The sequence below is a fragment of the Arvicanthis niloticus genome, chromosome 22, assembly GCF_011762505.2.
Source record: "Arvicanthis niloticus isolate mArvNil1 chromosome 22, mArvNil1.pat.X, whole genome shotgun sequence".
NCBI lineage: Eukaryota > Metazoa > Chordata > Mammalia > Rodentia > Muridae > Arvicanthis > Arvicanthis niloticus.
In genome coordinates this window covers 49,387,920-49,518,392 of record NC_133429.1, presented here as the reverse complement: position 1 = coordinate 49,518,392, position 130,473 = coordinate 49,387,920, and the positions used below count along the sequence as shown (strand labels likewise).

Here is a 130,473-nt window from a genome sequence, read left to right as displayed (position 1 = left end):
TGTTCAGAGGTCTCTATAAATTGGCTAAGTTTTAGAAGCTATGCTTTCTGCTTCCCACAATGATAGTTAACTCAGTCCTTCTGGATTTCTGATGGGGTTGAAAACTTATAGCCTCATAGCCAATCCTGGCTATTTACCTTGAGAGAAAAGATTTGAGTGGATGGTCTTCAGGTGACATTCATCCTAAAGCCAAGGAAAAAGCCAGGTTCAGAACTAAGTGTTTTAGTTAGGATAGATGACAGAGGTTCTGGTTAGTCAACAAAATGATGGACTGGGTATTAGGACTATCTTGTACCTCACTGGTACAAACTGGCATAATTATGCTCTAATTGTATTTTGAGAGAAAAGTTTTATTTTAACAGGAAGTGTAATATGTAGGAGGAGCTAAGGTGGGAGGAGTACTGAGAGGAAGAGAAGGAGTAAGGAGAGGAGGAGAAGAAGAGGAGAAGCTAGGTGATGAGAGAGAGAGAGAGAGAAAGAGTGGGGAGACAGGGAGGCAGATGTTCATGTATCTCCACCAGTCAAAGATAGTCGATAGCTGGGCAGTGGTGGCACACGCCTTTAATCCCAGCACTTGGGAGGCAGAGACAGGCAGATTTCTGAGTTTGAGGCCAGCCTGGTCTACAGAGTGAGTTCCAGGACAGCCAGGACTACACAGAGAAACCCTGTCTCGAAAAACGAAAAAAAAAAAAAAAAAAGAAGATAGTTGATATATCTAGGTTGGGTAGTGGGTTACACCTCTGACTGAGCATTACCCAACTTATAAAGCCTTTGATTAACATTTTAAAAAAATGTATAAGTGCAAAAAGGAAAAGGGGGCATGGGATAGGGGATTTGTAAGGGGTGGGATGGGGAGAGGGGATGGCATCTGAAGTGTAAATAAAATATCCAATAAAAAAATGAAAAAAATACTCAATAAAATACTTGCAAACAGAAAAAAATATGTTAGATTTGATTAATATATTCCTATGTACACTGTTGCTGTAATTTTAGATGCACTAAATTTACAAAAAAAAAAAAGCAATGCACTTCTATCTTATGTTGGTATGGTGCTACAGAAATTTGCCTGTCCTTTGCTTGCCAGCCTGTTAAATTTGGGGGGGTGGTGCTCCATTTTTAGTTTTAAGCCGTGCACTTTGGTTGGCAACATGTGGATGTTGTTAAAGACAAGCTTTAACATGATGGGCAGAAATAAAAGTTTTCCCAGGATAAAAAGGGCTAGCATGATCTAGCTATATATGCTATTCTGAAGTTTGAGCAAGATGGAAATACTGACATCAGGCCATGAATAATTTTATCAGCAGTATATAACATACACATATACACATATAGGCCTACTCCAGGTCAGTTTTTGGGGACACAGGTACATCTGAGGTACCTGGCACCAGAAGAAAATAATTCAGAATTGACCTGGAGTAGGCCTACCCTGGATCCAGTCAGTCACCTTCTAGATCTCTCTACTGACTCTTGCCAAAGGCAGTATCTGCCTGGTCTCAAATACAAAAATGTAGGCTTGAAAGCTGTATGGCTCCATACAAGAGTGGCTCCTGCTTTCAAATGCTGGCTCTGCTCACCCAGCTGTGTCTGTCAGACCTGAGATTTCAGGCTGCCCTGTGCTTTTTCAAGCTCACTCAGTGTCCACAGGAGTCTTCAGTAAACTGGCCTCATTTCCATCCTGTGAGAAGCAAAAACTAGCAACACTGAAACATACTCTACGGAGGTAGGAGGGAGACAGAACATGGTAAATGGAGTCTAGTTCCTTTGCCCCTGCTCATGCCCCCAAAAGCAAAGTACTCTGGTGTTGTGGATAGCCCCTTTCCTGTGAAGGGCTGCAGAGGAGGTGTGAGTCATTACACAGGTGATTTCTAGTGAACCTTCTGCCCATCTTAATTTGTAAAACAGAGGCTGGAACCAGTGATTGGGCAGAGGAAAGGGGAGGTGGAGATATAAAGGTTGGTGGAAGAGAGCAGGGGTGAGGAGGACTGGAGGAAGACAATGGAGGAGGAAGACAACAACTGGGAAGCAGGAGGTAGAATAGATGGCAGGGTCTGGAAAATCCTCAAGTTATAAGGGTCTCATAGCTGGGGAAGAGAGTAGTATAGGGGTATCTGTCGAATCTAGGCTTACAGAATATATTCATAATTGGGTTGTGTTTTCATTGACCAGTCCTATTTGGGTTGGAGATTTAAATATCTCCCACTACACTTGGGGGCAGGTGAAGGACTGGACCTCAGAGCCTTGACTGGTGGCTTACTATGTGTATGTGTGCATACGCACATATATACACAAACACACACATGAATATATATATGTATATATGTCTGTGTATGTATGTATACTCACACAGAATACACACACACACACACGCACACATATAAGGAATAGAAAATATATATGTGTGTGTGTGTATTGCCTCATCTGAAAAACATATTTTCTATTCTTTATATTCCCTGGATCAAGATTACTATCTCAGGACTAGCCTGGGGCAGACATGGAGAGGTAGAGAGCCCATATGATCATGGAAGGCTGCTTTTACCTCTCTGTTCCCAATCCACATATTACCTATTACAGCAACCCACCAGAGTGGATAAAAGAGAATGTCTTAAAATGTTATTTTATTATTTTTTAATCATTCCATTTGTTTACATCTCACATCCGGTTACCCCCTCTACCAATATCCCTTCCCATGACATCCCACTTGCTGGTTACGCCTCCACCAACCCCCTATCCCACAACTGCCCTCCCTCTTCCCTTTTGTCTGTATGAGAATGCTCCCCCACTCACCCACACTCTCCCACCCCACCATTCCAGGAAGAACAGACTGTTCCAGGGACAAAAATTGGAACAGACTGAAGGAAGGGCTAACTGGGAATGGCCCCACTGGTGATACATCACATCTGCAGACACCAAACCCAACACTATTGCAGTGGTAAGAGATGCTTGTGGACAGGAACCAAGTGTGGCAGTTCCTGGGAAGGTCTGGCCTACAGCTGACCAATGCAGAGGTAGATGCTTCCAGTCTTAAAATGTTTTAATTATAAGTCTTAAAATTTTAGTTTTAACATGTTTTAATTTAAACTAATAAAATTTAAGAAACTCAGAGGTAGGTCTTAGACAAAATAGTGGTCCAAACTTGGATATACCCAGGCATTTTTAAGAATTGACCATGGCCCTGAGGTATCTGAGATGCCTAAACACCCATGTTTTGTGTATGCAAGCAGAGCCAGAAGGATGGACCATGGTATTGACAAAGATGACAATGGGGGCTCTGGACAGAATTCTGGACAGAGATCTCTTCCCAGTGTGTGCTACTCAGCCACAAATGCCAGAAACATCTCCCAGAGATCCCTTGGCTTCCAGATTGACCCTGTTTCCTGCATCCTGGAAGGATCCCACATGGCTCACTGTGTTGGCTATGTCCTTTTCGAAGAAGCCAGTCTCCATTACAGCCAACACTGATGCACTCCAAAGGGAGAGTTCTGTCCTGTAGCGTGCTTGAGGAAAGGGAGGCATTATACAGAATACAGAAGAAGAAACAAAATCTGGTCCACACATAAGGCAGGGCTTGGGTCAATGAGAAAGCCCTGGGAGCTGAAGAGTGTGACCCTTGGAGACAAAAATCACAGTGATGTTATTTGTGGGAATGTTTGTGTATTGTTGCAGAGATATGGCATTTTGTTCTCTCTCTGGTCTGTCCCAAGGCACCAATAACACCTCTCTATATGTCAAACACATCTAATGGATCAGCAGGCCTTGCTCGGGCTACCTCCTCATGCCTTGTTTTTTTTCCTCAGCAGGAAAGATGCTTCAGCTCTTGGATGGACCTCAAACTGTACCAACCTCCCAGGTTCATAACATGTTCTTATATATGAATGCATGCTAGCACAGCCTTTACTATCTCACTAAAGAGACATTGCTTTTAAATATTTTATATCTGGTTTCTGAATGACTCCAACCCTGAGTTACCAATTTTAAGCCAACTTTTTTGTTACCAAAGTTTCCAATTTTTAATCAAACCCAATAACTTATAGGCCAATAATCTATAACCAAGATATGCAGAACATATTTATACTTTTAAAACCAGTCAGAAGTCCCTTCCGGTCTGGGCCAGAGCACTGAGCAGATCTTGGGTGGCAGCTCTGCCCCCAACCTCCAAGAACCCAGAGGAAGTGGGGGATCCCAGGCGCTCTAACTCAGGCAGTATCTTAGGTAAGCAGACAGCAGGGCCCGCCCTAAACAGGGAGTAACTGGCAACCAAAAGGACCCAGGAAGTCACTCCCAGCCCGGAATACTGGTCCCTTCCAGTCTGGGCCAGAGCACTGAGCAGATCTTGGGTGGCAGCTCTGCCCCCAACCTCTAAGAACCCAGAGGAAGCAGGGATCCCAGGCACTCTAACTTGGACAGTGTCTTAGAAACTAGTTCTCAGATCTGAGGCCTGGATCAGACCTCTGCCAGGTCTGCTGTTGTGTGGACCCCGGATTCCACATGAGACATACTGGAAGGTCCACTCAACCCAGAGCCACAGAGGAACAACTGAACTAAATGCGTCAGACAACATATCTAGAGATATTCTAGAGGAGACACTGCACCCAGAACAGCAGACACCTAGCTGGACTACTACCTTGGAGGCACCATATCCTGAGGCATCCTAGAGGTACCACTGTAATCAGTGCAGCTGGAAAAGATCACAGAGGCATCTGGACCCCTAGGAGATCAGACACAAGCTAGATAACTGGAAAGACAGGCTTCAGTCAGAGACAGCAAGTACAGGCAGCACTAGAGTTAACCAGATGGCAAAAGGTAAGAGCAAGAACTTAAGCAACAGAAACCAAAGTTACATGGCATCATTAGAACCCAGCTCCCCCATCAGAGCAAGCCCTGAACACCCCATCACACCAGAAAAGCAGGAATCAGAATTAAAATCACTTCTCATGATGATGATAGAGGGCTTTAAGAAAGACATAATTAACACTCTCAAAGAACTTAAGGAGAGCACTGGTAGACAGATAGAAATCCTTAAAGAGGAAACACAAAAATCCCTTAAGGAATTGCAAGAAAATGCAACCAAACGGGAAAAGGAATTAAACAGAAACATGCAGGATCTAAAAATGGAAGTAGAAACAATAAAGAAATCACAAAGGGACAATACCCTGGAGATAGAAAACCTAAAAAAAAGATCAGGAGTCATAGACACAAGTATCACCAACAGAATACAAGAGATGGAAGAGAGAATCTCATGTGCAGAAGATACCATGGAAAACATTGACACAACTGTCAAAGAAAATGCAAAATACAAAAAGCTACTAACCCAAAATATACAAGAAATCCAAGACACAATGAGAAGGCCGAACCTAAGGATAATAGGTATAGATGAGGGGGAAGACTCCCAACTTAAAGGACCAGTAAATACCCTCAACAAAATTATAGAGGAAAACTTCCCTAACCTAAAGAAAGAGATGTCCATAAATATACAAGAAGCTTACAGAACTCCAAATAGTTTAGACCAGAAAAGAAATACTTCCCGCCATATAATAGTCAAAACATCAAATGTACAAAACAAAGAAAAAATACTAAAAGCAGTAAGGGAAAAAGGCAAAGTAACATATAAAGGCAGACCTATAAGAATTACACCAGACTTCTCACCAGAGACCATAAAAGCCAGAAGATCCTGGACCGATAACATATAGACCCTAAGAGAACACAAATGCCAGCCCAGACTACTATACCCAGCAAAACTCTCAATCATTATTGATGAAGAAACCAAAATATTCCATGACAAATCCAAATTTACACAGTATCTCAACACAAATCCAGCACTTCAAAGAATAATTGGTGGAAAACTCCAACACAAGGAGGGAAACTACAACCTAGAAAAAGCAAGAAAGTAATCTTCCAAAAACCCCAAAAGAAGATAGTTACACAAACATATCTCCACGGATGTTAGCCCAAAAGCTTGGATTAACGAAGACTCAACCCACAGACCACATGAAGTTCATGAAGAAGGAAGATCAAGAGGGGATGCCTCAGTTCTACTTAGAACGAGAAACAAATATGCTCAAGGGAGCAAATAGGGAAACAAAACATGGAACAGAAACTGAAGGAGGGGCCATCAGGAGACCATTCCACCTGGGTATTCACTCCAATGTACAGCCACCTAAGCTAAACACTGCTGTGGATGGCTGGAAGTGCATAATGTGAGGAACATGATATAGCTGTCTCCTTAGAGGTCTGCCAAAGACTAACACACTCAGAGGAAGATGCTCACAGTTAACCACTGATATGATTGGGGGTTTCCCAATGGAGAACTTAGTGAGAGGACTGAAGGAGCAGAAAGGGTTATTGACCCCAGGTGGAAAGCAACAATACCAAACAACCAGAGCCCCCCAGGGTCTAAACCACCAGCCTGGGAACACATAGGGAGGGACCCAAGACTCCAGAGGTATATGTAGGGGAGGATGGCCTTGTCAGACATAGGTGGGAGAGGAGTTTCTTGGTCCCATAAAAAAATGAACACACAGTGTGTGTGTGGGGGGAATGTGAGGGCGGGGAGGGGATAGTGAGGGGGGGTAGGTGTGGTCACTGCCTCATAGAAGCATGAGGAGGGGGATGGGATAGGAGGTTTCTGGGTGGTGGGAGGAAGTAGAGTAAGGGGATAAAATCTGAAACGTAAATAGTACAACCAATTTTAACAAGCAGAAAAAAAAGTCGCCAGAACCAACATCTTTAAAAAAAAAAATGTCAGCCCCCTGGGGGTGGGAAATTTTTTTTTCTTGATACTAAAACTTGTTCTGAGAATTGTATATTGCAGAATACACAGCCTTGGTGTATCTACTCATCAAGCATACTGAGCAGACCTGCCCAAACCTCCAATGTCCTGGAATTTCATCTGGATTCAGTGAAGACACAGCATCAGAGGCTTATCAACTTACTCTTCCCCCCCACCCCTCTTCTAAAATCTCAAGGCCCTTAATCAGCTTGAAGAATTTAAAGAAGAGTCAGCACCCCTATTCCCTGAGCTTGGGGACTAATGTGGTTAATAATGGTCTGTCTTTCTAGGGAAAAGTAGTGGTTTTGTTGGAACAGGGGGGATTAGCTAGGACTTATTGCATAGCCATAACCTATTGGTAGAAATCTGTATAATTATTATCAAGATGAAGTTATAATTTCTTAATGGTACAAAATTTACTTTGATTTCAAATTTAAGGTTTTCATTCGTATGAGCCTCTTATGAATATAAAAATGAGATGAATGTTGATACTCTTATGGGCATTGTGCCTGTATAACACATTTAGGAATACAAGGCCTAGACCCAGCCCTGTTTTTTTTTAACTTTTTTAACTGATTTGGGATGGTTAACCTATGAGTTAAGGGACTATAGCAAATTCATGGCTTTGAGTTTATTGTTAGGGTGTTTTCCATATTTTATTTAGAAATAGCTGAGAGGAGTGAACAGACAACAGTCCAGGTTACCTTACATGGATAGTTGGTTTTCAAAACATCAGAAGTCCATAGAACTGACTCTACAAATATTTATATATTAATGTTCATTTTGATTAGAGACTTGTCTGCTCCTGACAGCTTCGTGTCATGGATTCTAAGAAGAAATTGAGCATCCTTGGAGATACTCCAGTTGTGTGGTGACAGCCACTAGGCAAGAATTGCCTCTCTCCATCTACAGACAAGTTACTGTCCAGAAAAGGACACACATGCAGAATAGTCGACTGATTATATCTGCCTAGACAGAGTAATCAGTCCTTAATAATCCTGCATCACTAAGGTCTGTCAGATGATTCTGGGCCAGAAGGCTGAAGATTTGATGCTCCAACGTTCGGTATTATAGGGGCTTTTCAGGTGTTCAGAGGTTTCTATAAATTGGCTAAGTTTTAGAAGCTATGCTTAATGCTTCCCATAACTTCAGTTAACTCAGTCATTCTGGATTTCTGATGGGGTTGAAGACCTATAGTCTCATAACCAATCCTGGCTATTTACTTTGAGAGGAAAGATCTGAGTAGATGGTTTTCAGCTGACATTCATTCTAAAGCCAAAAAGCCAGGATCAAAAGTAAGTGTTTTAGTTATAAGAGATGACAGAGGTTCTGGTTAGTCAACAGAATGATGGACTGGGTATTAAGACTATCTTGTACCTCACTGGTACAATTAGGAATAAGTATGCTCTAATTGTATTTTGAGGGAAAAGTTTTACTTTAACAGGAAGAGTGATATGTAGGAGGAGCTAAGTGGGAAGGAGTATTGAGAGGAAGAGATGGAACAAGGAGAGAAGATGAAGAAGAGGAGAAGCTAGGTGATGAGAGAGAGAAAGAGAGAGGGGGCATGGAGGCAGATGTTCACATGTCTCCACCAGTCAAAGATAGTTTTTATATCTAGGTTGGGTATTGGGTTACGCTTCTGATTGAGCATTACCAAACTTATAAATCCTTTGATTAACATTTTTAAAAAATCGTATAAAAGCAAAAGGAAAGGGGGGCATGGAACAGGGGTGTTCTAGGGAGGGGAAATGTGGAAAGGGGATGACATCTTAAATGTAAATAAAATATAAAATAAAAAAAAAAAACCAGTCAGAAACAAAAATGAAGTTGCTACACATCTTATATATTCAAACCAAACAAAATTTTCTTGTCTTTTCTAGCTGTAATTTCAAGAGAAAAGCACTTTATCACAGAGATTTTTCTAGGAAAGCCAAGTCTCAGCTTCCTTATCATAGAAGCCATAAAGCTTCTGGGCGTTTTAAAAGCAGCTTATGCTGACAACCAGTTCCTGGAAAGGCTTTTCTAGCTCAGCTCGACTCTTAGGTACAGGTGTAGGGTAACTTATCAACCTCTGCTGTGCATATGAAGACTGCCTTTAAAACCAAGGTAAACTAGATCAAGGGTTGGATCAAGCAGTTTTAAGGATCTTTTCTTTTGAATATGAAACATAGAACACCAATCGTTCAGACAACGAAACAAAAGCCAGACAACTGACACAGTGGACATTGGCTTGCCAAGGACAGACAATAAACAAAGAAAGCAGAACTAAGCATTTCTCCTGTGGAAGCCAGAGAGAAACATCTGAATTTTCTCCTCTTCCTAGGAGAGCTCTGAAACAGCCTCTTCATTGTTTGCTGCTGACACAGTCCAGAGAAAGAACAACTGCTTTTCAAAACCCTTTCTCTCTCTGATATTCAAGATCTATCATTTCTTTCTTTAGGAGATGTATCGGCAGCTATTTATAGTTACTCTTCAGTGCCCAGCTTTCTTAGTTTTCCAATTCCTTCTAACCCTGCTCCTCTCGCCTGGGGCAGCTCTTAGGCTTCGGGGCAAATGCCTATTTGGAATCCTCTGGTCCCAAAATTCACTGTCACCTCCTAGGTGAGGTTGGCGTTGGGTCAACACTTATTCAACCTAGACCATATCCCCTAAAACACACTTCCTGCAAACACAGCCTTAACTAGCTAGCATCAATGCTGTTCACTGCTTACCAAGTGATCGGGATACTCTCCTTCTTGTTCCATTTTTCCGTGGAGCTCCACCTAAGACAATGTTCCTCAGCTGGTCCCCTGTTTTCAAGCCCTATATTGGGTGCCAATCTGTAGCCGCCTGCGGCCATGAATCAACTGGGTTCACCTGAAAGGGGGGCTGGGAATGAAAGGGGACAGAGGGTGAGAAGAGATGAAGCCAAGACAAAGTTCTCTGATCAAGGCTCAAAGCTTTAATGTTTAGCTCTCAATTTAAAAAGGAAGGCCCAACCCAAAACCCCTCTTGGTTTCAGCTGGAGATGGGTGGGATAATCCATAATTTGTTCTAGGTCATGGCAGGAGATATCTCAAGGCAAGCCCAGGGGCAGTTCTGCTTCTGTGTTCTGTGCAGCTAAGGTGGGTAGCTCCAACTAGATCCTATCATTTAGTCTGTTGTGGTAAGCAAGGTCTCTCAGGCCTGCTCATGGCTGGGGGAAGGGTATAGTATAAAAATGCATTTATACCCACCTGTGACTAGTGGGGTACACCTATACTGTGACCTACTTCAGAGGTGGACCCAAAAGAACCACAAAGTTAAGGCCAGCCTGCAGGGCCCAGAACCTTGTCTCATAATGTTTTTTTCCTTTCTTTTCTAGAAATCCGGTGATATAGCTCATCAGCGATATCCTGGGCTCAGTTCCCAGTTCCCTTCCCCCACCCTACCCCAAACTCACATTTAAGAGAAAAACATCCTCTCTGAATCTAGATTTTTCTCATTAGGCTTAGAATCCTTCTCATAAACTGGTCATTTTCCCTTGAGCTGCAGGAGAGACAGAGGAGAAGGCAGGAAGGCTTTGGTGACCTAGAAGCAGAATAACTTCATAGAAAGAGAAAGTGGAGTCTCTAGAGAGGAATTCTGACTTCCTTAGCAAGGGAAGGAGAAAGGAAGGTAAGAATAGAGACTTCCACCTCCTCAAGATGCCCTTTCCCCTGCTGTGTAGAATCAGATGGTCATAACTACAGCCATCTTGAATTTTTTGTTGTTTTTTTTGAAATTTTATGTCTATGAGCAGTGTCTATGACATGCTGTCTTCAGACGCACCAAAACAGGGAATCAGATTCCATTACAGATGGTTGTGAGCCATCATGTGGTTGCTGGAAATTGAACTCAGGACCTCTGAAAGAGGAGTCAGTGTTCTTAATCGCTGAGCCATCTTGCCAACCCACCATCTTGAGTTGTAATCACCATAAATAAATTTGACTAACCCTGGTCAGATTTTTTTTTACACAGATTCCCAGAAAGCAAAATTATTAAATGGAGTTTGGGGAACTGTTCCCTGCCATGAAATGACAGGCTTGACACCTTGAACCTGACTAGTGGGAATGAGGGAGTGGAGAAAGGATAGACACACAGACAAATGTACAGAAATGGTGGTATCAAATGCCTTGTGTCAGCACTGAGTGTCCTCAGCTAACTCTCCTGTAATCTCAGCTCCTTTATCATGAACAGCAAGGGGGAGAGGCCAGATAGTCCTGTCTGAAGGCCAGATAGTCCTGTCTGAAGGAAGCTGTCTCAGGCTGAAAACCTCCAGAAGGGGGAAGCTGAAGTATTTACACACTGGTCAATCATCCACCAACCCCTGAACTTTGGCCAGTGGAAGAAGGCTTTGCCAATTCTGAGCCTGATCCATATAGAGAAAAGCTGTACCAGTTCCCAGGGGTCTGAGGCCTCTACCTTGTCATGGCAACAGTACACATCCACAGAGGAAGACACTCATGCAGGGCTTCCTCCTTCCCTATGTTTCTTCAGTGTCTCCAGTGCTTGTATCATGAGGGTGTGCCATCATGCCTTGCTGTCAATTTTTATTTGAACACTAGATACAAATGCTAACATTACACATGATAATGGAATACATTGCAACACTTCAAGCAGTTCATTGTAAAACTTACAATGGGTGTTAGTTCCAACACTAGAGTCATAAAGGAACAGGATGACCAAGAAAAGATGTAAAGGAGCCAAGAGTCTCCAAATGCTCCTGTGGAGTTCATTCGAAGAACATTCTCCATGCCGTTCTTTCAAACAGAGGAAGACCTGTTCATGACAGCTCACTCCTGTAACAGGAATTCTGGAAAGCTGACACAGGTGGAACTCTATGAACTCAAGGTAAACCTGGACTACTAAAAATGAGGTCCTGGGTTACAAGAGAGGGAGATGAAGTTGGGGGTGTGTGCAGAGAAAGCACACCACACACACATACACATACTTGTTATCTTCCTATCCTGTCACATAAAATCTCTTCAGGACGTGAGAGCAATAAGACTACTTTGATTCATGCAAGCTGGGTTAGAAAGTGGTAACCATCATATGTGCAGGGGACCTACATCCAGTTCACGGACCCTTTGGTTGGTGTTTCAGTCTCTAAGAGCCCCCAACGGTCCAGATTAATTGTCTCTGTTGATCTTCCTGTGAAGTTCCTATCCCCTCTGGTTCCTATCAACCCTATCTGGGTGATCCTTCCCCCAATTCTTCCATAAGAGTCCCCAAGCTCTGTCCAATGTTTTCTTTTGAACCTCTGTAGCTGTTCTAGTAAGTTTAGTCTACTTTTTACACGGCCCAGGATCACCTGTCCAGGGGTGACCTGGGAATTACAAATGTTATTCCCACACAGGGGATTGGACCTTCCTCTGTCCATTAGCGATCAAGAAGTTGGCCCCATAGTTGTCTATGTGCAATCCAGTGCAAGCATGTTCTCAGGAGAGATTCTTCCTCACTTGTGTTAGTTGACAAGAACAAACAATGGTAACAACTTCCAAGGAGGGCCTCTTGAGGGGAAAGTCATTTTCTTCCCCATATCAACTCTGGGAGTCATGATGTGTCTGGGATCCCAGCCCCATCACCTTGTGTTCCTTTGAGGTCAGCTTTCCATGTTTGGGGCTGACCCTTCTACCTTCCCAGGAGCTGCTGTATTAGGAGGGCACCAGCTCTCCCTGTCCTCTCCTGTAGTTGTCCTGAGTCTAAGTGCAGGTGTCCTAAGATTCCCGTTATGTTCACAATGTCCTGGTTTGTGGTTCCAGAGTACAAGATGCAGAGATACAAGGGGAACCTGTGACTGGCCATGGGGCCTGAGCAATGACATACACCTGTATTCCCACATGGGTCCAGGATCAAAGAGCTTAAGGGAATAGACCTGTGTTATTGAATTGTCAGAGATATTCCTTTGGAGGCAAGATAGGGAGAGCCAAAGGGCACTGAGATATCAGAAAACACAGAAACAGTGGTCAGAGATAAACATGATAGCAGCCTGCTGACCTCAATGCCTATATATTTCTGAGTGTGACTTCCAGGCTCATTTTGACTCAGAGTATCTCTCTGCTTGTCTTCTATAAGCCATGTGGCTCTACCTGGTGGCACTGGTGGGCCTGTGGACACTCCTGCGCTTGTTCAGGGAGAGGAAGGTGGTGAGCCATCTCCATGACAAGTATGTCTTCATCACAGGCTGTGATTCAGGGTTTGGGAACCTGCTGGCCAGACAGTTGGACAGAAGAGGCATGAGGGTGCTGGCTGCGTGTCTGACAGAGGAGGGAGCCAAGCAGCTGAGGAGCAAGACATCTGAGAGGCTGGAGACAATGATCCTTGATGTCACCAAGACAGAGAGTATTGTGGCAGCCACTCAGTGGGTGAAGGAGCGTGTTGGGAACAGAGGTACCATTGAGATTCATGTTTGTGTCATTGGTTTATCTCCCTGTTCAAAAGGAGCCCCCTGTTTGCACTCCCTGGCCAGATCCCTAGTGGTGTTTGGGGGCCCTGAAGTAACCCAGCATGTCATTTGAGCACTCTCTCTTCTCTCTCCAGCCCCTTTCTTCTGTCTCCCCAGTCCTGTGACCTTGGTAAGAAGGTACCCTGGTGAGGACTTACCATCTCACATCCCTGTCTCTGCTCTGTCATCTTTCCTAAACAGAAAATCTAGATTGCTGGATGCCAAGAGCCAGGTTAGTTCAGGGTCCCTTCTGGACCAGAGGATCAGACTTGGCCCTGTGTCCCGTGTGCAGGACCTCTGGAGTGGAGGATCTGCAATGGATCTCCTGAGTCAGCAGCATATCTGCTCTTACCTGTCAGCTGTGTCCTCTGTGAAGGGAGACATGATTGTTCTGAGTACAGAGCAGGCGAGACCAGCTTAAGGTCTGACTTTGGAGTCTAAATACTAGGAAAGGCATTGCTATTACTTCATTAATTATTATGGGGCAAAAGTAGAACCTTGGTTTAAAAGAAATCTTAAGAAGAAATTGACAATGTGATTATTGTTCACAACACTGAGGAATGTAAATTTGAAACCAAATTAACCTATATTCTCAGTATCCTGACATAAAATTTGTACACATTTTGATTCTATACAGGGTTAAAAATATGTAAATTCTTTTCACTTAAAAAATGATCAATTTTATTACCTCAAGAACTTTTCTTCAAATAATGATATTCAGTTATTTCGGAACAACCATTAAGAAACCTTCAAGAATTTAAATGTGTGGGGAAGTGGAGTGGGGGAGGGGTAGCTGCGGGCACATCTTTATAGAAGCAGGAGGAGGGCTGATGAGATAGGCAGTTCCTGGGTTGAGGCTGGGGGGAATGGGGTAAGGGAATAACATCTGAAATGTAAATAAAATATCCAATAAAAAATTAAAAAAAGGATGTAAATATATCTTGGGGCTGAGTCTCGGCATCCTCAGCACAGTCTTCCTTCTTTTCTTTCATTATTATTACTGTTTGTAAAAGTATCTCACCTGTTCGTAGTCCTGTCCTTGTGTTTTGCCAGCACCTCAGGAAAGTTACTCAATATATTTTAGAAACTTTAAATTTAATTTTTGGCAATTTCCTACAGAAGTATTGTGTATGTGTTTCACAACCACCCAATCCCACCTTCTCCACTGCCACACCTTCTTCCCAGACCTGCTTTCTCCCCAGCCACGCCTTCTCTTGTCTCCTTCCTTTATCACCCTTCTTTCATACCCTTCTCTCAGCTTCTGATTGGAGCCAACTTCTGGCAGAAAGCAGCTATCAACTTTGCAGCCATCTTGAGCCATATACCCTGATAAGAGACTTGTTTTTCAACAGCCTACAACAGCTGAGCACACTCTGGTAACATCTTGTTTATCCCACATATCTTGTTTTGCTGTTAGTGACAACAGCTTCAAGGCACATGTGGTAAAGAGTCTTCAGCTGTATTTCCCTGCTTGTGCTTATAAATACCCAGGATTTCCTTGCAATAGGAGGAGACAATAAGGAGACAATAAAGGGACACAATAAGAGAGAGGAGAGAGAATAAGAAGAGGAGACAATAAGAGAAGGAGATAAGAAGGAGGAGACAATAAGAGGGAGACAGTAAACAAGACTTGACTACACACCCTGTCTTGTCTCCATTCTTCGAGTCTCTTCCTTTTCTTCCCCCACTCTCTCTCTTGCTAGACCCTGACCTGTGGACTAGAGCAGCAGAGCAGTCCTGGACAAGCTGCTTCTTTTTAGAATATAAGGCATCAAGTTTGATAGACCATTCAGTGTTGATGCTGAGCCTGCCAAGGCCGACTTTCTTCAAAGTACAAATGCAGCAGGACCTTTAGTTCATGCGTCTCAAGTTCCATTAGAATACTAGCTTCGCCTTTCTTCTTTTATCCACCCCTCACCTCGTTTTCCTTCATCTTCTCTTCTGCTTCCTCCTCTGCAAAAATATTAATCTGTAAGATGTAAACGTACTTTCCACATCTCCCTCTTAACAGAGGCATAACATGTCTTGGACTTCCATCCTTGCTATTGGCAAACATGAGGTCGGTGGTTCCTGAGCAGGTAACTGATCTGTCAAGAATCAAAGAAGAGGGAGGTATCCATGCTGTGAGCCATTTCTTCCTGGATGATTGCACCAACCCTGCCAACAATATGCTGTTATTTGTCCACTCTCCATCCAATATCTGTATGAATGGTCTCACCTTACCCTGTGGAATGTAAATTTTAGTCAAAATTAGTCCTGTGATTCTTTCTTCTTCCCACTGTTTCCAGGACTCTGGGGCCTAGTCAACAATGCTGGCATCTCCAACCCCTCAGGTCCCAGTGAGTGGATGAAGAAACAGGACTTTGCAACTGTATTGGATGTGAACCTGTTGGGCATGATAGAGGTGACTCTGAACATGCTGCCCTTAGTGAGGAAGGCGAGGGGCCGAGTGGTCAATGTCTCCAGTGTCGTGGGTCGAGTGTCCTCTATTGGTGGTGGTTACTGCATCTCCAAGTATGGTGTAGAGGCCTTCTCGGACTCACTCAGGTATCAGATGATTATGAGGTCCCATGGCGACCCTTCAGCAAGGTGTTTTGTTTTAATTGCAACCTTTGAGAACCCCTCATGAACAGTCGTTTTCTTCTGGTTTGGAGTACTCTCCTACCTTCTTCTCTTTGTAGTAAAGTGGTCAGTAGCTGGGCAACCACTCTCCATACCTTTGTCATGTGACTGAGGCCTGTGTTCACTTAAACTTGTCCTGCTCAGGAGGCCTGCCCTGTGGACACACCTGGGTCATTACTGGCCTTGGCCATGAGCATAGTTCCCACCTTTTTTGATGCTCAGGTTGGAGATTCTCTGGGGGGTGTGATATCACACTCATCCCACTCCTAGTATTTAGCAAGTTCTCATTTAACGTCCACAATTTCCATATTCTGGCATGACAAAGAGATTTTTTATTGGAAAATTTGTTTATTTACAATACAGATGTAATACTCTTTTTCATTTCCCCTCCCTAGAACCCCCTATCCTATACCCCCTCTTCCTTTATGCTTTTATACCATTTTGATTACCTGCCTGTGTTAAGGTCAGTTCTAGGTTGAGGGTACTAGCAATATACTAGATGCAAATAGTTGAGGAACAAGCAATAAAATAAATACAAATAGCCAAAGAAAAAGCAAGACATTAAACCCAGTTACATGAACACTCCCATGAACACAGTTTCTAAAGGCTTATCAGGATGATTGAAGTATCTGAGCCTACTTCCCTACCCGAGCACAAGGTCATTTTCATGTCTGAAGCCTACTTCCTTGTTCTAGCCTAAAATTTAGAATCCTGTCTAAAAGTACTTCTTTGTTATAGCCTAATATTTAGATTCCTATCTGAAATTACTTCTTTGTTCTAATGTTGGATTCTTGCTTGAAGCCTACTTCCTTGTCCTTGGCCAATGTCATATTTCTGCCACACAGCCCATTTCCTTGTCCTTGGCCCATGTTAGCTTCTTGCCAAGCAGCCCCAAAGGCTCTTCACCTCTCCCCCTTTTTTATTTTGTTAACAAGACTGAGCCTGTCTTAGGTCATTCTGACAAGAATTCCTTCCTTACCCATGATGGAGTATTCGTTATCAAAGGGAATGCACTTATGTCTTAGGTTGGTAAGGCTTTGTGCAGAATCTTACTCATCCTTGGCTTGCCAGCCTGTTAATTTAATAACACTGTCTGGGTGTCCATTTTCGGGTTTAAGCCATGTATTTTGGCTGTCAACATGTTGATGTTCTTAAAGATAAGCTTTAACATGGTGGGCAGGAATAAAAGATTTCCCAGGACAAGAAGAACTAGCCTGGCCAAGCTATATATGCCATTCTTGAGGTTTGACAAATGGAAATACTGAGCTCAGGCCATGGATAATTTTATTGGCATTATCTGCAGCATCAAAGGTCAACAGAACAGCATTCTTTAAATTTTTAATCTCACTGTGCAAAGTTAACACAATCAGAGAGGTGTTAGGATTATGCCAAATATCCTGCAGGTGTCTTTAAACTTTTTTTTCTAATTATAATGACAATCATTGTGCATTTCAAAAGTAACACTACTCCAATGATATCTGTCATGACACTTGGGATGGCTTCTAATTCTTGAACCCTGAACCTCCATTAGATAATTTGAATGGGTTATAAAGCACCACTTGTTGTTCCAGAAACCTATATAAATTCTTCTGTATATTCAATACATTAGTAACATTTTTTTTGCTAGATGGTTAACAAAAATAGTTGTCTTAACTCCTTGTGTCAATGCTATTGCAGAAGCAGTGGTGCTAACAATTGATGAAATTAAAGCTGTTATACCAGTGATAATCAAGCCTGGTACCCTCTTGCTTCTGCTTAAAGCCTAGCTCACTTCTTCCAGCACTTTCAAGCTTTTTTTTCAGAGAATCAAGGTTTTCTAATACTCAGGGAAGTGAGACGAAAGCTGGTTGATAGACCCCCGTAACAGACATGCCAGGTTTCAACACACTAACATAATTGGAAATTATACAGTCAATGCAAATTACAATAAACACTGTAGAAGAGACAGAACCAATTTTAGTTTGACAATTAAAAGAGCCTTAAAACATACACTAACCCTTGTTTGAAATTCAAATCCTGTCCCAACATTATCCCTTGCCATCCTAACATCATAGTGAGCTACATCTAGCTTCCAAGTATGTCTCTGACAAAGTCCAGATACAGTCTTCCAAAAGTAGACTGTTATTTCCCATATTGGATTGATTTCTAGACCAGTACCAGATTGAGTCCTAATAGCTGGTCACATTTAAGAAGAATACAAGAGACATAATTTCTCTTTTTGATTCTCTATCGCACAAGGTCTAAAAACTTGAGGCAAGGCAGCTTGTCCCATCTGGGATACTCAAGCAAAGGTGGGTCAGGAATATATGTCCAATACAGCTCCCTAGTCACCCTTCTCAGGGCATTCAGCATGCTCACAGGTCAGCATCATTCTTTGTCTCATCAACAGAATGTCTCACCTATCTTTTTAAAGTTCCATGGGCCTCTTCCACAATACCTTGTCCTTGAGGATTATACAAAATCACCATAATAAATTGTAAATAAAAGTCTCAACTGCTCTACTACAATTGCCAGACCCATTATCTATTTTTATTAGATATTTTACTTATTTACCTTTCAATGTTATCTCCTCTCCCATCCCCTCCAAACCCCTTATCCCTTACCCCCTCATCCTACTTCTATGAGGATGTGTTCCCACCATCCTCCCATTCCTGCCTCCCTGCTCTCCAATTCCTCAACACTAGGGAATCCAAACTTTCAGGGACCAAGGCCCTCCACTTCTGCTGATGCCTGACAAGTCCACCCTCAACTACCTATACAACCCTCTCTTTGTGTCCTCAGGCTGGAGGTTTAGACCCTGGTAGCTCTGGTTGAGTATTTTGATACTCCTTCTAAGAAGAACCAAAGCACCCACACTTTGGTCTTTCTCCTTCTTGAGTTTCATGTGGTCTCTGCATTGTATCTTAGGTATTGTGAGCTTTTGGGCTAATATCCACTTATCAGTGAGTACATAACATGTGTGTTCTTTTGTGATTGGGTTACCTCACTCAGGATGATATTTTCCAGCTCCATCTATTTGCCTAAGAATTTCATGAACTCATTGTTTTTAATAGCTGAGTAGTACTCCATTGTGTAAATGTACGACATTTTCTGTATCCATTCCTCTGTTGAAGTACATCTGGGTTCTTTCTAGCTTCTGTCTATTATAAATAAGGCTGCTATGAACATAGTGGAGCATGTGTTCCTGTTGTATGTTGAAACATCTTTTCGGTATATGCCCAGGAGTGGTATGGCTGGGTCCTCAGATAACACTATGTTCAATTTTCTGAGGTACCACCAGACTGCTTTCCATAGTGGTTGTACCAGCTTAGAATCCCACCAACAATGGAGGAGTGTTCCTCTTTCTTCACATCCTCACCAGCGTCTACTATCACCTGAGTTTTTGATCTTAGCCATTCTGACTGGTGTGAGGTGGTATCTCAGGGTTGTTTTGACTAGCATTTCCCTGATGACTAGGGATGCTGAACACTTCTTTAGGTGCTTCTCAACCACTTGAGTTTCCTCATTTGAGAGTTCTTTGTTCAGCTCTGTACCCCATTTTTAACAGGGTTATTTGATTGTTTAGAGTCTAATTTATTCTGTTCTTTTTTATACCTTGGATATTAGTCCTCTTTCGGATGTAGGATTAGTAAAGATTTTTTCCCAATTTGTTGGTTGCCACTTTGCCCTATTGATGGTGTCGTTTGCTTTACAGACGCTTTGCAGTTTTATGAGGTCCCATTTGTCAGTTCTTGATCTTAGAGCATAAGCCATTGGTGTTCTGTTCAGGAATTTTTCCCCTGTGCCCATGTGTTCGAGGCTTTTCCCCATTTTCTCTTCTATTAGTTTCCGTGTAGCTGGTTTTATGTGGAGGTCCTTGATCCACTTGGAATTGAGCTTTGTACAGGGAGATAAATATGGATCAATTTGCATTCTTCTACATGCTGACCTCCAGTCGGACCAGCATTTGTTGAAAATGCTGTCTTTTTTCCATTGGATAAATTTAGCTCCTTTGTCAAAGATCAAGTGACCATAGGTATGTGGGTCCATTTCTGGGTCATATATTCTATTCCATTGATCCTCTTGCCTATCTCTGTTCCAATACCATGCAGTTTTTTTAAATCACCATTGCTTTGTAGTACAGCTTGAAGTCGGGGATGGTGATTTCCCCAGAAGTTCTTTTAATTGTTGAGAGTAGTTTTTACTATCCTGGGTTTTTGTTATTCCAAATGAATTTTAGGATTGCTCTTTCTATCTCTGTGAAGAATTGAGTGGGGATTTTGATGGGGATTGCATTAAATCTGTAGACTGCTTTTGGCAAGGTAGCCATTTTTACTATATTAATCCTTCTAATCCTGTATGTTCTTGACATACAGGTCTTTTACTTCCTTGGTTAGATTCACACCAAGGTATTTTATATTATTTGTGACTATTGTGAAGGGTGTCATTTCCATAATTTCTTTCTCAGTCCATTTATCCTTTGAGTAGAGGAAGGCTACTGATTTGTTTGAGTTAATTCTATACCGAGCCACTTTGCTAAAATTGTTCATCAGGTTTAGGAGTTCTCTGGTGGAAGTTTTGGGGTCACTTAAGTATATTATCATATCATCTGCAAATAGTGAAATTTTGACTTCTTCCTTTTCTTTTTGTATCCCTTTGACCTCCTTTCGTTGCCTAATTGCTCTGGCTAGGACTTCCCGTACTATATTGAATAGGTAGGGGGAGAGTGGGCAGCCTTGTCTAGTCCCTGATCTTAGTGAGATTGCTTCCAGTTTCTCTCCATTTAGTTTGATGTTGGCTACTGTTTGCTGTTTGCTGTTTGCTTTGACTATGTTTAGGTATGGGCCTTGAATTCCTGATGTTTTCAAGACTTTTATCATGAAGGGATGTTGAATTTTGTCAAATGCTTTTTCAGCATCTAGTGAGATGATCATGTGGTTTTTTTCTTTGAGTTTGTTTATATAGTGGATTACATTGATGGATTTTTGTACATTGAACCAACCCTGCATTCCTGGGATAAAGCCTACTAGACCATGATGGATAATCATTTTGATGTGTTCTTGGATTCAGTTCTTAAGAATTTTTTGAGCATTTTTGCATCGATCTTCATAAGGGAAATTGGTCTGAAGTTCTCTTTGTTTGTTGGGTCTTTGTGTGGTTTAGGTATGAGCGTAATTGTGTCTTCATAGAATGAATTGGGTAGTGTTCCTTCTGTTTCTATTTTGTGGAATAGTTTGAAGAGAATTGGTATTAGGTCTTCATGGAAGGTCTGATAGAATTCTGCACTAAAACTGTCTGGTCCCGGGCTTTTTTTTTTTTTTTTTTTTTTTTTTTTTTTACTGGGGAGACTTTTAATGACTGCTTCTATTTCTTTTTGGGTTATGGGACTGTTTAGATGGTTTATCTGCTCCCGATTTAACATTGGTAACTGGTATTTGTCTAGAAAATTGTCCATTCCATCCAGATTTTCCAGTTGTGTTGAGTATAAGCTTTCGTAGTAGAATCTGTAGATTTTTTGAATTTCCCCGGTTTCTGTTGTTGTGTCATTCTTTTCAGTTCTGATTTTATTAATTTGAATACCATCTCTCTGCCCTCTGATTAGTTTTGTTAAGGGTTTATCTATCTTGTTGATTTTCACAAAGAACCAGCTCCTGGTTTTATTGATTTTTTTTGTATAGTTCTTTTTGTTTCTATTTGGTTGATTTCAGCCCCAAGTTTGATTATTTCCTGCTATCTACTCCTCTTGAGTGTATTTGCTTCTTTTTGTTCTAGAGCTTTCAGGTGTGTTGTCAAAGCTGCTAGTGTATGCTTTCTCCTGTTTCTTTTTGTAAGCACTTAGAACTATGAGTTTTTCTTGTAGCACTGCTTTCATTGTATACCATAGGTTTTGGTATGATGTGTCTTCATTTTCATTGAATTCTAAAAATTCTTTAATTTCTTTCTTTATTTTTTCCCTGACCATATTATCATTGAGTAGAGTGTTGTTCAGTTTCCACATGAATGTGAGCTTTCCATTGTCTTTGTCATTATTGAAGACCAGCCTTAGTCCATGGTGATCTGATAGGATGCATGGGATTATTTCAATTTTTTTTGTATCTGTAGAGACCTGTTTTGTGACCAATTATATGGTCTATTTTAGAGAAGGTACCATGAGGTGTTGAGAAAAAGATATATTCTTTTGTTTTAGGGTAAAATATTCTATAGATATCTGTTAAGCCCATTTGGTTGATAACTTCTGTTAGTTTCACTGTATCTTTGTTTATTTTCTGTTTCCATGATCTGTCCATTGCTGAGAGTGGGGTGTGGAAATCCCCCAATATTACTGTGTGAGGTGCAATGTATGCTTTGAGCTTTAGTAAGGTTTCTTTTATGAAAGTGGGTGCTCTTGCATTTGGCACATAGATGTTCAGGATTGAGAGTTCATGTTGGTTGACTTTTCTTTTGAAGAGTATGAAATGTCCTTCCCTATCATTTTTGATAGCTTTAAATTGAAAGTCGATTTTATTCGATATTAGAACAGATACTCCAGCTTGTTTCTTAGGACCATTGCTTGAAAAATTGTTTTCCAGCCTTTTACTCTAAGGTAGTGTCACTGAGGTGGATTTCCTTTATGCAGCAAAATGCTGGGTCCTGTTTACATATCCAGTCCATTAGCCTATGTTTTTTTATCGGGGAATTGAGTCCATTGATGTTAAGAGATATTAAGGAACAGTGATTGTTGCTTTCTGTTATTTTTGTTAATAGTGGAGGCATTGTTTGTGTGGCTATTTTCCTTTGGGTTTTTTTGGAAGAGGATTACTTTCTTGCTCTTTCTAGGGTATAATTTCCCTCCTTGTATTGGAGCTTTCCTGTTATTATCCTTTGTAATGCTGGGCTTGTGGAAAGATATTGTGTAAATCTTATTTTGTCCTGGAATATCTTGGTTTCTCCATCTATGGCAGTTGAGAGTTTTGCTGTGTATTGTAGCCTGGGCTGGCATTTGTGCTCTTTTAGGGTCAGTATGACATCTGTCCGGGATCTTCTGGCTTTTGTACTCTCTGGTGAGAAGTCTGGTGTAATTCTTATAGGTCTGCCTTTATATGTTCACTTGGCCTTTTCCATTACTGATTTTAAAATTTTTTCTTTGTTTTGTGCATTTTGTGTTTTGATTATTATGTGACTGGAGGTATTTCTTTTCTGGTCTAGTCTATTTGGTGTTCTATAAGGTTCTTGTATGTTTATGGCCATCTCGTTCTTAAGGTTAGGGAAGTTTTCCTCTATAATTTTGTTGAAGACATTAATTGGCCCTTTAAGTTGGGAATCTTCACTCGTCTATACCTATTATCCTTAGGTTTGGTCTTCTCATTGTGTCCTGGATTTCCTGGATGTCTTGTGTCAAAACATTTTTGCATTTTGCATTTTCTTTGACAGTTGTGTCAATATTTTCTATGGTATTTTCTGCACCTGAGATTCTCTCTTCTATCTCTTGTATTCTGTTGGTGATGCTTGAGTCTATGTCTCTTGATTTCTTTCCCAGGATTTCTATCTCCAGGGTAGTTTCCATTTGTTATTTCTTTATTGTTTCTACTTCCTTTTTTATGTCCTGATGATTTGTCCAACTCCTTCACCTGTTTGGTTGTGTTCTTTTATAATTCTTTAAGGGACTTTTGTGTTTCCTCCTTAAGGGCTTCTACCTGTTTACCTGTGTTCTCCTCAATTTCTTTGAGAGTGTTATTTATGTCCTTCTTAACGTCCTCCATCATCATCATTAGAATTGATTTTAGATCTGACTCTTGCTTTCCTAGTGATATGGAGAATTCAGGACTTTCTAATGTGGGAAAACTAGGTTCTGATGATGCTGGGTTGCTGATACTTATGTTCTTGCACTTGCCTTTAGTCATCTAGATCTCCTTGGTGCTACCTGCACTGTCTCTGACTGGAACTTGCCTTTCCTATTACCTTGGTTGTGTCAGAACTGTTTGGGGTGGGTGTTGCTGCTGGAGTTATAGCTGAGGCCCAAGATCTCTTCAGTGCTTGGGCGCAGATCAGAAGGGACCAGTGCTTTGGTCCAGGAGTGAATTCCTGGGTCCTAGTGGGTCCCAGTTGCTCCCTGTTTGGGGCAGGTGTTGCTGTCTCTTTACCTGAGTTACTGTCCTCCCAGGTTAGAGCTCCTGGGAGCCCCACTTACTCTGGGTATTGTGAGGTTGGGTGCAGAGGTGCTACCTGGGATCTGCTCAGTGCTTGGTCCCAGACTGGATGGAGATAAAGAGATTTTTGACCCTAATAAACAAACAAAAAGACCAACAGCAGCAACAAAAATCCTAACAACCGAGAGAGTGAAGAGGAGAGAGAGAGAGAGAGTGACCAAGACTCAGAGATTATTAGCAGTAGTGACAGTGTTGTTTTTCAGATTTCTGGAGGGCTTTGCAGCAGGGGTCTGAGGTAAGGGTTAAACACTAGAACAGAACATCCTGGGTTACACATTAACAATCCTGGGTTAAAACGTTAAAAGCCTGTGCCCAGTGTGATTGCTTGCAGAGTGCTGTTAGTTCTGTGTCATTCTGGAGCAAAGGGCAGGTCAGCCCTGGCAGCTGGGTATATTGTCACAGGGTGACTTTTGGAGAGTTTGAGAGTTCTAGAGAAGTTTATATGCCAAACTGATGACAGGTCAATCTGTAGCCTTTACCTTATACCTTATACCTTATACCTTATACATTGTTATACAGTATACAGCATACCTATGCGTTATACTAATGTAGCAAACTGAGTTAGATTTTCTGCTAGCTGCCAGGTAAAACAGCCTCTAAATGTGGGATACCATGACTGCCTACACAGAGTGGCCTCTAAAGACATCTGAGGAAGCCAAAAGAAACTGGCTTGAGATTTCATTAGGCAGTAGTTGGAGAAGGTGAGGTTCAAGAGTGATGGGGAACTGACTTAGGCAAGTCTAGTGAGCCCTGTGAACAGTATACGGACAACCTACCTGTGTCACAGAACTGAATATTTATATTTAGACCTGTGAGCCACTTCTGTGTGACATTGGAGTGACATTCAAAAGCACAGAGATGATGCCCTTGCCACAGGTGACATCCCCATCTGCTGCACATCCCAGACCCCAAAACTTGTGAACTTTTCTCTCCAGTGGATCATTGTGTTGTCAATTGTATTACTTTGTGCAAAAGACCTCTGATGTCTTAGATGACCTTTGACTGTTGTCTTACAGGAGAGAACTCTCCTATTTTGGGGTGAAGGTGGCTATCATAGAGCCTGGTGGTTTCAAGACCAACATCTCTGATGTCAAGAGGCTATCACATAACTTAGAGAAGCTGTGGGACCAGGCTACCCCAGAGGTCAAGGAGATCTATGGCGAGAAGTTTAAAGACTCCTGTAAGTGACCTGTAGGAACCAAAGGCAAGCCTCATCCTCCACTGAGTCTTCTGTGCTTTTCTGCTACTGGGACAAAGTCTGTCCCAGGCTATTTTTCTTCATTAGTCCCATTTCCTTGGGAGCCTATGGGATTCTAGTCACATGAAGAGGTTCTGGTTTCTAGAACTTTGTTTCCTCTTAACCTGTCATTGTCATAATGGTGAAGGTAAAACCAGGGATGGAGCTATCAGATCCCCACTTTCCATGAGCTTGGCCTTGTTCTCACCAGGAGGAGAGAATGTGAGGCTATTCTGCTAGATTGACCTCTGACACAGGTAGCTGAGTGTGCCTGGCTCTTCCTTAAAGCTGTTGCCTTGAAGTTGTTCCTTTCTGAGGAACTGGGAAAGGCTAGACTTAGGCATGGCTTCTGAGTGTGGGAGACATGGATTTTAGAGAAGCTCTCCTAGGTTGGTAATATAACAGGGGTTGTGGGATATGGAGTCGACTAGAATAATCTCTCGTTCTACACAGATGTGAAAACAGTAAAGCCATTGGTGGACATATTTTCAGAGGACCTGTCTGTGGTGACGGACTGCATGGAGCACGCTCTGACTGCCTGTCACCCTCGCACTCGATACTCAGCTGGTTGGGATGCCAAGTTCTTATATATCCCCTTGAGCTACCTGCCTACATTTCTTTTAGATGCCCTTTATTATTGGAATTTTCCAAAGCCTGCCCAAGCCCTTTGAATCTTTATGTGTGTGCAGACTTGGGGAATTAGGGTGTGTGGAGGGAGATAAAGACCCTGGGACACTGTTCACAATATTCACTGAAATAATTCTGCTTCCATACTACTCAAAACCAGTAAAGTTCAGAGGAAAGAGCCAAAGAATTCTGACAAGAGGTAGTGATACAAAGGGGCTGGCAATAGCCTGTGAAGTTAGGCAGTTTTCCAAGGCTTGCTTCAACATAGCCTAGTCTGAGAATCCACAGAACTGTAAAGGTTGTAAACACCTAGGACATGCTTTGCCTCTGTCTCCCTTCCTCTTGATGTGCATGGGCCTGGCTACTCATGATGTCATGGAAGATTGAAAGAATCCACTTCAGAATCATCTTTCTCCATGGTGTCAGGTGGGAGGGCCACCACCAGTATTCCATGCTGTAATGCAGTGTCAGCAGGCTGTGCTTAGGAGGTGGTTTTGCTGGTGGGATAGAATCTGGCTAAGATAGAAAACACAACAACAACAACCATCACCACCTCAACAATTTTTATTTGTCTTAAAACCATGGCTTTCTTTGTATTCTTTTTATTTCAGAATAAAAATTGAAAAGACTATTGTGTCCTGTGCTTTGAACTAGTTGAGCAGTGTGGAGAAGTGGGAGATAGAGATAGGGGAGAGGGGACTGCCCAAGGGAGGGTTAGCAAGAATGAGCTGAACTATTAACCTCTGCACCTGCTCAGCTCTTCCCACCAGAGAGGACAGTGGCCATTGCTTCCCTCCCAGGATTTTGAAGTATCCTGGGTCACAGGATCAAGCAGAAGAATAGGAATCCAGGAGATGCCTTGGGAGATACTGGCTCGACCCAGGTCCTGTTCTGTAGCCTCACTAGCTGACCATCTCAATTTTCTGTGTACCACTGACTCCTCATGCCTTCTGACCTCTGCTCCCTTTCTACAGCCCCATGGTGGATGATGTCAGTATCATGTCTGAATTCTGGTCTTTCATTTTCTGCTCAGCATTTGCCTTGCTGGGTCAGAGAAGCTCTTGGACTTGTCTTCCCAAGACCTTGCTCTGTATGTCTGTACATTTGTGGTGTTTTTCTCAAGTAAGGGATAAACACAGAAAACATTTCCAGGAAGTGGCATAGTCCTGGGTTCAACCCCAAAATGCCATTGTGAACAACCTCTTCAGATGTCCTAAGAATGAAAATGGGATGATGTTATCGGCAAATCTAGTTTAAGTGTTAAAGGATCTTTGAATTGGTTTCTAGTTAGGGTGTGACTCAGCCCTTAGAACACACTCTAATCCCTCTGGCTGGAATACAGACTCACCCTTCGTACCACCTTTCATCCCAAACAATGAAGGTAAAAGTAATTTGTAGAAGGAAGCACCCATGTTTGAAAGTGATGTCTAAATGAGTGGCAAAGTGATGAATCAGAGAGATTTGGCAGAATAGGATATGCCCACCTGCCATGAGAAGAGAGACAAAAGGGAAGCTACTTAATGGAGAGAAAGATAGTACAGAAGAAGAGAGTACAGAACAGGAAGGCAGTAGAGTTCATGGAGACAGTTCAGTGGAGTTGAGAGGGTGAGTGGAGCAGCACAAAGAGGGAGGAGAAGGCAGTTTTACTGGGACAGTTGTACAGGTTGCAGAGAGAAAGTGAGAGACAGAGACAGAGACAGTGGGAACAGAATGAGCTGGAGAATGAGGAGTTTGAATATTAGAAACAGACTGACAGAGATAGTTTGAGGCCTAACAGAGCAATTCAGAAGAAGCCCAGAGATGCCTGATTGGATCAGTCATCTTAGAAAGGAGTTTGAGCCAGAACAGGTGAGTTGAACCAGCCAGCCAGAGTTCAGTAAGCATCAGAGGCTGAAAACATTCTAGGCCTAGATTAGATTGTATGGATGCTCGCACCTTCCAGGACTAGTCTTAGATTAGCAGACAGAGGCAGTAAGCCTCAGAGACAACAATTCCAACAACCTAACAAAAAGTACTTTTACATAGGAGAAAACAGAAATTGAAACCCTGTGTTACAGGGCCATTCATTGTGTTTATTTTAAAATTTTACTTGTTTTGGTTTTAAGACAGAATCTGGGTACATGAGTTTGGCTGAGCTTGACTTTCTTGTCCTCCTGCCCCAGCCTCTGAGTGGTTGGCATTATTGATATATAGCACCACAGCCAACTTAGCTTGTTATTTGTAAGTGTTTTGTTTGTGTTGGGTTTTTTGAGACAGGGTATCTCTGTGCAGCCCTGGCTGTCCTGGAACTCACTATATAGATTAGGCTGACCTCAAATTTAGAGAGCTGCCTGCCTTTGTCTCCCGGGTGCTGGGGTTAAAGGTGTGTGTCACTACCTCATGTGCTACTACTGCCCAGCTATTTGTTCATATGCTTGTTTCTGAGACCTTGTCTCTCATTATATTAGTGCTCACCAGTAGGGTGTGCTGCCTGATTAGTGAGTCCCTAAAGTCTGCTCATCCCCACCATACCAGAGCAGCAACAACAGTGCTCTTAGCTTCTCCAATCTGGAGATTGCAGTCAGGTTTTTATTTTTGGGCATACAGTAGTTTACTCACTCAGCCTTCTTCCTAGCCCCTTCTTCCTTTCCCTCCTCTTCCTCATCCTCTTCTTCCTCCTCATTTTCCTCCTCTCCTGTCACCCCACTGACCTGTTCCTAACACCCTCCACATTGGCCTTTAGGTGGCACCCTTCTTCCTACTCCTCGTTCTCTTCCTCCTCCTCCTCCTTATCCTCCTCCTCCTCCTCCTCTTTATCCTCCTCCTCCTCCTCCTTATCCTCCTCCTCCTCCTCCTTATCCTCTTCCTCCTCCTCCTCCTCCTCCTCTTTTTCCTCTTCTTATTCTTCCTCCTCTTTCTCCTCCACTTCATCATCAGCTTCTACAAGAACCTACCTTACTTCTTTCATTTGTTGTGGCCCTCTGTGAGATGTGCACCTTATTAAGTCCCAACATCTAGTCTAGTGGTTCACTGTCATGGACCAGTCTGTTGAGGACCGCTTTGCCAAATGTTGGAACCCACACTGCCAAAAGCTTGGGGGTCAAAATTGTTAAAGCCCACACTGCTCCAAACTTTGGGGGCTAAATTGTCAGAGCCCGCAGTGCCCTAAGCTTTGGGGGTTAAATTGTCCCAGCTCATACTGTTGCTCTGGTCCACAGGTCAGGGTTTAGCAAGAGAGAGAGTGAGGGTGGACATGAAGAATGGAGACCAGACAGACTGTGATTCAGTCCCGTTTATTCTCAAGTCTCTTTTCTCTCTTTCCAAGTTTCTTTTTTTTTTTAATTTTTTTTATTTTTTATTGGGTATTATATTTACATTTCAGATTTTATCCTCTTACCCCACTTCCCCTCACCACCCAGAAACCTCCTATCCCATTCCCCCTCCTCATGCTTCTTTGAGGCTGTGCCCCCAACTACCCCCTTCCACTCCCACCTCCCAACCCTCACATTTCCCCCAACTCGGTGTTCGTCCTGCATAGGACCAAGAATCTTCTCTCCCACCTATGCCTGACAAGGCCATCTTTCCTCCATATACAGTTGGAGTCACGGGCCCCTCCCTATGTGCTCCCAGGCTGGTGGTTTAGACCTTGGGGAGCTCTGGTTGGTTGGTATTGTTGCTCTCCTCATGGGGTCACAATCACTTTCAGCTCCTTCAGTCTTCTCTCTAACTTCACTATTGGGAAACCTTTGATCAGTTCATGGTTAGCTGTGAGCATCTGCCTCTAAATATGTCAGTCTCTGGCAGACCTCTAAGAAGACAGCTATATCAGTTTCTTGTCATCATGTACTTACAGCCATCCACATCAGTGTCTAGCTTAGGTGACTGTACATGGGATGAATACCCAGGTGGAATCGTCTCCAGGTGGCCCCTCCTTCAGTTTCTGTCCCACGTTTTGTTTCCATATTTGCTCCCTTGAGTATTTTTGTTACTTCTTTTAAGTAGGACTGAGGCATCCCCACTTTGTCTTCCTTCTTCATGAGCTTCATGTGGTCTGTGAGTTGAGTCTTTACTGTTCCAAGCTTTTGGCTAACATCCACTTATCAGTGAGTAAACACCATGTGTGTTCTTTTGTGATTGGGTTAACTCACACAGGATGATAATTTCTAGTTCCATCCATTTACCTAACAATTTCTCGAATTCATTATTTTTAATAGCTGAGTAATACTCCATTGTGTAAATGTGCCACATTTTTTTGTATCTATTCCTCTGTTGAGGGACATCTTGGTTCTTTCCAGCTTCTGGCTATTCTAAATAAGACTGCTATGAACAGAGTGGAGAATATGTCTTTGTTATATGTTGGAGCATCTTCTGGGTATATGCCCAGGAGTGGTAGAGGTGGATCCTCAGGTAATGCTATGTCCAGTTTTCTGAGGAACCACCAGACTGATTTCCAGAGTGGTTGTACCAGCTTGCAATCCCACCAACAATGGAGGAGTGTTCCTCTTTCTCCACATCCTCACCAGCATCTACTATCACCTGAGTTTTTGATCTTAGCCATTCTGACTGGTGTGAAGTGGTATCTCAGGGTTGTTTTGATTTGCATTTCTCTGATGACTAAGGATATTGAGCATTTCTTAAGGTGCTTCTAGGCCATTTGAGTTTCCTCTGTTTAGAATTCTTTGTTTAGCTCTGTACCCCATTTTTAAATAGGGTTATTTGGTTGTCTGGAGTATAATTTCTTGAGTTCTTTGTATATCTTGGATATTAGTCCTCTATCAGATGTAGGATTGGTAAAAATCTTTTCCCAATCTGTTGGTTGCCATTTTATCCTATTGACAATGTCCTTTGCCTTACAGAAGCTTTGCAGTTTCATGAGGTCCCATTTGTCAATTCTTGATCTTAGAGCATAAGCCATTGGTGTTCTGTTCAGGAACTTTTCCTCTGTGCCTAGGTATTTGAGTGTCTTCCCCACCTTCTCTTGTATTAGTTTCCACGTATCTGGTTTTATGTGAAGGTCTTTTATCCACTTGGACTTGAGCTCTGTACAAGGAGATAAGAAAGGATTGATTTGCATTCTTCTACATGTCGACCTCCAGTTGAACCAGCACCATTTGCTGAAAATGCTATTCTTTTTCCACTGGATGATTTTGCTCCTTTGTCAAAGATCAAGAGATCTTAGGTGTGTGGGTTAATTTCTGGATCTTCAGTTCTATTCGACTGATCTTACTGCCTGTCTCTGTTCCAATATCACGCAGTTTTCATTACTATTGCCATATAGTACAGTTTGAGGTCAGGGATGGTGATTCCCCCAGAAGTTCTTTTATTGTTGAGAATAGTTCTCGCTATCCTGGGTTTTTTGTTACTTCAAATGAATGTGCAAATTGCTCTTTCTATCTCTATGAAGAATTGATTTGGAACTTTGATGGGATTGCATTGAATTTATAGATTGCTTTTGGCAAGATGGCAATTTTTTTTTACTAAATTAATCTTGCCAATCCAAGAGCATGGCAGATCTTTCCATCTTCTGAGATCTTCGATTTCTTTCTTCAGAGACTTGAAGTTCTTGTTACACAGATCTTTTACTTGCTTGGTTAGATTCACTCCAAGATATTTTATTTTATTTGTGGCTATTGTGAAGGGTGTCTTTTCCATAATTTCTTTCCCAGCCTGTTTATCCTTTGAATAGAGGAAGGCTACTGATTTATTTGAGTTGATTTTATATCCAGCCACTGTGCTGAGGTTGTTTATCAGGTTTAGGAGTTCTTTGGTGGAAGTTTTAGGGTCACTTATGCATACTACCTATCATATCATCTGCAAATAGTGAAATTTTGACTTCTTCCTTTTCTATTTGTATCCCTTTGACTTCTGTTTGTTGTCTAATTGCTCTGGCTAGGACCTCCAGTACTATATTGAATAAGTAGCGGGAGAATGGCCAGCCTTGTCTGGTTCCTGATCTTAGTGGGATTGCTTCCAGTTTCTCTCCATTTAGTTTGATGTTGACTACTGGCTTGCTGTATATATATTTTTTACTATGTTTAGGTAAGGGCCTTGAATTCCTGATCTTTCCAAGATGTCTAACATGAAGGGGTGTTGAATTTTATCAAATGCTTTTTCAGCATCTAGTGAGATGATCATGTGTTTTTTTTCTTTGAGTTTATTTATGTAGTGGACTACATTGATGTATTTCTGAATATTGAACCATCCCTGCATTCCTGGGATAAAGCCTACTTGATCATGATAAATGATTGTTTTGTTGTGTTCTTGGATTCGGTTTGCGAGGATTTTATTGAGTATTTTTGCATCAATATTCATAAGAGAGATTGGTCTGTAGTTCTCTTTCTTTGTTGGGTGTTTGTGAGGTTTAGGTATGAGCATAATTGTAGCTTCATAGAACACATTGGGTACTGTTCCTTCTGTTTCTATTCTGTGGAATTGTTTGAAGAGAATTGGTATTATGTCTTCATGGAAGGTCTGATAGAATTCTGCACTAAAACCACCTGGTCCCGGACTTTTTTTGGTGGGGAGACTTTTAATAACTGCTTCTATTTCTTTAGGGGTTATGGGACTTTTTAGATGGTTTATCTCCTCCTGTTTTAATTTTGATCCTTGGTATCTATCTATAAAATTGTCCAGTTCATTCAGATTTTCCAATTTTGTTGAGTATAGGCCTTTAAGTAGAATCTGACGATTTTGTAAATTTCCTGTTTCTGTTGTTATGTCTCCTTTTTCAGTTCTGATTTTATTAATTTGAGTACTGTCTGTGTGCTCTTTGGTTAGTCTGGCTAAGGGTTTGTCTATCTTGATTTTCTCAAAGAACCAGCTCCTGGTTTTGTTGATATTTTGTATAGTTCTTTCTTTTTTAATTTGGTTGATTTCAGCCCTGAGTTTGATTATTTCCCGCTATCTACTCTTCTTGGGTGTATTTGCTTCTTTTTGTTCTAATGCTTTCAGGTTTGGTATCAAGTTGTTAGTGTATGCTCTTTCCAGTTTATTTTTGTGGGCAGTTAGAGCTATGACTTTTCCTCTTAGTACTGCTTTCATGGATTCCCATGAGTTTTGATATGATGTGTCCTCATTTTCATTAAGTTCTAAAAAGTCTTTAATTTCTTTCTTTATTTCTTCCTTGACCAAGTCATCATTGAGTAGAGCATTGTTCAATTTCCATGTGTATGTGGGCTTTCCATTATTTTTGTCATTATTAAAGACCAGCTTTAGTCCATGGTGGTCTGATAGTGTACAAAGGATTATTTCAATCTTTTTGTATCTGTTGAGGCCTGTTTTTTTTTTTTTTTTTTTTTGACAGTTGAGGCCTGTTTTGTGACCAATTATATGGTCTATTTTGGAGAAAGTACCATGAGGTACTGAGAAAAAAGTTATATTCTTTTGTTTTAGGGTGAAATATTCTATAGATATCAGTTAAGTCAAATTGGTTCATAATTTGTGTTAGTCTCATTGTGTCTTGGTTTAGTTTTTGTTTTCATGATCTGTCCATTGCTGAGAGTGCAGTGTTGAAATCCCCTACTGTTATTGTGTGAGGTTCAATGTATGCTTTAAGCTTTAGTAGTCTCCTTTATGTATGTGGGCACCCTTGCATTTGGGTCATAGGTGTTCAGAATTGTGAGTTCCTCTTGGTGCATTTTTCCTGTGATGAATATGAAGTGTGTCTTTCCTTATCTTTTTTGATTACTTTTGGTTGAAAATGGATTTTATTTGATATTAGAATCGCTACTCCAGCTTGTTTTTTGGGACCATTTGCTTGGAAGATTGTTTTCCATCCTTTTACTCTGAGGTAGTGTTTGTCTTTTTCACAGAAGTGCATTTCCTGTATGCAGCAAAATGCTAGGTTGTGTTTATGTATCCAGTCTTATAGTCTATGTCTTTTTATTGAGAATAGAGTCCATTGATATTAAGAGATATTAAGGAAAAATAAATGTTGCTTCCCGTTATTTTTGTTATGGCCGTGGAGTTATGTTTGTGTAGCTATCTTGTTTTAGGGTTGTTGGAAGATTACTTTCTTGCTTTTCCTAGGTTGTAGTTTCCCTTAATGTGTTGGAGTTTTCCACCAATTATCCTTTGAACTGCTGGATTTGTGGTAAGATATTGTGTAAATTTGGTTTTGTGATGGAATATTTTGGTTTCTTTTTCAATATTGATTGAGAGTTTTGCTGTGTACAGTAGTCTGGGCTGGCATTTGTGTTCTCTTTGTGTGTGTATCATATCAGTCCAGGATCTTCTGGCTTTTATAGTCTCTGGTTAGAAGTGTGGTATAATTCTTATAGGTCTGCCTTTATATGTTACTTTATGTTTTTCCCTTACTGCTTTTAGTAATTTTTTTTGTACATTTGATGTTTTGATTATTATGTGGTGGGAGGTATTTCTTTTTTGGTCTAGACTATTTAAAGTTCTGTAAGCTTCTTGTATTTTTATGGACATCTCTTTCTGTAGGTTAGGAAGGTTTACCTCTATAATTTTGTTGAAGATATTTACTCATTTTTTTAAGTTGTGAATCTTCACTCTCATTTATACCTATTATCCTTATGTTTGGCCTTTTAATTGTGTCTTGGATTTCCTGGATGTTTTGGGTTAGTAGCTTTCTTTGTATTTTGCATTTTCTTTGACAGTTGTGTCAATGTTTTCCATGGTATCTTCTGCACATGAGATTCTCTCTTCTATCTCTTGTATTCTGTTGGTGATACTTGTGTCTATGACTCCTGATCTTTTTCCTAGGTTTTCTATCTCCAGGGTAGTCTCCCTTTGTGATTTCTTTATTGTTTCTACTTCCATTTTTAGATCCTGGATGGTTTTGTTTAATTCCTTCACCTGTTTGGTTGTGTTTTCTTGCAATTCTTTAAAGGATTTTTGTGTTTCCTCTTTAAGGGCTTCTACCTGTCTACTTGTGTTCTCCTTAAACTCTTTGAGGGTGTTATTTATGTCCTTCTTAACGTCCTCTTTCATTGTCATGAGATGTGATTTTAATTCTGAATCCTGCTTTTCTGGTGTGATGGGCTGTTCAGGGCTTGCTATGATGGGGGAACTGGGTTCTGATGATGACATGCAAGTTTGGATTCTGTTGCTTACGTTCTTGCACTTGCCTTTTGCCGTCTGTTTAACTCTAGTGCTAACTGTACTCATTGTCTTTGACTGGAGCCTGCCTTTCCAGTTATCTTGCCTGTGTCTGATTTCCTCTGAGTCCAGATGTCTCTGTGATCTTTTAATCCTGAGCTCCAGCTGCTCTGAGCACAGTGGTTTCTCTAGGATGTCTCAGGATATGGTGTCTCAAGGTAGCAGACCAGCTAGGTGTCTGCTGTTCTGGGTGCAGTGTCTCCTCTAGGATGTCTCAGGATAAGGCATCCACTGCTCTGAGTACAGTGGCTCCTCTCGGATGTTGTTTGTCACTCTGAGTTCAGTTGTTTGTCTGATGCTTTGGGTTCAGTGAACCTTCTAGGATGTCTCAGGATCCAGTGTCCACACAGGAGCAGACTAGGTGGGGGGCTGCACCAGGCCTCAGATCCGAGAGAGGGGTGGAAAGGGAGTGGTATTCCACAGGGGCAGAGTTTGGGTGTCTGCTGGGATCTGAGTGCTCCCTGCACCCAGCTATGGGCATAGGGCAGTGTGTGGGTGTTCTTCCCTACCACTCTGGGTTCAGTGGACCCTCTAGGATGTCTCAGGAAGGATCCAGTGTCCACTCAGGAGCAGACCAGGCAGGGGTCTGTGCCAGGCCTTAGACCCTGGAGAGAAGCAAGAGGGGAGTGGTATCCTGCCGCTCTTGGTTCAGTGGACACTCTAGGATGTCTCAGGAAGGATCCAGTGTCCACATAGCAGCAGATCAGGCAGGGGTCTGCACCAGGCCTCTGATCTGGGAGAGAAGCACTTTCCAAGTTTCTTGTTCCTAGTTGAAGTCCCAAGTTTTGAGTTCCTAGTCCCCAGTTCCTAGTCCCTAGTGCCTCCAAGTTCCAAGTATCCAGACCCTCTTCTGTCTGTCTCTTGCCTTTTATATGTCTCACTTTTAAGTCACACTTTTAAGTCACACTTTTAAGTCACACCTTTAAGTCACACACACCCAAGGGAAAATCCTGGGTATATTAAACAAGATGTTATCAGAGTGTGCTCAGCTATTGTAGGCTGTTGAAAACATATCTCTTGTCAGAGTATATGGCTCAAGATGGCTGCAAAGATGATAGTTGTCTTTTGTCGGCTCCCCACAGTAGGTCTTAGACAAAATAGTGGTCATAATTCCGATACACCCGGGCATTTTAAAGAAGTGACCATGGCCACGACACATCTGAGAGGCATAAACACCCATGTTTTGTGAATGCAAGCAAAGCCAGAAGGATGGACCATGGTAATGACAAAGATGACAATGGGGGCTCTGGACAGAACTCTAGGCAGAGATCTCTTCCAAGTATGTGCTGCTCAGTCACAAATGCCAGAAACATCTCCCAGAAATCCCTTGGCTTCCAGGCTGACCTTGTCCTCGGCATCCAGAGATCCCTTGGCTTCCAGGTTGACCCTGTTTCCTGCATCCTGGAAGGTTCCCACATGGCTCACTGTGTTGGTTATGTCCTTTTCGAAGAAGCCAATCTCCATTATGGCCAACACTGATGCACTCCAAAGGGAGAGTCCTGTGGTGTGCATGAGGAAAGGGATGCATTATACAGAATAATAAGAAGAAACAAAATCTGGTCCACACATAATGTAGGACCTGGGTTGATGAGAAAGCCCTGGGAGCCAGAAAGCATGGCCCTTGGGGATAAAAACCGCAGTGATGTTATTTGTGGGAATGTTTGTGTATTGCTGCAGAGATATGGCATTTTCTCCTCTCTCTGGTCTGTCCCAAGGCACCAATAACACCTCTCTATATGTCAAACACATCTACTGGATCAGTAGGCCTTGCTCGGGCTACCTCCTCACACCTCGGTTCTCTTCCTCAGCAGGAAAGGTGCTTCAATTCTTGCCTGGACCCCAAACAGTACTGACCTGCCAGCCTCCCACCTCCCAGGTTCATCACATCTTGTGGGTGAGGAAAGGAAGCAGTTTTCATTTTGTTTTATTATTTTTTTTTCTGTTGTGCTCCCCCTCCCAGGCTTCTCAGATCTTTGAGAAATCTTGCCAGTAAAGATCAAATCCTTCACACAGAGACAAGATGCAGACAGGTATGTGGGTAGTATCTCTGACTCCCCCTACCCCCATCCCTACACTCATTCCTTCACTCTTTAGAGACTATAGCCATGCTCAGTCTCCAGTACTTCTGAGGTCCTGTTCCTCTGCTGCTCAGCTGCTTTCTCATCAGATTAGATGTTCAGCCCACACCCTCATGTAGCTGTCTGGCCAGCAGACCCCAGAGTTGGGTCCCAGCCCACGATGAAGTCTTGCTTGTTTAGGTGTGGCTCACCAACACCTGCATCTTACTGTATGAATTCCACAGGCCCACTATGGCCACCAGCTACAGCCAGAAGGTTTCAAAGAGAACAGGCTCCAAACTCTGAATCAAAATGTACCTGACTGCTGCTCAGACTTGAAAAACTGTGGGCAGTGAGGGCTGTGGTTGGCAGGGCATTCTGTAGGCTTTGGCATGGCATCCTCAGTTTCCTCCCTGAATACTGGCCTTCTGGAATTTATTTTTGTCCCACCTTAGTTCTTTGAATTGCTTTACTATTCTGATAGACAAATGTTCTTGGCTATTTCCTGTCCTGCTCCCAAAGGAAACACAGCTCATTATTCAGCAAAACCTTCTTGATTTCTTACACCTCCTCTGCCCACCTGAGAACCTATACCTACATAATTCACAACAATTTCTCTGCCCTAACCAAGTTACAGGCTCCAATTAAAGTCTCGGGGGCCAGCCAGCAGCATGGAAACAGGGACTTTCTGAACAAAGGCAGTTGCTATTAATAACCAGGAGGAGGTATAAAAATGCATTTATAGCCACCTGTGCCTAGTGGGGCACAGCTGTACTGTGAGCTACTTCAGAGGTGGATCCAGAAAACCACAAAGTTAAGGTCATTCTGCAGGGCAGCAGGACCTTGTCTCATAGCAGGGCAGCAGGACCTCGTCTCACAATGAAGTTTTTTTCCTTTCTTCTCTAGAAATCTGGTGATATAGCTCATCAGTGACATCCTGGGCTCAGTTCCCAGTTCCCTTCCCCCACCCTACCCCAAACTCACATTTAAGAGAAAAACATCCTCTCTGAATCTAGATTTTTCTCATTAGGCTTAGAATCCTTCTCAGAAACAGGTCATTTTCCCATGAGCTGCAGGAGAGACAAAGGAGAAGGCAAGAAGGCTTTAGTGACCTAGCTGCAGATTAACTTCATAGAAAGAGGAAGTAGAGTCTCTAGAGAGGAAGTCTGACTTCCTTAGCAAAAAAAAAAAAAAAAAAAAAAAAAAAAAAAAAAAAAAAAATGGGGGGGGGGGGAAGGAAGGGAAAAATACAGACTTCCACCTCCTCAAGATGCCCTTTCCCCTGGTAGAATCAGACTGTCATAACTACAGCCATCTTGAGTTGTTTGTTTTCTTGAAATTTTATGTCTATGAGCAGTGCCTATGACTAGCTTTCTTAAGACACAGTAGAAAAGGGAATCAGATTCCATTAGAGATCCCATTAGCCATTTTGCCAGCCCTCCATCTTGAGTTGTAATCACCATAAATAAATTTGACTAACCCTTGTCGGATTTTTTTTTAACACAGATTCCCAGAAAGCAACATTATTAAATGGAGTTTGGGGAACATTTCCCTGCCATGAAATGACAGGCTTGACACCTTGAACCTGACTAGTGCAGGTGAAGAATGGAGAAAGAACAGACAGACAAAGACATGTAGAGAAAAGATGGCATCAGGCGCCCTGTGTCAGCACTGAGAGTCCTCAGCTACCTCAGCTGCAACCTCAGCCCCTAAATCATGAACAGCAAGGGGGAGGGGCCAGCTAGTCCTGTCTAAAGGAAGCTGTCTCAGGCTGGAAACTTCCAGAAGGCGGAAGCTGCAGTTGCTAGTATTTACACACTGGTCAATCATCCACCAACCCCTGAACTTTGGCCAGTGGAAGAAGGCTTTGCCAATTCTGAGCCTGGCCCATATAGAGAAAAGCTGTACCAGTTCCCAAGGGGTTGAGGCCTCTACCTTGTCATGGCAGTACCTGGCCAACAGTACAGATTCACCGAGAAAAACACTCATGCAGGGCTTCCTCCTTCCCTATATTGCTTTAATGTCTCCAGTGCTGGTATCATGAGGGTGTGCCATCATGCCTTGCTGTCAATTTTTATTTGAACACTAGATACAAATGCTAACATTACACATGATAATGGAGTACATTGCAACACTTCAAGCAATTCATTGTAAAACTTACAATGGGTGTTAGTTCCAACATTGGAGTCTTAAAAAACAGGATGACCAAGATAAGATGTAAAGGAGCCAAGAGTCTCCAAATGCTCCTGTGGAGTTCATTCAAAGAACATTGTCCATGCTGTTCTTTCAAACAGAGGAAGACCTTTTCATGACAGCTCACTCCTGTAACAGGAATTCTGGAAAGCTGATGCAGGTGGAACCCTATGAACTCAAGGCAAGCCTGGACTACTAAAAATGAGGTCCTGGGTTACAAGAGAGGGAGACGGAGGTTGGGGTAGGGGGAGAAAGACACATCACACACACACACACACACACACACACACACACACACACACACACACACGTTATCTTCCTACCCTGGAATATAAAGCCATTTCTGGATTTGAGAGCAATAAGACTACTTTGATTCATGCAAGCTGGGTTAGAAAGTGGTAACCATCATATGTGCTGGGGACCTACATCCAGTTCACAGTTGCCCTTCGGTTGGTGTTTCAGTCTCTGAGAGCCTCCAGGGTCCAGGTTCGTTGTCTCTGTTGATCTTCCTGTGGAGTTCCTATCCCCTCTGGGGCCATCTGCTTGATCCTTCCCCCAATTCTTCCATAAGAGTCCCCAAGCTCTGTCCAATGTTTTCTTTTGGACCTCTGTAGCTGTTTCAGTCAGCTTCAGTCTACTTTTTACACGGCCCAGGATCACCTGTCCAGGGGTGACCTGGGAATTACGAATGTTATTCCCACATAGGGGATTGGACCTTCCTCTGTCCATTAGCGACCAAGAAGATGGCCCCATGGATGAGTTGTCTGTGGGCAATCCAGTGCAAGCATGTTCTCAGGAGAGATTCTTCCTCACTTGTGTTAGTTGACAAGAACAAACAAGGGTAACAACTTACAAGGAGGGCCTCTTGAGGGGAAAGTCATTTTCTTCCCCATATCAACTCTGGGAGTCATGATGTGTCTGGGATCCCAGCCCCATCACCTTGTGTTCCTTTGAGGTCAGCCTTCCATGTTTGGGGCTGACCCTTCTACCTTCCCAGGAGCTGCTGTATTAGGAGGGCACCAGCTCTCCCTGTCCCCTCCTGTAGTTGTCCTGAGTCTAAGTGCAGGTGTCCTAAGATTCTCATTATGTTCACATTGTCCTGGTTTGTGACTCCAGTGTGCAAGATGCAGAGATACAAGGGGAACCTGGGACTGGCCATGGGGCCTGTGTAATGACATACACCTGTATTCCCACATGGGTCCAGGATCAAAGAGCTTAAGGGAATAGACCTGTGTTATTTAATTGTCAGAGGAGTTTCTTTTGGCAGCAAGATAGGGAGAGCCAAAGGGCATTGAGATATCAGAACCCAGAAACAGTGGTCAGAGAAGAATATCATAGCAGCCTACATCTTGTGCAAGGCTTCCAGGCTCATTTTGACTCAGAGTATCTCTCTCTGCTTGTCTTTTATAAGCCATGTGGCTCTACCTGGTGGCACTGGTGGGCCTGTGGACAATCCTGCAATTTTTCAGGGAGAGGCAGGTGGTGAGCCATCTCCATGACAAGTATGTCTTCATCACGGGCTGTGGCTCAGGCTTTGGGAACCTGCTGGCCAGACAGCTGGACAGAAGAGGCATGAGGGTGCTGGCTGCATGTCGGAAGGAGGAAGGAGCCAAGCAGCTGAGAAGCAAGACATCTGAGAGGCTGGAGACAGTGATCCTTGATGTCACCAAGACAGAGAGTATTGTGGCAGCCACTCAGTGGGTGAAGGAGCGTGTTGGGAACAGAGGTACCATTGAGATTCATATTTGTGTTTTCAGTTTATCTCCCTGTTTGAAAGGAGCCTCCCCTTCATATTCCTCGGCAAGATCTTTAGTGGAGTTGGGGGCCTTGAAGTAACCCAGCATATCATCTGATCTCTCTGTCCTCTCTTTAGGCTCTACCATCTGTCTCCCAAGTCCTGTGGCCTTGGCCATAAGGTGCCCTGGTGAGGACTTACCCTCTCACATCCCTGTCTCTGCTCTGTCATCTTTTCTATACAGAAAATCTAGATTGCTGGATGCCAAGAGCCAGGTTAGCACAGGGTCCCTTCCTGAGCAGAGGATTGGACTTGGCCCTGTGCCGTGTGTGCAGGACCTCTGGAGCCATGCTGCAGTGGATCTCCTGAGTCAGCAGCATACCTGCTCTTACCTGTCAGCTGTGTCCTCTGTGAAGGGAGACATGATTGTTCTGTGCACAGAGCAGGCAAGACCAGCTTAAGGACTGACTTTGGAGTCTAAATACTAGGAAGGGGGTTGCTATTTCTTCATTAATTATTATGGGCAAAAGAAGAACCTTGATTCAATAGAAATTTAAAGAAAAAATTGAAAATATGATTCTTGTTCACAACACTGTGGATCATAAAATTAAAACAAAATTAACCTCTATTCTTACTATCTTGACATAAAATTTGTACACATTTTAATTTTATACAGGGTTAAAAATATGTGAATTGTTTTCACTTAAAAATGATTAATTTTACTACTTCAAGATCATTTCTTCAAATAATGATGGTCAGCAATTTTGAAACAACCCTTAACACAACTTCAAGAATTTAAATATGTGAGGAGTTGGGAGTTGGGGAATAGGTGGGGGACATCCTCATAGAAGCAGGAGGTGGGGGGATGAGATAGGGGGTTTCTGGGTGGAAGGGCAGAATGGGGTAAAGGGATAACATCTGAAATGTAAATAAACTATCCAATAAAAAATTAAAAAAGAATTAAATATATCTTGGGGCTGTGTCCCGGCATCCTCGGCACAGTCTTCTTTCTTTTCTTTCATTATCATTACTGTTTGTAAAAATGTCTCCTTGTCTATCGTCCTGTTTTTGTGTTTTGCAAACACCTCAGGAAAGTTGCTCAATATATTTAAAAAACTTTTTATTTAATTTTTGATAATTCATACACAAGTACAATATATCTGTGTTACAACCACCCAGCCCACCTTCTCCCCAGCCACACCTTCTCCCCAGCCACACCTTCTCCCCAGCCACACCTTCTCCCCAGCCACACATTCTCCTGTCTGGTTCCTCTATCACCCTTCTTTCACACCCTTCTCTCAGTTTCTTCTTTTTAGAATATAAGGCGTCATGTTTGATAGACCATTCAGTGTTGATGCTGAGCCTGCCAAGGCCGACTTTCTTCAAAGTACAAATGCAGCAGGACCTTTAGTTCATGTGTCTCAAGTTCCATTAGAATACTAGCTTCTCCTTTCTTCTTTTATCCACCCCTCACCTCATTTTCATTCGTCTTCTCTTCTGCTTCCTCCTCTGCAAAAATATTAAAATCTGTAAGATGTAAACATACTTTCCACGCATCCCTCCAGAGGCATAATATGTCTTGGATCTCCATCCTTGCTATTGGCAAACATGAGGTGGGTGTTTGTTGAGCAGAAAGCCAACCTGTCAAGAATCAAAAGAAGAGGAAGGTATCCACACTGTGAGCCGTTTCTTCCTGGATGGGATGCAACAACCCTGCTGACAGTATGCTGTTATTTGTTCACTCTCCATCCAATGCCTGTATGAATGGTCTTACCTTACTCTGTGGAATGTGAATTTTAGTTAAAACTAGTCCCATGATTCTTTCTTCTTCCCACTGTTCCCAGGACTCTGGGGTCTGGTCAATAATGCTGGCATTTCCACCCCCTCCGGTCCTAATGAGTGGATGAAGAAACAGGACTTTGCAACTGTACTGGATGTGAACCTATTGGGCATGATTGAGGTGACTCTGAACATGCTGCCCTTAGTGAGGAAGGCAAGGGGCCGAGTGGTGAATGTTTCCAGCACTGGGGGTCGAGTGTCTTCCATTGGAGGAGGTTACTGCATCTCCAAGTATGGTGTAGAGGCCTTCTCGGACTCCCTCAGGTATTAGATGATTATGAGGTCCCATGGTGACCCTTCAGCAAGGTGTTTTATTTTAATTGCAACCTTGGAGAACCCTTCATGAACAGTGTTTTTCTCCTGGTTTGCAGTACTCTCTACCTTCTCCTCTTTGTAGTAATGTGGTCAGTAGCTGGGCAACCACTCTCCATTCCTTTGTCATGTGACTGAGGCCTGTGTTCACATACACTTGTCCTGCTCAGGAGGCCTGCCCTGTGGAAACACCAGGGTCATTATTGGCCAAGAGCATAGGTCCCATCTTCTATGGTTGGGGATACCCTGGTGGTGTGAGTATCACACTCATCCCACCTCCTAGTGTTTACCAAGTTCTTGTTTAAAATCCACAATTCCCATATTCTGGCACAACAAGGGGATTTTTGACCCTAATAAACAAACACAAAGACCAACAGCAGGAGCAACAAAAATGCTGACAACTGAAAGTGTGAAGAGGAGAGCAGAGAAAGAGAGTATGATCAAGACTTAGAGATTACTAGCAATTGTGACAGTTTAGTTTGTCATATTTCTGGAGGGCTTTGCAGCAGGGGTCTGAGGTAAGTGTCAAACACTGAGAACAGAACAAGACATCCGTGGTTAAAATGTTAGCAGCCTGTGCCCAGTGTGACTGCTTGCAGAGTTCTGTTAATGCTGTGTCATTCTGGAGTAAAGGGCAGGTTAGCCCTGGCAGCTGGGTATATTGTCACAGGGTGACTTTTGGAGGGTCTGAGATTCTAGACAAGTTTGTATACCATACTGATGTCATGTCAATCTGTAGCCTTTATCTTATATATTATACATCATTACACAGAATTTGCCTGCCTTATACCACTGTAGCAAACTGAGTTAGATTTCCTGCTAGCTGCAAGGCAAAATAACCTCTAAATGTGGGATACCATGACTGCCTACACAGAGTAGCCCCTGAAGTCATCTGAGGAAGCCAAAAAGGAACTGCCTTGAGATTTCCTTAGGCAGTAGTTGGAAAAGGTGAGGTTCAAGAGTGATGGGGAACTGACTTAGGCAAGTCTAGTGAGCCCTGTGTACAGTATATGGACAACCTACCTGTGTCACAGAACTGAATATTTAGATTTAGACCAGTAAGCCACTTCTGTGTGACATTGGAGTGACATTCAAAAGCACAGAGACGATGCCCTTGCCACAGGTGACATCCCCATCTGCTGCACATCCCAGACCCCAAAACTTGTGAACTTTTCTCTCCAGTGGATCATTGTGTTGCCAATTGTATTACTTTGTGCAAAAGACCTCTGATGTCTTAGATGACCTTTGACTGCTGTCTTACAGGAGAGAACTCTCCTATTTTGGGGTGAAGGTGGCTATCATAGAGCCTGGTGGTTTCAAGACCAACATCTCTGATGTCAAGAGGCTATCACATAACTTAGAGAAGCTGTGGGACCAGGCCACCCCAGAGGTCAAGGAGATCTATGGCGAGAAGTTTAAAGACTCCTGTAAGTGACCTGTAGGAACCAAAGGCAAGCCTCATCCTCCACTGAGTCTTCTGTGCTTTTCTGCTACTGGGACAAAGTCTGGCCCAGGCTATTTTTCTTCATTAGTCTCATTTCCTTGGGAGCCTATGGGATTCTGGTCACATGAAGAGGTTCTGGTTTCTAGAACTTTGTTTCCTCTTAACCTGTCATTGTCATAATGGTGAAGGTAAAACCAGGGATGGAGCTATCAGATCACCACTTTCCATGAGCTTGGCCTTGTTCTCACCAGGAGGAGAGAATGTGAGGCTATTCTGCTAGATTGACCTCTGACACAGGTAGCTGAGTGTGCCTGGCTCTTCCTTAAAGCTGTTGCCTTGAAGTTGTTGTAGACCTTTCTGAGAAACTGGGAGAGACTAGACTTAGGCATGGCTTCTGAGTGTGGGAGACATGTATTGTAGAGAAGCCCTCTTTGGTTGGTCACATAACTGGTGTAGTGGAATGTGGAGTCAACTGGAATAATCTCTCATTCTAAACAGGTTTTAAAACAGTAAAGTTATGGTCGAACACATTATCAGAAGACCTATCTGTGGTGACAGACTGCATGGAGCACGCTCTGACTGCCTGTCACCCTCGCACTCGATACTCAGCTGGTTGGAATGCCAAGGTCTTATTTCTTCCTTTGAGCTACCTGCCCACATTTCTTGTGGATGCCCTTTATTATTGGAATTTTCCAAAGCCTGCCCAAGCACTCTGAATCTTCATGTGTTTGCAGACTTGGGGAAGTAGCATGGGTCGAGGCTGATAAAGATGCTGGGACACATTGTTCACAATATTCACTGAAATAATTCTGCTTCCATACTACTTAAAACCAGTAAAGTTCAGAGGAAAGACCCAAACAATTCTGCCAAGGAGTAGTGATATAAGGGGGCTGGCAATAGCCTGTGAAGTTGGGCAGCTTCCTAAGGCTTGCTTCATCATAGTCTAGTCTGAGAATCCACAGAACTGCAGAAGTTGTAAACACCTAGGACATGCTTTGCCTCTGGCCCCTTTCCTCATGATGTGCATGGGCCTGGCTACTCATGACATCATGGAAGATTGAGAGAATCCACTTCACAATCATCTTTCTCCATGGTGTCAGGTGGAAGGGCCACCACCAGCACTTCATGCCCTAATGCTGCATCAACAGGCTGTGGTTAGCAGGTGGGATAGAATCTGGCTAAGATAGAAAACACAACAACAACAACAACAACAACAGTAATAATTATCTTAAAACCATGGCTTTCTTTGTATTTCTTTCCTTTCAGAATAAAAGTTGAAAGATTACTCGTGTCCTGTGTTTTGAACTAGTTGAGCAGTGTGGAATACTGGGAGACAGAGTTAGGGGAGAGGGGACTGCCTCACTGAGGGCTAGCAAGAATGAGCTGGATTATTAACCTCTGTACCTGCTCAAATCTTCCCACTACAGAGGAGAGTGGCTATTGCTTCCCTCCCAGGATTTTGAAGTATTCTGGGTCACAGGATAAAGCAGAAGAATGGGCATCCAGGAGATGCCTTGGGAGATACTGGCTATACCCAGGTTTTGTTCTGTAGTCTCACTAGCTCACCATCTCAATATTCTGTGTACCACTCCTCATGCTCTCTGACCTCTGCTCGCCTTCTATCGCCTCTTGGTGGATGGTGTCAGTACCATATCTGGATCCTGATCTTTCACTTTCTGCTCAGAATTTGCCTTCCTGGGTCAGAGAGGCTCTTGGACTTGTCTTCCGAAGACCTTGCTCTGTATGCCTGTAGGTTTGTCGGGATTATCTCTCAAGTAAGGGATAAGCACAGAAAACATTTCCAGATAGTAGCAGAGTCCTGGGTTTAACCTTAAAATGCCATTCTGTGCAACCTCTCCAGATGTTCTAATGTCTTCCCTAAGAATTAAAATGAAGACTATGTTTTCTTTGGCAAATCTAGTTTAAGTGATTACAATCTTTGAACCAGTTTCTAGTTAGGGTGTGACTCAGCCCTTAGAACACACTCTAATCCCTCTGGCTGGATACAGTACAGCCTTAGTACTCACCTTTAATCCCAAACAATGAAGGTAAAGGTAATTTGTAGAAGGAAGCACCCATGTTTGAAAGTGATGTCTAAATGAATGGCAGACAAAGTGATGAATCAGAGAGATTTGACAGAATAGGATACGCCCACCTGCCATGAGAAGAGAGACTAAAGAGAAGCTACTTAACGGAGAGAAAGACAGTATAGAAGAAGAGAGTACAGAAAGGGAAGACAGTAAAGTTCTTCGAGACAGTTCAGTAGAGTTGAGAGTGAGTGGAGCAGCACCAAGAGGGAGGAGAAGGCAGTTTTACTGGGACAGTTGTACAGAGATAGGTTGCAGAAAGAGAGAGAGAGAGAGAGAGAGAGAGAGAGAGAGAGAGAGAGAGAGAGAGAGAACAGAATGATTTGGAGAATGAGAATTCAGAAAATTAGAAACAGATTGACAGAGATAGTTTGAGGCCTAACAGAGCAATGCAGAAGAAGCCAGAGATGCCTGATGAATCAGTCATCTTAAAAAGGACTTTGAGCCAAAACAGCTTAGTTGAACCAGCCAACCAGAGTTCAGCAAGTATCAGTGGCTGAAAACTTTCTAGGCCTAGATTAGATTGTATGGATGCTAGCACCTTCTAGGACTAGTCTTAGGTTAGTAGATGGAGACAGCAAGCCTCAGAGACAACAATTCCAATGGGCCAATAAAAAGTACTTTTACACAGGAGAAAATAGTGATTGAGACCCTGTGTTACAGGGCCATTCATCGTGTTTGTTTTAAAATTTTACTTGTTTTGTTTTTGAGACAAAATCTGGGTACATGAGTTTGGCTGAGCTTGACTTTCTTATCCTCCTGCCCCAGCCTCTGAGTGGCTGGCATTATTGTTATATAGCACCACACCCAACTTAGCTTGTTATTTGTAAGTGTTTTGTTTGTGATGGTTTTTTTTTTTTTTTTTTTTTTTTTTTTTTTTTTTTTTTGAGACAAGGTATCTCTGTGCAGCCCTGGCTATCCTGGAACTCACTATATAGATTAGGCTGACCTCAATCTCACAGAGAGCTGCCTGCCTCTTCCTCCTAAGTGTTGGAGTTAAAGGTGTGCGTCACTACCTTATGTGCTACTACTGTCCAGATATTTGTTCATATGCTTGTTTTTGAGACCTTGTCTCTCATTATATTAGTGCTCACCAGTAGGGTGTGCTGCCTTATTAGTGACCCACTAAAGTAAGCTCATCCTTCCACACCAGATCAAGAAGAGCAGCAACAACAGTGCTCTTAGCTTCTTCAATCTGGAGATTGCAGTCAGATTTTTATTCTTGGGCAGCCAGTAGTTTATTCACTCAGCCATCTTCCTAGCCTCTTCTTCCTTTTCCTCCTCTTTCTCTTCCTCCTCTTCTGCCATCTCCTCTTTTTCCTCCTTCTTCTTTTCTTCCTTCTTCTCTCCTGTAACCCCACTGACCTGTTTTGCCACCCTTTACATCAGCCTCTAGGTGGTGGTCTTCCTCTTCCTTCTCCTGTTCCTCCTCCTCCTCCTCCTCCTGTTCCTTCTCCTCCTCCTCCTCCTGTTCCTTCTCCTCCTCCTCCTGTTCCTCCTCCTCCTCCTCCTCCTCCTCCTCCTCCTCCTCCTCCTCATTTTTCTCCTCCTACTTATCCTCTTCCTGTTCATCATCAGCTGCTACAAGAGGTGATGGGAAAGTGAGAGAAATGAAGAACCTGTGTGTCCTCCCCATGATGGGAACTTAAACAGTTTTTGTAAATAAAAACAGTCCCAAAGCTTCCCTGGGGTTCCCCTTCCCTTTCAGTACCAAGAGAGTCTGTGAAGGCCTCTACACCATACTTGGAGATGCAGTAACTACCACCACCACCAAAAGACACCAAAAGAAACTTGTTCCATGATGCTGGAGACATTGACCATGCAGCCCCTTGTGTTTCTCACTAAAGGTAGCATGCTCAGAGTCACCTCGATCATGCCCAAAAGATTCACATCCAGTGAACTTGCAAAGTCTTATTTGTTAGGCACTCATTGACAGGAAAGACACAGATGCCAACATTGTTGACCAGGCCCCAGAATCCTTGGGACAGTCAAAAGAGACAGGCACACAACCTAGGTTTAATTATAGGTGAAATGCACATCCAACAAAGGAAGACCACTGTGGCACCTGTTTAATGGACAATAGGATGCAATGAATAATAGCAGGGTTTTCACATGGCTTGGGAATTCATGCAAGACACTGCTGGATCACAACATGGATGCCTTCACCCTTTAAGACCCTGTGGCCCAGTTCTTTACCTGGGAATCAGCCTGGAGTCCCCTCTTGCTTGCTTGATTTATGAACAGATGGTAAAAACTTGGTGCACCTTTGTTAGTCTGGAGATTATAACAGTATGTTTGTGACTTACAAGTTGATGCCATCCTTGCAGAGATTCTATTCTTTTATTTGTTGTGGTGGTTTGAATGGGAATGGCAGCCATTGGCTCAAGGTCACGAGGCTGGTGACTTCATGACAAGCATGACCAGACAATGGCCTCTACTACAGACAGCCTTGAATCTCTTCAATGCCAGATAACCTCTTTAACAAGAGTTGCTCTCCAAAACTGGTGGGCCCTGGACTTGTTGACTGTTGAACAGGGCGGGGAGACTTGTGTTTTGCTGGGAGAAAATGTTGCTTCTATGTCAATGAATCTGGGCTGGTAGAACAGCATGTACAAATGCTCAAAGAGCTCTGGGGGAACTTTTGGACACACTATACTCCCAACACCCCAACCCCTTGGTACTCTAACCCCTTGATGGCTTAGATTCTTACCCTCCTTGGCCCCATACTAGCCATTGGAGCCTTGTTTCTCTTGACACCCTGCCTCATTCAATTTCTAAAACAACAGATGAGTAACATTACAATCAGGTCTTGGTTCAGTATCAAACTGTTCCCAACATTAGAGACACTTAATCTGATGACACCTCTCCTTTATAAAAGAAAAAGGGGGAGTTGTGGGGCAGTGGGCTGTGAGAGGCAGCTGGGCGCTTGGTCAAGCACAGGCTTCGAATCTTGGACCCTAAAGGGATGGAAGGTGTTTGGCTTTGACCCTTGTTTCCTGGTTCTTTTCACTTAGCTTTGGCTCTCCACAGCCCCTCCCACAGAGAGGTCTATGGCCACCATTCATGTAGGAATAATGCCTCAGGGTCTTCCATATATAGATGAGGTATCTTACCCGTCATTGACTATCCGGCTTAGCATGTAAATTAGGGGTTAATCCTCATCAGTCTTGATGACAGAGGTTTCAGAGTCCCCTACTCCCAGACTGTAATAATGGACCTGTATGGGTTTCATTTGAATAGCATCTATCAGTTGCCATACAAAAGCCATCAGTTTGTTGAACCACATGGACCCAACAGACAAGAGACTTAACAACACCTGAATAGTTAGTATGACAGCAACACTCTTTTTTAAGGGCAACACATAACTCTCTCTATCAGAGGAGTAAAAAGTATAAGCCTCTTCTATTCTGTTCATAAATGTCTTATATCAGAATCTAAATCTATAGAAATACAAAATTGATCATAGCTTTGATCTAAAGAAAACAAGTAAGGAAATCCCTGTTCCTGCTCTAGTCAATCTCAAACCCAAAAAACAACTATAATAACTGTGGTAGTGGGTTTAAACAATCTACCCCACTAAATCCTAAATCAGGGAATCAAGAGTCCAATAAAGCCACCATGGAGATGCAGGTGGTGATGGCTCCTTTAGCACTGATAACTTCCCAGGTCAGGTTTGCTCATTGATCTGTTCCAGTTTGAAGGCAATTATGAAGCATCTTCATGTTTCCTTCATATTTCTTGCAAAGAAAAAAATATGCTTCTCAGGGATAACAGATCTCTGCCCCAGAGATTAATGGGAAGGCCTAAGATGACATAGGATTGTATATTTCCTGTATTTCCTTGTTTATCTTTCCACCTCAGGACCTTGTAGTTGGTTTTGACTTTGGCCAATACCCCTTGGGGTAAGAGGCCTGGTAGCAGGCCAATCACTTTGTTTTAGGATAGTCACATCAGCTCCTGTGTCAACCAAGCTTTGGAATGCCTTTCCATCAAGCCAAATTGTCATCATAGGTTTTTGTTGAACTATAGGCTGTACCCAGTATGCATCAGAGAAATCAAAGCCTTGATTCCCTCTTTTAGGATTCTTATATTTGTGATTAGTAGGGTACAATGGAAGTAACAATAGTTGAGCTATCCTCTTTCCTGTACGAATGGTGACTATATTCTGAATTGCCCGTGCCATTACCTTAATCTCACCCTGATAATCATTATCTATAACTCTAGGAAAAATTTGTAGTCCCTGCATAGTAGCACTGCTTTTTCCCACTATCAGGCCAAACACATTTGGATAGAGTGGTCCAAACACTCCAGTGGGTAAGGCCTGAGGTCCCATTTCTGGGGTTAATACTGTGTGGGTGGTAGAACTGAGGTCCAGTCCTGCACTTCCTGGTGTTGCTCAACTAAGTTCAGAAAGGGATTGGTGTTTGTTGGTAGGACACTGACTGCTTCATAAGCCTGTTTTGGCTTGTGTCGGTTCGGGGACTGGACCTGGCCCCTGTTCCCGTTTCCCTGATTATGGGAAAGGGTGTTACCTTGTGCGTCTTGTTTAGACCCACAATCACTAGCCCAATGCCTTCCATATTTGCAATGTGGGCAGAGCCCAGGCTGTTTTCTGGGCTGTCTCTGGCTTAACTCATTTTCTACCTTGCAATCTCTTGCAAAGTGTCTAGGCTTGCCACATTTAAAACATGCCTTTCTGTCTTTACTTGCCAAAAAATCTCTTACTGATTGTCATTGCATGGCAGCTGCCATAGCTATTTCCCTTTGGTAAGAGCGACCTATGTCAGAACAGAGTCTGATATACCCAGTAAGGTCTGTCTTTTTCCTATAAGGTCTAATGGCTGCTTGGCAAGCAGGATTAGCATTTTCATATGTAAGTTGTTTCACATAATCTATACCTGCCTCTGCATTACCAAAAATCCTCCCTGCTGTTGTCATTAATCGATGAACAAAATCAGAAAATCATTCATCAGGCCCTTGCCTGACTGTTGTTAAAGATGCACCAGGGTCTCCTTTTACCGGAAGTTTACGCCAAGCCTTCATGGCTGCATTTTGAATTTGAGCATATAAACCTGGGTCATATTGCATCTGATTATCACTAGAAGCAAATTGCCCTTCTCCTACTAAGGCATCAAAGGACCAACCATTGCCTGCCTGAATGTTTCTCCTAGCTGTCTCTTTACAATTCTCATCATACTCTGATTTCCAAATAAGATAGTCTTCACCACTAAGAACTGCTCTCACTAACGTATTCCAATTACTAGGAGGCAGCCACTCCTCTGCCATAGACTCTAAAACTGCAAGACTAAAGGGAGCAGTGGCACCGTATTGAGATACTGCATTTTTTAATTCTTTAATAATTTGAAAATTAAACCCTGTGTGATATCTCCAAGCAACCCCTTGATTGTCTCTGGTCTCTGATACAGGGAAAGCCTCAGCATTTCCCTCCTCTGGCTGATCTGTGGCTAAACTAAGGCTAGAGGATAGGGACTGCCTTTGGACACCAGGTTGAGGAACATGAAAATCCAGGGGATTTTCGCAGTTGGCCTCTTGAGACCTCTTCTCTGTCCTTAATTTCTGTAAGTGGTTACTTAAGTCCTGATACTCTTTTTCTAACTCTATCAGTTGTTTAAGGGTAGAAATTTTGTCCCCGTAACTCCTTTTTGGGATCTACAACCATTGTCTCCATTGGGGGAGCACTTGGAGGTGGAGGCACATAGGTAGAGGGAATTTTAGTGTCATAAAATTTGACTTCCTCTTCCTCTTGGTCAGCACAATCTGGCTCTGACAAATTGTCATCAACCTTTGGTTGTATTTTGGATTCTAACTTACGCTTCTTTTTATTTTGAACAAAAAAGACAGCATTCAAGAACAAAAGCAGAAAATTAAACACATGTGAGCAGCAAACAACAAAACCAAAACAGAGAGTTGGATTCAGGTTGACTAATTTCTTGTCCCATTTTCCTTACCTTTCTCGACGTGGTAGATTCCTGTGACAGTCAACAGATCCTTCTTCCGGTAACGTCCCTCACTGGATCTCTCATTCTCTCTGCCCCACATTAAGCACCAAAAATGTTGAGAATCGCACTAGCCCACATTCAGGTGCCAAAAATGTTGAGACCCGAGCTGCCCCACGTTAGGCGCCAAAAAACGTTGAGAACTGCACTAGTCCCACGTTTGTGAGCCAAAAATGTTGGGGCCTAGGCTAAAAATGTTGAGAACTGCACTAGTCCCACGTTTGTGTGCCAAAAATGTTGGGGCCTAGGCTGCCCCACTTTGGGTGGCCTAAAACATTGATGCCCTCTCCACTCTGTGCTTGGTGGCCAGTGTATCCCGGCCCAAGCTGCCGCTCTGGTCCGTGGGTCGGGGTTCAGCAAGAGAGAGAGTGAGGATGGACTGGAAGAATGGAGACCAGACAGAGTATGTTTCAATCCCGTTTATTCTTCAGTTTCTCTTCCTAGTCCAAGTCCCAAGTCTTGAGTTCCTAGTTGTACTCCTCCTAGTTCCTAGTTGTACTCAATCTGTTCTCTTCCGAGTGTCTAATGTCTACTCCTACTCCTAGTGTCTGAATCTCTGTTATTCCAAATTGTTCTCTCCAAAATTGTTCTCTCCTGTCTGCCTCTTGCCTTTTATATGTCTCACTTCTAAGCCATGCCTTTTGGTCATGCCTTTAAGTCATACCCTTAGGTCTTGTCTCTAAATCTGATCTCTAAGTCACACCTTTAAGTCACACACCTTTAATCTTACACATCTTTAATCTCACATACCTTTAATCTCACACACTCAAGGAAAGTCCTGGGTATCTAAAGCAAGATGTTATCAGAGTGTGCTCAGCTGTTGTAGGCTATTGTAATCCAAGTCTCATGTCAGGGTATAAGGCTCAAGATGGCTGCAAAGCTGATAGCCACTTTCTGCTAAAAGTCGGCTCCCAACAGTTTTCCATCAATGTGGCCTAGATATAGGAGAATAAACAACCCCAAGGTGCTATGAGTTCTAAACGGATCGTCAAGTAGCTCAAGGGGGCACAGGGTGCAATGTATTGTGGAGATTTTACTGACAGAAGTGTAATCTTGGGTAGCAATAAAGCCAGCTGGTTCCTGTGATCTGGATGAGGAAGAATGTTGTATACAAAAGTGATGTTATCAGCTTGTCCCATCAGTGGTGTGAGGGGTAGGGGTATTGGCTCATAAGGCCACACCCATCCCCGAGGAGCTACAGGAATTTTATGGTTGCTGGGGGAGGGGGAGGCAAATTCCTCAACATAGTAGTTAAGGATAAGTTGAGCTTGCTCAAGTAAATAACTCCCTACCTATGTTGATACAGGCAGCCCTAAGTAACTCAGTGGGACAGAAGGACATACTAGACAGGAAAATAGGCCACGGACTTGTTCAGAAGACAAGAGGTTAGGTGGAGGGGACAGGAGATAAGAGGGAGGAAAATGTGTGTGTGTGTGAGAGAGAGAGAGAGAGAGAGAGAGAGAGAGAGAGAGAGAGAGAACACATGTGGGTACATGTGTGTGCACATGCACACGTGTGTCATCTGTACATACACAGACAGACACAGACACACACACACACACATATATATGTAATTGTACAAAAATAAATTTAAGATAAGAGAAAAAGTGACCTTATAAGAGTGGAAAGTCACCTTGTTTACATTAAACTGGTATCAAAGACTCAAATACACCCCTGAAGATTGGGACCAAAGAGGCAGAGGAATCCTTGCATGAGTGTAGTCCTGAGTGAATGTGTGCTGTTGGCCAGGCACTACCATAAGAAGGTAGAGGTTTCAGACCCTTGGGAACTGGCACAGCTTTTCTCTATATGGGTCAAGCTCAGAATTCGCAAAGCCTTCTTCCACTGGCCCAAGTTCAGGGGTTGGTGGATGATTGACCAATGTGTAAATACTAGCAACTGTAACTTCCCCCTTCTGGAGGTTTCCAGCCTGAACCAGCTGCCTTCAGACAGGATTAGCTGGCCCCTCTTTCTTGCTGTTCATAATAAAGGAGCTGAGATTTCAGGGGAGTTAGCTGAGGACACTGGGCACTAACACAAGGTGCCTGATGCCATCTTTTTTGTACATGTGTCTGTGTGTCTGTACTTTCTCCATTCCCTCACCTCTGCTAGTCAGGGTTTCAGACCTAAGCCAGCTGAACTGTAACAAGGCCAGAGATTCAGAAGCTCATAATGTACCTGTGTGACAAGTGAGATCCTGCCTCAAACTAACTTGGTAATTAACTTAAAAAATAATAGAGTTCAGGTCCTCAACAGCTGGTGACAGGACTTACTTGTCTAATAGATGACCCAAATTTTGTTGCCAATGCCAACAAAAGGTTAGGTAAGTCACAGCTATCTGAAACTCCGGTTCCTGGGGATGTAATGATCTGGCCTCTATGGGTTCTCTACACACATGGATTACAGATACACACACACACACACACACACACACACACACACACACAAATATTTAAAAATCATGACTAAAAATGGGTAAACCCAAGACAGGAAAGATAATTTTTCTATTTCACCAACAATGGTAATGATTGTTTAAGCACAGAATTTTTCTGTGGTCCCATATCCATGATGTTTATGATGAGGAAAGAAAAGCCAGGCAACTATGCACATCACATATGTGCTGAACCCAGGAATCTTCTTTGTTCTGAGGCTCTATGCCCTCACACTGTACTTCTATTGCCCCAACTACACAAAAGGATCTGAAAGGAATAAAAATTTTTGAAACCCCCTTAGCAGGTAGAATGCAGTCAGGCCAGCTATGTTCCAGGAACATTGCAGACCACACAAAGATGGAACCAAGAATGCAGGTCAGCCGGTTCAAGAGCTCTAGTTTCTAAGAACTGGCTAACCACAAAGTAGATAGTCAAGCAAGATTAAATTCCTGAGAAAAGCATGTACAGGGTGGTCCCCACATTACTGACAACATGATGGGCTGGTACTTGCCACTGATATTCCCCCTCACTCCCCTTGGTTTATGTTTTTTTTCTTTAAATACTGCTCACATTCTGCACTTGGGGGTCAAACTCTACCCCTGCATGGGTTATGAGTCTTGACTTCAAAATAAAGCCTTTTGCATTTTTCATCAAGATGAGTATCTTGTGAGTTATTGGGTGGCCATAATATCTCGAGACTTGAGTGAGGGTCTCCCCTCTTGGGGGTCTTTCATCTTTGAGGGCTCATCCACGATTTGCAACCACCCTAATCTCCAAGAACCTACTTGGAGGTAAGATTTCACCTGCTTCGTTCTGTTTTGTCATTGTGTGCCCGTCCGTTTTTCTGGCTGTTCAGTTTCTAAAAAGTGCAGTTTCAGTTTGCACCCATGTTCGTTTCATGAGGAAACAAAAGGAGTGATCAGCAGAGGTGCTGGGGGATCACCGGCTGTGGCCCTGGGAGATGTCCCAGGAGGTGAGGGACCCCAGCAACGCCTGGTTAATTCACATCTGTGTGCTGTAGAGGACACGGTGGTCCTCTTGGTAGAGGGGATGTGAGAAACCTCCCAGTCATCTGATTTTCTGGAGTGGTGTTGGCACTCACGTTAGTCTCTTTGTGTGTTTGTTCTGTCTGTGTTTTTTGTTAGTTGGGACAATGGACTGTGATGACTCCTTTAAATTTGACACTGGATTATTGGACTGAAGTTAGAACTAGGCCTCATAATTTGTCAGCTGAGGTCAAGAAAGGACCGTGGCAGACTTTTTGTGCCTTGGAGTGGCTGACTTTTGATGTTGGCTGGCCACCCAAAGGGGACTTTTGACTTGACTATTATTTTTGAAGCTATTGTTTTTCAAGAAGAACTAGAATCACATCCCGATCAGCATCCTTATATCACTGTTTGGCAAGACCTGGTCCAAAACCCTCCTCCATGGGTAAAACCATAGGTGAGAGGAAGAAAGGCAGGTTCCTGAGCCCTGGCTCTCTGTAGCACAGAATCTAAACTGAAACCAAAGACAACTTTAGAAACAAAACCTTTGGCTCCACCTAAGATCTATCCTGAGACTGACTAGCCACCTGAGTGGCCAAGCCCACCACCACCCCTCTACCATCAGCCACCACAGGTGCACCCAGGCCCAGCTCTGGTGCCAGCCCCTGCATTGGCTCCAGCCCCAAGCCCGGAACCTCAAGGAGCAGAAGGGGGAGGACAGGCAGCTGGCACTCGGAGTCGGAGAGGTTTGAGCCCTGAGTGATTGGATTGATTCCACTGTGGCTTTAGCTTTCTGAATGGTCAGGCCCCCCGTGGCCCCACCAGCTTTACAATCATTACAATATTGGCCTTTTTCCACTGCCAATTTATATAATTGGAAAACTAACCATCCACATTTCCCTGAGAATCCTGCCAACCTTACAGGTCTGGTGGAATCCCTGATGTTTTTGCACCAACCCACCTGAGATGATTGTCAGCAGCTTTTGCAGGTTCTCTTTACCACAGAAGAGAGGGAGAGAATCCTATTAGAGGCTTATGGAAGCCTATAGGTGCTACACTCCCTTTGACCCTACCTCTGAGGGACAGAGGGTTGCAGTAGCTATGGCTTTTATAAGACAGTCAGCACCTGATATTAAGAAGAAGTTGCAATGCATAGAGGGGTTGCAAGACTATTCCTTACAAGATATAGTTAGAGAGGTAGAGAAAGTGTATCATAAGAGGGATACTGAGGAAGAGAAGCAAGAAAGAGAGAAGAGAGAGAGGGAAGAGAGTGAAGATAGGTGGGGTAGCAAATGAGAAAGGGACTTGACTTGAATACTGTTGCAGTTGTAGGGGATAGAGAGAGAGAGAAATGGCAGGGCCTAGATGTGCCCTTCCCCCCAAGCCTTGAGCATGCCTGAGAGACCTTGTTTACCACAACAGGCCAAGTGATAGGATCTAGGTGGAGTTACCCACCTTGGCTGCACAGAACACAGAAGCAGAACTGCCCTTGGGCTTGCCTTGAGACATCTCTGACTGTGACCTAGAACGGATTATGGATTATCCCACCCATCTCCAGCTGAAACCAGGAGGAGTTGTGGGTTGGGCCTTCCCCTTTAAATGGAGAGCTGAACATTAAAGCTTTGAGCCTCGATCAGAGAACTTTGTCGTGGCTTCATCTCTTCTCGCCCTCTGCCCCCTTTCATTCCCAGCCCCCTTTCAGGTGAACCCAGTTGACTTGTGGCCATGGGCGGCTACACTTAGACAGATAAGGAACCTGGGCAACAGAAGACCAAGACTGAATGGGAGCGGAGAAATGCAGAGATGCCTGTTGGAAAAAGATCATTGTGCCTACTGTAGAGAAAAAGGACATTGGGCTCGAGACTGCCCCAAGAAGAAGGGCAGGGCCCCTAAGGTCCTGGCTCTAGAAGAAGATGATTAGAGAGGATGGGGCTCAGACCCCTTCCCCAAGCCTAGGGTAACCTTAAAGTTGGAGGGGACCCCTATAGACTTTCTGGTAGACACCAGAGCGGAGTATTCAGTCCTGAAACAATCATTGAGAAACTGGTACACTGTCTTAGATTTAAAAGATGCTTTCTTCTCCTTAAAGTTACATCCTTCCAGCCAACCCATTTTTGCCTTTGAATGGAGAGATCCTGACACTGGACTAGTGGGACAGCTGATGTGGACTAGGCTGCCTCAGGGGTTTAAAAACTCCCCCACCCTCTTTGATGAGGCTCTTCATTGAGATTTGGTCTCCTTCAGAGCTGAAAATCCTCAGATAACTTTGCTTCAGTACTTTTGGCAGCATCAGCTGAACCTGAGTGTTTCCAAGGGACCAAGGGACTGTTGATGGAACTGGGCTGATGACTCTACTCCCATTCACCACTGCCTTGACATCCTGGCAGAAAAGACAGGTCCCAGAAGTGACTTAAAGGACCAACCCTGGCCAGGAAGTCTGAACTGGTACACTGATGGAAGCAGCTTTGTGGTTGAAGGTAAGCTGATGGTGGGAGCTGCAGTAGTGGATGGGAAGCAAGTAATTTGGGCTAGCAGCCTGCCAGAAGGAACTTCTACTCAGAAAGCTGAATTTATTGCATTGACACAATCCCTGAAGATGGCAGAAGGAAAGTCCATCAATATTTACACTGATAGCAGGTATGCTTTTGCCACCGCCCATGTTCATGGGGCAATATATAGACAAAGGGGGCTGTTGACATCTGCAGGAAAAGAGATATTGAGCCTCCTTGAGGCTATCCATCTGCCTAAGAAAGTGGCTATCATTCACTGCCCTGGGCACCAGAGGACTCAGGACGCTGTTGCCAAAGGAAACTAGATGGCAGATTTAGAAGCCAAGTGAGCAGCCCAAGGGACAATGATTTTAACCACTCTTAGCTCTAAAGACTATTATGACATTAGAAAAACCTGCTTTAGATACACTCCTGAAGATTATCAAGCTATGGGGCGGGTGGGGCTCATTAGAGAGTCCCCCTATGGAGGAAGGAAGCTGAAGGGGGAAAGCAGGTACTTCCCCAAGAAGAAGTTTGCAAGTATCTAACTAATCTCCATTGGTTAACCCACTTAGGGACCAAGAAGCTAAGAGACCTGGTAAGATCTTCTGATTACTATGTTATAGGACTTGGTGACCTAGCCTCAGAAGTGGTTAAGAGGTATGAGGCTTGCACCCTAACTAATGCTAAACATTCCATATTTGAAAAAGGAAAAAAGCTCTGAGGAGACAGATCAGGGGCCTACTTGGAAGTAGATTTTACTGAAATTAAGCCAGCCAAATACAGTAACAAATATATGCTAGTTTTTATAGACACTTTTTCAGGATGGATAGAAGCTTTCCCCACAAAGACTGAAACTGCCAAAATAGTAGCCAAGAAGATCCTAGAAGAAATTTTTTCTAAGATTTAGAATGCCCAAGGTAATTGGGTCTGATAATGGACTAGCCTTCGTTGCCCAGGTAAGTCAGGGACTGGCCACTCAGCTGAGGATCAAATGGAAATCACATTGTGCTTATCGTCCCCAGAGTTCAGGACAGGTAGAAAGGATGAATAGAACCCTAAAAGAGACCCTGACTAAATTAGCCTAGAGACCAGTGGGGAGACGGGACAGCTCTCCTCCCTTTTACCTTGTTCTTGGTTAGGAACACCCTAAGACGATTTAAGCTGACACTTTATGAGATTCTCTGTCGGGGGACTCCTCCTCTTACCGAGGCAGGTGGAGCATTCAATCCTGACGCTGTTCTTTCTAAACCCCTATTCACCCACATGAAAGCACTTGAAGTCGTCCAGCATGAGGCCTGGGAGCAGCTCAAAGAGGCTTATGAAACTGGAGACCTGAGTGTGCCTCATCAGTTCCAGGTTGGAGATGATGTTCTTGTCCAGTGCCATTGAGCTGGGAATCTTGAGCCTCACTGGAAGGGACCATACCTGGTGCTCCTGACCATTCCCACAGCAGTGAAAGTAGAGGGCATCTCTGCTTGGATTCACGCATCCCATGTGAAGAGAGCTCCTGAACCCTCCAAGGATGAGTAGGAATTGGGAAAAACTGTGGACCCTCTTAAGCTGTGCGTATGTCACAGGCGCTCTTCAGGTGAAGGGTAACAACTCCCATGCCCCTCAAAAACTTACCTGGCAGGTACCTTCCCAAACTGGAAAAGTCATCTGGTCAATCTGTAAGATAGCCCCCCACCCCTAGACATGGTGTCCCAAACTCTCTTTTGACTTCTGCCAGCTAGCTGCAGGCCAGGAACAGTGAGATATTCCTGAGGCAGACTCCCAGAACCTCCCTGAGACAGACCATCGACAAAGCATCTCTGGATGGACAGGAGCAAAGTTTGGGTGCAGGAATCCAGAGGCATGCTGTTGGCTGGCTCAAGATTTTTACGTCTGTCCAAGGGAGGGTAGGGACAGGAGTGCAGCTAGGTGGTGTGGAGGACTAGAGAGTTATTATTGTGCCGCCTGGGGTTGAGAGACAACAGGACAAACTTATTGGAACCCCTCATCCTCTTGGGACCACTCCTGATTCTGCTTTTACTGTTGACTATAGGGCCCTGTGTTTTAAATAGGTTAGTTACTTTTGTTAGAGAAAGGGTAAGTGCCGTACAGATTTTAATGCTGAAACAACAATATCAAGGTTTACAGAGGCAAGATAATGATGACTATGATGACACAGATGTGTAGTTTCTAAGATTAGAACGGCAGACAAGAGAAAGTGGGGAATGAAAGGAATGGAAAAATTTTAAAACCCCATAACAGGTAGAATGGAGCCAGGCCAGCTATGTTCCAGGAACTTAGCAGATCACAAAAAGGCGGAACCAAGAATGCAGGTCAGCCGGTTCATGAGCTCTAGGTTCTAAGAACTGGCTAACCACAAAGTAGATAGTCGAGCAAGATTAAATTCCCGAGAAAAGCATGTACAGGGTGTTCCCCACATGACTGACTAAATGATGAACTGGTACTTTCCACTGGTATTCCCCATCATCCCTTAGTTTGTGTTTTTTTCTTTAAATATTCCTCACATTCTGCACTTGGGGTCAACACTCCTCTATCTCTGTGTGGGTTATGAGTCTCAACCTTAGCTGGCTGATCCCGAAATAAAGCCTCTTGCCATTTGCATCAAGATTGGTGTCTTGCGAGTTCTTGGGTGTCCATGTTATCCTGAGACTTGAGTGAGGGTCTCTCCTCTTGGGGGCCTTTCAGATCTAGCTTTCACAGGGCATTCTGAGGCTTTGTAGAAGTCCAGTAGAAAAAGGCATCCACAAGAGAGGTGGGCAGGTAGCTCAAGGGGAGGTAGAAGAGCTTGGCATCCCAACCAGCTGAGTATCGGGTGCGAGGATGACAGGCAGTCAGAGCATGCTCCATGCAGTCTGTCACCAAAGACAGGTCCTTGTTGCACCTCTGGTCCAATTCATTTAGCATTTTCAGACCTAATCAGAATGAGGAATCATTCAGGTAATCATTCAGCTCCCAGCACTCCTGTCTCATACCAGCCTAGAGGAAAACCTGTATCTTCTATGTCAGAAAATCCATGTGTCTGATGCCAAGCCTAACCTGTCCCAGTTCCTCAGAAGGACCAGAAAGAATCTTCAAGAAATAATTAAGTGTACTCAGTCACCTGTATCTCATATCATGGAAAGTGTTAATTTTATACTGCCTCCCATTCCTGACTTCACTTACAGCCCCATGAGATGATCCTCATGGATCAGAAGTAACAGCAGCATGTTCTGAGGATTCTTTGAGGATAACAAGTATAATATTGGAACTGCAAAAATGAGCATGGTTTTAAAGGGTTCAGGAGTGGACTTAGCTTTCATTCTCAGAGCTCACTTACAGGATGCCAAGTATTTATCACCATAGATCTCCCTGATTTCTGAGCTGGTCTGGTCCCACAGCATCTGGAAGTTTGATGATAGTCTGGCACTATCACTCATAGAAGTCTTGAAGAGTCCAGGTTCTATAATAGCCACCTTCACACCAAAATAAGAGAGCTCCCTCCTGCAAGACAGACAGATGTCAAGGACTTCAGAGGTCTTTCAGAGAACACTTTAATCAGAGTTCATTAGCATGCCAACAAGAGCCTGTGGTGAGGAAAGGTCATACCCTTTGGACCTGGGGTGCAGGAAATGTTGAAGGGTATTGTGATAAGAGCATCTCCTCTGTGCTCTTGTAGCTCACACTAAGTATTTGTTGTGTGCAGCTCAGTGCCCTAAAACGAGACATTCTGATCTATGGCACTGTGTAATACACTTTTCCAAATAGTGCAGATGCAAGGGATCCTAGTCCTTTTTCAAGTAATCCCTACCTCACTAGTAAGTCTCCATCTACCCTACATGTGTCCTATGCAGCTCTCAGGATATCCCCTAATTTCTTCCTGGGGGAGTCTGTATATAGCAACTTCCTGCATCCACCTCCCTTACATTGGCAGCCTACCTGTTTCCTGCCTCAAACAGCTCTCCTGGTTGCAGCCCTTGGAAGAGTAGCACTGTCAACAACACAAAATAAGTAGCATTTTGCACCATCCAGTTTTCCACAAGTTGCCCTATGCCAACCTAATGACCACCCTCATTCCATAAATGGTCTTTCCATTCTCCAAAGAGAATGCACCTACAGATACAGGTTTGAGGTTCCAGGATCTCATGTTTACTGTGATGCAATCTAATCCTGCTACAGGACCTCCAACAAATGGCTAAAATAGTCAATGGTGCTGACTGGCCATGGCAATCTCACAAGAAGGTCACAGTTCTTCTTTAATTCCTTTTTCATTCTCTCAGTTGCCACAGTCTTTAGGTCATGATAGAAGCACATAAGTTATGCTAGAACGTATTCATTGTGGACTCTAAAATAGGTCTGATATCTATCTGTGGAATTGAAGGAAATACTTACTCCAATTAAAAAACATAGTCAGCATATAGAAATCAGGGGTCTGGCTCCACGACCCCCAAAATTTCACATTTCCAATCTTATCCCAGTATTATCTCCCAGTGTCCTTCCTCCTCTGTAAGAGGACAAAATGATGTCAACTCATGTCTCAGTCATGCTCTCTTGTAGAGCCATGGAAATGTGCTGTAAAGTGAATGATTCAGTGATGGGAAGGTGAGAGAGATGCAGAACCCAAGTCTCCTCCCCATAAAGGTACTTAAAGAGTTTGGTTAAATAAAAACCTTCCCAAAGCACTCCTTGTGGGCCCCTTTACCTTCCAGTACCTGAGAGAGTCTGAGAATGCCTCCATTTCATGCTTAGAGATGCAGTAACCACCTCCACCAAGAGACACTCGACCCCCGATGCTGGTGACATTGACTATGCGGCCCCTTGCCTTCCTCACTAAGGGCAGCATGCTCAGAGTCACCTCAATCATGCCCAACAGATTCACATCAAGTATAGTTGCAAAGTCCTGTTTGTTCATCCACTCATTTGGACCTGAAGGGGTGGCGATGCCAGCATTGTTGACCAGGCCCCATAGTCCTGGGGACAGTGGGAAAAGACAGTAACACAAAATAGGTTAAATTATGGATAAAATGCACAGTTAACAAGGTAAGACCACTGTGACATGTGTTTACTGGACAATAGGATATGATGAACAACAGAAGAGTATCCATACACTTGGGGAACACATGTAGGACACTGCTGGCTCACAGCATGGATGTCTTCATCTTTTAAGACTTTGTGGCCCAGTTCTCTACCTGGGAATCAGCAAGAAGTCCCTTCTGACTTGCTAAGTTTAAGAACAGATGGTGAAACATGGTACACCTTTGTTAATCTGGAGACTATAAAAGTGTATTTGTGACTTACAAGTTCAAGCCATCCTTATAGAGATGTTATTCTTTTATATGTTGTGGTGGTCTGAATGGGAATGGCAGCCATTGGAATGGGGCATTGCTGGTGTGGGTGTGGCCTTTTTGGATCATGTGATTCACTGGAAGTGGGCTATCCCAGAATCTTGCTGTTCCTTCTACCTGTGAATCTGGATGTAGAGCTCTCAATTGATTCTCTAACACCATATCTGCCTATAACCTAACACACTTCCTGACATAATGATAATGGACTAAACCTCTGCATATAAGCCAGCCTTAGTTAAATGGTATCTTCTATAAGAGTTACTGTGGTCATGGCATGACTTCACAGACATAGAACTCTGAAAAAGATACCTGTATCTTCAGAGTACTATGAGACATTTCCACACTACTGCCTTATACTTTCAAATGGCCAGAAAATGTAGTAGTAAGAAAGGACTGTTATTTCTTATAATTCTAAAAAGGAAAGAGAAAGAGCAAAGAGAAAAAATACAATGGAGAAAAGAGACAAAAAGTAAAATTAATCTGTGCATAAAATATTCATTGAGAAATGAAAATATTGAAAACTTGGTGGGGGAGATTTTTAAAAACAGTGCTGTTTTTTGGCTCTGGTGAAGCTGCCCTTGTGATCAATTTTGATCAACATCTACATTGAAGAAAGTCAGTATTGAACTCTCATCAGACCCTAACCAAAAATAATATAATGGCTAGTTTGTGGTAATGTGGCATACAATACAGTCATCAGACAGGATGGAGCCTCAGTTGAGAAAACGGCTCCAGTAGATAAAGTTTTAAGGCATTTTTTCAATTAGTGATCAATGGGCAATGACCTAACCAATTGTGGGTGGTGCCACCACTGGGCTGATGGACTATGGGTTCAATAATCAAGCAGGAGAATAAGTCATGGGAAGCAAGCCGGTGAGCAGCACTTATTCATGCTCTCTGCATCAGCTCCTGCCTGCAGGTTCCTGCCCAGTTTGAGACTCTGTCCTGGTTTCCTCTTTTAGTCAACAGCAATTTAGAATTACAAACTGAATAATTCCTTTCCTCACCAGCTTGCTCTTTGGTCGTGGTGATTCATTGCAGCAATATTAACCCTAAAGAAGACAATGTGGTGCCATTACCGTGGGGTATTGTGGGGACAGATCTACCCATGTTTTTAGTAGGATTGTAGGAGGCTTTGGAAGTAGGGACTACAAAGCCACTGATTATTGTGACCTCAGAGGGATGATCTTAGTAGCTTGGAAGATTCAGGGATATCGGCTATTTTGAGTTGAAATGCTGCTATTCTGGTCACCTGGAGCTGAAGAGTGAGCCCTGATTCAGAAGAGAGCAGCAACATTGAAGTGAAACCTTTGAGTTAATGTGACAGTTGATGCTGAGCTCAAGCAAACCAATTAATAGAGATTCAAAAGAGATGAGCATTACTGAGATTAAAAAACCTGAAAAGTGTTTCCTGAGAACAGATAAGCTGAGATCCAGAAGCAGCCAAGTTTGTAACTCATGTTGACAGACATCTTTGGTCTTGATAGACTCAGCCAGGTGGTACTGGTTTGATGGGGTCTTGGAGAGCAAATAATGCTTGATACTGTGAGAGGCCAGGAGAGGTCATTGGTGAAGGTGCTACCTGAAGGGCACTTGAAGGTCAGGACTGAAGGAGTCATGCAAAGAAGTTGAAGCATGGGCCCAGGAAGAGAGCCTATGACATGCTATCACCATATAGTCCATGAACTGGAGAGATGGCTCAGCGGTTACGAGCACTGACTCATGTAAGACCTGCACAGGAAAAGGGTGCAGTGACCCAGCACTGAGGAGGGAAAGTGGACAAACAGTCTATCCTCTAGCAAGCAGCTATTTGTGACATAATATCTTGGTCTCTTAGAGGACTCAGTGTAGAGGTAAGAGGACAGACTGTTGTGCAGGAGAGGTGCAAAGTTTGCAATGACTCCAACACCACCCTGACCCCAGCAGAAATCTTTTCAGGACTACAGTGGCCTTCCCTTCACACAGACCAGAAACCAACAACACAGACATGAATCTCATGGTACCTCTGTTCCCAACACGCTCCTTCACCCACTGAGTGGCTGCCACAATACTCTCTGTCTTGGTGACATCAAGGATCACTGTCTCCAGCCTGTCTGATGTCTTGCTCCTCAGCTGCTTGGCTCCTTCCTCCTTTCGACATGCAGCCAGCACCCTCATGCCTCTCCTGTCCAGCTGTCTGGCCAGCAGGTTCCCAAAGCCTGAGCCACAGCCTGTGATGAAGACATACTTGTCATGGAGATGGCTCACCACCTGCCTCTCCCTGAACAAGCGCAAAAGCATCCACAGGTTTACAAGTGCCACCAGGTAGAGCCACATGGCTTGTTTAAGCCAAGTAGAGAGAGAAATACTGAGTCAAAATGAGCCTTGTACTTGCTCACTCAGAAAGGTGTAGGCATCGAGGAATCCACTCTTCTGCCCTGCAGTCCACCTGCATTTCCTAACAATCATTAATCCTGACTTCTCATGTATTTGGACTACTTTGCCCTGTGGATGTGTAATGACTTTTCGTTTTCCCTATCTAACTGCCAAGGAAAACACAACTGACTGTTCAATAACACAAGTCAATCCCCTTATGATCCTTGCTTCCTGGACCCATGTCTGGATACATGTATGTTTCATTACAGAGGTCCCATGGTCAAGTCCCACACTCACCTTTTGTCTCTGTATCTTGCACTCTGGAGCCACAAATCAGGGTGTTATGAACATAATGAGAAACTGTTGGTGACCTGCAGTTGGAGTCAGAACTTACAACAACTTACAATAGAGGACAGGGAGTAGTGGTGCCCTCCTAATATAGTAGCTCTTGGGAAGGTAGAAGGGCCAGACCCAAACATGAAAGACTGCTCTCAAAAGAGTAAAAGGTGATGGGTCTGGGATCCTAGACACATGATGACTTGCAGAGCTGTTTTGGGGAAGGAAATGACTTTACCCTCTCAAGTGGCCTTTCTCCTGGCTTCTAGGATTAAAGCAAAGATGTCTTGAGTTGTGACCTTCTTGATGGTTTTTGTCTCAGCTGAGCCAGAAATTCTTACTTAATTTCCAAGAATGCCTTACTCATAACCTCAGGAGTAGGATGTGGAGCTTTGCATGTGGATCCTGGCTCTGAGGAATCACTGACTGACTCTCTGATTTTTAGGTTATACTAAACCTGCTGCCTTCCTTTAGGAATGATGTCTCAGTTCCCTTACCTGACACTTCCACAACATTCTGCCCCAACCTGGAAGGATTCAGACTGGCCTTGTACTCTAAAGAACCATGTTTCTATCAGGAAGTGCCCCAATACAGGATAGACTAAAGCTCTGCCTTAAGGCCTGGACCTTGGTTATCAGTGGGGAGTGATCTGTGAATCTGGAGCTGGGACACTCTCCCGCCAATGGGTAGCTGCCACTGGGTCTGCTTTGCATTTGCCCTGCCCTTCCTTCTCCCCTGTGCCTGATCCTGTATGAATGACTGCTGGTATTCCTTGTTCTCCTGCCTCCATTCTTGTCCCTCCTCCTGCTCCTGCAGAAGCTAAAAGGATACTTTTCATGTGGCTGTTAGCACCCAAACAGTCTTCAGAATCCTAGCTCTGAAAATTTCATCCTACAAAATGTATTATTTGTATTTGTTGTCCACAGTAAATGCAGATAGTGCTCCTCTTGGATCTTGAATTCCTTCAACACTGAGTTCTCTAAAGCCATTCTATGGTCATTTCCCAACCTCTCTCCCACAGTCTTGTCCTTATCAATCCTAACAGTAATGGGCACTCATATTGGATCAAGGTCTTCTGGAACATAGCTTGATCGAGATTCAGTGCTGGAATTTCTGGATAAATCAGAGAGAATAGGAAAATAGATGTGACTGTGTTTCTGGAGCCACAGGGCTGATGAGATAGCCTCAGAAACACCTCCCTGATTCATGGAGGTTCCCTCAGTCCATCCATCCCTCCTGAGATTCTCCCACACAACAAATGAGAGTGTAAAGGTCCTCTTATTCCCTGTACTGGGCAGGGTGGGCTGGTCCTATTCTAAGCTTGACCAGTCTAACACTGTAGCTCTTCAGATCTCTGGGCTGCTGTGATCAGCTCATGAATATAGGAACTGAGCCATCTACTGGGATCAGGCGTCTAGCTCAGTCCAGGAGGAAGCACTTTCTTCCAAAAGGCAGTGCACCCCAACCCAACTTTTCTTCCTCATACAAAAATGGGAGAGGTAGAGCCTAAAGTCACTGCTGAAAAGGTGGAAACATTCTCACTGTCAACCCTGTTTCTAGACTTGACCACATGGTGTCCGTACTCAGTCTTAACTGGGGTACCAGAAATTGTATTCTATTCTAATGGGTGAGGACCTTGGGTTGGATGCATGGGATTGGGTTGTGTACAATGCAGTCCTCATGCTCACATTAAAGAGACAGCCTCTTGTGGCAACTGCAGTTCCTCTGAGTTCCTCTATGCACACTTGTTTCTGTCAACAATGAAACCCAGGTGAGGAGGAAAGGAGGCTCCTTTTGGGATGTGGCATGTAGCCTTGAACCACTTTAGAGGGCACTTCAGGCTACTTATATGTTTTTCAGTGTCATCATGATGTTCCTAAGCCTCTACCCATGCTTAGGGCTTTTGATCTCTCCTGGGTGCTGCCCCTTCTCCTGTGGAGCCAGTAAGATGCTTCAGAGAGTACTTAGATTGGTCTAACCTCCTGACCAGCTTTCTCACAGGCTATAATGTGCAGAGATGCTGTTGGATTACTACAGTGTGATTTATGTAATGACGAAGACAGTAGGGCTAGAGATTACAAAGTTATAGTAAACCTGTTATGTGGTAAGATATCTCAAGACACAAATAAAAAGTAAAATATAAATACATGTTTTGAAGAAATGAGTCAAGCATTAAGAGCGCTTTCTGTTCTTATGGAAAACCCAAATTCAATTCTTGACACCCAGATTGTATGGCTGAAAACCTCTGACAACCAGTGGCCCTCATCTTCCTTCTCACCTTGGAGGGTCCTCCCAGACATGTAACATACAGGTACACACACATCGACTCAAAGGTCCTGGATACTAAGTCTTATAGGAAGGAATGATCACTTAGTGAGTCTGTAGAAAAGGGATGGTCACTTAGTGAGTCTGCAAGTAGGAATGGTTACCTAATGAGTCTCTTGGTAAGAAATGATTATTTAGTGTATCCTCAGGAAGAAATGGTCACTTAGTGAGTCTACAGGGAATTGATGATTATGTTGTAGTTCTGAGGGAAGGGTTGCTTACTTAGTGAGGCTCCAGAAAAGGGATGGACACTTATTGCTGATCATGTGGTGGTTCCGTGAGAAGGTATGATCAATTCCTGAATCTGCAGGGAAGATATGATAACTTCCTGAGTCTGCAGGGAAGATATGGTCACTTCCTGAGTCTGCAGGAAGGGTATACTCACTTGGTGAATCTGTAGTAAGGAAAGGTCATTTAGTAATTCTGCAGGAAATTTATGATCTTTTAGTGAGAATGCAAGGAAATGAAGGTCAGTTAGTGTGTCTGCAGGGAGTGATGAACCTCTAGTGAGTCGTCAGGGAGGGAGTGTTGGATTGGGACTTCGATTAAATCCTAAGCAGATTGTGGCACAGAAAATTCCAGGAAGAAAATATAGTTGGGTGCTAGAGAAATGGCTCAGAGATCAAGAGCACTGGCTGCTCTTCCAGAGGTCCTGAGTCCAATCCCCAACAGCCACATGGTGGCTCACAACCATCTGTAATGAGAACATTTGCCCTCTTCTGGCTTGCAGGTGTACATACAAAAAAATAGTTTACTTTTAATGATTTTTAAAAGTTGTTAAAAAAGATTCAGTGGCTAAGACCTCACCTTGAGCTTGCCACAGGAGAACTTAAAACTCTGTTTTATATTCTCAAGGGGAATGCAAGTCCTAATTCCCCTGGGTAGCCTTGTACAAAATAGAGGAAGCTGTTAGCCCACAACAGATACACTATACATACTAATCAATTGTTGGCTGTCCCACAGCAGTTCTTTGGCAAAAGGGGTGATTAAAATGGATTCATCCTTCTTTGTTTCTGTCCAAGCCAGCTCAGTCAGTCAACAGGTTCTCCAGTGCAGGAGTGAGGATTAAAAAAAATCAGACAACATTGTAGCATGACCCCAGGCAATTCTGAGGTTGAAGGCTGTGGCAGGTTTAGTTTTTCCACTTTGCTTTTAAACCATTTTAATTACATGCAAGTATAAAGGTCAATACTAGGTTGAAGAACTAGCAGTACAATAAATGCAAATAGTCAAGGAACAAACAAGGCAATAAACAAAGTCCTATGATCACTGTCGAGGTTACTGTAAGTGCTTATCAGGATGACACAAATATCTGAGCCTATTTCCCTGTCCTAGCCCAAAGTCATATTCATGCCTGAGGCCTACTTCTTTGTTCTAGCTTAAGACTTAGATTCCTGACTGAAATTACTTTTCTGTTTTACCCTAAAATTAAATTCCTGCTTGAACTTACTTCCTTGTCATGGCCCAATGTCAGATTCCTGCCTAAAGCTCATTTCCTTGTCCTTGTCTAATGTCAGATTCCTGCCAAGCAGCCCCCAAAGCTCTACACATTTCCCCTCTTTATTTAACAAGACTGAGCCTTTCTTAGGTCATTCTGACAAGAATGCCCTCCTTACCCATCATGGAATATGCATTATCAAAGGTAATGCACTTTTGTCTTAAGTTGGTAAGTTGCTGCAGAAGGTTGCCAGTCTTTGGCTTGCAAGCCTGTTAAATTTGGGGGTTCATTTTTAGTTTAAACCATGTACTTTGTCTGACAACATGTTGATGTTGTTAAAGACAAGCTTTAACATGATGGGCAGGAATAAAATTATTCCCAGGACAAAAGGGCTAGCATGATCAAGCTATATATGCCAGTCTTGAAGCTTGATCAAGATGGAAATACTGACATCAGGCCATGAATAATTTTATCAGCAGTATCAGTTGGATCAAAGCTCAGTGGAGCAACATTCTTTAAATTTGAAATCTCAGTGTGCAAAGCTAAAACATCCAAGAGGTGTTAGAACTATGTCAAATACTCTGCAAGTGTCTTCGAACCTTTTCTCAATTATAGTGGCTGTCCTTGTAAATTTTAGAAGTAACACAGATCCATTGGTATTTGGCATGAGACTTAAGATGGCTCCTTATATTTGGACCCTGAACCTCCTCTTAAATAATTTGAATAGCATCATAAAGATCATCAATTCATTGTTCCAAACATCTATCTAAATCCTCTTGGATATTCAGAACATTAGTAACATTTTTTGATAAATGATTTACAAAAATAGCTGTCTTAACTTCTTCAGTCAAAGCAATTGCAGAAGCAGTGATGTTATTTATTAGTGTAATTAAAGTGTTATACCAGCAATAATCAAGCCTACTACCCTCTTGTTTCTGTTTAAGGCCTGACTCACTTCTTCTAGTACTTGCAAGCTTTTCTCAGAATACCAAGGTTCTGTAATACTCACAGGCAATAAAACAAATGCTGGTTGATAGACCACTATAACAGACATGCCAGGCTTCAAGACACTAAGAGAATTAGAAAGTATAAAATCAACACAACTTACTTTGAGTACTGTAGAAGAAACAGAAGTAATTTTAACATGACAATTAAGAGCCTTAACAGATGCATTAACACTTGTTTAAAATCCAGACCCTGTCCCAATTTTATCTCTTGCAAACATAACATCATAGAGAACTGCAGCTAACTTCCAAATATTTCTCTGAAAATGTCCAGAATCATCTTCCAAGTGAAGACAGTTATTTCCAATATTGGATTGATTTCTAGACCAGTCCATGATTGAGTCTGAATAGCTGGTCACATTAAAAAAAATAGTAGAGTCATTATAGTATCTCATTTTGATTCTCTGTACCACAAGGTCTAAAATCTTGAAGCAAGGCAGCTTGTTCAATTTGGCATATAGACAAGCAAAGGTGGGTCAGGAACATATGTCCAATACAGCTTCCCAGTCACCCTTGTCAGTGCACTCAGCAAGCTCACAGGGTAGCATCATTCATTGTCTCAGCATCAGCATGTCTCACCCATCACTCTGGCAGCCACCATGTACCTGCAGCAGCCTGTGGAAGGAACACATACATGCTCTCTTCCCCATATTAAATACCTGATCTGGATTATGGAATATGCCAGTAAGTGGATCTTTCCATTTCACCTAGGCATAAGTATGCCTAATTGTAGGGTGCCTTAGACACTCAGCAGAGAGTTCCTTGGCATCCCAAGTTTAAAAATGTTTAAATAAAAAGAACATGATTTAAATAAATTTGAGGTGTACAGGGACTTAACTAACTCCCATTTTATTTTATGAAGATATTGTTTTAAAATTCCACAATACCTGTTTCTTAACACATTGTTTTTGATTAAAAGGAATCCCATTAATATGGGTAATATTAAATTGTTGACAAAACATCGCCAATGCTTGACTGTAATAGCCAGTTTCATTATCAGTTTAAATCTGGTTTGGAACACCCAGAATAGACAAACAATGTAGGAAATAACTACTCTACATTTTTAGTTGCTTCTTCTGTTAAAGCAGTTGCAATTAGAAGGTCTGAAAATGTGTCAATGGTCACATGTACATATTTTTATTTTCCAAAATTAGAAATATGAGTAACATCCATTTGCCAATTAATATCTCCTAACAACTTTTGAAAATCATTAAAAGCTAACTGTTTTTTGCATGAAACCTACAAGCCAGAAGAGGGCACTATATTCCATTATAGATGGTTGTGAGCTGCCATGTGGTTGCTGGGAAATGCAGGACCTCCAAAAGAGCCATCTCTCCAGCCCCTTCTTTTCTTAATGGAATTTTCTGTGTCACAATCTGCTTAGAATATAACTAATGTCTCAAATATTAAAAAATATTGCCTTTGAATCTTTTCTGGAGCAACAACTACTCTAAAATTTTAAAGCTTGTTGTATAAGAAGAGCAAAGGTTTGTAGTAAAACTCCTTCACAGGAATCAGTTAATAAAATATTCATATAATGAATAATATACACTGAAGGATTCAAAGTCCTAACTTCTTGTACCGAAACAGCAACAATTTTTTTCCATAATGTAGGACTAAGTCAAACCTTTCCAATCATTGATTCATGGATTCTTTAAAATTACAAGCAGGCTCACTAAATGCAAACCTTCCACAGCCACCAGAATGTAAAGTAACAGTATAAAAACAATCTTCCAAAACCCATAATAATTCTATATGCATTTCCTGGAATGGCAGCTGGAGTAGGCAAGGCAGGCTACATTGCCTCCACAAGTTCCATAGCCCCATCGACCCTTTGCAGCAAACCATGCAACAATCTCCACCTGCTTGATTTTTTTCTTAATTACAAATATGAGTGAGTTAAAATCCTGAACCTGTGATCTAACTGCAATAGTCTTTATAATACATAAAATATTACCTAGTTAGGATGTGTCTTTAGAGACCTGTTTCCCTGGGTTGGCTCATGCCACGTGTTGCTGTTTAGAATGACTCCAACCCTGAGTTCCAAGTTTTAAGCCAACTTTCTTTTACCAATGTTACAAATTTTTAATCATACTCAATAAACTTATGAGCCAATAATCTATAACCAAGACATGCAGAACATATTTATACTTTTAAAACCACTCAGAAACAAAAATGAAGTGGCTGCACACATTTTATATATTTAGAGCAGACAAAATTCTTACTTTTTCTAGCTGTAATTTCAAGAGAGGAGCACCTTGTCACCTGCTGAACCCAATAATCACAGTCAGATTTTTCTAGGAGAAACAACCATCAGCTCCTTACCATAGAAGCCAAAAAAACTACTGGCCCCTTTAAGAGAGGCTTTTACAGACAATGAACCCCTGGCAGGGCTTCTCCAGCTGTGCTAGATCCAAACAGATATAGGGGCTCCAAAGGCCAATTGAAACTGCCTTTCTTTTTAGTTTTTATTTCTTTTTTTCTTTTTCTTTTTTGAAATGAGTTAAAACTAAATCAAGAGGTGGACAACCAGCAGATAAAGTTTTAACTTCTCTTTTATTTGATCATGAAACACAGAACAACATTCAAGCAATGAAACAAAAACACAGACATCAACAGACATGGACAGAGTGGTGCACCAAATACAGACAATAGACAGAGAGGGAAGAGGTCTAGATGTCCCATGAAAGGTAATATATGTCTGTATGTGGCTTAGAACAGACCATACCAGACCAAGTGTTTCCATGTGGGGTTTATTCAGGAGATAGGGCAAAGATTGGGGTGGGAGAGAAGAGGAAGAAGATGAAAGAAGAGAGCGAGGTCAGGGGGTTCTGCCTGTTTTATATGGGTGGTGATGTAGCCTCTCCCAGGTAAGGGTGGGAGGTAGCCATGTAGATTATGGAAATGTATGGTTGTTGCCTTGGCAATAATGTGGGCGTTGCCTAGATGCTAGGTTTGGAGCCTGATAACAACATACCTTTTTTTTTCTTATTAGAAGAAAAAAGGGGAGGGGAAGCCGATGATGAAAGGGGATTTGGGGCACAGTGGTATCTCTTAAACTGCTTCCTGCTGTGTAGAGGCAGAGTCTATTTTGGGGTGTAGCTGTCTTTCACCATCAGGGTTCACTTGGTGAATGTGTACATCAGGTTCCTCTGTGGACAGTGGCTGGTAATCCTGTAACAGGAACCGATCAATAATTTGGTTAGAAATAATAACACCAGGAGGATGACAAGAAAGGGTGTTACAAAATGAGTATCTTTTATAGGGTTTTAAAAAAAAATCTCAGAATTGGAGGTCTCACATTCCCTAGAAACAGCATTCTGTTTTGAGGAACCAGTGAAGACCATCATCTTTAGCTGTCAGGACATCTAGCTCCTGTCAGTTCTCAAGTTCACAGCTGGAATCCCATGGGTCATGTATGTAGAAAAGAGTATCCTGTTGTGTTGGTAGATGAAATGGTTGGTTCAGATCCTAGCATATGTATCTGACAAGACAAATATGGGAAATCCCCATAATCATCTGGCCAGTTTGTACAATAATCTGTCTGGTTAAAGCGAAAGCAACTATAGAGAACATAATATTTAGATGGGCAACAGATATAGGGATGATAGCAATTTGGAATGGTTTATGGCATCCTGCTATGGAGCAGTTTCCTGACCCTGTTTGAAAAGACTGTTTGTTATCTGTGGAGGTCTCTTGAACCTCGAGTCTCCAGATGTAAGGGCTGACCTGGATAGAAACAAGCAGCAGGGGGAGGACAAGAAACCCATGTCTAGTCCAGTGAGGTTGAGCTTGGCTGCAGGAGTGGGGTCTCATTTTCTGGGATTGAGGACAAGGTGGGTGATCTCGATGTCCTCTGGAGCTTAATAGAGCATGGTCCTATTAGGGTCAATGTGTATGAAGAAGAGTCAATTTTAGGTGGAGGGATGAATGGCTTGAGGTGAGACAGGTGGACTCAATGAGAAAGTCTCTAGAGTTTAGCAGCTGTAGGGGTCACAAGAATTACCTTAAAAGGGCCCTGCCATTTGGGATAGAGGGGTGAGGGCCAATGATCTGGAGGGGAGAGAAAGACTTGGTCTCCAGTGTTGACAGGCAGTGGACAGAAGACAGTGTGTGATTGAGGTAGATGGTGGTCAGCAAAGTTCCACAAGAGAGAACGTAGGTGGCAAAGTAATGTGGTAAGTAGATGATCTGGGAGAGTAGAGCATTTAGGTGAAAGATCAGGAGTTAGAAGTGGACATCCATACATGAGTTCAAAGTGTGAGATGAGGAGAGGCCGCTTGGGGAGAGCTCATAGCCTGAAAAGAGACAGAGGTTACCCAGTCAAGATGAAGTTTTTGTGACAGCTTGACAAGAGTGGTTTTTAAAGAGCATGGAAACAGGTCTGCGATGGAAGTTTGTCAGCTGGATCTAAGAATGTAGTGTCATCTAATGGTGATTGAGTAGGTTTCATGGCTAAAAGAAGCTGGGGTGGGGAACAGGCAGAACATTTAGAGGGTTGAGATAGAAGATAAATGAATGCTTGGATATAGGGAACCTCTTTCCATTTACCAGACTGCTGGAACTATGTTTGAAGACCTTTTAAAACGATTGGGTCTGGCATGCCATTAGGTGGCCATTTTGAACCATTATCTAGAGGGTACTGAATCCAGACCTTATTGCAGAGGTGTATCAGTTTGGAAGGCCTCAAATCAGGCATTAATTTTAGAGATTTGAGGTTTTACAGAAGACAACACAGTGGGGTGTCTAGGGGTACAGTTGAAGACAATTTGGCCCCAAATGGGTGGTTGGGGGTGTCTGTTACCCAACTATTTGTATTGGCATCCCGAGAGAAAAGTTGGTAATGGATCAGACAGGCAGCCTAGATATCTGGTCATCATGAGAATATCTAGGGCCCCTGGCTCTGGTGGTCTCCTGAATATCGCCAGAAAGCAGCTCAACCTGTTACCAGGGATTTATTGGCTTCTGCAAAAGTTTTCAGGGTTTATGAACTGCTTTCAAGGAGGAAAGTGACCAAACAGCCTAAGTCCTAAGTCCTAAGTCGCACATCAGCCAGGAGGCAAGTCATATGGACTGCGGCATTGAAACATCAACCCCTCAGCCCAGGAAAGGCTGGCCAGGTACTATCTGGGCATTTAGGGTCCCTCTTGACAATTGGAAGCTCCTTACCAATCAATATGCTGGTGTGTTTGCAGGCTTCCACAGTCCGGTATCAGAAAAGGTGGAATTTAAATAAAAGACCCAACATCTATCATTACATGGATGACATCTTAGTATGGGGAGACGCTTCTACCTTTCCTTCACAACTTAAGAACCAGCTAATACCTTCCCTATCTGTCCTAGGATTCAAAATAGCCCCTCACAAAATCCAACTTATTCTTCCCATTACATTTCTATGAACAGAGATCTCCCTTACTTCAATACACCCCCTCAAACCCACCCTTTCCTTCGCTCAAAAATTAATTCTTGACTCACTCCAGAGCTTTTTGGGCAACCTCAATTGGCTTCGACCCTGGCTCCACCTTCTCACAAACACCCTTCAACTACTCTTAAACCACCTGAAAGGAGATAAAAGTCCCTCCTCCCCCAAATTCTGTCCCAAGCCCTAAATTCTGTCAATTCAGCCCTAAAAGATATGGCTCTTGGTAGGTATGACCCAACCATGCCTATATATCTTTTTATCTTTAACTTTTCCCCTATGTTTGTGGAGCCCTTTACCAACCTCAGGGGGTGCTAAAATGGTTCCATACCCTAATCGGTGGTGCACCCCAAATTTTAAATGAAGTGGATACACTTGCTACCATGATCAAAATGGCAGGGATGGAGCTGTACAAACCCTAAGAAAAGAACCTGAAGTTCTTGTCACTTCCTTCTCCCTGTCTGACAGTGGCTAATCAAAATCATTCCCACTTCGCTATCAGCTTAGTAGGATTCCTAGAACAAATTGACAACCATTGTCCTGATAAAAAATGGGCTTCTGCCCTCCCTCTGTTGCAATGGCTACCCTCCCAAACTATTCTCGAGAGAGAGCCCATAGCAGGAGCCCCCTCAATATTTACTGATGGTGGGAAAAGGGGAGATGCATCAGTAATATACTACTTCCTTGAAGATGAACCTCCTATCCTCTGATTCAAAGAGCTTCCACAAAACTCCCTCCAATATAAAGAAGTATATGCCATTTACCTAGCTCTAAAAGAAGTCAAGGGACCCCTTAACCTCTTATCAGACAGTGTATATGCTGTCAATTTGCTCCCCTGGTTGTCAAGATCATTTGTCAAACTAGATGTTAACCCACTTTTTCCTCTACAGGTCTCTGCTCTCCTACAGGAGAGAGCCTTCCTCATCTATATTCAACACATCCGATCTCACAGTCCCCTGCCAGGTCCTATATCTGAGGGAAAAGCACTCGCTGACCAAACTGCCTTAACAGGAACATTCATAGCCTCCACTGAACAAACAGACCAATTTCATTCACACACACACAAATATAAAGGGGCATCATGCTCACTTCCCTCACATCCCCCTTGCTCATCTCCAAAGGATAATAAAAACCTGTGCCTCTTGTATATCCCTCATTACCACCCCAGCTTTACAAACCATGGACACAAATCCCCTGAGGCCTCAAATCCAATGTCTTATGACAAATTGATGCCACTCATATTCCCCAATTTGGTAGACAAAATATGTTTTTGTCACCGTATGTCGGGGACCGCTCTGCCAAATGTTGGAACCTGCAGTACCCCATGATTTGGTCATGAGACAAATTGTCAGAGCCCGCACTACTGCTCCAGTCTGAGGGTCAGGGTTCAGCAAAAGAGAGAGAGTAAGGGCAGATGCGAAGAATGGAGACCAGACAGAGTGTGATTCAGTCCCCTTTGTTCTCAAGTCTCTCTTTTTCTATCTTTCCAAGTTTCTCGTTCCTAGTCCAAGTCCCAAGTCTTGAGTTCCTAGTCCCTAGTTCCTAGTCCATACTGCCTCCAAGTTCCAAGTTTCCAGCCCCATCTTCTGTCTGCCTTTCACCTTTTATAAGTCTCACTTCTTAAGTCATGCCTTGAAGTCATACCTTTAAGTCACACACACCCAAGGGAAAATCCTGGGTATATAAAACAAGATGTTATCAAAGTGTGCTCAGCTGTTGTAAGCTGTTGAAAACAAGTCTCTTGCCGGGCAGTGGTGGCACACGCCTTTAATTCCAGCACCTGGGAGGCAGAGGCAGGCAGATCTCTGAGTTCAAGGACAGCCTGGTCTACAGAGTGAGTTCCAATACAGCCAGGACTACACAGAGAAACCCTGTCTTGAAAAATCTAAAAAAAGAAAACAAGTCTCTTGTCATGGTATATTGCTCAAGATGGCTGCAAGGATGATAGCCGCCTTCTGTCGGCTCCCCACAGGTCCCCCCTTTTAAATGTTTTTTCAAAAGGGAAGGCTGGGAAAACTTATGGAAACTGTGCATGCCTTTTGTTGAGCTCCTGTCTTAGGATGATGAGGCCTCCCTTTTTAGGGGCGAGGGTCTTGAAGTGTTCTCTTACCCATTATTGGCTATCTGGCTTAGAGTGGAAGTTAGGGGTTAATCCTCATTAGTCTTGATGACAGAAGTTTTAGAATCCCCTACTTCCAGTCTGTAATGATGGATCTGTATGGGTTTCATTTGAATAGCATCTATCTGTTGTTGTACAAAAGCCATCAGTTTGTTGAACAGCATGGACCCGAGAGGCAAGAGACTTAACAATACCTGAATAATCAGTATCACAGCAATGCTCTTTTTTAAGGGCAACACATAACTCCCTCTATCAGAGGAGTAAAAAGAATAAGCCTCTTCTATTCTGTTTACAAATGTATTATAGCAGAATCTAAATCTATAGAAATACAGAACTGATCATAGCTTTGATCTTAACAAAACAAGTAGGGAAATCCCCGATCCTGCTCCAGTCAATCTCAAACCCCAAAAACAACTATAGTAACTGTGGTAGTGGGTTTTTTCCTGGGTCTAAACAATGTTCCCCACTAAATCATTAGTTGGGGAACCAAGAGTCCATTAGAGCCACCCTGGAGATGTGGGTGATGTCTCCTTCAGCATTGAGGACTTCCCAAGTTAGGTTTGCTCTGTTCCAGTCTGAAGGCAATTGTGAAGCATCTTCATGTTTGCTTCATATTTCCTGCAAAGAAAAAATATGCTTCTCAGGGTTTTTTCCTCCCTGGATTTGTTGTTGTTGTTTATTTGTTGAATCAGTTTCTATGGCAGCCATCGTGTGGCATCTGCAGTTTGGGAATATACACAAACAGAATCTCTTCCCCAGATAAGCACTGAATTGGGCCCATCCAGGTTCCAGTTAATGGGTCTTTCCAGAGGGCTGTTGCAAAATTTGTTTTGGTATCAGGATGCCAGAATCTATCTGTAGCAGATTTTCCTTCAGAATCCAAAGTTTAAAAATTTTTTAAAAAGAGGGCATGATGAAAGATATTTCTGGGGGATCCCTTGGTAGGATATCATTCCCCTTTTTTAATTTTTTCAAATTGACATTTAATGGTTTGGTGTGCCCTTTCTACCATACCTTGGCCCCGTGGATTATATGGAATACCCGATTTATGTAGTATTTCCAATTTTTCACAAAATTGGTGGAAACTGGAGCTTGTATAACCTGGGCCATTGTCAGTCTTTATCTGTTTAGGCACACCCAAATACAGCGACTGCAGCAAGCATTTGAGTGATCACATGCTTGCTTGCTTCTCCAGTTTGTAATGTTGCATAAATGAAACCACTGTATGTATCTACACATACATGTATATATTTTTGCTTGCCAAATTCATTATAATGAGTAACATCCATTTGCCAGAGACTGGTATCAGTCTCTTTGGATTTACACCCAAACAAGGAACTGGTAAAAGTTTAACACATGATTGACATTGTTTGACAATGTGTCTAGCTTGTTCTCTGGTGATTTTAAACATAACTTTTAAAGTTTTAGAATTAAGGTGATGTAACTCATGAGCCTTTATGGCCTGATCCAAATTAGATGGTGAATCTGATAAAGTCACTGCAGCTACATGAGTAGCTAGGTCTGCCTTGGTGTTTCCTTCAGAGAGAAGACCTGGTAGCCCAGGGTAGGCTCTCAGGTGTCCTATAAAGAATTTCAACTTTCTCCTCAAAATTAATTGTTGGCACTGTAAAAGCAAATCAGCTGCTTCTGAGGAATGCTTTATTTGTGCAGCAGTTTCTAGCAGAGGGATAGACTGAGGTATATATGAGCTATCTGTGTAAATACTAATGGTTTGATTTGGAAATGCTTGAAACACAGCAATAACAGCATGTAATTCAACCAATTGAGCTGACACAGATGATGTAGCAAAGGAGATTACTTGATCTTGAAAGGCATAAGCAGCTGTTCTTGATGAGGAACCATCAGTGAAAACTAGCAATGCTTCCTTGTGCATGTGCAGTACAATATTGAAAAACAAATGCATGGTGATTACAAAACTGAACCAATTTATCTGGTGGATAATGATTATTTTTCTGACCACCAAATGAGGCACATGTGATAGGCGGAACTTCAGAACTCTAAATAAGCCAATCAACCTGATGCCTTGTATAGGGTTGTACTATGACATCAGGATGTTTTCCAAAATATTTTGACTGTTATCTCTGCCTAACATAATCATATCTGCTACAGCTGCATGGTATGGATAAAGAACCTTCTTGGGGGATGAGGGAAGATGAACCCATAATATGGGTGCAGTTTGCCAAAAAAACTGCAGTAGGAGTTAGTTTAGTGTTAAAAATAAGAAAATATAAAGGCTTAGAATAATTAATATGAGTTACAAATTGGGATGAAATAGCACTCTCCATCTTCTGTAAGGCTTTTCTACCCTCCTCCATTAGAGTCCTGTCAGACTTAGGGTCAGGATCTCCTCTAAGAATCTCAAATAGGGGCTTCAATTCTTCTGTCATAAGTTTCAAATATGGTTTTAGCCGATTAATGTCTCCCAATAGTTTTTGAAAATTATTAAGTGTCTTAAGGGAATCAGACCTCAAGGTAGCCTTACTATTAATAATATGTGGACCATTAATCTGAAATCCTAAATAAGTATATGGATCTTGTAATTGTACCTTTTCTGGTGCGATTTGTAACCTTGCAGTCTGTAAAGCTGTTCTAAGTTCATAAAAGTACTGGAGTACTTGTTTTCCATCTTTCCATGCTATTAAAATATCATCTATGGAATGAATCATGTAGATTTGCTTCCACATAGTTCTAACACCCTCTATGGCAGAAGACACAAACTTTTCGCACAAGGAGGACTGTTAGCCATACCCTGAGGCAAGACCTTCCATTGATATCCTTTCATAGGTTCTCTAAAGTTTATAGAGGGAACACTGAAAGCAAAGTGCTTTTTATCATTAGGATGCAAGGGGACAGTAAAAAAAAACCCAGTCTTTTAAATCTATAACTATTTTATAATAGCCTGAAGGTATGGCCACATGTGTGGGTAGCCCAGGTTGTAAGGCTCCCATTCTAATCATGGTCGAATTAACAGCCCTTAAGTCTTGCAACAATCTCTACTTTCCTGACTTTTTCCTAATGACAAATATTGGAGTATTCCAGGGAGAGTTACTCTCTTTTAAATGTCCTGCCTGTAATTGCTCCTGCACTAGCAACTGAGCAGCTTGTAATTTTCAGTGGTTAGAGACTACTGATCCACCCAGACGGGTGAGTCCTCCTTCCAGGTGATGGGATCCGCACAACACCCTAGGGGTGCAGCTGAATCAGTAGCCCTCATCAAAAATACCTCAAGCCTCTTCTTTCATTGTTACCATAAACTTCAATAGGATGAGTAATTCCATCTTCACTTTTTCCTAATTCTTTTCGTGGAGAAAATCCACAGTTTACCATTTGAGCTGTGATTACTTCATTAGGGCTACACATAATCAATCCCAACTGGGATAACAGATCTCGGCCCCATAGATTAATGGGAAGGCCTGAGATGACATAGGATTGTATATTTCCTATATTTCCTTCTTTATCCTTCCACATCAGCACCTTAGAGGTTTCTTGTGGGTCTTGACTTTGGCCAATTCCCCTTAAGTTGGTTAAGGTTGGGGTCAGAGGCCAGGTGGCAGGCTAATCACTTTGTTTTAGAATAGTCACATCAGCTCATGTGTCAACTAAGCCTTGGAATGCCTTTCCATCCAGCCATAGTGTCATCTTAGGTTTTTGTTTAACTATAGGCTGTACCCAGTATGCACCAGAGAAACCAAAGCCTTGATCCCCTCTCTTAGGATTCTTATATTTGTGATTAGTAGGGAACAATGGAAGTAACAATAGTTGAGCTATCCTCCTTCCTGTAGGAATGGTGACTATATTCTGAATTGCCTTGTCCATTACCTTAATCTCACCTTGATAATCATTGTCTATAACTCCAGGAAAAGTTTGTAGTCCCTGCATAGTAGTACTGCTTCTTCCCACTATCAGGCGAAACATATTTGGATACAGTGGTCCAAACACTCCAGTGGGTAAGGCCTGAGGTCCCATTTCTGGGGTTAATACTGTATGGATGGTGGAAATTAGGTCCAGTCCTGCTCTTCCTGGTGTTGCTCAACTAGGTTCAGAAAGAGATTGGTGTTTGCTGGTATGAAACTGACTGCTCCATAAGCCTGTTTTGGCTTGTGTTGGTTCGGGGCCTGGAGCTGGCCCCTATTCCCATTTTCCTGATTATGGGAAAGGGTGTTTCCTTGTGCTGCATCTGTTCTGGACCTACATTCACTAGCCCAATGCCTTCCATGTTTGCAAATTGGGCAGAGCCCAGGTTGTTTTCTGGGCTGTCTCTGGGTTAATTCATTTTCTGCCTCGCAATCTCTTGCAAAATGTCTAGGCTTGCCACATTTAAAACAGGCCTTTTGGTTTCTACTAGCCAAAAAAATCTCTCACTGATTGTCATTGCATGGCAGCCGCCATAGCTAAGCCCTGTTGGTAGGAGGAACCTATGTCAGAACAGAGTCTGATATACCCTGTAAAGTCTGTCTTTTTCCTGTAGGGTCTAATGGCTGCTTGGCAGGCAGGATTCACATTTTCCTATGTAAGTTGTTTCACATAATCTGCTCCTGCCTCTGCATTACTAAAAATCCTCCCTGCTGTTGTCATTAATCAATGAACAAAATCAGAAAATTCTTCATCAGGTCCTTGTCTGATTGCTGTTAAGGATGCACCAGGGTGTCCCTTTGCTGGGAGTTTGTGCCAAGCCTTTTTGGCTGTGTTTTGAATTTGAACAAATAAGCCTGGGTCATATTTCATCTGGTTATCACTAGAAGCAAATTGCCCTTCTCCTACTAAGGCATCAAAGGACCAACCATTACCTGCCTGAATGTTTCTTCTAGCTGTTTCTTTATATTTCCCATGATACTCTGATTTTTAAATAAGATAGTCACCACCTTTAATATCTGCTCTCACTAACGTATTCCAATTGTCAGGAGTCAGCCACTCCTCTGCTGCAGACTCTAAAATTGCAAGAGTAATGGGAGCAGTTGCACCATATTGTGATTCTGCATTTATAAATTCCTTAATAATTTGAAAATTAAGCCCTGTGTGATATCTCCAAGCAACCCCTTGATTGTCTCTGGTCTCAGATACAGGGAAAGCCTCAGCATCTTCTTTCTCTGGATGATCTGTGGTAATCTTAAGCTAGAGGACAGGGACTGCCTTTTGACTCCTGGTTGAGAAACACAAGGAGCTGGGGGATTTTTGCAGTTTACCTCTCAAGACATCTTCCCTGTCTTTAATTTTTGTAGCTGATTAATTAAGTCCTGATACTTTTTCCCCCAACTCTATTTGTTGTTTAAGAAAAGATATTTTTTCTGTAACTCCCTTCTGGGATCTATAACCACCATCTCCATTGCGGGAACATTTGGAGGTGGAGGTGCATAGGGAGGGTGTCTTCGGTAAGAGGGCCATTCAGGGTCATAATGTTTGGCTGCCTCTTCCTTTAGGTCAGGACAATCTGGCTCTAACAAATCATCTTCAACCTTTGGTTGTATTTTAGATTCTAATTTTTGATAAATACGTTTCTTTTTATTTTGAACATGAAAGATAGCATTTAAGGAATGAAGCAAAAGCAGACAATTAACACACGTGAGCAGTAAACAGCAAAATAAAAACAGAGAGTTGAGTTCATGCTGACTTATTTCTTGCCCCATTTTTATTATCTCGACTTACCTTTCTTGATGTGGCAGATTCCCACAGTGATCTCCTTCATTTCACTTCTGAATTTTTAGCAAATTCTTCTTCCAGTAAAGTCCCTCATTGGGTCTCTCGTTCTTGCTGCCCCATGTTGGGAGCCAAATTGTCAGGGCCTGCTCTGCCAGATGTTGGAACCTGCAGTGCCCCAGGCTTTGGGGCCTAAATTGTTCCAGCTCATACTGCTGCTCTGGTCCATGGGTCAGGGTTCAGCAAGAGAGAGAGTGAGGGTTGGCACAAAGAATAGAGACCAGACAGATTGTGATTCAGTCCCCTTTATTCTCAAGTCTCTCTTCTTCTCTCTTTCTAAGTTCCTTGTTCCTAGTCAAAGTCCTAAGTCTCGAGTTCCTAGTCCCTAGTTCCTAGTCCCTAGTGCCTCTAAGTTCCAAGTTTCCAGCCTTGTCTTCTGTCTGCCTCTCAACTTTTATAAGTCTGACTTCTTAAGTAATGCCTTTAAGTCACACACATCCAAGGGAAAATCCTGGGTATATAAAACAAGATGTTATCAGAGTGTGCTCAGCTGTTGTAGGCTGTTGAAAACAAGTCTCTTGTCAGGGTATATGACTCAAGATGCCTGCAATGATGATAGCTGCCTTCTGTTGGCTCCCCACAACCATAGATACTTACTCACATTTTATATGGGCTACATCCCAGACAGGTGAAAACTCAAAAACCTTAATTTAACATATGCTCTCTTCCTTTGCCATCATGGACATTCCTCAACAGATAAAGACTGGCAATGGCCCTGACTTCACTAGTTCTCAATTAAAACCTTTTGCACATGCTGGGAAATTGTCCATCATAAGGGAATTCTCCACAACAGTCAGGGCCAAGGAATAATATAAAGAACACATCAGACCCTGAAGGCCTAATTCCTAAAATAAAAAATCCTACTTATACCTGTAATGTACAATTAATGATGGCCCTGACTACCCTAAACATATTTAACATTTATAAAAACTCCAAAACTCCTATTTCCCTCCATTGACACACTTCAAAATTAGCTCCCTTTATCCTAGTATGATGGTGAGATACTTTAGATGGAATTTGGAAGAGACTAGACCCCCTCATTACAACCAGGAGGGGTTTCACTTGTGTTTTTCCACAGGACCAGCCTAAGCCTATCTGGGTCTTTTACAGAAATGACTGACACCACCCCACCAAACATGAAGATGGATGGCCTACCTCTCACTGAGAGATCAAGATCCAAGGAGGGGGAAGAGAAGGCAGAGGAGACACCATGTCCAGAGGAACAACAGGATCTCCTGGAAGAACATCCATGACCTGGTGACGGCTTCCCAGGCCATGTGCCCTCCACAAGCCCCTCTCCTCTATTTTCTTGGCTGTTTTTGTCATCCTTCATGCATGACCCCAGCCAGTTCTGAGGCTGAAGACTGAGGCAGGTTTATTTTTTCCCAATTCGCTTTTAAACCATTCTAATTACATGCAAGTATTTAGGTCTGTTCTAGGTTGAGGAACTAGCAATACAGTAGATGCAAATAGATGATAGCATCACTCCCATCATCACTGTTTCTAATGGCTTATCAGGATGACAAAAATATCAGAGCCTATTTCCCTGTCCTAGCCCAGAATCATATTCATGCCTGGGGCCTACTTCTTCATTCTAGCCTAAGGATTAGATTCCTGCCTGCACTTACTTTCCTGTCATGGCCCAATGTCAGATTCCTGCCTAAAGCCCATTTCCTTGTCCAGATTCCTGCCAAGCAGCCCCCAAAGCTCTCAACAAATCTCCCTAGGTGAGAATAACTAGTATAATTTTGGAGTCAAATTTGAGTCACATTTTATTAAATACAGGCCAGGATGATGACAATGCATAGGTTGACACCTATGGTTCTCAGAGAATGGCCATGAATTACCATAGCTGCTTATAAAGGCAAAATTCACAAGGCTGCATACTTCCCACCTTCATCCAATTGGGAGAAAGCATACATTTGGTCATACCTATACCTATGTGGGATGAAGAATGTCCTGTGCTGCTGGGGCAATCATCCTTGCTTACAGAAGTGAGAACAAGTATCCTGTTGTCTTACAACAGACCCCAACACTCCAAAATGTTCTCTGTCCTTGGGCAAGTGAGGATTACAGGTTAGAGGTGCTTTTGTTTTATAGATATCTTGAGCATAGTAATTTAAACTTAAAAATAACTTTAGTATTCACACAACAAGGCTGGGTCATTCTGTATCAAAGGTATGGTTTAGAAATAAACTCACCAACCCATCTCTGAAAGGCAGACCCAAAGCCTATGGGTGATGGAAGTAGGCAGTGGTAGGTGACAAACCTACACTCAAAATATTTTCCTTGAGGCAGTAGCATATCCTGTGCAGGTTTGGCAGACATCCCTCCATTTCTGTTGGCCTCCTGGGTAAGTCAGTGATCAAGGACCTGGGAGAAGGCAACGTTCCTTAAGTGCTGAGCAGGCTGAGGGGCAGCGAGCTCTCTACCTCTCTATGTCTGCCCCAGGGTTTTCCTGAGATAGTAATCTCAATCCTGGGGAATATGAGGAATACAAACTATGTTTTTCAGATGAGGAATTATATATGTATATGTATACAAATATACACACACATATAGATATACATATAAATACATATACACACATACACATGTATACATATATATGTATAGACATATACACACATGCATATATACTCTCTCTATATATAATATATAATATATACACAAATATTATATACATATATATACAATAGGACTATATAAACACATACTATATATATGCATATACATGTATACACATCATATATATATACATATACACACACACATACATACATACACACATTATACACATATAGGCCTACTCCAGGTCAGTTCTTGGGGACACAGGTATATCTGAGGTACCTGGCACCAGAAGAGAATAATTCAGAATTGACCTTGAGTAGGCCTAGCCTGGATCCAGTCACCTTCTACACCTCTCTACTGACTCTTGCTAAGGTAGTGGCTGCCTGGTCTCAAATACAAAAATGTAGGCTTGAGAGCTGTAGTGCCCCATAAAAGAATGGCTTCCGCTTTCAAATGCTCTGCTCTGCCCATGAGGCCTGAGATTTTTTTTCTCACGCTCACTCAGTGTCTGAAGGAGTCTTCAGATGTCAATCATTTCCATCCTGTAAGAGGGCAAGGACAGGCCACACAAAAACATACCCTAAGGAGGTAGGAGGGAGACAGAACATGGTAAACTGAGTCTAGTTCTGTTGCCCATGCTCATCCCCCCAAAAGCAAAGTACTCGGTGGCAGGTTTAAAATGGTGCCTCAGAGCCTTGAACAGCGGCTTACTTTGCACACACACACACACACACACACACACACAAATATATATATATATATATATATATATATATATATATATATATATATATAATATTCCTCATCTGAAAAACATATTTTTTATTCCTTATATTCTCTGGATAGAGATTACTATCTCAGGACTACCCTGGGGCAGACATGGAGAGGTAGAGAGCCCGCATGATCATGGAAGGCTGCTGTTACCTCTCTGTTCCCCACCCACATATTACCCATCACAACAATCCACCAGAGTGGATACAAGAAAATGTCTTAAAATGTTATTTTATTATTATTTTTTGTTGGGCCTTGGACTAGGTAACTCCATTTAACCTGCCACCTTCAGTCAAGTAGGACACAGGTAGAGGGCTTGATTAACAAGTCTCCACCTCCAGAGATTTAAATATTAATGAATTATCAAAAGGCCAGGGGCGTAGCTAATTAAGTTATTCCCTCCCCTTTTCCCCCTCCCTATAAAATTAAGCTCCCTTGGCTTTTGGCGGGGAAGCACGTACCACCTACATCCATTTACCATGCCATGAACAATAAAAGTTTTGGAAAACTGGACTCCACGTGTCGCCTCATCTGCCTGATCTGCCACCACCAGGTTCCCAGCCTTTGGAAACTTGAGGCGCCCACTGCCAGCCCACGGTGGCTGTATCAATGTGGGATGCTCCACTGGCGGGGTGGGAAGCCCGCCCGGGACCCTGATGCCAGACCACCATGGAACCTGGCCGCCGGACTCCCTCTCCGCCCTGCCCGAGAGATTTAGTCCCCACAATTTTTAATTAATCATTCCATTCCTTTACATCTCAAATGATATCCCACTTTCCGGTTACCCTCTCTACCAACCTCCCTTCCCATGATATTCCATTTCCTGGTTACCCCTCCACCAACCCCCCCATCCCACAGCTGCCTTCCCCCCTCAGTTTTGTTTGTATGAGAGTGCTCCCCCACCCACCCACACTTTCTCACCCCACTACTCCAGGAAGAACCGGAAAATAATGGAACAAAGACTGAAGGAAGCCCCAACCGGAAATGGCCCCACCTGGGGATACATCATGTCTCTAGACTCCAAACCCAACACTGTTTCCATGGTCAAGAGGTACTCGTGGACAGGAACCATGTGTGGCAGTTCCTGGGGAGGTCTGGACTGCAGGTGACTGATGTAGATGCGGATGCTTAGAGTCTTAAAATATTTTAATTTAGACTAATAAAATGATATTAAAAACCTCAGAGATAGGTCTTAGACAAAATAGTGGTCCTAATTCCAATATACCTGAGCATTTTAAAGAAGTGACCATGGCCACGACACATCTGAGAGGCATAAACACCCATGTTTTGTGAATGCAAGCTGAGCCAGAAGGATGAACCATGGTAATGACAAAGATGACAATGGGGGCTCTGGACAGAACTCTAGGCAGAGATCTCTTCCAAGTATGTGCTGCTCAGTCACAAATGCCAGAAACGTCCCCCAGAAATCCCTTGGCTTCCAGGCTGACCTTGTCCTCGGCATCCAGAGATCCCTTGGCTTCCAGGTTGACCCTGTTTCCTGCATCCTGGAAGGTTCCCACATGGCTCACTGTGTTGGTTATGTCCTTTTCGAAGAAGCCAATCTCCATTATGGCCAACACTGATGCACTCCAAAGGGAGAGTCCTGTGGTGTGCATGAGGAAAGGGATGCATTATACAGAATAATAAGAAGAAACAAAATCTGGTCCACACATAATGTAGGACCTGGGTTGATGAGAAAGCCCTGGGAGCCAGAAAGCATGGCCCTTGGGGATAAAAACCGCAGTGATGTTATTTGTGGGAATGTTTGTGTATTGCTGCAGAGATATGGCATTTTCTCCTCTCTCTGGTCTGTCCCAAGGCACCAATAACACCTCTCTATATGTCAAACACATCTACTGGATCAGTAGGCCTTGCTCGGGCTACCTCCTCACACCTCGGTTCTCTTCCTCAGCAGGAAAGGTGCTTCAATTCTTGCCTGGACCCCAAACAGTACTGACCTGCCAGCCTCCCACCTCCCAGGTTCATCACATCTTGTGGGTGAGGAAAGGAAGCAGTTTTCATTTTGTTTTATTATTTTTTTTTTCTGTTGTGCTCCCCCTCCCAGGCTTCTCAGATCTTTGAGAAATCTTGCCAGTAAAGATCAAATCCTTCACACAGAGACAAGATGCAGACAGGTATGTGGGTAGTATCTCTGACTCCCCCTACCCCCATCCCTACACTCATTCCTTCACTCTTTAGAGACTATAGCCATGCTCAGTCTCCAGTACTTCTGAGGTCCTGTTCCTCTGCTGCTCAGCTGCTTTCTCATCAGATTAGATGTTCAGCCCACACCCTCATGTAGCTGTCTGGCCAGCAGACCCCAGAGTTGGGTCCCAGCCCACGATGAAGTCTTGCTTGTTTAGGTGTGGCTCACCAACACCTGCATCTTACTGTATGAATTCCACAGGCCCACTATGGCCACCAGCTACAGCCAGAAGGTTTCAAAGAGAACAGGCTCCAAACTCTGAATCAAAATGTACCTGACTGCTGCTCAGACTTGAAAAACTGTGGGCAGTGAGGGCTGTGGTTGGCAGGGCATTCTGTAGGCTTTGGCATGGCATCCTCAGTTTCCTCCCTGAATACTGGCCTTCTGGAATTTATTTTTGTCCCACCTTAGTTCTTTGAATTGCTTTACTATTCTGATAGACAAATGTTCTTGGCTATTTCCTGTCCTGCTCCCAAAGGAAACACAGCAAAACCTTCTTGATTTCTTACACCTCCTCTGCCCACCTGAGAACCTATACCTACATAATTCACAACAAGTTCTCTGCCCTAACCAAGTTACAGGCTCCGAATAAATTCTCGTGGGCCAGCGAGCAGCATGGAAACGGGGACTTTCTGAACAAAGGCAGTTGCTATTAATAACCAGGAGGAGGTATAAATGTGTTTCATTTACCTGTGCCTAGTGGGGCACAGCTGTACTGTGAGCTACTTCAGACGTGGATCCAGAAAACCACAAAGTTAAGGTCATTCTGCAGGGCAGCAGGACCTTGTCTCATAATGAAGTTTTTTTCCTTTCTTCTCTAAAAATCCGGTGATATAGCTCATCAGTAACGTTCTGGACTCAGTTCCCAGTTCCCTTCCCTCACCCTACCCCAAACTCACATTTAAGAGAAAAACATCCTGTCTGAATCTCGATTTTTCTCATTAGGCTTAGAATCCTTCTCAGAAACAGGTCATTTCCCCGTGAGCTGCAGGAGAGACAAAGGAGAAGGCAAGAAGGCTTTGGTGACCTAGAGGCAGATTATTTAGAGAAAGAGGAAGTAGAGTCTCTAGAGAGGAAGTCTGACTTTGTTAGCAAGGGAAGGGGAAAGGAAGGGAAGAATAGATACTTCCACCTCCCCAAGATGCCCTTTCCCCTGGTAGAATCACACTGTCATAACTACAGCCATCTTGAGTTGTTTGTTTTCTTGAAATTTTATGTCTATGAGCAGTGCCTATGACTAGCTTTCTTAAGACACAGTAGAAAAGGGAATCAAATTCCATTAGAGATCCCATTAGCCATCTCGCCAGCCCTCCATCTTGAGTTGTAATCAACATAAATAAATTTGACTAACTCTTGTTGGATTTTTTTTAACACAGATTCCCAGAAAGCTAAATTATTAAATGAAATTTGGGAAACATTTCCCTGCCATGAAACGACAGGCTTGACACTTTGAACCTGACTAATGCAGATGAAGGAGTGGAGAAAGAACATACACACAGACACATACAAAAAAGATGGCATCAGGCGCCTTGTGTCAGCACTGAGAGTCCTCAGCTACCTCAGCTGCAACCTCAGCTCCTAAATCATGAACAGCAAGGGAGAGGGGCCAGCTAGTTCTGTCTGAAGAAAGCTGTCTCAGGCTGGAAACTTCCAGAAGGCAGAAGCTGCAGTTGCTAGTATTTACACACTGGTCAATCATCCACCAACCCCTGAACTTTGGCCAGTGGAAGAAGGCTTTGCCAATTCTGAGCCTGATCCATATAGAGAAAAGCTGTACCAGTTCCCAGGGGTCTGAGGCCTCTACCTTGTCATGGCAACAATACACATTCACAGAGGAAGACACTCATGCAGGGCTTCCTCCTTCCCTATGTTTCTTCAGTGTCTCTTGTGCTTGTATCATGAGGGTGTGCCATCATGCCTTGCTGTCAGTTTTTATTTGAACACTAGATACAAATGCTAACATTACACATGATAATGGAATACATTGCAACACTTCAAGCAGTTCATTGTAAAACTTACAATGGGTGTTAGTTCCAACACTAGAGTCATAAAGGAACAGGATGACCAAGAAAAGATGTAAAGGAGCCAAGAGTCTCCAAATGCTCCTGTGGAGTTCATTCGAAGAACATTCTCCATGCCGTTCTTTCAAACAGAGGAAGACCTGTTCATGACAGCTCACTCCTGTAACAGGAATTCTGGAAAGCTGACACAGGTGGAACTCTATGAACTCAAGGTAAACCTGGACTACTAAAAATGAGGTCCTGGGTTACAAGAGAGGGAGATGAAGTTGGGGGTGTGTGCAGAGAAAGCACACCACACACACATACACATACTTGTTATCTTCCTATCCTGTCACATAAAATCTCTTCAGGACGTGAGAGCAATAAGACTACTTTGATTCATGCAAGCTGGGTTAGAAAGTGGTAACCATCATATGTGCAGGGGACCTACATCCAGTTCACGGACCCTTTGGTTGGTGTTTCAGTCTCTAAGAGCCCCCAACGGTCCAGATTGTCTCTGTTGATCTTCCTGTGAAGTTCCTATCCCCTCTGGTTCCTATCAACCCTATCTGGGTGATCCTTCCCCCAATTCTTCCATAAGAGTCCCCAAGCTCTGTCCAATGTTTTCTTTTGAACCTCTGTAGCTGTTTCAGTCAGCTTCAGTCTACTTTTTACACGGCCCAGGATCACCTGTTCAGGGGTGACCTGGGAATTACAAATGTTATTCCCACATAGGGGATTGGACCTTCCTCTGTCCATTAGCGACCAAGAAGATGGCCCCATGGATGAGTTGTCTGTGGGCAATCCAGTGCAAGCATGTTCTCAGGAGAGATTCTTCCTCACTTGTGTTAGTTGACAAGAACAAACAATGGTAACAACGTACAAGTAGGGCCTCTTGAGGGGAAAGTCATTTCCTTCCCCATATCAACTCTGGGAGTCATGATGTGTCTGGGGTCCCAGCCCCATCACCTTGTGATCCTTTGAGTTCAGCTTTCCATGTTTGGGGCTGACCCTTCTACCTTCCCAGGAGCTGCTGTATTAGGAGGGCACCAGCTCTCCCTGTCCTCTCCTGTAGTTGTCCTGAGTCTAAGTGCAGGTGTCCTAAGATTCTCATTATGTTCACAATGTCCTGGTTTGTGACTCCAATGTGCATGATGCAGAGATACAAGGGGAACCTGGGACTGGCCATGGGGCCTGAGCAATGACATACATCTGTATTCCCACATGGATCCAGGATCAAAAGCTTAAAGGAACAGACCTGTGTTATTGAACTGTTAGAGGAGTTTCTTTTGGCAGCAAGATAGAGAGGGCCAAAGGGCATTGAGATATCAGAACCCAGAAACAGTGGTCAGAGAGGAACATGATACAAACTTGCCGACCTCAGTGGCTACAACTTCCTGTGTGAGGCTTCCAGGCTCATTTTGACTCAGAGTATCTCTTTGCTTGTTTTCTACAAGCCATGTGGCTCTACCTGGTGGCACTGGTGGGCCTGTGGATGCTCCTGCGCTTGTTCAGGGAGAGGAAGGTGGTGAGTGATCTCCACAACAAGTATGTCTTCATCACGGGCTGTGACTCAGGGTTTGGGAACCTGCTGGCCAGACAGCTGGACAGAAGAGGCCTGAGGGTGCTGGCTGCATGTCTGACAGTGGAGGGAGCTGAGCAGCTGAGGAGCAAGACATCTGAGAGGCTGGAGACAGTGATCCTTGATGTCACCAAGACAGAGAGTATTGTGGCAGCCACTCAGTGGGTGAAGGAGCGTGTTGGGAACAGAGGTACCACTGAGATTTATTTTTATGTTGATGGTTTATTTCCCTTCTTGAAAGAAGCCCCCACTCCCATTTGTACTTTCTGGCCAAATCCCTAGTGGTCTTTGGGGGCCCTGAAGTAACCCAGCATGTCACCTGAGTACTCTCTCCTCTCTCCAGGCTCTACCTTTTGCCTCCCAAGTACTCTGGCCCTGGCAAGAAGGTTCCCTGGTGTGGACTCATGCTCTCACATCCCTGTCTCCTCTCTGTCATCTTTTCTACACAGATAATCTAGATTGTTAAATGCTAAGTGCCAGGTTAGAGCAGAGTCTCTTCTGAAGCAGAGGATGATCCTGTGCTGTGTGTGCAGGACCTCTGGAGCCATGCTGCAGTGGATCTCCTGAGTCAGCAGCATACCTGCTCTTACCTGTCAGCTGTGTCCTCTGTGAAGGGAGACATGATTGTTCTCTGTGCAGAGCAGGCCAGACCAGCTTAAAGTCTGAATTTGGAGTCTAAATACTAGGAAGGGGGTTGCTATTTCTTCATTAATTATTATGGGGCAAAAGAAGAACCTTGGTTTAAAAGAAACTTAAGAAAAACTTGAAAGTGTGATTATTGTTCAGAACACTGGGGAACATAAAGTTAAAACAAAATTAATCTATATTCTCACTATCTTGACATAAAATCTGTATACATTTTGATTTCGTACAGGGCTAAATATATGTGAATTGTTTTCATTTAAAAAATGATCAATTTTACTACCTCAAGAACATTTCTTCAAACAATGATATTCAATGATTTTGGTACAACCAGTAACAAACATTCAAGAATTTAAATGTGTGGGGAGGTGGGAGTGGAGGGGGTAGCTGGGGGCACATTGTCATAGAAGCAGGAGGAGGGTGGATGAGATAGGGGGTTCCTAGGTGGAGAGGGGAAATGGGGTAAGGGGATAACATCTGCAATGTAAATAAAATATTCAATAAAAAATAAAAAAATGAATTTAAATACATCCTGGGGCTGCATCCAGGCATCCTCGTCACATTCTTCTTTCTTTTCATTATTATTACTGTTTGTAAAAGTATCTCCCCTGTCCATTATCTTGTCCTTGTGTTTGCAAGCACCTCAGGAAAGTTGCTCAATATATTTTGAAAACTTTTAAGTAAATTTTTGGTAATTTCATACAGAAGTATAGTGTATGTGTGTTACAACCACCCAGCCCCACCTTCTCCCCAGACCTGCCTTTTCCTCAGCCACACCTTCTCCCCAGGCACACATTCTTCTATCTGGTTCCTCTATCACCCTTCTTTCACACCCTTCTCTCAGTTTCTTCCTTTTAGAATATAAGGCGTCATGTTTGATAGACCATTCAGTGTTGATGCTGAGCCTGCCAAGGCCAACTTTCTTCAAAGTACAAATGCAGCAGGACCTTTAGTTCATGTGTCTCAAGTTCCATTAGAATACTAGCTTTGCCTTTCTTCTTTTATCCACCCCTCACCTTGTCCTGGCCAGCAGGGCATTAAACAGGGTTCCGGGGAGGTCACCTGAAAGAGAAGATGGGGGACAGGCAAAAGCAAAGCATGGCGATCTGTCTATAGGCTGATCAAACTGCAATTTTTACTTTTTCACACAGGGGTTATATACACAAAAAGGCAGGATGTGGGGGAAGGGGATGACACAGGAGCATAAATGTTTAGGGGGAGTACAGATATCTTTTAGAACAGAGTATCAGCTGAGTGAAGCTTCAGGGGACAGGTCACTCTGACTTCATGTATGATTTACCTGTCCCTATTTAAGTTAGTATTATCCATCAAGGTTACTTATCTGCAAGGTTTATGATTGAAACCTGGCAGCTTTCCGCTAAAGCTGCTTGTTTACAATAGCTTCTAGCCATCTGCTTCAAGGTTTTTTCACAGAGACTCAAGACTTTGTGCTAGCAGGCTGGCTTTAAGCCTATGGCTGATTCCAGGCCTTCTGTGTACAAGCAGAGATGTCCTGACATCTCCCACCTTCTCTAAGTGTAGAAGGACCATGGTGATTCTAATTTTGCAAAGGTGGGGATAGAGGCCTGACCTCTAGTAATTAAAGGAGATCTTATAATGGCTCTGGTCCTCCTGTTGTTGTTCAGTGAGGCATGAGAGCCATACCCATCCCAATGTCTTTTTCCTGGAGAGGGGATATTTTTGACAGCACCCCTATGCAATCAGGCTTGTCCCTCAGGCAATTCAGGAAGATAATTTTAACTTTATATTCCCCTGCAGTGCTTAGCCTCGCAGCCTAAGCAAGAATTTATATCACCAGTCAGAGGGGGTTCTGGGTGGCTTCTCTCTGCTTGGTCTAGGGGCTGGAGTCCCCTCTTTTTGGTTGAGTGAAGATGTGTTTTGGGAACATCCTGAATAGAGTAACAACTTCATCTTGAGTTTCGTGATCCTCCATAGCTAATTTATGATAATGTACCTGAATAGGTTTTGCTATCAAATCATCTATCTGTTGTTTCACAAATTTAGTAAGCCTATTTAAGGCCCAGGGACCAAAAGAAATAAGCAGAAGTAACCAAATTAATGGTCCCAAAATTGTAGGAAGTAGGGTTGACAACCATGGAGAAGTTGAAGACCAATTCTTTTACTAGCTCTCATCTTTCTCTTTCTCTCTCTGTCTTCTCTCAAGGCCTTCTCTAACCTTTTTTTATGCTCTCTTTAGCCATCCTTGTCTTGTCTATATAAAAACAACATTCTTCTTTAAGGGCTGTACACAGTCTAGAATTGTACACAGTCTTTTCTATTGTAAAAGAGTAAATCAAATCCAATAAAGTTCTTTGCATTTTTTGGAGATCACTTCAGACAGCAAAACAAGAGATTTTTTCAGGTTAGTGATGTCAATCTCTAACTGTTTGATGTCCTTGTCAATGGCTCATCGAAGGTCTGAGTAGTGTAAGTCTGGAGGCCAGCATCTGGATTAGAACTTCCAACCACAAACACCACGGGTGATTCATTTTTATCTGGAAAGGAAAAAGAAGGGAATTCTCAGGAAGATTTCTCTTCCCTGGATGTCAATTGATATTACTCTTATTTATAATTGGGCCTTGTTTCGTGGGGTATCTATTTATTTCATTAATCTTTCTGGCAACCATTTAGCTGTGCCTTCTTTGGTATCAAACAGGCATATCAGTCCTTGGCCCGATATAAGAACTAGGTCCAGGCCATTCTATTTAAGAGTAAGATGGTCCTTCCACATACCTGTAGCATAATTTTTATTGGTCTGAGCATGTCAATGGCAATCAGCAGCAGGTTTGCCATGAGCTTTCAGATTTAGAGAATTGAGAAGGATCCTACAAGGCATGATGGAGAGTATTTCTAGGAGCCTCCTTCTGGGGGTGTAGCTCCCCCTCTTTTTGTTTTTTGTTTTTTAAGTTTTTTATTAGATATTTTATTTACACTTTAGATGCCATCCCCTTTCCCCATTCACCCCTTAGAAAACCCCTATCCCATGCCCCCTTTTCCTTTTTGCATTTATACATTTTTAAAAAATGTTAATCATAGGCTTTATAAGTTTGGTATTGCTCAATCAGAGGTGTAACCCACTACCCAACCTGGATATATCAACTATCTTTGACTGGTGGAGATACATGAACATCTGCCTCCCTGTCTACCCCCTCTTTCTCTCTTTCATCACCTACCTTCTCCTCTCCTTCTTCTTCTCTTCTTACTCCTTCTCTTCCTCTCAGTACTCCTCCCACCTTAGCTCCTCCTACATATCACTCTTCCTGTTAAAATGAAACTTTTCTCTCAAAATACAATTAGAGCATAATTATGCCGATTTGTACCAGTGAGGTACAAGATAGTCCTAATACCCAGTCCATCATTTTGTTGACTAACCAGCACCTCTGTCATCTATCCTAACTAAAACATTTAGTTCTGAACCTGGCTTTAGGATGAATGTCAGCTGATGACCATCCACTCAAATCTTTTCTCTCAAGGTAAATAGCCAGGATTGGCTATGAGGCTATAAGTTTTCAACCCTGTCAGAAATCCAGAATGACTGAGTTAAGTATAATTGTGGGCAGCACAAAGCATAGCTTCTAAAACTTAGCCAATTTATAGAGACCTCTGAACACCTGGACACTCCCTCTACTTCAAAACTTTGGAGCATCTGTTCTTCTGCCTTCTGGCCCAGGATCATCTGACAAACCTTAGTGCTGCAGAATTATTAAGGGATGATTACTCTGTCTAGGCAGATATAATCAGTCGACTATTCTGCAAGTGTGTCCTTTTCCGGACATTAATTTGTCTGTAGAAGAAAAGAGGCAATTCTTGCCTAGTGGCTGTCTCACCACAACTGGAGTAACTCCAAAAATGCTCAATTTCTTCTTAGAATTCAATATAGGAAGCTGTCAGGAGCAGACAGATCTCTAATCAAAATGAACATTAATACAGAAATGTTTGTCATGTCAATTCTGTGGATTTCTGATGTTTTGAAAACCAACTATCCATGTAAGGTGATCTGGACTGTTGCCTGTTAACTCCACTCAGCTATTTCTAAATAAAACATAGAAAACACCCTAACAATAAACTCCAAGCCATGAATTTGCTATAGTCCCTTAACTCATAGGCTGACCATCTCAAATCAGTTAAAAAAGTTAAAGAAGGACTGGGTCTAAGCCTTGTATTCATAAATGTGTTATACTGGTACAATGCCTATGAGTGTAACAATATTCATCTCACTCTTATATCAATAAGAAGCTCATGCCAATGAAAACCTTAAAATTTGTAATCAAAGTAAATTGGTGCTGTTTAAGAATTTATATCTTCATCTTGTTACTAATTATACAGATTTCTACTAATAGGTTATGGCTATGCAATAAACCCTAGCTAATCCTCTCTATTCCCACAAAACCACTACTTTTCCCTAGAAAGACAGCCCAACATTTACCACCTTAGTCCCCAAGCCCAGGGAATAGGGGCACTAACTCTTCATTAGCTTCTTCAAGCTGATTATGGGCTTTGAGATATTAGAAGAGGAGTGGGGGAAGAGCAAATTGACAAGCCTCTGATGCTGTGTCTTCACTGCCTCCAGATGGAATTCCCAGACTTCAGAGGTTTGAGCAGGTGTGCCCAGCTTGCTTGTTGAGTAAATACACCAAGGCTGATCATTCTGCAATATACAATTCTCAAAACAAATTTTAGTATCAAGATAGTTTTTTTTTTAAGAGGGCTGACATTTTATTAAGGATGTTGGGTCTAACCGCTTTTCTTTTTTTTTTTTTTGGTCTTTTATTGGATATAATATCTACATTTCAAATTTTATCCCCTTACCGCATTAAGCCCACCACCCAGGAACCCCTTATCCCATCCCCCCTCCTCCTGCTTCTATGAGGGTGTTTACCACCTACCCCCTAATCCCCCTCCCCACCTCGAGATTCCCCCCCACCCCCAGTGCTCAGCCTTCAAGGTACCAATGACCTAGTCTCCCACCTATGCCCAACAAGGCCATCCTCCCCTACATATACACCTGGAGTCATGTGTCTCTCCATATGTGCTCCTAGGCTGGTGGTTTAGACCCTGGGGAGCTCTGGCTGGTTGGTATTGTTGCTCTCCTCATGGCGCCACCAACCCTTAAGGCTCCTTCAGTTTACTCTCTAACTTCTCCATTGGGAACCTTTGATCAGATTAATGGTTAGCTTCAAGTATCTGTCTCTGGGTATGTCAGACTCTGGGGGACCTCTAAGGAGACAGCCTTGTCAGGCTGCTGTCAGCTTTCCCTTCCTGACATCCATATCAGTGTCTATTTTTGGTGACTACACATGGAATGAATACCCAGGTGGAATGGTCTCCATACAACCTCTCCTTCAGATTCTGTCCCACACATTGTCTCCATATTTGCTCCCTTGGGTATTTAGTCACTCCTTCTAAGAAAGACCTAGGCATCCTCACTTGTTCTTTCTTCTTCATGAACTTCATGTTGTCTGTTAGTTGAATCTTTTTTGTTTGAAACTTTTGGGCTAATCTCCCCTTATCAGTCAGTAAATACCATGTGTGTTCTTTTGTGATTGGGTTACCTCACTCAGGATGATATTTTCTAGTTCCATCCATTTACCTAAGAATTTCCTGAATTCATTATTTTTAATAGCTGAGTAATATTCCATTGTGTAAATGTACCACATTTTTTGTATCCATTCCTCTGTTGGAGGGCATCTGGGTTCTTTCCAGCTTCTGGCTATTATAAATAAGGCTGCTATGAACATAGTGGAGCATATGTCTTTGTTATATGTTGGGGCATCATCTGGGTATATGCCCAGGAGTGGTATAGCTGGGTCCTCAGATAGTGCTATGTCCAATTTTCTGAGGAACCAGAAGATTGACTTCCAGAGTGGTTGTACCATCTTGCAACCCCACCAACAATGAAGGAGTGTTCCTCTTTCTTCACATCCTCGCCAGCATCTACTATCACCTGAGTTTTTGATCTTAGCCATTCTGACTGGTGTGAGGTGGTATCTCAGGGTTGTTTTGATTTGCATTTCCCTTATGACTAAGGATGTTGAGCATTTCTTAAGGTGCTTCTCGGTCATTCGTGTTTCCTCAGTTGAGAATTCTTTGTTTAGCTGTCTACCCCATTTTTTAAAGGGGGTTATTTTGTTGTTTGGTGTCTAATTTCTTGAGTTCTTTGTATATATTCGATATTAGCCCTCTATTGGATGTAGGATTGGTAATGATCTTTTCCCAATCTGTTGGTTGGCGTTTTGTCCTATTGACAGTATCCTTTGCCTTACAGAAGCTTTGCAATTTTATGAGGTCCCATTTGTCAATTCTTGATCTTAGAGCATAAGCCATTGGTGTTCTGTTCAGGAACTTTTCCCCTGTGCCTAGGTATTCTAGGGTCTTCCCCAACTTCTCTTCTATTAGTTTCAGTGTATCTGGCTTTATGTGAAGGTCCTTTATCCACTTGGAGTTGAGCTTTGTACAAGGGGATAAGAATGGATTAATTTGCATTCTTCTACATGTTGACCTCCTGTTGAGCCAGCACCACTTGTTGCAAATGCTCTCCTTTTTCCACTGGATGGTTTTAGCTCCCTTGTCAGAGATCAAGTGACCATAGGTGTGCAGGTTCATTTCTGGATCTTCAATTCTATTCCATTGATCATCTTGTCTGTGTCTGTACCAATACCATGCAGTTTCTATCACTACTGCTCTGTAGTACAGTTTGAGGTCTGGGATGGTGATTCCCCCAGAAGTTCTTTTATTGTTAAGAATAGTTCTTGCTCTCCTAGGTTTTTTGTTATTCCAAATGAATTTGTAAATTGCTCTTTCTATCTCTATGAAGAATTGATTTGGAATTTTGATGGGTATTGCATTGAATCTGTAGATTGCTTTTGGCAGGATAGCCATTTTTACTAAGTTAATCCTGGCAATCCAGGAGCATGGGAGAACTTTCCATCTTCTGAGATCTTCTTCAATTTCTTTCTTCAGAGACTTGAAGTTCTTGTCATACAGATCTTTCACTTGCTTGGTTAGATTCACTCCAAGATATTTTATATTATTTGTGGCTATTGTGAAGGGTATCATTTCCATAATTTCTTTCTCAGCCTGTTTATCCTTTGAATAGAGGAAGGCTACTGATTTGTTTGAGTTGAGTTTATATTCATCCACGTTGCTAAAGTTGTTTATCAGGTTTAGGAGTTCTGTGGTGGAAGTTTTAGGTTCACTTAAGTATACTATCATATCATCTGCAAATAGTGAAATTTTGAGTTCTTCCTTTCCTATCTGTATTCCTTTGACTTCCTTTTGTTGTCTAATTGCTCTAGCTAGGACTTCCAGTACTATATTGAATAGGCAATGTGAGAGTGGGCAGCCTTGCCTAGTCCCTGATCTTAGTGGGATTGCTTCAAGTTTCTCTCCATTTAGTTTGATGTTGGCTACTGGCTTGCTGTATATTGTTTTTACTATGTTTAGGTATGGGCTTTGAATTCCTGATCTTTCCAAGACTTTTTACATGAAGGGATGTTGAATTTTGTCAAATGCTTTCTCAGCGTCTAGTGAGATGACCATGTGGTTTTTTCTTTGAGTTTATTTATATAGTGGATTACATTGATGGATTTCCAAATATTGAACCATCCCTGCATTCCTGGGATAAAGCCTACTTGATCTTGATGGATAATTGTTTTGACGTGTTGTTGGATTCGGTTTGTGAGAATTTTATTGAGTATTTTTGCATCAATATTCATAAGAGAGATTGGTCTGTAGTTCTCTTTCTTTGTTGGGTCTTTGTGAAGGCTTAGGTGTGAGCATAATTGTAGCTTCATAGAAAGAATTGGGTAGTGTTCTTTCTTTTTCTATTCGATGGACTAGCTTGAAGAGGATTGGTGTTAGGTCTTCCTTGAAGGTCTGATAGAATTCTGCACTGAAACCATCTGGCCCAGGACATTTTTTGGTGGGAAGATTTTTAATGACTGTGTCTATTTCTTTAGGAGTTATGTGACTGTTTAGATGGTTTATCTGCTCCTCCTTTAACTTTGGTACCTGGTATGTGTCTAGAAAATTGTCCATTTCATCCAGATTTTCCAGTTTTGTTGAGTATAGGCCTTTGTAGTAGGATCTGATGATTTTTTAATTTCCTCTGTTTCTGTTGTTATATCTTCCTTTTCAGTTCTGATTTTATTAATTTGAATACTTTCTCTGTGCCCTTTGGTTAGTCTGGCTAAGGGTTTGTCTATCTTGTTGATTTTCTCAAAGAACCAGCTCCTGGTTTTGTTGATATTTTGTATAGTTCTTTGTGTTTCTACTTGGCTGATTTCAGCCCTGAGTTTGATTATTTCCTGCTGTCTACTCCTCTTGGGTATATCAGCTTCTTTTTGTTCTCTTTCAGGTTTGCTGTCAAGTTATGAATGTATGCTCTTTCCAATTTCTTTTTGTGAGCACTTAGAGCTATGATTTTTTCCTCTTAGCACTGCTTTCAGTGAGTCCCACAAGTTTTGATATGATGTGTCCTCATTTTCATTTAATTCTAAAAAGTCTTTAATTTCTTTCTTAATTTCTTCCTTGAACAAGTTATCATTGAGTAGAGCATTGTTCAGTTTCCAAGTGTATGTGGGTTTTTATTGCTTTTGTCCATGTCAAAGACAAGTCTTAGTCCATGGTGGTCTGATAAGGTACTAGGGATTATCTCAATCTTTTTGTATCTGTTGAGGCCTGTTTTGTGACCAATTATATGGTCTATTTTGGAGAAGGTACCATGAGGTGCTGAGAAGAAGGTATATTCTTTTGTTTTAGGATGAAATGTTCTATAGATGTCAGTTAAGTCCAATTGGTTCATAACCTCTGTTAGTTTCATTGTGTCTTGGTTTAGTTTTTGTTTCCATGATCTGTCCATAGCTGAGGGTGGGGTGTTGAAATCTCCCACTATTTTGTGTGAGGTGCAATGTATGCTTTAAGCTTTAGTAAAGTTTCTTTTATGTATGTGGGTGCTCTTGCATTTGGAGAATAGATGTTGAGAATTGAGAGTTCCTCTTGGTACATTTTTCCTTTGATGAATATGAAGTGTACTTCTTTATCTTTTTTGATTACTTCTGGTTGAAAAATGATTTTATTTGATATTAGAATTGCTACTCCAGCTTGTTTCTTGGGACCATTTGCTTGGAAGATTATTTTCCATCCTTTTACTCTGAGGTAGTGTCTGTCTTTGTCACAGAGGTGTGTTTCCTGAATGCAGCAAAATGTTGGGTCCTGTTTATGTATCCAGTCTGATAGTCTATGTATTTTTATTGGAGAATTGAGTCCATTGATATTAAGAGATAGTAAGGAGAAATGAATGTTGTTTCCTGTTATTTTTGTTATTGGCAGTGGAGATATGTTTGTGTAGCTAACTTTTACAGTTTTTGGAAGATTACTTTCTCGCTTTTTCTAGGTTGTAGTTTCCCTTTTTGTGTTGGAGTTTTCCACCAATTATCCTTTGAAGTGCTGGATTTGTGTTGAGATACTGTGTAAATTTGGCTTTCTCATGGAATATTTTGGTTTCTCCATCAATAATGATTGACAGTTTTGCTGGGTATAGTAGTCTGGGCTGGCATTTGTGTTCTCTTAGGGTCTGTATGATATTGGTCCAGGATCTTCTGGCTTTTATGGTCTCTGGTGAGAAGTCTGGTGTAATTCTTATAGGTCTGCCTTTATATGTTACTTTGCCTTTTTCCCTTACTGCTTTTAGTATTTTTTCTTTGTTTTGTACATTTGATGTTTTGACTATTATGTGGCGGGAAGTATTTCTTTTCTGGTCTAAACTATTTGGAGTTCTGTAGGTTTTTTCTGTATTTATGGACATCTCTTTCTTTAGGTTAGGGAAGTTTTCCTCTATAATTTTGTTGAGGATATTTACTGGTCCTTTAAGTTGTGAGTCTTCCCCCTCATCTATACCTATTATCCTTAGGTTTGACCTTCTCATTGTGTCTTGGATTTCTTGTACATTTTGGGTTAGTAGCTTTTTGTATTTTGCATTTTCTTTGACAGTTGTGTCAATGTTTTCCATGGTATCTTCTGCACATGAGATTCTCTCTTCCATCTCCTGTATTCTGTTGGTAATACTTGTGTCTATGACTCCTGATCGTTTTTTTAGGTTTTCTATCTCCAGGATAGTCTCCCTTTGTGATTTCTTTATTGTTTCTACTTCCATTTTTAGATCTTGCATGGTTTTGTTTAATTCCTTTACCCGTTTGGTTGCATTTTCTTGCAATTCCTTAAGGGATTTTTGTGTTTCCTCTTTAAGGATTTCTATCTGTCTACCAGTGTTCTCCTTAAGTTCTTTGAGAGTGTTATTTATGTCTTTCTTAAAGCCCTCTATCATCATCATGAGAAGTGATTTTAATTCTGAATTCTGCTTTTCTGGTGTCATGGGGTGTTCAGGGCTTGCTATGATGGGGGAACTGGGTTCTGATGATGCCATGTAACTTTGGTTTCTGTTGCTTATATTTTTGTGCTTGCCTTTTGCCATCTGGTTAACTCTAGTGCTGCCTGTACTTGTTGTCTCTGACTGAAGCCTGTCTTTCCAGTTATCTCGCTTTTGTCTGATATCCTAGGGGTCCAGATGTCTCTGTGATCTTTTCCAGCTGCACTGATTACAGTGGTACCTCTAGGATGCCTCAGGATATGGTGCCTCCAAGGTAGCAGCAGTTCAGCTAGGTGTCTTCTGTTCTGGGTACAGTGTCTCCTCTAGGATATCTCAGGATATGTTGTCTGATGCTCTGAGTTCAGTTGTTCCTCTGTGGCTCTGGGTTGAGTGGACCTTCCAGTATGTCTCAGGTGGAATCCGGGGTCCACACACCAGCAGACCCAGCCGAGGTCTGGTCCAGGCCTCATATCCGGGAGATGGTGGGAAGGGGAGTGCTAGCCCGAAGGGGCGGGGAGGGGCCTATCTGCTGGAATCTGAGCACTCACAGCACCCAGCTATGGGCTCAGGGCACAATGTCTGTCTTCCTACCTAAAGCTGGCTGTGGGATCCGTGGAGCCTCCAGAATATCTTGGGCGGGATCCGGGGTCCATATACCAGCCGACCGGGTAGAGGTCTGGTCCAGGCCTCTGATCCGGGAGAGGGGCGGAAGGGGAGTCCTTTTTGTTTTTTAAAAGCCATTTTTTTTTTTTAGAGTTTAATAAAACCAGGGCAAAAGTGCCAGCAGCTGCTTCTCCCACACTCAGAGAGTCATGAAGACAGTATTTTAAAGTTCCACAATATTTGTTTTACAATACCTTGTCCTTGAATTCTAGTAACATGGGTAATACCAAATTGTCAACAAAACATCTCAAATGTCTGACTGCAACAGTCAGTTTTGTTTATTTTAATATGATATGTAACACCTGTTGGGAGCTGACTTATAGCAGAAATTGGCTAGAAAGCAGCTATCTACATGCTAGCTATGCCTCCAAGGGTTACGTCATATCCACATGCCTACAAGGGCCATGGCAAAAGTGTATAAATACCCCAGATTTCCCTTCAATAAAAGAGACTTGATCAGAACCTCTGTCTTGTCTCCATTCCTTTCGTCTCTTCCCCTTATCTCCACTCTCTCTCTCTCTAGACCCTGACCCGAAGACTGGAGCGGCAGTTTGAAGCCAGGCAGTGGTGGTGTATGCCTTTAATCACAGCCTTTGAAAGGCCAAGCCAGGCAGAGTGGAGCAGACTGCAACATAGTAACTATTCAGGCATTGTTAAGTCTTTTGTCTCAAGCCAGGTAGAGCAGAGCCGGTTGCAACAAACACCAAGTATAAAAAGATAGTATAAGCAATAACTAATTGTACTTTTGATTGTTTTTCTTGTTAAAGTAATTATAACTAGAAAGCCTGAAAAGGTGTCAAATCACATAAACGTATTTTAATTTTCTAAAATCAGAAATGTGTAACGTCTACTTATCATAATTGATTAAATATAAGTCCTCAAGTATTAACACCATTATTAAAAAATTGAGGGCATTAAAAGCAAATTTTTGTAATGTAACTTATACACTCTCTAAAAATATCAAATTGTTGTCTCAAGCTATTATTATTAAACATAGATCCACAAAGATGTACTGTGTTGTGGTGATGTTATATAGACAAATAGATGACTTTTTAAGTCTTAATCATGATCTTTATAAAAAATTTTAGTTATATTCATGATTATTAAGCTCTTTTTTAATGAGACTGTTACTAGGCCTTTTTCTGATAGTCAAAACTGTAATGAGAATTCTGTCAGTCTCTGAAATAACATCAGTTAATTGTTTTTAGATAATAACCAGACTTTTTCCCACTTAGGGCACATTCTAGGAGGTTATAAAACAATTTGCCAAAGATCAATAAAAAGGGGACCAACAATTTACTGTAGGTGTCAGGATAGAAAATAAAACATTGTCTGGGCTTATCTACACAAATCTTCACTGATAACCCAGTTATAGTTCTAAACCTTCAGTGAACCTGTGGAGCCACACAGGTAATGGATGTTTAGCCACACAATCATGTCCAACAAATATGTATATAAACATTTTTCGTTATAAACCTTTATCTCAATTTAATTTTTGGTATAAAATTGTAATGAACTTTGTAACATGTGATCATACACTCTAAAAAATATATGAATACTGAGGACTAAAGGATACGAGGGCAAATATAATGGAGAGATAAATAGAACTTTTTCCACTTAGAATATAAAATAAAACTTTTTTCCTTTTCTCAAACAAAATAGAAGTTTTCTTTGTACTTTTTCTTTAGATAGCTTTCATAGAAAACCTTTTTTACACCTAATAATAAACTCTTTAATAACTTTTAAGTGGCCTCAGACTAGCAGGCATAAGTTAGAGCCCAGCAGTTTTTGCCCCAGACAAAACAAAAGCTGTTTACTTAATCTTTGAATGTTTTTAGAATGAGGTGCTAAGTGCCAAAAGACTGCAGCTTTTGGTCTCAGGGATCACAAAAGGCAGATCAGCTACAGTGGCACAGCAAGCCAGATAAACAAGCCTTTATTATACAGTAACCCCAATGTAAAGAAAGTAAATTTTATGGCCAATTGTTTTTGTAGGGTCTGTAATTTATCTGATATACAAATTTGTTATGGCATTTTTCTGGGATTCAGGCAAACTGGTATGAGCCCTTAAATGTCTTAAAAAATTAAGGGAAAATACATGTTTCTTAAATTGAGCTGTATCTGTGAACTTTGAAAATTAGCAATATCTAGAAAAGAAACAATTTTAAGCAATTATAAACCATAAGCCATATACTGGCTATGAGTATACCAATTGAAAGCGTAATTTTTTTTGTACTTTAAATAGTGGCTCTTAGTACTGCCTTCATGGAGTCCTATAGGTTTTGATATGATGTGTTTTCATTTTCATTTTCATTAAATTCTAAAATGTCTTTAATTTCTTTCTTTATTTCTTCCTTGAACAAGTTATCATTGAGTAGAGCATTGTTCAGTTTCCAAGTGTATGTGGGCTTTTTATTGCTTTTGTCCATGTCAAAGACAAGTCTTAGTCCATGGTGGTCTGATAGGGTACTAGGGATTATCTCAATCTTTTTGTATCTGTTGAGGCCTGTTTTGTGACCAATTATATGGTCTATTTTGGAGAAGGTACCATGAAGTGCTGAGAAGAAGGTATATTCTTTTGTTTTAGGATGAAATGTTTTATAGATGTCAGTTAAGTCCAATTGGTTCATAACTTCTGTTAGTTTCATTGTGTCTGGGTTTAGTTTTTGTTTCCATGATCTGTCCATAGATGAGGGTGAGGTGTTGAAATCTCCCACTATTTTGTGTGAGGTGCAATGTATGCTTTAAGTTTTAGTAAAGTTTCTTTTATGTATGTGGGTGCTCTTGCATTTGGAGTATAGATGTTCAGAATTGAGAGTTCCTCTTGGTACATTTTTCCTTTGATGAATACGAAGTTTTCTTCTTTATCTTTTTTGATTACTTCTGGTTGAAAAATGATTTTATTTGATATTAGAATTGCTACTCCAGCTTGTTTCTTGGAAGATTGTTTTCCATCCTTTTACTCTGAGGTACACAGAGGTGTGTTTCCTGTATGCAGCAGAATGTTGGGTCCTGTTTAATGTATCCAGTCTGATAGTCTCCATCTTTTTTGGAGAATTGAGTCCATTGATATTAAATTAAGAGATATTAAGGAAAAATGATTGTTACTTCCCGTTATTTTTGTTATTAGAGGTGGAATTATGTTTGTGTAGCTATCTTCTTTTGGGGTTGTTGGAAGACTACTCTCTTGCTCTTTCTTGGTTGTAGTTTCCCTACTTGCCATAGAGTTTTCCATCCATTATTTTTTGAAGTGCTGGATTTGTGGGAAGATATTTTATACATTTGGTTTTGTCATGGAATATCTTGGTTTCTCCATCAATATTGATTGAGAGTTTTGCTGGGTATAGTAGTCTGGGCTGGCATTTGTGTTCTCTTAAGGTCTGTGTAATATCAGTCCAGGATCTTCTGGCTTTTATAGTCTCTGGTGAGAAATCTGGTGTAATTCTTATAGGTCTGCCTTTATATGTTACTTTGCCTTTTTTCCTTACTGCTTTTAGTATCTTCCCTTTGTTTTGTATATTTGATGCTTTGATTATTATGTGACAGGAGGAATTTTTTTTTTTGGTCTAGTCTATTTGGGGTTCTGTAGGCTTCTTGTATATTTAAGGATACCTCTTTCTTTAGGTTAGGGATGTTTTCCTCTATAATTTTGTTGAAGATATTTACTGGCCCTTTAAGTTGGGAGTCTTTACCCTCATCTATACCTATTATCCTTAGGCTTGGTCTTCTCATTGCTTGCTGGATTTTCTGGATGTTTTGTATTAGGAGCTTTTTGCATTTCACATTTTCTTTGACCACTGTGTCTATGTTTTCCATGGTATCTTCTGCACATGAGATTCTCTCTTCTATCTATTGCATTCTGTTGGTCATGCTTGTGTGTATGACTCCTGATCTTTTTCCTAGATCTTTTTCCTTTTTCTTTTTCTATCTCCAGGGTAGTCTCCCTGTACGATTTCCTTATTTTTTTCTACTTCCATTTTTAGATCCTGGATAGTTTTGTGTAATTCCTTCACCTGTTTGGTTCTGTTTTCTTGCATTTCTTTAAGGGCTTCTACCTGTTTACCTGTGTTCTTCTCAAATTCTTTGAGAGTGTTGTTTACATCCTTTTTAAAGTCCTCTATCATCATCATGGGAAGTGATTTTAATTCTGAGTCCTGTTTTTCTGGTGTGATGTGGTGTTCAGGACATGCTATGGTGGGGGAACTGGGTTCTGGTGATGCCAAGTAACTTTGGTTTCTGTTGTTTACATTCTTACGCCTGCCTTTTGCCATTTGGTTAGTTGTAGTGCTACTTGCACTCACTGGTTCTGACTGGAGTCTGCCTTTCCAGTTATCTTGGTTGTGTCAGAGCTCCTTGGGGTTTAGATGTCTCTATGATCGTGAACTCCAGCTGTTCTGGGTACAGTGGCTTTTCTAGGATATCTCAGGATATGGTGTCTCCACGGTAGTAGACCAGGTAGGTGTTTGCTGCTCTGAGTGTAGTCACTCCTCTAGGATGCTTCAGGATATGGTGTCCCCTGCTCTGCAGCTCTGAGGTCTGTGTCCTCTCTAGGATGCCTGCAGCTCTGTGTTCCCTGACCTCTCTAGGATGCCTGCAGCTCTGCGTTCTGTGACCTCTCTAGGATGCCTCCCGATGCAGTTTCCACAGGGAAGCAGATCATCTGTGTGACTGCTCCAGCCTTGGGGATCCGGGTGAGAGGCAGAAGGGGAGTGGTTTTCCGCAGGAGTGGGTTCTGGGTGCCAGGTGCACTCTGGGGGATCCCTACTGCCAGTTGTGCTTCTGGGGCCTAGGGCAGTGTGTGGGTGCTCCTTCCTGCAGCTCTGCCTTTCATGACCTCTCTAGGATGCCTCTGGACACAGTTTCCACAGGGGAGCAGATCAGCTGTGTGACTGACTGCTTTAGCCACTGGAATCTGGGTGAGAGGTAGAAGGCTTGGATAAAACTCTTACTGAGATCTCTTTTATACTTCTGGATTTTGAATGACTCCAACTTTGAATCACCAGCTTTAATCCAGTTTTTTGTTACCAAATTTATAAATTTGTAATCATACAAAACAATATATAACCAGGACATATAGAGCATATTTATATTTTTTAAACCAATTAAGAATAAATGTACATTTAAACATTTGTTTACCTTTTTAGCTGTAATTTAAGAGAAAAGTACCCTTTCACTTATCAAACTGGAAAAAACCACTATTAATTCCCTTACTACAGAAGCCAAAAAACTGCTGGCCCCCTTCCAAGAGCCACTTATAAAAACAGTTAACTCCTCTCAAGGTTCTTTCTGCCGGTGCCCTTCTCCTAACCACAGGTGAATTATCAGCTTTCCTTGTGTAAATTGAGACTGCCTCCCAAGCAAGTTTTAAACTAAATTAAGCAAGCAGTTTTAACCAGTTTTTCTTTTAAACATGAAACATAGATCACTCAGACAACAAGACAAAGACAGACAAATGACACACATGGACAATATTGGCGAGCCAATGACAGACAATAGACATAGGAAGCAGGACTGAGAATTCATCCAATGACAGCAAGAGAGATCAGGGTGCCCTCCCCATCAACTCATGCTCTCAGGAGGGCTCTGTAATAAGCTTTTTGTTTTCTTAGGTCATCATGCCAGAGAGCAGGCAACTTGCTTTCATTTTCATTCTTCCTCTCTCTTTTACTTTCAAGGTTTAACTTATCTCCTCCGTAGGAGATATAACATTTTTTTTTTTTTATCAATAGTCCCCTCTTGGGAAGAGAACACTAATGAAAGCAAAGAATTTTTAAAGACCCTTTTTTCTTAACCCTAGTTCCTCGTGATCTGAAGATAGGCTTCTGGAGCCATGTCACAATGAGTGACTGCTTAGAAAATGTTTGTCCCATGCTTCATCTTTTAAACTTAATTCCTTGTGCCCTGAGTTGACTCACTCCTCAAGTCCATCATGAACAGTGTCTGCTTAAAACATACCTGTCCCAGGGCCCTCAGTCTCAGGGCCTCACTGCTCTGATCCTCCTCAGAACTCTCCCACAGTTGGGTGGACTGTGGTATCCTTCTGAATCGAGGCTGCTGTCACGCTGACCTTGGGAGTTGTCCTCTTGGGTGCTCCTGAGAAATTCCAGAGCTAAGGCTCTGGGAATCACTTTAAAAATGCTTTGAGATTCAAAGTGCCTTCATGCACTCCAGGCAGCCACCCTCAATGCTCCTGTAAAACCGGTAGGCCTACCACCCTCTGAAGAGTCAGCGTCCTCCCTTTGGTGATCTCCTTGACCCCCTGAATGCTGGGGAGCAGAACGTCTTGTCTTCAAGCCCCACATTGGGAACCAAAATGTACTGGCCAGCAGGGCATTAAACAGTGTTCTGGGGAGGTCATCTGAAAGAGAAGATGGGGGACAGGCGAACACAAAGAATGGCGATCTGTCTATAGGCTGATCAAATTGCAAGTTTTACTTTTTCACACAGGGGTTATATACACAAAAAGGCAGGATGAGGAATAGGATAACGCAGGAGCATAATTGTTTAGAGGAAGTACAGATATCTTCCAGAACAGAGTATCAGCTGGGTGAAGCTTCAAGGGACAGGTCACTCTGACTCCACCTATGATTCACTTGTCTTTATCTAAGTTGGTACTATCCACCAAGGTTACTATCTACAAGGTTTATGATTGAGACCAGGCAGCTTTCCACTAAAGCTGCTTGTTTACAGTAGCTTCTGCCGTCTGCTTCAAGGTTGTTTTCAGAGACTCAAGACTTTGTGCTAGCAGGCTGCTTTTAAGCCTATGGCTGATTCCAGGCCTTCAGTGTACAAGCAGAGATGCCCCTGCTGTGAGCCATTTCTTCCTGGATGGGATGCACCAACCCTGCTGACAATATGCTGTTATTTGTCTACTCTCCATCCAATGCCTGTCTAAATAGTCTCATCTTACCCCATGGAATGTGAATTTCAGTCAAAACTAGTCCCGTGATTCTTTCTTCTTCCCACTGTTTCCAGGACTCTGGGGCTTGGTCAACAATGCTGGCATCTGTGTCTTTGCTGTCAATGAGTGGATGAGCAAACAGGACTTTGCAACTGTACTGGATGTGAACCTGTTGGGCATGATCGAGGTGACTCTGAGCATGCTGCCCTTAGTGAGGAAGGCAAGGGGCCGCGTGGTCAATGTTTCCAGCGTCATGGGTCGAGTGTCTTTTGGTTGTGGTGGTTACTGCATCTCCAAGTATGGTGTAGAGGCCTTCTCGGACTCACTCAGGTATCAGATGATTATGAGGTCCCATGTCAACCCTTCAGCAAGGTGATTTGTTTTAATTGCAACCTTTGAGAACCCCTCATAAAGAGTCGTTTTCTTCTGATTTGGAATACTCTCTAACTTTCTTCTCTTGGTAGTAAAGTGGTCAGTAGCTGGGAAACCATTCTCCATGCCTTTGTCAGGTGACTGAGGCCTGAGTTCACTTAAAATTATTCTGCTCTGGAGGCCTGACCTGTGGAATCATCAGGGTCATTACTGGCCTTGGCCAAGAGCATAGTTCCTCATGTTTTTGATTCTCTGGTGGGGATTCCCAGGGGTGTGTGCATCACAATCATCCCTCCTCCTAGTGTTTAGCAAGTTCTTGTTTAATGTCCACAATTCCCATATTCTGGCACAACAAAGGGATTTTTGACCCTAATAAACAAAAAGACTAACAGAAGCAGCAACAAAAATGCTAACAACTGAGAGTGAAAGAGAAAAGAGAGAGTATGACCAAGGCTTAGAGATTGTTAGCAGTAGTGACCATGTTGTTTGTCAGATTTCTGGAGGGCTTTGCAGCAGGGGCCTGAGGTAAGGGTTAAACACTAGGACAGAACAGGACATTTTGGGATAAAACTTTAACAGCCTGTGTCCAGTGTGATTGCTTGCAGAGTGCTGTTAGTGCTGTGTCATTCTGGAGCAAAGGGGAGGTTAGCACCAGAAGCTTAGTATATTGTCAGAGAGTCTGAGGGTTCTAGACAAGTTTGTACAAAATACTGATGTCAGGTCAATCTGTAGCCTTTACCTTATACCTTATATATCATTACACAGTATACAGCATACGTATGCATTATACTACTGTATCAAACTGAGTTAGATTTCCTGCTAGCTGCAAGGCAAAATGGTCCCTAAATGTGAGGTACCATGACTGCCTACACAGAGTAGTCCCTGAAACATCTGAGTAAGCAAAAAAAGGAACTGGCTTGAGATTTCCTTAGGCAGTAGTTGGAGAAGGTGGGGTCCAAGAGTGAGGGGGAACTGACTTAGGCAAGTCTAGTAAGCCCGGTGTACAGTATATGGGCAACCTACCTGTGTCACAGAACTGAATATTTATATTTAGACCTGTGAGCCACATCTGTGTGACATTGGAGTGACATTCAAAAGCACAGATACGATGCCCTTGCCACAGGTGACATCCCCATCTGCTGCACATCCCAGACCCCAAAACTTGTGAACTTTTCTCTCCAGTGGATCATTGTGTTGTCAATTGTATTACTTTCTGTAAAAGACCTCTGATGTCTTAGATGACCTTTGACTGCTGTCTTACAGGAGGGAGCTCTCCTATTTTGGGGTGAAGGTGGCTATCATAGAGCCTGGTGGTTTCAAGACCAACATCTCTGATGTCAAGAGGCTACCAGACAATGTAGAGAAGCTGTGGGACCAAGCCACCTCAGAGGTCAAGGAGATCTATGGCGAGAAGTATAAGGACTCTTGTAAGTAACCTGTAGGAACCAAAGGCAAGCCTCATCCTATACTTCGAGTCTTCTGTGCTTTTCTGTTACTGGTACAAAGTCTGGCCCAGGCTATTTTTCTTCATTAATCGCCTTTCCTTGGGAGCCTATGGGATTCTGGTCACATAAAGAGGTTCTGGTTCCTAGAACTTTGTTTTCTCTTAACCTGTCATTATGTTAATGATGAAGGTAAAACCAGGGACGGAGGTATCAGATCACAACTTTCCATGAGCTTGGGCTTTTGCTCACCATTAGGAGAGTATGTCTGGCTATTCTGCTAGATCATTCTCTAAAACAGGCAGCTAAGTGTGCATGACACTTCCTTGAAGCTGTTGGTTTGGGTTGTGGCCCTTTCTGAGAAACTGGGACAGGCTAGACTTAGGCATGGCTTCTGAGTGTGGGAGACATGGACTTTAGAGAAGCTCTCTTTGGTTGGTCACATAACAGGGGTGGTAGGATGTGGAGTCAACTGGAATAATCTCTCATTTTACACAGACATTGAAACAATAAGGTCATTGATGGACACATTCTCAGAGGACCTGTCTGTGGTGACAGACTGCATGGAGCACGCTCTGACTGCCTATCACCCTCGCACACGATACTCAGCCGGTTGGGATGCCAAGCTCTTCTACCTTCCCTTGAGTTACCTGCCCACATTTCTTGTGGATGCCCTTTATTATTGGAATTTTCCAAAGCCTGCCCAAGCCCTCTGAATTTTTATGTGTATGCAGACTTGGGGAAGTAGGTGGAGGGAGATAATGACACTGGGGCACATTGTTCATGAAACTCACTGAAATAATTCTGCCTCCATACTACTCAAAACCAGTAAAGTTCAGAGGAAAGAGCCAAAGAATTCTGACAAGGGGTAGTGATACAAAGGGGCTGGCAATAGCCTGTGAAGTTAGGCAGCTTCCTAAGGCTTACTTCATCATAGTGTTGTTTGAGAATCTACAGAACTGCAGAGTTTGTAAACACCTAGGACATGCTTTGCCTCTGGCCCTCTTCCTCATGATGTGCATGGGCCTGGCAACTCATGACATCATGGAAGATTGAGAGAATCCACTTCACAATCATTTTTCTCCATGGTGTCAGGTGGAAGGGCCACCACCAGCACTTCATGCCCTACTGCTGCATGAGCAGGCTATGTTTAGGAGGTGGTTTTGCTGGTGGGATAGAATCTGGCTAAGATAGAAAACACAACAATAAGAACAATAACCACTACCACCACAACAATTTTTATTTGTCTTAAATTCATGGCTTTCTTTGGATTCCTTTCATTTCAGAATAAAAGTTGAAAGATTACTTGTGTCCTGTGTTTTGAACTAGCTTTGCAGTGTGGAACACTGGGAGACAGAGATAGGGGAGATGGGACTACCCCAGGGAGGGGTAGCAAGAATGAGCTTGACTATTAACCTGTGCACCCGCTCAGCTCTTCCCACCACAGAGGACAGTGGCCATTGCTTTCCACCCAGCCTTTTAAAGTATTCTGGCTCACAGGATAAAGTAGAAGAATGGGCATCCGGTGTTGGACAATCCACAGTGGCAGCTGAGCCCCGAGGCGGGGTGTTCTAAACTGCTGGTGGGTCCCACATACACAGCAGTGATGGTGGACCAGCAGTGGGGCCGATTGATATAAGAAAGTCCAGTTCTAAAGGCTGGAAACTTGGCCCCAGGCCCTAGAAGACACGTGGAGTCCAAGAGTTCTAAAGCCTTATTGTTCATGGAGAATGTGGATGGGTATGGATATGTGTGCCCCAGTAAAAGCCAGGGGGAGCTGACTTAAATAGGGAAGTGGAATGAGGAGCAACCTAATTGAGCTACACCCCGGCCTTTAGATAATTCATGAATATGGAAATCTTGAGGCCGAGGCCTGTTACTCATGCTCTCTACCTGTAACCATAGATGGTGACACAAAACCTCTCCGGGAGGAGCTATTGAGCAAAACATGTCTGTAAAGCTTAAGTTAATGAAAGATGTGGACCGCATGGAGGAGTCTGGGATCTGGGGGAATAGAGAGATATATGCTGTCCCTCACAGGTCATGTCTCTCACAGGCCATGGTCCTGTTGGGTCTCTGGCTATCTGAAACCCAGTGCTCTACCAGAAAGACCAAACCATCTCTTCACAGCCCTACAATCCAGGAGATGCCTTGGGAGATACTGGCTGGACACAAGTCCTGTTCTGTAGCCTCACTAGCTGACGATCTCAATTTTCTGTGTACCACTCCTCATGCCCTCTGACCTCTGCTCCATTCCTACAGCCCCTTGGTGGATGATGTCAGTACCATGTCTGGATCCTGGTCTTTCATTTTCTGCTCAGCATTTGCCTTGCTGGGTCAGAGAAGCTCTGATGCCAAGCCTAACCTGTCCCAGTTCATCAGAAGGGCCAGAAACAATCTTCAAGGAATAATTGAGCGCACTCAGTCACCTGTATCTCATTTCATGGAAAGTGTTAATTTTATACTGCCTCCCATTCCTGACTTCACTTACAGCCCCATGAGATGATCCTCATGGATCAGAAGTAGCAGCAGCATGTTCTGAGGATTCTTTGAGGAATAACAAGTATAATATTGGAACTGCAAAAATGAGCATGGGGTTAAAGGGTTCAGCAGTGCACTTAGCTTTCATCCTCAGTGCCCTTCCTTCTCTGTAACAGGACAAAATTAACTCAACTCATGTCTCAGTAATAGTCTCTTGTAGAGCCATAGAAATGTGCTGCAAAGTGAATGATTCAGAGATGGGCAGGTAAGAGAGATTCAGAACCCAAGTGTTCTCCCCATGATGGGTACTTAAAGAGTTTGAGTAAATAAACACCTTCCCAAAGCACTCCTTGTGGTCCCCTTTACCTTCTAGGACCTGAGAGAGTCTGATAATGCCTCTATTCCATACTTGGAGATGCAGTAACCACCTCCACCAAAAGAAATTTGACCCATGATGCTGGAGACATTGACCACATTGTCCCTCGCCTTCCTCACTAAGGGCAGCATGCTCAGTGTCTCCTTGATCATGCCCAACAGGTTCACATCCAGTACAGTTGCAAAGTCCTGTTTGCTCAGCCACTCATTGTGACCCGAGGGGGTGGTGATGCCAGCATTGTTGACCAGGCCCCAGAGTCCTGGGGATAGTGGGAAGAGGCAGTCATACAACACAGGTTAAATTATGGACATTTCACACAGTAAGACTACTGTGACACGTGTTTACTGGACAATAAAATGCAGTGAATAAGAGAAGAGTATCCACACAGTTAGGGAACACATGTAGGACACTGTTCGCTCACAGCATGGCTGTCTTCATCTTTTAAGACTTTGTGGCCCAGTTCTCTACCTGGGAATCAGCAAGGAGTCCCTTCTGACTTGTTAAATTTAAAAACAGATGGTGAAACATGGTGCACCTTTGTTAATCTGGATACTATAAAAGTACATTTGTGACTTACAAGTTCACACCATCCTTACAGAGATTTTATTCTTTTATATGTTGTGGTGGTTTGAATAGGAATGGCAGCCATTGGCTCAAGGTTGTGAGGCATTGCTGGAGTGGGTATAGTCTTGTTGGATCATGTGATTCACTGGAAATGGGCTATCTCAGAGTCTTACTGTTCCTTCTACCTGTGGATCAGGATGTAGAGCTTTCAATTGATTTTCTTTTTTTTTTTTTTTTGTTTTTTGTTTTTTTATTTTATATTTTAGTTACATTTCAGATGCCATCTCCTTTCCCCATTTCCCCTCCCTAGAAAACCCCTATCCCATGCCCCCTTTTCCTTTTTGCTTTTATACAATTTTTTAAAGTTAATCAAAGGTTTTATAAGTTTGGTAATACTCAATCAGAAGTGTAACCCAATACCCAACCTAGATATATAAACTATCTTTGACTGGTGGAGACACGTGAACATCTGCCTCAATTGATTTTCTAACACCATGTCTGCCTATAACCTACCACACTGCCTGATATGGTAATAATAGACTAAACCTCTGCATGTAAGCCAGCCTTAGTTAAATTCTATCCTCTATAAGAGTTACAGTGGTCATGGCATGACTTCACAGACATGAAGACACCTGTATCTTCAGAGTACTATGGGACATTTCCACACTGCTGCCTTTTCCTTTCAAATGGCCAGAAAATGTAGTAATAAGAAAGGACTGTTATTCCTTATAATTATAAAAAGGAAAGAGAAAGAGCAAACAGAAAAAATACAAAGGAGAAAAGAAAAATAGGAAAATTAATCTGTGAGTGAAATATTCATTGAAAAGCCAAAAATTGAAAACTTGGTGGGGGGAGATTTTTAAAAACAGTGTTTTTTTTGGCTTTGTGAAGCTGGGCTTGCAATCAATGTTGTTTATCAATGTTGTTTATCAATGTTGGGATCTATATTGAAGAAAGTCAATATTGATCAACTCTCAATATTGATCAGATGGTAACCAAACATAATGTAGTGGTGAGTTTGTGGTAACATGGCATAAGATACAGTCATCAGACAGGATGGAACCTCAGTTGAGATCAAGTTATAAGGCATTTTTTCAATTTGATCAATGGGAAATGACCTAACCTATTGTGGGTGGTGCCACCTCTGGGCTGATGGTCTATGGGTTCAATAAGCAAGACGGTGAGTAATGCATGAAAAGCAAGCCAGTGAGCAGCACTTGTCCATGGCCTCTTCCTCTGCTCCTGGCTGCATGTTCCTGTACTGTTTGAGAGTTTGTCCTGATTACCTCTGGTGGTCAACAGCAATTTGGAATTACAAACTGAATAACCCCATACTCACCTGCTTGCCCTTTGGTCATGGTGATGTATTGCAACAATACTGACCCCAAGTAAGACAAGTTTGTACCAGTATCATGGGGTATTGTGGGGACAGATCTAACCATGTTTTTAGTAGGATTGTAGGAGGCTTTGGAACTAGGGGCTACAAAGCCACTGATTTCTGTGACCTCAGTGGGATGATCTTTAGTATCTTGGAAGATTCTCTCAGGGATATTGGCTATTTTGAGTGAAAATTCTGCCATTCTCGTCACCTGGGGTTGAAGAGTCAGCACTGATTCAGAAGAGAGCAGCAACATTGAAGTGAAACCTTTGAGTTAATGGGACAATTGATGCTGAGCTGGAGAAAATCAATTAATAGAGATTCAAAAGAGGCCAGCATCACAGAAGTTGAAAAATCTGAAAAGTGTTTCCTGAGAACACAGATAAGCTGAGATCCAGAAGTGGCCAAGTTTGTAACTCATGTTGACAGCCACTTTTGTTCCTGTGTAAGATGCAGCTAGGTGGTATTGGTTTGAAGGGGTCATGGAGAGCAGCTGATGCTTGGTACTGTGAGAGGCCAGGAGAGGTCATTGTTGAAGGTGCAATATGAGGGGCACTTGAAGGTCAGGACTGAAGGAGTCATGCAAAGAAGTTGAGGCATAGGCCCAGGAAGCGAGCCTATGACATGCTATCACCATATAGTCCATGAGCTGGAGAAATGTCTCAGCAGTTACAAGCACTGACTGTTCTTTTAGAGGTTCAGAGTTCAATTCCCAGCAGCCACATGGTATCTCCCACCAGGAATAAATAAATCTTAAAACAACGTGTAGCCCAGATGCAGGAAGGTTTCCTGGTAGTATTGGAGATGTTTGTAATATGGGATGACCACCAAGAACAGCAGCAGCAGTAGTGGAGCCAGCTGGAGCTTAGAAGACAAACTGTGTGACTCAGAGCTGGGAAAGTGACCTAAACCCTTTGCAGGAGCTCAGAAGAACATGAGTAGATCTCAGACATTGGATATTATATTGTTACATAGCTGGTTTTTGATTTTGCTTTGGTTTGATTGTGACTATACTGTGGTTCTTTTCTCTTGAAGTAAGAAAGTTTTCATTTTAATTAAAAGTTTTTCTAAAGGCCCATAGCTGAAAGATTTTAACCCTTTAAAAGTGATTTTGGATCTTTAGGGATATTGGATATTTTCAATTGCCTAAAAAATTAATGTGTTTGATTTTTAAAATGTGAACTTCTAAATTGTTTATGTGTTTAATGTGAAATTTTGGGAAACAAATAAGAATAAATGGGTTATAGCTTACTAGTGGTGTGTGTGTGTGTGTGTGTGTGTGTGTGTGTGTGTGTTACATTAACAAGGGGTCAGTTCTACTCACTGGTTTCATGTCAACATGACACAAGGTAGACTTATCAGAAAGGAAGGAGCCTTAGTGGAGGAAATGCCTCTATGAGATCCAGCTGTAAGGCATTTTATCAATTAGTGATCAATGGGAAAGGACACAGCTCACTCCAAGTGATGTTATCCCTGAGCCGCTAGCCCTGGGTTCTATAAAAAGAAGACTGAGCCAACCATTGGGAGAAAGCCAGGAAGCAGCAACTTCCATGGCCTCTGCATCAGCTTCTGCCTCCAGGTCCCTGCCCAGTTGAGTTCCTCTCCTGAGTTTTTTTGGTGATGAACAGTGATGTGGAGGTCTAAGCTTTCTTCTGAAAGATGCTTTTCTATCATGGTGTTTCTCAAAACCATAAAAACCCTAACAAAAATATCCAAGGGACAAGGTAAGGGAGATGACATCCTTGCTGATAACCAACAGGACAGATTTTCCACTGTCAACCTCAACACATTGTGCTGTCTTTGCCACTCATCCACAAGTGGCCCTCACTCATCCCTCTGGCCTTTAAGTCATGGATCATCAAGCAAGCACTCTGAAAGGCCTACAGCTAAAGACCATATCTCCATCATCAATTTCTGTACAGGGAGAATGGGAGACTAGTTGACTGAGAGTAAGATCGGCATTTGTTCTTTTTAAAATGTTGGCACAAGAAATCATCTTCCCCCTTGGCTCAAAGCATGTCCTATCTTTCTATAGATGCATAATCTGTAATCAAGATTGTTTTGCTGTGTTTTGACATGCAAACTATTTCTGTAGAAGCTTTCTAAAATACATATATGAAGCAATTAGTGACGTCACCATATGATGATAGACTCGACACCCCAAGTAGACATTGAATACCAAAAGGAAAACTTTCTGTGCTAGGAATGGGTCACATCATGTCCCTCAAAGGGCCATATGGAATACTCCCTCCCAACCTTCATCATAGGCTATGGCCAAGGCTACTAAATTCTCTCCCAACCTGATTGTAAGGCCATGTAGCTGAAGACCATACTATCAGATGCCATCAAACTGAGAGAAGGCAAGCTGGTGCCCAAATAAAAACTTCACTGTTATGGATTAGTGTGCCAGTTGCAAGAAGATACTCTTAACACTTTCAGAGAGAGAGGCAGTCATGATTACTCAGCTACAAGCCTTGTGATCTACTATAATGACTTTCCTTTAATGCACCAATGTCATGGAGGTAACTAAACACTTTTCATTAGATTGAAGGACTGCTTTCTGAGATTGAATCCATAATGCCACTACTACAGTGGCCAACAATCTTAGACTAGTTAGGTCATGAAACTATAAGAAAATTGAATATTATCATTCTGCAAAAAGAATATACAGTAACAAGACTCCCAATGCAGATTACTAACAGCACTCTAAGTTCAGGGCCTTGATAAATCTCCATCAGGAAAACTGTGTCTGGCCATAGATAAGAATTAACACAGAGACAACCAAGGTCACAATGTTGCAGAAAATAAGAGACTTTGTCACATTCTGTCCTAAAAGGCTCATAAATCTATTAAGATAAGGAGGCAGAAACATTTTCAGAAGCAGAGGTGATGGGTGACTCCAAGGAGACTATTTTCCAGATACATCAGGACTGCTCCTCATATGAACTCACAGAAACTGTGACAGCACATGTAATACCTGCACAGGCAAAAGGGTGCAGTGAACCAGCACAGAGGAGGGAAAGTGGACACACAGTCTATCCTCTAGCAAGCAGCTATTTGTGACATAATACCTTGGTCTCTTGGAGGACTCAGTGTAGAGGTAAGAGGACAGATGATTGTGCAGAAGAGGTGCAAAGTCTGCAATGACTCCAACACCACCCTGACCCCCAGCAGAAATCTTTTCAGGATTACAGTGGCCTTCCCTTCACATAGACCAGAAACCAACAACACAGAAAGGAATCTCATGGTACCTCTGTTCCCAACACGCTCCTTTACCCACTGAGTGGCTGCCACAATACTCTCTGTCTTGGTGACATCAAGGATTAGTGTCTCCAACCTCTCTGGTGTCTTGTTTTTCAGCTGCTTGGCTCCATCCTCCTTCTGACAGGCAGCCAGCACCCTCATGCCTCTCCTGTCCAGTTGTCTGGCCAGTATATCCCCAAAGCCCGAGCCACAGCCTGTGATTAAGACATACTTGTCTTGGAGATGTCCCACCACCTGCCTCTCCCTTAACCAGTGCAGGAGCATCTACAGGCCCACAAGTGCCACCAGGTAGAGCCACATGGCTTGTAGAAGTCAAGTAGAGAGAAAACTACTCTGAGTCAAAATGAGCCTTGCACTTGCTCACTCAGAAAGGTGTAGGCATGGAGGAGTTTACCCTTCTGGCCTGCAGTACACACTGCATTTCCTAACAACCATTAATACCTGATTTCTCAGGTATTTGGACTGTTTTGCTTTGTAGATACATAATGATCTTTTGCTCTTCCTATCTCACTGCCAAGGAAAACACGACTGTTCAATAACACAGGTCTATTCCTTTATGATCCTTGCTTCCTGGACCCATGTCTGGATACATGTATGTTTCATTATAGAGGTCCCATGGTCAAGTCCCACACTCACCTTTTGTCTCTGTATCTTGCACTCTGGAGCCACAAATCAGGGTGTTATGAACATAATGAGAAACTGTTGTTGGTGATCTGCAGTTGGAGTCAGAACTTACAACAACTTACAACAGAGGACAGGGAGTAGTGGTGCCCTCCTAATATAGCAGCTCCTGGAAGGTAGAAGGGCCAGACCCAAACATGGAAGGCTGACCTCAAAAGAATAAAAGGTGATAGGTCTGGGATCCCAAACACATGATGAGTTGCAAAGCTGTTGTGGGGAAGGAAATGACATTACCCTCTCAAGTGGCCTTTCTCCTGGCTTCTAGGATTAAAGCAAAGATGAGCAAAGATGTCTTGAGTTCTGACCTTCATGACTGTTTTTGACTCAGCTGAGCCAGAAATTCTTACTTAATTTCCCAGAAGTCCTGGCTCAGAACTTCAGGAGTAGAGTGTGAAGCTTTGCATCTGGCTCCTGGCTCTGAGGAATGCCTGACTGACTCTGTTTTTAGCTCATAATAAACCTGGTGCTTTCCTCAGTGGCTCTCATCTTCTTTCTCACCTCGGAGGGTCCTCCCACACATGTAACATACAGGTACACACACATCCACTCAAAGGTCGTAAAACAAATCTTTCAACATAACATAAGTAAAATGAATGACCAGGTTCATGATAGGGTTGAGAAATTTTTATTTTCATTAATCCAGAAATTATTGTTTATTTACAAGTTTCTCCTGTGGCCCTTTGGCCCCACATTTCTACTGAGAGAATAGGAGTCAGGCATCTATGGAAGTCCCATCCCAGGGCAAGTCTGTACTGAGCCCAGGATTTTCTGTCTCTTCCACACATGCTTTCTCCTGCTCAGCCTACTCTTGAGATTCACCAACCTAGCAGCAGGCACAACAAGGTCTCAGGGATCATGGCAAGTTCAAGACCCATGCTCTTTTGCAAAAATGTCCAAAAAAAACAAAGACCAAAGTTGAGAGTGATACTGTTCTAGTCAGGGTTTCTATTCCTGCAGAAAAATCATGACAAAGATGCAAGCTGGGGAAGAAAGAGTCTATTCAACTTACACTTTTCATATTTTTGTTGATCACCAAAGGAAGTCAGGACTGGAACTCAATCCGTTCAGGAAGCAGGAGCTGATGCAGAAGCGATGGAGGGATGCTACTTACTGGCTTGATTCCCCTGCTTTGCTCAGCTTGCTTTCCTATAGAACTGAAGACTACCAGCCCAGGGATGGCACCACCCACAAGGGGCTCTCCCCATCTTGATCACTAATTGAGAAAATGCCTTATACCTGGATCTCATGGAGGTATTTTTTCAACTGAAGCTCATTTTCTGTGATAACTCCAGCCCGTGTCAAGTTGACACAAAACCAGCCAGTACAGACACTCTCTACATGCTGCTGGAGAATTGTGGCAGTGGGATTCAGCAGGGAACATGAGAAGTGGCCTGGGACAAGGACAGATGGAAATATAGAAGTGTTTTGTTGTGATGGTTGGATACTAAATTTAATAGGAAGGAATGGTCACTTAGTGGGTCTTCAGGGAAGGCATGGCCATTTAGTGAGTCTGCAGGAAGGGACGGTCACTTAGTGAGTCTACAGGGAATTGATGATTATGTAGTAGCCCTAAGGGAAGGGATGGTCACTTAGTGAGGCTGCAGAAAAGGGATGGACACTAATTCTACAGGGAATTGATGACCATGTAGCAGGTCTGCAGGAAAGTATGGTCACTTCCTGAATATGCAGGGAAGATATGGTAACATCCTGAGTCTGCAGGGAGGGTATGATCACTTGGTGAATCTGCAGGAAAGAAAGGTCATTTAGTGATTCTGCAGGTAATTTATGATCACTTAGTGAGTCTGAAGGGAAATGAAGGTCAGTTAGTGGATATGCAGGGAGTGATGGTCACTTAGTGGTTCCGTAGAAGGGATGGACCCTTAGTGAGTCTGCAGGGAGGAAGTGTTGAGTTAGGACTTAGGTTATATCCTAAGCAGATGTGGCACAGAATATTTCAATAAGAAAATATAGTCAGGGGCTGGAGAGATGGCTTAGAGATTAAGAGCTCTGGCTGCTCTTCCAAAGGTCCTGAGTCCAATCCCCAACAACCATGGTTGTGGCTTACAACCATCTACAATGGGATCTTGCACCCTCTTCTGGCTTGCAGGTGTACATGCAAAAAAAATAGTTTACTTTTAATGATTTTCAAAAGTTGTTAGAAGGTATTTAGTGGCTAAGACCTCACCTTAAGCTTGCCACAGGAAAACTTAAAACTCTGTTTGATATTTTCAAGGAGAATGGAGATCCCAATTCTCCTGGATAGCTCTGAAGAAAATAGAGGAATCTGTTAATCAACAACAGATAACTATGCAGACTAATCAATTGTTGGCTGTCCCACATCAGTTCTTTGGCAAAAGGGATCATTAATGTGAATTCATCCTTCTTTGTCTCTGTCCAAGCCAGCTGAGTCAGTCAACAGGTTCTCCAGCACAGGAGTGAGGATTCAAGAAAAAAAAAAGAAATTAGACAATATTTTTGCATGGCCCCAGCCAGTTCTGAGGCTGAAGGCTGAGGCAGTTTTTTTGAGATTAAGATCAGCATTTGTTGTTTTTAAAATGTTGGTACAATAAGTCATCTGCCCCCTTGGCTCAAAAGAATGTCTCGTGCTTCTATAAATGCATGATCTGTAATAGAGATTGTTTTTACTGTTTTGAAAAAACATATGGAAAACTACTTTTGTAGAAGCTTCCTAAAATACATATATGAAATAATATCAGTGACATCACCCTATGATGATAGACATGACACCCCAAGTAGACATTGAAGCCAACAGGGAAACCTTCGATGCCAGGAATGGGTCACATTGTGTCTTCCAAAGGGACCTATGGAATACTCCCTCCCAACCTCCATCGTAGGCTATGGCCAACGCTACTAAATGCTCTCCCCATCTGATGGTAAGACCATGTGGCTGAAGACCATACTATCTGATGTCATCCAACTGAGAGAAGGCAAGCTGGTGCTCAACTAAAAGCTTCACTTCCACATTAGCAGGCCATGTGCCTGAAAATACTTTGTGCACTCCCAGAGAGAAAGGCAGTCATAAATGTTACCCAGAAACAAGCCCTGTGATCTCCCATAGTGACTTTCCTTTAATGCACCAATGTCATGGGGGTAACTAAACACTTTTTATTAGCTTGAAGGACTGCTTTCTGAGATGGAACCCATAATGACACTACTACAGTGGCCAAGAACCTTAGACTAGGTAGGTCATGGAACTATGGGAAAATTGAATATTATCATTCTGCAAGGGAATATACAGTGACAAGACTCTCAATGCAGATTAAGAACAGCATTCAATGTTCAGTGTCTGATCAATCTTCATCAGGAAAGCGTGTCTGGCCATAGATAAGAATTAACACAAAGACAATCAAGGTCACAGTGTTGCAGGAAATAATAGACTCTGACATGTTCAGTCCTAAAAGGGTCAGAAATCTATGGAGATGAGGAAGCCTAAACATTTTAAGTGTCAGAGGTGATGGGTGACTCCAAGAAGACTGTCTTTCAGACACAACAATACTGCTGCTCACATGAACTCACAGAGACTGCAGCAGCACCTCTAAGACCACCACAGATAAAAAAAGGGGACAGTGATCCAGCACTGAGGAGGAAAACTGAACACATGGTCTAACCTCTTGCAAGCAGCTATTTGTAACAATTAGACCTGAGTTAGCTTGGAGGATTCACTGTAGAGGTGAGAGGACAAATTGTTGTGCAGGAGAGGGGCAGAGTCTGCAGTGACTCCAACTCCACCCTGACCCCAGCAGGACTTGTTTAAGGACTACAAAGGCCTTCTCTTCACACAGAGCAGAAACCAACAACACAGACAGGAGCCTCAAGGGTACCTGTGTTCCCAACATGCTCCTTCACCCAATGAATGGCTGCTACAATATTCTCTGTGATGGTGAATGACTGTCTCCAACATGTCTGATGTCTTCTTCCTCAGCTGCTCGTCTCCGTCCTCCTTTCAACATGCAGCCAGCACCCTCATGCCTCTCCTGTCTAGCTGTCTGGCCAGCAGGTTCCCAAAACCTGAGCCATAGCCTGTGATGAAAACATACTTGTCTTGGAGATGGTCCACCACCTGCCTCTCCCTTAGCCAGCACAGGAGTGTCCACAGGCTTACAAGTGCCACCAGATAGAGCCACATGGCTTGTAAAAGACAAGTGAGAGATATTCTGAGTCACAATGAGTGTGGCAATTGCTAACTCAGAAATGTGTAGGTATGTCGGAATCTCCCCTTCTGGCCTGTAGTTCACACTGCATTTTCTAATATTCATTAATACCTGAGTTCTCGAGTCCTTATACTGCTCTTTATCTGTAGAACAGCCTTTTGGCTCTTCCTATCTTACTGCCAAGGAAAATGCAACTGACTGTTCAATAACACAGATTCATTCTCTTATGATCTTTGCTTCCTGGACCCATGTCATAATTGATGTATGTTTCATTACACAGGCCCTATACTCCAGTCCTAGGTTTCCCTTTTGCCTCTGTATCTTGCACTCTGGAGCCACAAACCAGCGTGTTGTGAACATAATGAGAAACTATTGGTAACCTGCAGTTGGACTCAGGACAACTTACAGCAGAGGACAGGGAGAGCTGGAATGCCCTCCTATTAGCACAGCTCCTTGGAGATATAAGGGCCAGCCCCAAATATGGAAGGTTGATCTCAAAGGAACACAAGGTGATGGGGCTGGGACCACAGACTCATCAGAACTCCCAGAGCTGGTGCGGGGAAGTAAATGACTTTATCTTCTCAAGTGCCCCTTCTCCTGGGTACCTGGATTCAAGCAGATACAAGCACAGATTTCTTGAATTGTGACCTTTTGACTTAGCTGAGGCAGAATTACTTTCTTAATATCCCAGCAAGCCTTCCTCAGAACCACAGGAGTAGTGTGTGGAGCTTTGCATCTGTCTCCTGGTCTGGGCAATACCTGGCTGATGCTCTGATTCCAGCTCAAAATTAACTTGGTACCTTCTTTCAGAAACAATGTCACATTTCCCTAATCTGAAACTTCTACAACTTTCTGTTTCAACCTGTAAGGTATCATACTGGCCTTGTGTTTTCAAGAACCATTTTTCTATCAGGAAGTATCCCAAATCAGTATATATTACAGCATTGCCTTAAGGCCTGAGCTTATGTTGCCAGTGTTGAGTGATCTGTGAATCTGGAGCTGGTCCATTCTCCCTCCAATGGGTAGTTGCCCCTAGGTCTGCTGTGTATTTGCCCTGCTATTTTTTCTCTCCTGTGCCTGATCCTGTATGATGTACAGCTGCTATTTCTTGTCCTTCTATCTCCACTCCTGTCCCTCCTTCTTCTCCTGCAGAAGGTACTGTCAGGGGCAGCCTTGCTTATACACTGAAGGCCTAAAATCAGCAATAGGCCTAAGTCAGCCTACTAACACAAAGTCTTGGTCTCTATGGAAAAACACTAAAACAGATAGCTATAAGTTATTGTAAACATGGAGCTTTAGTGGAAATTTATTAGCCTTGTTGAGAACAAGTAGTCATGGGTCTTGTGGATAGTCATAGACCTTGGGTAGCCTTGGTGGATAGTATCAATTTAGATAAGAAAAAGTGAATCATAGGCAGAGTCATAGTGACCTGTCCCCTGAATCTTCACCCAGCCAATACCCTGTTCTGGAAGATATCTGTATTCCGCCTGAAAACCTATGCTCCTGCTTCATCCCCTTCCTTACATCCTGCCTTTTTGTGTATATAACCCCTGTGTGAAAAAGTTAAAATCATCTGTTTGATCAGCCTATAGACAAGCCATCATTCTTTGCGTCTGTTTCCCTATTCTCTCTTTCAGGTGACCTCCTCCAACCCCTGTTTAAAGTCCTGCTGGATGGGACAAGGTACTAGGACAGTGTTCATGTGCCTATTAGCACCCAACAGGTCCTCGGAATCCTAGCTCTGAATTGCATTTTACAAATGTAGTATTGGGCTTTGCTGACCAAAATACAGGTAGATATTGCTGATCTTGCATCTTGTATCTCTTCAATGTTGAGTTCTCTAGAGCCATCCTTCTATGGTCATTTCCCAATTCTCCCTCCCACAGTCCTGTTGTTATCAGTCCTGACAGTCATGGGAACTTATGTTGGATTAAGGTCTTCTAGAACACAGCAGGATCTAAATATAGCCCTGGAATTTCTGGATAAAGTCAGAGACAATAGGAAAGTGGATGTACTGTGTTTCTCTAAGGACAGGGCTGAAGAGAAAGCATCCCAGACATCTCGATGATTCATGGAGGTGCCCTCAGTGCATCCATCCCTCCTGATATTCTCCCACATGCCAAATGAGAGTGCAAAGCTTCTTCTCTTCCCTGTACTAGGTAGGGTGTGCTGGTCCCATTTCAGGCCTGTCCCTTTGAGTGTCTACCACTGCAGTTCTTCAGATCTTTGGGCTGCTCTGATCTATGTAGATAGATGGGAACTGAGCCATCTACTAGGACCAGGTATCTGGTACAGCCCAGGGGAAGCACTTTCTACCAAAAGGCAGTGCATCCCAGTCAATCCACTCTTTCTTCTTAATAATAAGAAAGGTGGAGCCTCGAGTCAGTCCTGCAAAGGTGGAAACAGGCCTACTGTCAAGCCTGTTTCTAGTCTTGACCACATGATGTCCCTACTCAGTCTTAACTGGGGAATCAGAAATTGTATTCTATTCTAACAGTTGAGGATCTCAAGTTGGATGCATGGGATTGGGTTGTGTACAATGCAGTCCTCATGTTCATATTAAAGAGACAGTTTCTGTTGCAACTGCACTTCTTCTAAGCCCTCTATGCACACTTGCCTCTGTCAACAATGAAACCTGGGTGAGGAGGAAAGGAGGCCCCTTTAGGGATGTGGCATGTAGCCTTGAGCCACTTTATAAGACACGTCCTGCTAACTACATGTTTTTCAATGTTATCATGATATTCTTGAGTCTCTACCTATGCTTAGGGGTGTAGATCTCTCCTGGGTGTTGTCGCTTCTCCTGTGGAGCTAGTATGATGCTCTAGAGAGTTCTTAGATTGGTCTAACCTCCTGGCAAGCCTCCTTATAGGCTATAATGTGCAGACAGTCTGTTGGATTACTACAGTGTGAATTTTGTAATGATGAAGACAGTAGAGCTAGAGATTTTAAAGTTATAATAAACCTGTTATGTGGTGAGACATCTCAAAAAACCAATTAAAAACTATAATAGAAATACACGTCTTGTAGAAATGAGTCAAGCATTAAGCGGGCTTTCTGCTCTTATGGAGAACTGAAATTCAATTCTTGATACCCACATTGTATGGCTAAAAAGTTCTTGTAAAGAGTGGCCCTCATCTTCATTCTTGCATATGAGGGTCTTCCCACACACTTATCACACAAGAACAAACGTATATGCTCAAAGGTCTTAAAACAATCCTTCAAAATAAAATAACTTAAATGGATGACCCCTTCCCAGGGAAAGTCTGTACTGAGCCCAGGATTCTCTGTCTCTTCCACACATGATTTCCCCTCTCAGCCTCCTCTTAAGATTTACCAACCTAGCAGCAGGCAGAGCCAGGTCTCAGAGGTCACAGCAAGATCAATACCCTGGCTCTTTGGCAATAATGTTGTCCATAAA

The 130,473-nt window shown here is 42.7% G+C and overlaps 5 protein-coding genes and 2 long non-coding RNA genes across 12 annotated transcripts; 4 read left to right on the top strand and 3 right to left on the bottom strand.

The window, feature by feature from the left end:
• The first annotated feature begins 11,417 nt into the window (after nucleotides 1–11,417).
• LOC143436336 (retinol dehydrogenase 7-like) lies at nucleotides 11,418–26,465 on the top strand. 3 transcript variants are annotated; one of them, XM_076920549.1, is made up of 5 exons: nucleotides 11,418–11,617; nucleotides 12,950–13,156; nucleotides 15,500–15,758; nucleotides 25,015–25,178; nucleotides 25,689–26,464. In XM_076920549.1, the coding sequence occupies exons 2-5, from the start codon at nucleotides 13,003–13,005 to the stop codon at nucleotides 25,904–25,906; spliced, it is 795 nt and encodes a 264-aa protein (XP_076776664.1). In that variant the 5' UTR covers nucleotides 11,418–11,617; nucleotides 12,950–13,002; the 3' UTR covers nucleotides 25,907–26,464. The 3 variants fall into 3 exon arrangements, with proteins under 3 accessions (XP_076776664.1, XP_076776663.1, XP_076776662.1); XM_076920548.1 differs by lacking the exon at nucleotides 11,418–11,617 and having other exon boundaries at nucleotides 12,800–13,156; nucleotides 15,545–15,758; nucleotides 25,689–26,465; XM_076920547.1 differs by lacking the exon at nucleotides 11,418–11,617 and having other exon boundaries at nucleotides 12,800–13,156.
• A 13,995-nt stretch (nucleotides 26,466–40,460) lies between these two features.
• On the top strand, nucleotides 40,461–45,829 carry LOC143436335 (retinol dehydrogenase 7-like). The gene is made up of 4 exons (XM_076920546.1): nucleotides 40,461–40,940; nucleotides 42,794–43,052; nucleotides 44,364–44,527; nucleotides 45,043–45,829. The coding sequence occupies exons 1-4, from the start codon at nucleotides 40,628–40,630 to the stop codon at nucleotides 45,258–45,260; spliced, it is 954 nt and encodes a 317-aa protein (XP_076776661.1). The 5' UTR covers nucleotides 40,461–40,627; the 3' UTR covers nucleotides 45,261–45,829.
• Nucleotides 45,830–48,749: 2,920 nt separating this feature from the next.
• LOC143436334 (uncharacterized) lies at nucleotides 48,750–61,234 on the top strand. Its single transcript, XR_013106445.1, has 2 exons — nucleotides 48,750–58,543; nucleotides 59,829–61,234. It is a non-coding gene; the product is annotated as an uncharacterized LOC143436334 (long non-coding RNA).
• Nucleotides 60,648–66,318, bottom strand: LOC143436333 (retinol dehydrogenase 16-like). Its single transcript, XM_076920545.1, has 4 exons — nucleotides 65,895–66,318; nucleotides 63,259–63,517; nucleotides 61,887–62,050; nucleotides 60,648–61,482 (listed from the first exon to the last, which is right to left on the bottom strand). The coding sequence occupies exons 1-4, from the start codon at nucleotides 66,205–66,207 to the stop codon at nucleotides 61,265–61,267; spliced, it is 954 nt and encodes a 317-aa protein (XP_076776660.1). The 5' UTR covers nucleotides 66,208–66,318; the 3' UTR covers nucleotides 60,648–61,264.
• Nucleotides 66,319–78,944: 12,626 nt separating this feature from the next.
• LOC143436332 (uncharacterized) lies at nucleotides 78,945–91,791 on the bottom strand. Of its 3 annotated transcripts, XR_013106444.1 has the most exons (7): nucleotides 91,658–91,791; nucleotides 91,050–91,135; nucleotides 89,393–89,547; nucleotides 86,804–86,975; nucleotides 85,758–85,837; nucleotides 84,552–84,762; nucleotides 78,945–79,505 (listed from the first exon to the last, which is right to left on the bottom strand). It is a non-coding gene; the product is annotated as an uncharacterized LOC143436332 (long non-coding RNA). The 3 variants fall into 3 exon arrangements; XR_013106442.1 differs by lacking the exons at nucleotides 78,945–79,505; nucleotides 84,552–84,762; nucleotides 85,758–85,837 and having other exon boundaries at nucleotides 85,865–86,975; XR_013106443.1 differs by lacking the exons at nucleotides 78,945–79,505; nucleotides 84,552–84,762; nucleotides 85,758–85,837; nucleotides 86,804–86,975 and having other exon boundaries at nucleotides 89,073–89,547.
• A 1,701-nt stretch (nucleotides 91,792–93,492) lies between these two features.
• LOC143436324 (retinol dehydrogenase 7-like) lies at nucleotides 93,493–115,444 on the top strand. Of its 2 annotated transcripts, none has more exons than XM_076920535.1 (4): nucleotides 93,493–93,922; nucleotides 112,400–112,697; nucleotides 113,961–114,124; nucleotides 114,638–115,444. In XM_076920535.1, exons 1-4 carry the CDS (start codon nucleotides 93,610–93,612, stop codon nucleotides 114,853–114,855), a joined length of 993 nt encoding a protein of 330 aa, XP_076776650.1. In that variant the 5' UTR covers nucleotides 93,493–93,609; the 3' UTR covers nucleotides 114,856–115,444. The 2 variants fall into 2 exon arrangements, with proteins under 2 accessions (XP_076776650.1, XP_076776651.1); XM_076920536.1 differs by having other exon boundaries at nucleotides 93,496–93,922; nucleotides 112,400–112,655.
• Nucleotides 115,044–122,691, bottom strand: LOC143436331 (retinol dehydrogenase 16-like). The gene is made up of 2 exons (XM_076920544.1): nucleotides 122,190–122,691; nucleotides 115,044–117,255 (listed from the first exon to the last, which is right to left on the bottom strand). The coding sequence occupies exons 1-2, from the start codon at nucleotides 122,464–122,466 to the stop codon at nucleotides 116,990–116,992; spliced, it is 543 nt and encodes a 180-aa protein (XP_076776659.1). The 5' UTR covers nucleotides 122,467–122,691; the 3' UTR covers nucleotides 115,044–116,989.
• Nucleotides 122,692–130,473: the final 7,782 nt, after the last annotated feature.

Excerpts from the sequence above, each read along its gene's own strand:
- LOC143436336 (XM_076920547.1), top strand. The coding sequence starts at position 12,844 with ATGTGGCTCTACCTGGTGGCACTGGTGGGCCTGTGGACACTCCTGCGC. Across the intron at positions 15,759-25,014 it reads GCCTTCTCGGACTCACTCAG|GAGAGAACTCTCCTATTTTG; the intron begins GTATCAGATGAT and ends GTTGTCTTACAG. Across the intron at positions 25,179-25,688 it reads CGAGAAGTTTAAAGACTCCT|ATGTGAAAACAGTAAAGCCA; the intron begins GTAAGTGACCTG and ends CGTTCTACACAG.
- LOC143436335 (XM_076920546.1), top strand. The coding sequence starts at position 40,628 with ATGTGGCTCTACCTGGTGGCACTGGTGGGCCTGTGGACAATCCTGCAA. Across the intron at positions 40,941-42,793 it reads GGAGCGTGTTGGGAACAGAG|GACTCTGGGGTCTGGTCAAT; the intron begins GTACCATTGAGA and ends CACTGTTCCCAG. Across the intron at positions 43,053-44,363 it reads GCCTTCTCGGACTCCCTCAG|GAGAGAACTCTCCTATTTTG; the intron begins GTATTAGATGAT and ends GCTGTCTTACAG.
- LOC143436333 (XM_076920545.1), bottom strand. The coding sequence starts at position 66,207 with ATGTGGCTCTACCTGGTGGCACTTGTAAACCTGTGGATGCTTTTGCGC. Across the intron at positions 63,518-65,894 it reads GGAGCGTGTTGGGAACAGAG|GACTATGGGGCCTGGTCAAC; the intron begins GTACCATGAGAT and ends CACTGTCCCCAG. Across the intron at positions 61,483-61,886 it reads TGATAAATACTTGGCATCCT|GTCTGAAAATGCTAAATGAA; the intron begins GTAAGTGAGCTC and ends CATTCTGATTAG.
- LOC143436324 (XM_076920535.1), top strand. The coding sequence starts at position 93,610 with ATGTGGCTCTACCTGGTGGCACTGGTGGGCCTGTGGATGCTCCTGCGC. Across the intron at positions 112,698-113,960 it reads CATGTCAACCCTTCAGCAAG|GAGGGAGCTCTCCTATTTTG; the intron begins GTGATTTGTTTT and ends GCTGTCTTACAG. Across the intron at positions 114,125-114,637 it reads CGAGAAGTATAAGGACTCTT|ACATTGAAACAATAAGGTCA; the intron begins GTAAGTAACCTG and ends CATTTTACACAG.
- LOC143436331 (XM_076920544.1), bottom strand. The coding sequence starts at position 122,466 with ATGCTCCTGCACTGGTTAAGGGAGAGGCAGGTGGTGGGACATCTCCAA. Across the intron at positions 117,256-122,189 it reads GGAGCGTGTTGGGAACAGAG|GACTCTGGGGCCTGGTCAAC; the intron begins GTACCATGAGAT and ends CACTATCCCCAG.